Below are 144,179 nucleotides of genomic sequence, written 5' to 3'. Positions count from 1 at the left end.
AAATGATGCTGATGTCACCTAAGAAAACTCCACACAGGCATGAAGACAATGAGTGCAGGATACTGAGGTGTATTGATAAGGATGCAAATTTAATTTACTGAACAGACAGTTGGAGTAGGAGTGGAATATCAAAAATGTGAACCTAGAGTCACCCATGATCACTGCAAGAGAGGTTTTGCTGGGAAAGCAGCAACACAGGCCAGTGAGTAATTCACTGAGAGAAGGAGCCTCAGCCCCACCCTGAAGGGGTAATTAGAAGCTGTGTAAGTGGGTACAGTGCTTTCTTTTGCTTCCTTTATTTCATCCCCTTCCTAAGAGATAGAGCAAATAAAGGAAGGGGGCAAGCAAAGTGTGTAAGTGTGCAAACCTTATGTACATGTACACACTACACTTCCATGGTGCCATGAGTGATCAGAAAACTGTTCACACATTTACCACACTAACTTTATTCCTGGTTTCTCCACTGCATATGTGAAGTGCTAGTATAACCTCAGCAAAGGATAATTATCTTTTTCCTTTATGTCATGGCATGAATTCATTCTCTTCTCTGATTGTAAGAAGAATCACAATTCTGTATAGAAAAATAATGAAATATGGTAGGATGTATAAAGAATACCCTTTTCTACCTCAGACACATCACAGAAAAACCTCCTGATCAGGGCGTTCCTGATTATGAATTTGCCTGTTCTATAGAAATGATCTTAGAAGAGCCCTTGCCTTTATAAAGTTTTAGGTAGTGTATGAACCAGAATTTATTTTTCTACAAAGAATGCTAATTTGAGGAAAGTTTCACTGCATGTTTTCACCACTCAAAATCTACTTTGTTAAAGAGTAACAGTCTCTTCTGTAGTGCCTGATCATAAGAATTGAGCAAATTAATGCCTTGAAATTCTTGTAAGCTCTAGTAAATATAGATTCTATTAGAAATCATTATAAAAATGTAAATGTAACAAAGAGTAGAAATAGACATCACTGCCTATATGTGAATAATGATGAGGGTGAAGCCAAGCATGGGAAGGATGAAGAGGAAGGAAGTCATGATGGAGCCTAGGAAAGCTCTTACACAGCAATTGAAGACAACTTTAAGTATACTTTTTATCAAACATAGAACATATCCAGCATATTCACAACATGCCAGTAAGTTAATGAATGGACTCATTCTTCTACTTCCTCATTGCAATGCTTTTCATCTATAGAAATGGTAGTTGGTTTTAGCCTCCTGCCCTTACTTTTTTAACAGGTAAAACATTTCATTCTGTTCCCTTTTGTTCTTTATGTGGTCCCCGTCCCTTTCACATCTTGTCAATTAACTTCTAAAGAGGTCTTCCTATGCCAATGTCACCTTTTAAATACAATGTGGAACCAGCCACATCCAAAACTGGACATGGGTAGATTGTGACCTCCTGCATTCGAACACTGTTCTTAAATTTCTCTCTTTGAGCACAGCCAAAGAACACAATGAAATCAATTTGTCAAGCTGAAAATATTATTTTAGTTTATGCTGACCTATTTTCTTTCCCAGAAATTCTCAGTGTGAAAGGATATGCCTGCCTGATTTTGAGAGTTTTTTTTTTTTTATTCTAACTTTATAGAAGACAGCTTCTTGGAAGAAATAAAGATTCACGATGCTCAGAGGTAAAAAATTAGTTGTTTCCAAAATATGTGCCAGACAGAATAAGTACATCTCTGTTCTCATCCATTCATTCATACACGCATGCATTCATTAACTTACTCATATGATGGTTATGTTCCAGTACATACACTACCTTAAACTTGATCAATAATCTTATTCTCATATAGTACTATAGCATTGTGACTTAGTATCCACTTTTGAGACAGGAGTGCTAAGATCCAAGAAAGCTAAGTAACTTTCAAAGTAAATATTATACAACTATTAAAAAGCAAACCTGTATTTAGTGTTTATTGGGAAAGCTCTGTGCAACATGCCAACCTTTATGCCACAAGGGCAAAATCTCTGTCCAACAAATTGTGAAATTCATTTTGTGCTAAAGAAAACATCTCATCAAAGTACAAACTGGGTTATTTGAAGTTAAACAGTACCTTCATCAGTGAACAACTGGAATTTCTTAGGCATCATTCTGTCCTTCTAGTATTTAGTCTCCTTTTCCAGAATTTACTTCCTAGGAAAATGCAAACATTCCATCATTTTAAATATGCAATGCAATTAAAGTTCTTATGTCTTTTTTTTTTCCATTTTTTATTAGGTATTTAACTCATTTACATTTCCAATGCTATACCAAAAGTCCCCCATATCCACCCACCCCCACTCCCCTGCCCACCCACTCCCCCTTTTTGGCCCTGGTATTCCCCTGTACTGGGGCATATAAAGTTTGCAAGTCCAATGGGCCTCTCTTTCCAGTGATGGCCGACTAGGCCATCTTTTGATATATATGCAGCTAGAGTCAAGAGCTCCGGGGTACTGGTTAGCTCATAATGTTGTTCCACCTATAGGGTTGCAGATCCCTTTAGCTCCTTGGCTACTTTCTCTAGCTCCTCCATTGGGAGCCCTATGATCCATCCATTAGCTGACTGTGAGCATCCACTTCTGTGTTTGCTGGGCCCCGGCATAGTCTCACAAGAGACAGCTACATCTGCGTCCTTTCAATAAAATCTTGCTAGTGTATGCAATGGTGTCAGCGTTTGGATGCTGATTATGGGGTGGATCCCTGGCTATGGCAGTCTCTACATGGTCCATCCTTTCATCTCAGCTCCAAACTCCGTCTCTGTAACTCCTTCCATGGGTGTTTTGTTCCCAAATCTAAGGAGGGGCATAGTGTCCACACTTCAGTCTTCATTCTCCTTGAGTTTCATGTGTTTAGCAAATTATATCTTATATCTTGGGTATCCTAGGTTTGGGGCTAATATCCACTTATCAGTGAATACATATTGTGTGAGTTTCTTTGTGAATGTGTTACCTCACTCAGGATGATGCCCTCCAGGTCCATCCATTTGGCTAGGAATTTCATAAATTCATTCTTTTTAATAGCTGAGTAGTACTCCATTGTGTAGATGTACCACATTTTCTGTATCCATTCCTCTGTTGAGGGGCATCTAGGTTCTTTCCAGCTTCTGGCTATTATAAATAAGGCTGCTATGAACATAGTGGAGCATGTGTCCTTCTTACCTGTTGGGGCATCTTCTGGATATATGCCCAGGAGAGGTATTGCTGGATCCTCCGGTAGTACTATGTCCAGTTTTCTGAGGAACCGCCAGACTGATTTCAAGAGTGGTTGTACAAGCCTGCACTCCCACCAACAATGGAGGAGTGTTCCTCTTTCTCCACATCCTCGCCAGCATCTGCTGTCACCTGAATTTTTGATCTTAGCCATTCTGACTGGTGTGAGGTGGAATCTCAGGGTTGTTTTGATTTGCATTTCCCTGATGATTAAGGATGTTGAACATTTTTTCAAGTGCTTCTCTGCCATTCGGTATTCCTCAGGTGAGAATTCTTTGTTCAGTTCTGAGCCCCATTTTTTAATGGGGTTATTTGATTTTCTGAAGTCCACCTTCTTGAGTTCTTTATATATGTTGGATATTAGTCCCTTATCTGATTTAGGATAGGTAAAGATCCTTTCCCAATCTGTTGGTGGTCTTTTTGTCTTATTGACGGTGTCTTTTGCCTTGCAGAAACTTTGGAGTTTCATTAGGTCCCATTTGTCGATTCTCGATCTTACAGCACAAGCCATTGCTGTTCTGTTCAGGAATTTTTCCCCTGTGCCCATATCTTCAAGGCTTTTCCCCACTTTCTCCTCTATAAGTTTCAGTGTCTCTGGTTTCATGTGAAGTTCCTTGATCCACTTAGATTTGACCTTAGTACAAGGAGATAAGTATGGATCGATTCGCATTCTTCTACACGATAACAACCAGTTGTGCCAGCACCAATTGTTGAAAATGCTGTCTTTCTTCCACTGGATGGTTTTAGCTCCCTTGTCGAAGATCAAGTGACCATAGGTGTGTGGGTTCATTTCTGGATCTTCAATTCTATTCCATTGGTCTACTTGTCTGTCTCTATACCAGTACCATGCAGTTTTTATCACAATTGCTCTGTAGTAAAGCTTTAGGTCTGGCATGGTGATTCCGCCAGAAGTTCTTTTATCCTTGAGAAGACTTTTTGCTATCCTAGGTTTTTGTTATTCCAGACAAATTTGCAAATTGCTCCTTCCAATTCGTTGAAGAATTGAGTTGGAATTTTGATGGGGATTGCATTGAATCTGTAGATTGCTTTTGGCAAGATAGCCATTTTTACAATGTTGATCCTGCCAATCCATGAGCATGGGAGATCTTTCCATCTTCTGAGATCTTCTTTAATTTCTTTCTTCAGAGATTTGAAGTTTTTATCATACAGATCTTTCACCTCCTTAGTTAGAGTCACGCCAAGATATTTTATATTATTTGTGACTATTGAGAAGGGTGTTGTTTCCCTTATTTCTTTCTCAGCCTGTTTATTCTTTGTATAGAGAAAGGCCATTGACTTGTTTGAGTTTATTTTATATCCAGCTACTTCACCGAAGCTGTTTATCAGGTTTAGGAGTTCTCTGGTAGAATTTTTAGGGTCACTTATATATACTATCATATCATCTGCAAAAAGTGATATTTTGACTTCCTCTTTTCCAATTTGTATCCCCTTGATCTCCTTTTGTTGTCGAATTGCTCTGGCTAATACTTCAAGTACTATGTTGAAAAGGTAGGGAGAAAGTGGGCAGCCTTGTCTAGTCCCTGATTTTAGTGGGATTGCTTCCAGCTTCTCTCCATTTACTTTGATGTTGGCTACTGGTTTGCTGTAGATTGCTTTTATCATGTTTAGGTATGGGCCTTGAATTCCTGATCTTTCCAAAACTTTTATCATGAATGGGTGTTGGATCTTGTCAAATGCTTTTTCTGCATCTAACGAGATGATCATGTGGTTTTTGTCTTTGAGTTTGTTTATATAATGGATTACATTGATGGATTTTCGTATATTAAACCATCCCTGCATCCCTGGAATAAAACCTACTTGGTCAGGATGGATGATTGCTTTAATGTGTTCTTGGATTCGGTTAGCGAGAATTTTATTGAGGATTTTTGCATCGATATTCATAAGAGAAATTGGTCTGAAGTTCTCTATCTTTGTTGGATCTTTCTGTGGTTTAGGTATCAGAGTAATAGTGGCTTCATAAAATGAGTTGGGTAGAGTACCTTCTACTTCTATTTTGTGAAATAGTTTGTGCAGAATTGGAATTAGATCTTCTTTGAAGGTCTGATAGAACTCTGCACTAAACCCATCTGGTCCTGGGCTTTTTTTGGTTGGGAGACTATTAATAACTGCTTCTATTTCTTTAGGTGATATGGGACTGTTTAGATGGTCAACTTGATCCTGATTCAACTTTGGTACCTGGTATCTGTCCAGAAATTTGTCCATTTCGTCCAGGTTTTCCAGTTTTGTTGAGTATAGCCTTTTGTAGAAGGATCTGATGGTGTTTTGGATTTCTTCAGGATCTGTTGTTATGTCTCCCTTTTCAGTTCTGATTTTGTTAATTAGGATTTTGTCCCTGTGCCCTTTAGTGAGTCTAGCTAAGGGTTTATCTATCTTGTTGATTTTCTCAAAGAACCAACTCCTCGTTTGGTTAATTCTTTGAATAGTTCTTCTTGTTTCCACTTGGTTGATTTCACCCCTGAGTTTGATTATTTCCTGCCGTCTACTCCTCTTGGGTGAATTTGCTTCCTTTTTTTCTAGGGCTTTTAGATGTGTTGTCAAGCTGCTAGTATGTGCTGTCTCCCGTTTCTTCTTGGAGGCACTCAGCGCTATGAGTTTCCCTCTTAGAAATGCTTTCATTGTGTCCCATAGGTTTGGGTACGTTGTGGCTTCATTTTCATTAAACTCTAAAAAGTCTTTAATTTCTTTCTTTATTCCTTCCTTGACCAAGGTATCATTGAGAAGAGTGTTATTCAGTTTCCACGTGAATGTTGGCTTTCCATTATTTATGTTGTTATTGAAGATCAGTCTTAGGCCATGGTGGTCTGATAGGATACATGGGACAATTTCAATATTTTTGTATCTATTGAGGCCTGTTTTGTGACCAATTATATGGTCAATTTTGGAGAAGGTCCCGTGAGGTGCTGAGAAGAAGGTATATCCTTTTGTTTTAGGATAAAATGTTCTGTAGATATCTGTCAGGTCCATTTGTTTCATAACTTCTGTTAGTTTCACTGTGTCCCTGTTTAGTTTCTGTTTCCACGATCTGTCCTTTGAAGAAAGTGGTGTGTTGAAGTCTCCCACTATTATTGTGTGAGGTGCAATGTATGCTTTGAGCTTTACTAAAGTGTCTCTAATGAATGTGGCTGCCCTGGCATTTGGTGCGTAGATATTCAGAATTGAGAGTTCCTCTTGGAGGATTTTACCTTTGATGAGTATGAAGTGTCCCTCCTTGTCTTTTTTGATAACTTTGGGTTGGAAGTCGATTTTATCCGATATTAAAATGGCTACTCCAGCTTGTTTCTTCAGTCCATTTGCTTGGAAAATTGTTTTCCAGCCTTTCACTCTGAGGTAGTGTCTGTCTTTTTCCCTGAGATGGGTTTCCTGTAAGCAGCAGAATGTTGGGTCCTGTTTGTGTAGCCAGTCTGTTAGTCTATGTCTTTTTATTGGGGAATTGAGTCCATTGATATTAAGAGATATTAAGGAAAAGTAATTGTTGCTCCCTTTTATTTTTGTTGTTAGAGTTGGCATTCTGTTCTTGTGGCTGTCTTCTTTTTGGTTTGTTGAATGATTACTTTCTTGGTTGTTCTAGGGCGTGATTTCCGTCCTTGTATTGCTTCTTTTCTGTTATTATCCTTTGAAGGGCTGGATTCGTGGAAAGATATTGTGTGAACTTGGTTTTGTCGTGGAATACTTTGGTTTCTCCATCTATGGTAATTGAGAGTTTGGCCGGGTATAGTAGCCTGGGCTGGCATTTGTGTTCTCTTAGTGTCTGTATAACATCTGTCCAGGCTCTTCTGGCTTTCATAGTCTCTGGTGAAAAGTCTGGTGTAATTCTGATAGGCCTTCCTTTATATGTTACTTGACCTTTCTCCCTTACTGCTTTTAATATTCTATCTTTATTTAGTGCATTTGTTGTTCTGATTATTATGTGTCGGGAGGAATTTCTTTTCTGGTCCAGTCTATTTGGAGTTCTGTATGCTTCTTGTATGATCATGGGCATCTCTTTTTTTATGTTTGGGAAGTTTTCTTCTATTATTTTGTTGAAGATATTAGCTGGCCCTTTAAGTTGAAAATCTTCATTCTCATCAATTCCTATTATCCGTAGGTTTGGTCTTCTCATTGTGTCCTGGATTACCTGGATGTTTTGAGTTAGGATCCTTTTGCATTTTGTATTTTCTTTGACTGTTGTGTCGATGTTCTCTATGGAATCTTCTGCACCTGAGATTCTCTCTTCCATTTCTTGTATTCTGTTGCTGATGCTCGCATCTATGGTTCCAGATCTCTTTCCTAGGGTTTCTATCTCCAGCGTTGCCTCGCTTTGGGTTTTCTTTATTGTGTCTACTTCCCCTTTTAGTTCTAGTATGGTTTTGTTCATTTCCATCACCTGTTTGGCTGTGTTTTCCTGCTTTTCTTTAAGAGCCTGTAACTCTTTAGCAGTGCTCTCCTGTAAATCTTTAAGTGACTTATGAAAGTCCTTCTTGATGTCCTCTATCATCATCATGAGAAATGTTTTTAAATCTGGGTCTAGATTTTCGGTTGTGTTGGGGTGCCCAGGACTAGGTGGGGTGGGAGTGCTGCGTTCTGATGATGGTGAGTGGTCTTGATTTCTGTTAGTAGGATTCTTACGTTTGCCTTTCGCCATCTGGTAATCTCTGAAGCTAGCTGTTTTAGTTGTCACTGTTAAGAGCTTGTTCTTCAGGTGACTCTGTTAGCCTCTATGAGCAGACCTGGAGGGTAGCACTCTCCTTAGTTTCAGTGGGCAGAGTATTCTCTGCAGGCAAGCTCTCTTCTTGCAAGGCAGGTACCCAGATATCTGGTGTTCGAACCAGACTCCTGGCAGAAGTTGTGTTCCACTCACTAGAGGTCTTAGGATCACGTGTGGAATCCTGTGTGGGCCCTTGCGGGTGTCAGGCGACTCAGCTGGCAAGGTAGCCGGGGCTCGAGTGGAGTGGAAGGGGTTTGTGCCCCAGATCAAGCCTGGGTAGCCTGCTTCCCTATGTACCGCAGTCTCAAGTTCCACGCGATTGGATTGGGGTAGGCGCTGTGTCCACTCACCAGAGGTCTTAGGGTCCCGTGGGGAGTCCCGTGTGGGCCCTTGCGGGTGTTGGGCAAGACTCTGCTGTCAAGGTAGCCCGGGGCTCGAGTCTCGAGTCGAGCGGAAGGGACTTGTGCCCCAGATCAGGCCCGGGTAGCCTGCTTCCCTATGTACCGCAGTCTCAAGTTCCGCGGGATTGGATTGGGGCAGGCACTGTGATCCACTCACCAGAGGTCTTAGGGTCCCGTGGGGAGTCCCGTGTGGACCCTTGCGGGTGTTGGGCAAGACTCTGCTGGCAAGGTAGCCCGGGGCTCGAGTCTCGAGTCGAGCGGAAGGGACTTGTGCCCCAGATCAGGCCCGGGTAGCCTGCTTCCCTATGTACCGCAGTCTCGAGTTCCGCGCGATTGGATTGGGGCAGACACTGTGATCCACTCACCAGAGGTCTTAGGGTCCCGTGGGGAGTCCCGTGTGGACCCTTGCGGGTGTTGGGCAAGACTCTGCTGGCAAGGTAGCCCGGGGCTCGAGTCTCGAGTCGAGCGGAAGGGACTTGTGCCCCAGATCAGGCCCGGGTAGCCTGCTTCCCTATGTACCGCAGTCTCAAGTTCCGCGCGATTGGATTGGGGCAGGCACTGTGATCCACTCACCAGAGGTCTTAGGGTCCCGTGGGGAGTCCCGTGTGGACCCTTGCGGGTGTTGGGCAAGACTCTGCTGGCAAGGTAGCCCGGGGCTCGAGTCCTTATGTCTTATAATAACTGAATTCTAGCCTTATAAGTCTATCCAGCTATTTGACATCTCTTCATGACCACTAATAGAAATTCTCCAGTCCAATGTGCTAAAAGAATTTGTTTGTTCGTTCAAGCCAGATTTACCCCTCCTATACTGTTCTCTACCTTAATATGCTCAGTTGTTTAAACTTTATCACCATTCACTTCTCTTTTCCCCTCATACCTTGTGTACCGAATATTAGAAAATCCAACAAGGTTCCCCTTTTAAAAAAATCCTGAATGCTTCTACTTAAAACGACTCCCCTTTCTAAAACTCTAATCAGGATCAGTGTTTCTTATGAATGTAAACAGTGGCACAGTTTCATGATTAAATTCTTTCTGAAATTTGTTTTTAATTATCAAAAATGATTGGTATACATTCATGGAACACAATATGATGCTATGATATCTGAGTCTCATACATTCTTGCTTGTCATCCTGCTTCTCAATCATATCCTCAAGATTTATTATATATTGCTCACTAAAAATATCCCTTCATCCTGACAGCCAGGCATTGGACTTGAGTCATCCTATGGCTTTTCCATTACATTACATAGCACGGAAAGAACTAACTCCAAATGTAGTGATTTCCTTGATCTCTGAGTTCTCATTGTATCTATTTGCATACAACCAGCTCCTTCCTCTACTCTGCTCTAGCCACATTTGACTTCAGGCTCATTCATTTTTAGAACAAACTGTGGTGTTCTCACTTTATTATTACATTTTATTGAAAATTATTTTTTCAAACAATTTATTCTGATCACAGTTTCCCTCCCACAACTCCCCTCAGATCCCCACTCATGCAACTAAATGCTTTCTTTTTCATTATAACAAAAATTCAAATTAATAATAATGACAATAGTAATAAATAAAAGCAATGAAAAACAAAAGAAACATGCACACACATACGCAAATGGAAAACAAACAAACAAAAAGCAAAAACAAAACCTACTGGAACACAAACTGGAAACTATAATATAAAAGCAAAAGACTAATAAAATAAAAAATGTTCAAAGAAAGCAATATAAGACAAAAACTACAGCAATACTATTGTATTTGTTTTGTGTTCACTTTCTACTGCTGGATACGAAGCCTATTTTTAAATGAAGTTTTATACCCAAAGAGACTTCATTGGAATAGACTAAATGTCTTTTGCAACTGGTTGTCAGTGGATGTAGCATCTTGGATAGGATGGGAGTCTATACCCACTTTCCCCTCTCAGTCCTAGGACCACATCTGGCTTGAAACTGTGCAGGCCTGATGCATGTTGCTATAGTCTCTGTGAATTTAGCCTTATTCTATCTGGAAGAGAGTTTTCTTCTTGATATCCATTCTTTCTGACATTTTTAGTCTTTCTGCTTTCTTTTCTACATAGTTCCCTGAACTCCAAGTGAAGGAGTTTGATGAAGACATCAATGTAGGAATGATCAGGTCTCAAAGAGATAACAGCCCAACAGGACAAAACAAAATCAAAGAGAAAGCCCTCATAGAGGCTGGACAAGGCAACCCAACAGGATGAAAAGAGTCTTAAGAACAGAGAAAAGAGTTAGAGATACACCCACAAAAGAGTCAGAGTCCACAGAAAGACAAAACTAATAGCCATGATATATATGCAGAGGCAAGCATACTGTTTGCCACTTCAGTATCTCTGACTCCATGTAAGTCCTGGTTAGTTGACTTGGTGGGCCGTGTTCTCCTGGTGTCCTTCATTTGACTTTTTAAGCTATCACCCTCTATGTACCAGACATGTTTAGGAGGCAAAGACATGGCAATAAAGAGAACAATGCTTCTGGACCAGGGACTAAATTTCCACCAAGAAAGACATCATAAAACTAACAAGCAAAAAGATCTGTGGATTACATGGATTAGCTATAAGTATTATTTTTCTCTCTTTTTTTAATATTTTATTAGGTATTTTCCTCGTTTACATTTCCAATGCTATCCCAAAAGTCCCCCATACCCTCCCCCCCACTCTCCTACCCCCCCACTCCCACTTTTTGGCCCTGGCCTTCCCCTGTACTGGGGCATATAAAGTTTGCAAGTCCAATGGGCCTCTCTTTCCATTGATGGCTGACTAGGCCATCTTTTGATACATATGTTGCTAGAGTCAAGAGCTCTGGGGTACTGGTAAGTTCATAATGTTGTTCATTTATGACCAAAAAGAATGAACTCGTCCTTCAGTAGCCAAAATCCATTTATAAAGAAGGTCAGTGGGTTTTGTTAACTTTAGCTAGAAGTCAAGTTCATAAGCAATAGGGCTGTGCCTCTTTTGCTTAGTAATGTTCTCTGTGCTGTTCCCTATATCTTGTAGAGAAAAGAGTTAATAAACATGCACTGGAAAAACTATTCAGAAAACAGCACACAAAAAAGTTAAGGCTAAAATGTTAAACAGGAACTTGGACATCAATAGAATAAACATGTTACGGTAAGAATAACTTGAAGCTCAAACTTAATGGTGTCTAGAATTTTGTTGTATATTTTTAGTCTATTGAAGAAACATTTTTTAATTACACAATATATGCATATTATTTAATCTGCAAATTTACATGTTTTACCCAATAAATTATTTAAATTACAAAATCTTCAAAAGACAAAATGGGAATAATGTTATAAAAGTAAATAAGAAATTCAAGTGTTGACACTTTTTCTCTTGTCTTTTACTACGCATTATAGCTGTATTTGTACCCATTCAGAAAATGCTAGTATAGGAAGCTTTCCATTTAATCATTTGCAGTAGGAAAATAATTTCCATGTTTACCCTATCAGTGGGAATATGACAGCATTCTCCATTCATTGATTCTGTGCTGTAAGGTTTCTATCTGACCTGATGCCATGAACATAACGTATTTTCCAAAACAGAGGCAGACATTAGCTTCAGCTCAATTCAATTCATCAATTCTTCTCCATTGTAGGTGTTTTGTCTTTTGTGATCAGATTAAAAACATGTGTGAATTAAATTGCAGTATCATGTTATTGTTAATAAAAGTTGAGATAGTAGAAAGGCTTCTTGTCTCTACAGAGTTCCATGAGGAGGAGCTGCCTTCCCAAATACTCCAGTGTAGAGGGCAATGGCTCTGCCTGTCCTCTTTAAGTGCAGAGACTGGAAACATAGGAACCCACCATGTGTGTGGAAGTGAATTGTTCATCAGCTTGGGCAAAGTAGACCTGTGCTGCTAAGATGGAATCTTATCAGGAAGGCTTATGCTTTTCAGGTCCCCAATAACAGTCTACAGAGATCATTCACTCCCCTGTTCTGTTTATAACAAAAAAGATACACTGGAGCTAGGATTTTTAAAGACTACTTCCTCCTAATAAGGGCTGATAGTGTTTCCTTGATGTACAGAGAAAGATGAATAAGGGTAATAGGTGTGCTAAAAGTAACAACTAGAGAGTGAGGAGAAAATTCTTGGCTTTTATCTACAGCCCTAGAGAGATATGCAATGATAGACTGATCACTAGGTATTCCCACCTGTGAAACAAGAGATAACAGCACACGATCTCCAAGGACCCTTGTCATTCTGAATTTTTATGGTTTCCATAATATACTTAGAAATTATTCTTGAACTGCCTTTGTCAAAAAGCAATAAAATTTAATATAATATTTTAAAATCCACTATTCAAATACTAATGGACTTAAATGACAAGGGTATTAAGAAGGACTAAATGAAAATCTGGGGCTCTCTGACCTAATCAATCAACATAAATGGATGGCAGAAGAGAACAGAAGATGGAATACTGAACATTATCACAAAAATTGACTTTTGAATTAAGGAGTCAATCAGCAAAACTTTTAAAACTATGAAAGGTCCACTGTTAGAAATTGTGTGGCATCTTGAGGCAGGGAGGGACAGGGACATGAGAGGGACAGAAAGTGATGGAGATCAGTGATAGTAATGGAAGGCTGGGGAAGGTCTCTGGCATGAGAAAATGGGTACCATTGTGGGGCCAATGGAGGCAAAGAGGGAGTGGCTCTAGAATATTCACTAGGTAGACGCATCTATTATTAAGCCAGTCTTCATATATTGACTACTTTAAATGAATTTCCTCAGTATGGAATTTACTTTACCAGAATAGATCATGATATATATGTGATAGATATATAGATGTATGCAAAGATTTAAGCAGCATGCTCTACCTGTATAAGTAGTCTATAGCACATTAGTTTCATCTACACTAAGACATGAAGCATAGCATTTTACTCACTGTGGTTTGAAACACTTTTAGCCAGGAAGGATTTTGTTCTTCTCTATGTAATATAGTAGCTTACTGAGATGAGGACTTTTCCATTCTCCTACTTAGGAAGCGAAACTTAGAGAGTATGGTGATATCACGACTCTGTCAACATGGAGAACAAATTTGGATGTTTTCCTCGGCCATACTGAGTGTGATTTCATCCTTATATCATTTACTTCATAGGTGCAAAATGATTGCTTCATCTCCAGTACCATATTTGTTTCCAAGAATGAAATATAAGCCAGGCATAGAACAAAATAATATGAACTGACTATACATACTTTATCGAAGGTATAATTACCTAATATAAGTACTGACATTAATATGAACAATGATACATGAAGAAGGTAGGAAAGACAGTTCATCATATGGATTCATTGTCGTAAAAGTGTCAGAGAGTAACAGAAAAACAAAACAGAACAAAACAAAAGACACATTAGTGTTAATTAGACAACTAATCAAATCTCTGTGTGGATGGATAGATAGAAAAAATGAATGATAGATAGATAGATAGATAGATAGACAGACAGATACATAGATACATAATACATACATACATACATACATACATACATACATACATGCATGTATAATCTGATAGGAAGTTTTTTTTCCATTTTTTGTTAGGTATTTAGCTCATTTACATTTCCAATGCTATACCAAAAGTCCCCCATACCCACCCACCCCCACTCCCCTACCCACCCACTCCCCCTTTTTGGCCCTGGCGTTCCCCTGTACTGGGGCATATAAAGTTTGCGTGTCCAATGGGCCTCTCTTTCCAGTGATGACTGACTAGGCCATCTTTTGATACATATGCAGCTAGAGTCAAGAGCTCCGGGGTACTGGTTAGTTCATAATGTTGTTCCACCTATAGGGTTGCAGATCCCTTTAGCTCCTTGGGTTCTTTCTCTAGCTCCTCCATTGGGAGCCCTGTGATCCATCCATTAGCTGACTGTGAGCATCCACTTCTGTGTTTGCTAGGCCCCGGCATAGTCTCACAAGAGACAGCTACATCTGGGTCCTTTCGATAAAATCTTGCTAGTGTATGCAATGGTGTCAGCGTTTGGATGCTGATTATGGGGTGGATCCCTGGATATGGCAGTCTCTACATGGTCCATCCTTTCATCTCAGCTCCAAACTTTGTCTCTGTAACTCCTTCCATGGGTGTTTTGTTCCCAATTCTAAGGAGCGGCATAGTGTCCACACTTCATTCTTCATTCTTCTTGAGTTTCATGTGTTTAGCAAATTGTATCTTATATCTTGGGTATCCTAGGTTTGGGGCTAATATCCACTTATCAGTGAGTACATATTGTGTGAGTTCCTTTGTGAATGTGTTACCTCACTCAGGATGATGCCCTCCAGGTCCATCCATTTGGCTGGAAGTTTTAATCTTATGAATTCACTTCTGGTATTTTGTGCAATATATTTTCTTGTATTTAATTTAATTTAATTTTATGTTCATAGGTGTTTACCAAATTTTTACTCGTTCTTCTTTTCTTCTCTTTCCAACATTTGTTCAGGTTTGTTCTCAATGTTCCACTAGGATTATAGAACAGGTTGATGAGTTTTGTAATGATCTCGAAATTGTGTGTAATAAAGGAGAGCTCTATCATTGAATTCTTATTAGACATTACCACAAAACCTTATGTATATGATCTATGTTTAGCCTCCCTCTGAATTTATATGATGAAACAATAAATTGGGAAGTTGGCTAGGTCACTAAACAAAATCCTTGTAAATGGAATTAGTTAATGAACATTCTTACAGGAAAAATGAGAATCCCCAAGTGGGGAAAATACAGGGAAGTACTGTGTATGGAGACATAGAAGCCATCAGACACTCTGTGAGAGAAGTTTTCCACCTATAAAACTATAAGAAGTGACTATTGCTCACCTGCTGTCTAGTTCACAATATTTTACTACAGATTCTTAAACAGTTTAAGAGAGAAAATGATTCTGAAAGATAGAAATGCAGCTGAAATGTGAAACTGTAGAGGTGGCTTTGGAACTGTCAGTGGGTAGATGCTAAAGCGAGTCACGGTGTGTGCTAAAAGAAGGGTATATTTCTGTGAATGAACCATAGCTGGTAAATATTGTACAGAGAAAGCTCAGTCTCCATAGAGACAGGCTCTGAGTAGAAGATTGAAAATTATCAGCATTCAGGTTCACTCTGCTAAACTATCAGGTGAAACATGTAGTAAACCAGAGGAAATAAGACCCTTGCTGTAAGCATCAAAGAACTCAAAGAACTCAACTGAATTATGCTCATAGCCCATATTCTTGCTGCAGGAATCTTATGAATGATGAACTAAAATACTTTCTTGAAGAAATATCTGACCAAAGTTTTGAATAATGTCTTACTTAGGGTTATTATTGTTGCAATAAAACATCATGAAGAAAACCATCATCAGGATGAGAAGGTTTGTTTAGTTTACACTTCTCTATCACTATTCATCATCAAAGAAAGTCAGTACAGGAACTCAAAACAAGACAGAACCCATCAGGGAGGAGCTGATCCAGAGGCCTGTGGAATAATTCTTAGCAGTTTTCTGTGTGAGTTATTCAGCCTTTTTCATAACACCCAGGTCCACCACTCCAGAGTGATACTATCTACAATTGGCTGAGGCCTCACGCATCAATCCCCAATTAATAAACTGTCCTGTGGTCTTGTCTTCAGCCCCATTTTATGGAAGTATTTTCTTATCTAAAATTCCCCCATCATATGATTTTACCTTGTGTCAAACTTAGCACAAATGGTTATAGTAAAATACAAGAGAGAAGTAATTTAAAGATGATGCTTTGTTTTTGTTTCATTGTTATAAGGCAGAGTTCTATGGTGTAAAAATTTATAATCCTCATGCCTCAGTTTCCCTGTTGTTGAAATTCCCTTCTATGCCATCATGCTTGGCTAAACATTTGACTGCTTCATCAGAAAAAGGATTTTAATGTGGAGATTTGAAAAATTTACTTCATATCGATATTGTATAAAATGAGAAACAATGTTCAAAACTAAAAACATAACTTTGGTCAAGAGATAGCTTCATTCAGATATTATTTGGATAAGACAAATATCATCAGCAAGATAATGAATTGCTAATCCAGAAGCATTCCAGAAATCTGGTGCTGCTCTTCAACCACAGGCCTAGAGTACAATGGTCTTAGGGACAAAACAAATATAGCTAAGACCCCCTTGAAATAGTGGCTCCTTGAATAGTGGCTTGAAAAGCACTATTTTAAGATTTTAAGCCTGTTTCCCAGTTTAGTACTGTTGGTTCTTCTATGTACTTCTGTGTAACCCAGTGCAGAACAGGCCCTTTGAAGCTCTTGTATGGAGCCAGGTACAACACAGGCTGTGGCAATTACCCCTCTAAGGAGTATAAGCAGTATGCCTTGGTGATGTGCATGCAGTGTTATACCATATATCAGCATGCAAACTGGAAAAGTCATGGGGAGATAGCATCCTAGAGGTTAGAGCCACTTTTATGGTAGAACTGATGTTAGACTTAAAGCAGGGCTATAGGTGTTTATTTAGCTCCAACCCACAGGAGAATCAACGAGTTGGTATTCCTTAAAGTCATGAGAACACAGCTAACTGGTGCTATTGGAACCCTCCATATAGTTTACAAGGCTGCAGAAGCAAGATTTGTTTAGTGGACCTAGGGATAGGGGTGGGAAGGAAAGTCTCAAGCAAAAGACTAGGCAATAGTTATCAGCATTTATGATTTCACACACTCTTAGAATCTGCTGACCCTTTCTTATTTCCTATTTCTACTTCTATGATGTATACTTCATTAATGTACTCTAGAAGCACATAAAACATTTGATTTTTCTAGGCTCATAACTGGAGATCAGTTGGTCATAAATGAATCCTCCCTTGTATTTCAGCCATATCTAATTCAGATACTATTTAAATGAGACTCTGGATCTGTTCAACTCTTGAATAAATGTTGAATTCAAATAAGACTTTGGAGATCACAAAGATGGAATGGATGTATTTTTAATGTAAATGTAAAACTGAATATTGGGTAGCTTGCATGCTTAAATTCCTCCTTCATTAATCAATGTGCAATATACTAGAATGTTCACAGACCACAATTCTTTTTTTTAATTGGGTATTTATTTCATTTACATTTTCAATGCTATCCCAAAAGTTCCCCACCCGCTTCCCCACCCACTCCCACTTCTTGGCCCTGGTGTTCCCCTCTACTGAGATAAAGTTTGCATGATCAATGGGCCTCTCTTTCCAGTGATGGCTGACTAGGCCATCTTTTGATACATATGCAGCTAGAGACAAGAGCTCCGGGGTACTGGTTAGTTCATAATGTTGTTCCACCTATAGGGTTGCAGACCCCTTTAGCTCCTTGGGTACTTTCTCTAACTCCTCCATTGGGGGCCCAGTGATCCATCCAATAGCTGACTGTGAGCATCCACTTCTGTGTTTGCCAGGCCCCGGCATAGTCTCACAAGAGACAGCTATATCTGGGTCCTTTCAGCAAAATCTTGCTAGTGTATGCAATGGTGTCAGCTTTTGGAGGCTGATTATGGGATGGATCCCTGGATATGGCAGTCTCTAGATGGTCAATCCTTTTGTCTCAGCTCCAAACTTTGTCTCTGTACCTCCTTCCAAGGGTGTTTTGTTCCCAATTCTAAAAAGGGGCAAAGTGTCCACACTTTGGTCTTCGTTCTTCTTCAGTTTCATGTGTTTAGCAAATTGTATCTTATATCTTGGGTATTCTAAGTTTCTGGGCTAATATCCACTTATCAGTGAGAACATATCATTTGATTTCTTTTGTGATTGTGTTACCTTACTCAGGATGATGCCCTCCAGGTCCAACCATTTGCCTAGGAATTTCATAAATTCATTCTTTTTAATAGCTGTGTAGTACTCCATTGTGTAAATGTACCACATTTCTTGTATCAATTCCTCTGTTGAGGGGCATCTGGGTTCTTTCCAGCTTCTGGCTATTATAAATAAGGCCACTATGAACATAGTAGAGCATGTGCCTTTCTTACCAGTTGGAACATCTTCTGGATATATGCCCAGGAGAGGTATTGCTGGATCCTCCGGTAGTACTATGTCCAATTTTCTGAGGAACCGCCAGACTAATTTTCAGAGTGGTTGTACAAGCTTGCAATCCCACCAACAATGGAGGAGTTTTCCTCTTTCTCCCCATTTGAAAGAGGAGTTTTCCTCTTTCACCAGCATCTGCTGTCACCTGAATTTTTGATCTTAGCCATTCTGACTGGTGTGAGATGGAATATCAGGGTTGTTTTGTTCCCCTTCTTCTTCTTTCCTTTCTTCCCCGTCCCATTCCTTCCTTTCCTGTCCACTTTCCTTTCTCAACTTCCCCTTCTTCCCCTAGCCCTTCTTCCCCTTTCCCCTCTTCCCCTTCCCATTCTTCCCCTTCTCCTTCTTCCCCTTTAACTTCCTCTTCTTCCTCTTCCTCCCCTTCCCCTTCCCACTCACATTCAACTTCCCCTTCCCTCTTCCCTTCCCCTTCTTCCCCTACTATGTCCCCTTCTGCCCCTTCCCCTTCTTCTTCCCCTCCCCCTTTCCCTTCTTCCCCTTCCCCTGCCCTTCTTCAACTTCTTCTTTCCTTCCTCTTCCCCTCTTTCTCTTCTCCTTCCCCTTTTTCTCCTTCTCCTTTCTTTTCCCCTCCTTCCCCTTCCCCTTCCCTGTCCCCTTTCCCTTCCCCATTCCATTCCCCTTCCCCTTCTCTCCTTCCTCTTCTGACCCTTCCCTGTCCCCTCCGTCCTCTTCCCCTCTTCCTCTTCCCTTTCCCCTTCTTCCCCTTCCCCCCTTTCCCCTTCCTTTTTCCTTCTTACTGTTCCCCTTCTTCCCCTTTCCCTTCTTCCACTTTCCATTCCTCTTCTTCCCCTTCACCCTCACCTCCTTCCCTGTCCCCTTCCCCTTCTTCCCTTCCTCTCTTCCCCTCCTTCCTCTTCCCCTTCTTCCCCTTAACCCTCTTCCCCTTTCCCTTATTTACTTTCCCCTTGTTCTCTTTCCCCTATCCCCTCCCCTTACCCTTCTTCCCTTTCCCTGTCCCCTCCTATCCCTCTCCTTCTTCCCCTGTCTTTCCCTTCTTTCTCTTCCCCTTACAATTCTTCCCCTTCCCTTTTCCCTTCTTCCCCTTTCCTTTTCCCCTTCCCCTTTACCTAGTACTCTCATGAGTTTTGACTGCTTTGGTTGCATCATCTAGGGAACATCTAGAGATACCATTGAACATCTCTTTATATTATCTTCTAGCTATTACATATTTTCTGCCCTTATAATTCACTGTTCTCTGAGTATTAGAGGCAGTGCATGAATGTTTTGTTCGGGGCTGAGCACTCGATTGTCAATAATTCTCATCATCTTTAGAGGCTAATAGTTTGCATTTAGTGGTGTTCAATAAAAAGAAAATTTATCTGATTGTGACTGAAGTTAGATTTTGTCTATTGATATGAACAGCTATTTAGAAGGCATTTGGTAATGTTTCAAGTTAGATAAATAACAATACAACACTCCCTCACATCCTGACCTATGAATTCTCCAAGCATGAGTAAACCATTTTTACCATGAAAGGCACAGGCTCTCTTCCAATGAAAGAGGCCTCAGACACAATTAGGGTAGTTGTTTTCCCCAACAACAGCCGTATTACCTTTATCCAAGTAGGAATATCATGTGAAAGAAGTGGGCTTTGTATGATTTGTAGCTTGATCCGACTATGGATGTCTTGTCTCACACAACAGCCTGCAAAGCACCTCCTGACATAAAAGAGAGAGGGGGATAGGGAGGGAGAAGATAAAAGAAGGAAGGAAGGAAGGAAGGAAGGAAGGAAGGAAGGAAGGAAGGAAGGAAGGAAAGGAAAGAAGGAAGGAAGGAAGGAAGGAAGGAAGGAAGGAAGGAAGGAAGGAAGGAAGGAAGGAAAAAAGGCTGACCAATTACATACAGCTCAGGTGAAGTTTGCTTTCACAGAAATTGTTACACATGTATGCAGTATCTTCAGCAAAAAAGTCTTATCCTGGAGCTCTGGTCAATAAGACTGTTGTTTTGTTTTGTTTTATTTTGTTTTGTTTTGTTTTAATGATACTTTTCTTTTTGCTCTTTGACACTGTATCTTTCCCTCCATTGTGGCCATGTCTGGACATTAATCTACATATCCCAGGTGTGGATATAGCTACCCCAGATCTTTAGATGAATTTTATCAAACCACTGTTTCTTTAATTTCAATTATTTAGAAAAATTCAAATTCTCCATGTCATTGCACTTTATTTTTCCATGTTTAGTTTTAAGTGCATTAGAATTTCAGCCCTTACATTTAGTTTGCTTTATTAGAAGTTTACCTCATATCGTGTGAGGTAAGCTCTGAAATGTATATTTGTCCTGTAAAGATTCTGAACCATTGTTGAAGGGATTACAGGATCCCCTTGTCATCTTTGTTAAAAATCTCATTATTGAAAAATTCAGCTATAATCCTGAATTTTTAAAAGCTCTTCTTTTGATCCATGGGTCTAACCATACCCTAGTTATCACACTCTAGTTACAGACTGTATTGATCACTGAATTTTTACTTCATCAAAAGTATTGTGGCTTGCAAATGCAACTCTTCTAGCATTATTCTCTGCCAAAATAATTTTGGTTATATCCATAATTCCTACACTTCCATATAAACTATATAATCATCATACAGCTTCTTGAAATTTTGTAAGAGCAATAGGAATTATAATTCAAAACATATTTAATCTGAATAACTTTGAACTTTCCAATCCACCAGCAACTTATAGATAAGGTGTAAAAGTCTGGCACAGATTTGGTTTTTATAAGTATCATCCTAAATGCTTGGTTCTTTGTGATCTTAATTTGAGTGTAATTGTTTTCACCTAATTTTCAGGTTAATCTTTAGTAGAAAGAAGAAAGACGTTTTCTTGTATTGGGCTTTTGTCTTCTGATAGTATTGAAATCATTTCTTAGTTTTTAATCTAATAACTGCAGGAGCATATTATATATGAATAAATAGTTGTTGCCTTTCATTCAGCTTTATGTAGTCATTGACTATGCAGTTGCATACATATTTTTCCATTAAGTTTTTCTTAAATTAGGACATAGCTGGATAACTTTTTCTTTGAGAAAGAGGATTTCATGTTTAATTAGTTTTCTTTTAGCTTCCAAAAATAGCAGTCGGCTCTCCTCCTGCTTCCCATTCCTCTTTATCTCCCCATTCCTCTTCAATACCTAAGCGAATCTACCTCAGGATTCCCCAATTCACTTTCATATCACATATATTCTATTATCCTCCCTATTGCTCTCTTTGAAAGCCTTGTTTGCCTCCCCTCTTGGCCCCTTTCTAGTTTCCTGACATCTGAACTCATCTATATACATCTACACTTACATATATATATATTCATGCACTTTCTATTCTTGCTGGTTAGAAATTCCAGTACAATGTCAAAGTAGTGATAGCAAGCTCCTTGCCTTATGTTTGATCTTTGGAAGAATGCATGCATATTTTATACTTCATAGATGACTTATCCCTCAGTTAATTTTTTTTTCCAGCATTGAAAGGCATACCAGGGCTTTCTTCACATTCAGGCAAGTACGTATTGATATATACCTTCAGTGAATTCAGATCTCTTACTGAAAATGTTAGGAAAAAGTATGTTTCATCTAAAATAGAACTTCTAAACTTGTTTCCTTTCCCATCTGAAATTTTTGTATTTAACTGTAGTATCAGGCTAAGTAAACAAAAATTAATATTTGTTTGTATACTTTCCTTTCCCAGTCTAGTTTGACCATTGTAGCTCAAACTAAATACCCAAAGAGGCCACTGGCACAGAGAAAACAGTGATATAGAATTTTTCTTGGATACCTTTGGAACATAGTAAAGGCTTGTGTGACTAAATGCTATAAAATAGGAAAAAGACACAAGACTGGAAAGGAGATAGGGCTGAAATATCTTAAATAGCCATAGCTTCTCTATCACTTTGGTAATGAATTTAGCTTACCTCATATTCAATACTTAAAGAGTAACTGCTGGCATATTACTACTGCTAACATCATTATTTCTACTGCTATCATGTGTGCAAATGATGTCTTTTTCTCTCCATAAGAATTAAATATTATTTATTTATTTATTTATTTTCTTTTGTCCTCTCTCTCTCTCTCTCTCTCTCTCTCTCTCTCTCTCTCTCTCTCTCTCTCTCCCTCTGTGTCTCTTGTACTACAGGTAACTAACGGTTGCTGAGAGAGAGAATTAGTCATCCCCAAGAATAAGTTCCCTAATTTGTTATCTAATTCCAAGTGTTCAGTCATGAGTTCATATACAGGCAAACAACACTGAGTGGGATCAGTAGGATATATATGATATATATGTGTGTGTGTGCGTGTGTGTGTGTGTGTGTGTGTGTGTGTGTGTGTGTGTTTGTGTAGCAATAGCAGTTACAGAAAAAGGAGGCCTTTAATTTGAGAGGGAGCTGTGGCAATATATAGAAAGCATGAGAGGGAGGAAAAGGAAGAAGAGAAATAATGTGTTAACTTTCACTTTCATTTATAAAAGTAAAACATTTTTTTAAAAAGATGCTCCCATTTTTATAATAATTATCCCACTAGAGTAAATCTATTGTGAGTGTAACTGGTGACAATAATATACAAATCTGCTGACAGTTATGACTGAGTATCTCTTGTGAGCTGTTCCCAGTCTCAGAGGTGCCTAGTGACCAAGGGAATGCAGTGTGTGCAGAGTCTGTGAAGTCTCAGCTTCTTGGGTTGGGTGAGTTCTCCCCCTCCACCCCCAGCTGTACTATGACAAAACTGTCAGTAGTTAGTGGCGCTCTGACTCCGAAGTGCAAAGACCTTATGCTGCACTGAGAGACAGGGAAATCACTCTTGTCAGCTGCAAGGAGGGCTGTATAGAGAGCCAAGTGAGTGGGATGGTAGAAGTTTCCATCCTGCTCAATTCTTGGTTGTCTTTCCCATAGCTATTGTAACATGAAGGTCTAAGGACTGTGCAAAAGATGTGACAAAGAGATTACCTCTATCGGAGGGCACTTTATGGGTGTGAGCTCTCTTTGATTCCCTGCCAGAAAGCTGCAATTTATTGAAGGTGGGTTTGTGAAGTAGGGTTCTGCCAAGGAGAGATTGGCACAAGAGGAATGGAGACAGCTAATTCTCAGGGGTCGTCTTTGGCAAAATCTGTTATTGAGGCCCCATGCTTCTTGTGCTCCTAGCTGCTGACAAACAAGAGTGCCATCTGCAAACTGTGATTCATAAACACTCTGTCAGTCCGCCATCTACCCTGACATCATAAAATAACAAGAAGCTGCATTGTAATAAAGAAGGGAGCATTTCAGCCTACCAATTAAATGCATCTAATTTATTTCTCTTACAGCTGAGGCTTTATTTATTAGTAAACAGCTGCATTTGTTACACTTTTTACTCAAATCATGCCAACTGGCACTCTAGATGATCCATTAATCCTAAATAATCATCTGGGTACTTCATTGATCCTGGATGTATATGTCTGCATGTATAAGACGATTATGGAAAAACTCAGGCTAACCTTGCCAGTCAGTTGGAGGATATAGCTCTGGGTGTCAGCCTGGGGGTCTTAATGTGAGGGATATGGGTGTGAATGAAGTCTGACTGATCTTTGGAAAAGAGGCTGCATATGGCTTTATTTCTTCCTTTCCTCTAGGTACATGCAGAGAACTGTGTACAATTTCCTACAATTGAACTTGCTACATCATTGTCAAAATCTAGGTAGAGTGAGACTACCAGGAATAGATTCTAGGCTTACCTGTTTGCAAAAGGCGTAGAAACAAGTGGGAGAAGAAAGGAAGCTGTGACTCCTCCACATTTAAACGTCACAGACTCTTCTATCTGGATGTTCATCTGAGGCTGGAAACCTACCATTTTGGCAAATCTCATACCAGCATATATGTACAGGAGTATATACATGCACATGCATGCACATACTTACACTCTCACACACACTTTATTCTACTAAAAATATGGTTGTTGTGTACATGGATAAAATCCAATCTAACAGTCTATTAGGAGTTTTTACTTGCTACTTGTAGATTATCAAGGTACATGGCTAAGGAGGAGATTTGTATCCAGAAGAAACAACATGCTTTTCTGGGCCACCTTTTAAGGGACTTAGTAAGTTATTAACTTAGACTAATCTGTGTCCGGTTGTAGGAAAGTTGCTTCTGTCCTACCCCCATGTCTGTCTATCCAACTCCATGGTACCCAGTGGGTTATTGAAGGAAGTCTTCTCCTCTCCAGAAAGTGTTATCCATCTCTTCCAAGTGCTGTGTTTTCTTTTTTTCTGGGAAGCAATTTTTAAGTACAATCATTGCAGAAAAGTACAAATGACTGACTCTGGCCTACTTAAATTCAATTAAATTAGAAGCCTCTGCAATATGACATTGCATTTATGGAGCCTCAATTCATGTGGAAGGGTGGTATTCACCAGTGTATTATTTAAAAGCCAATATTATGTTATGGTACTTTCAATTAACACACATTGATTAAAATAATCATATTTTTTATTTTGTCTTTTGTTTTGTTTTCATAGCCACTGACATACCCAGTCATTATAATAATTCAGATTATTTAATTCATTATGAAGAGGGACAATTGGACAAGAAGACAATTGAAACCAAAATACACTTTACACATATGAAACATCTCTCGATGTTTTACTTAGCCAAAGTAGAGAATGTGCTGTATGTGTAGTGCATTGAACACATGATAACATGTTAGATACTGGCACCCTGCAATAATTCCTAGAGAGATTATCATGCTATATAAATTAGCAATTTTCAGAAATTAGACCCAAGGCTCTTTCATGCCCATTCATGAACCATTCTTTTTAGAAAGAACAGAGTGTAAGTCCAGAAAAAAAAAAAAAAAGAGCCCTTAGTAAAATTACTGAGCAGCCAATTGACAAAATCGGTGTGGGTGTCTCCACTGGGGTGAGATCTCGATATCCTCACCCACAGCTTTATTAGTCTCGGTTTGCACACACTCAGTTCCTTATTTGACAGACAGCACACCAGAAGCAGCAAATTAAAAGAGGTAAGAAAGGTGACAGATGAACATCTGATTAACAGGAACATTCAAACACGTAACACAGTCTAAGGTTGTTTGCTAAAGGGAAAGGGAGCCAAGCGTAGCTTGCAGTTCTTTCCTCCAGTCCTTCAAAACTCTTATCTTCAGAATGAATTCCACGAGTCATCAAGGAGTATAATAAAATTATATTTTAATCCTACTGCTTCCTGTGATGATGAAGTAGTGTTATATGTGCTGCAGTAATGCAAATGTCTGAGTAGTAACCCTGGGTTGAAGCTTGGGAACCATCAGCTCCTGCAGCTCTCAAATGCATTTGTTACGGGGTACAATTTCAGATGGTCTATTTGTTAAAACAAGCCAGGCAGTGAGACCAGCTCTGTTGAGGATCGCGGCTGCTTTGTGGTCCTGCCTGTCCATAATGCATACTAAGAACCACTGAGAGGACGATCCTACAGTCCAACATTTTCTAGACGCAGAGAGTAGAGATTTATATTTAATTCAACTTAAAGGTTTATGAAACCAAGCTTAGCCTAGTTCAGATTTACAGAAGTAACAAATAGAAGAAATCCCCAGAATTAAGCCAGGTGTTAGCAACATTTGGACCTAAGAGATAGGATACAATGGCATTGAATTTTGAATAATAGTTTACGCTAACTATTGATCATATTGATTTCTATTATTTATTTGCCACTTGATGTATGTCAGTCATTAAGTCTTAGGCTTCCAATCTCAGTTACCCAACCCAAGGCTTGGGACGATTAAACATCTTCTTTAAATTCATTCAGCTGCTAAGTAACACTCAGCTTTGCATGAGTTCAAGGATAAAGCTGGGGCTCCAAACAAAATGCTAGCTTCTTTGATGCTCTCTATTAATAAGGCACAAAGTTAAAATGTAAATGTTTGGAGGGATTAGAAACAGCCTTCAAACTTTGGAACTACAGCTATATAATATGGAAAGAGAGCACCGAGCTAGCATACTGGGATCAAATGAGGAAAATGAGTCAGGGACTCAGTGTTATAAACTAAATGAAGAAAGACAAATTAAAGCAATTATGCTTTAAAAAATAACAAGCCAGATTTAGATGGGTGGCCTCTGTCAGAATCTTCAGATCCTAAGTGAGTCTTAATGACCTGTTGTTTACTAATTGCCTCATAATATAGGAGAAGGCCACATTGAGACAAAGCTGACAAGGTTAAAACATGGGCACCCATAAGGTTTTTCTTTTAAGAAAAATAGTTTATGAACTATATGAAATGAAAGAGTTGAGATCATCTATCTCCCATTTGTACTATAGACTCAAATGCATCTTTCTAAGTAATTTTAAACCCCAAGTATAGAAGGCGATGGTTATGACTTCTTTGTTTGAATTACATTTCGCATCTCTGTGTGCAGAAGCCCACTCTAGGATGACAGCAAAGGGAGTGAGGATGGGAGACACATTCTGGGATGCTTTGACTAAAAGTGGATGTAGGGCCATACCTAGCTGCTGTTAAGTCATTTTTTTAATCAAAAAGGCAACTACAAAGTCAAGGACCCCTCTGAGTTCCAGTTGTCTTCCACCCTCCACAGCTCTGAATCTGCTTTTGTTCATTAATGTTTTTGCTCTTTGTTTTGTTTTGGTATTTTGTTTTGTTTTATCCGGTGTAGTTGTTTTCTGAAATGATGTCTTGCCGTGTTTTTCAGCTTGCCTTGAACTCCTCTGGTCAAGCAATCTCCCAGACTCAGCCTTCAGAGTAGCTGGGATGCTGGTAGGTGCCACACCCAGACCAAGGTTTTACTTCTCCCCTAGAGCACCACATTTTCCTTCTTCATCGTGACAAGAGTACAGGAACAAATAGACCAATGTTCCATGAGCTTCTTTCTCACATTCTGCTCCAACCCTCTTTACTGCTGAGAAACCATATTGTCTTCATCGACCGCCCTTGGCTCAGACGGGACAGATGTGAGTGTATTTGATAAAATCCAGCAGATTATCTTCCCCTTCTCATCTCACCATCCAATAATAATCATTAAGTCCCTGAAAACCCACAGTGCCAGCAATATTGGTCCAATAAGTAAACTCGCACTTTCCAAACAGATGGGAGTGATGTTTCATTGCCAATGGATGAAATTGCTTTAAAAAGCATCAACAATATACAAGGGGAGGGAACAACGCACCGTTGCTGCTGGAAGTCAGGCCACATGTAATATTCTCTGCTTAAGAATCCAATATTCCATTTGCTTCATTATAGTACTTTGTCTGTCAGCTCATTTGAGTCTATTAACTTAATTGTTCTTTATTAACAAATGGGTCATTCTCTCTGGCAGCAGAGCAAAGCTCAAATGCGAGTTAAATACTTTGATGAATGTGATATTGCCTTTCCATTCTGTTCTTTTTCTGTACATGCAGAGAATAGGCATGCACCTGTGAACATGTATGCATGCACATGTGCACAGTCTTATTCACATGTGGCACACATGAAGGCATGCAGAGACAGAGACAGAATCAGAGACACACAGAGAGAGGGGAGGGAAGGAGAGAGAAAGGAAGGGAGAACAGAATGGGTAAGAGAGGCCTTGTAATTGAATGTACTTATAGGAAGGAATCATATTTGTGTTTTACATCAGCAAATGGGGAAGAAAGTGTTTGTGTTTACAAATGAGTCCTACTGTAACTGTATTTCAAATTTCTCTTTCAAATGTGTGTCATGCCTCTTGTAAAATGTTCTTACTCTAATAATACATTAATGTTTTAGCTAGACAGATTAGAAATAATGATCTTTGCACACCATAACTTTTGAGGAATTTTCCCTTTAAATCATAAGTATTTTTCCTATTTGCTATTTTTTTATGTTAGCCACGTTTCATAATTTAAAAAGAGAGAGTTCCTATTGTCCTTTTCTATCTCAGTCTCTCTCTCTTTATCCTCAGCCCCAGCATCCATACCATTTCTTCGTGGGTGACATTATCTTACTCACCAAACCTGTAAGTTTAACTGAGGGTGACAGGGTGACCTTGATGACAGATGTTCTTATGGCAACAGATGGCACTGGCAAACCCGAGAAGCTGCTGTATGCCGTCTCCCTGCCACCTGTGCCTGGTCAGATTGAGCCCATCAATTATCCAGGCTGCCCCATCCCCTGCACAGCCAGTCAGATGGATTGGCCCAGAGGGTTTGCTGCTTGTGAGGCAGTAGCAATGGGTCTAGAAAAAGCAGGCAGGTGAGAGGCCCCTTTCTACCATTCTTCTGAATTCATTGTCACAACATGTACTGCCCCCAACTCAGATAATTAAAAGATCATAGCAATTTTTTTTTACAGAGATAGCCACTAAGTTACATTTCTATGAACTTATCACTAACTCTATGAGATCACACAAAGGAGTATATCAGTGAGTTTACCAGCCTCAGAAGATATTCTAGGAAGAGACACATCATGCAATTTTTCTCTTTTCTATACCCCATACAATTCTTCCTTCCAGTCTCTTCTTTTGCTTCTCTATGTATAAATCAAATGATATAAAGACAACAGAAAAAGAAAAGTATTAATACCAATCTTTAATTTGTTATTGCATAAAAAGTAATAGATGTTCTCATAAAAAAATTCCTAGAGAATTTACATTTCTGTCCCTTAAGCTTTTTAGTAAATATACCACAGGTAGAATTTTATACTCATTTTGTTGTTGAAGACACTGACTCTCTGAGAGATTCCACAACATTCACAGTAAACTGAAGTCAAGATCTGAATACAAGGCAGGTGGGCTTTCCACGACAACAGAGTGCTTCTGCAGAGTAACCAGAAAAACCTTATGATCAACTTAGCTAGAGATGAACAATCTTAGAAGATGGCTAGAGGGCTGCAACTCACATTCTTAATGCTGGCTGGCTTGTCTTCTGCATTCCCTGCTACTACAATAATTACATCATTTATTAATAAAGTCATATGTGATCTCCGGCAACAAGGTCAAACGTAAGTGCAACCTTTTATTATTTTTCATTAGCACAACAGGGTGGTTAAAGTCAGAACAAATTGGCTTCTCTCTACCCAAACAAAAGTCAAGTAATATATGAAACCATCAGTAGACCTTAATCCAGATGGCCATGTCATTTCTAAGAAATAGCATATGCTAGCCATTATGATACTTAAATGTAATGGTTTTATATCTCTCCAGTGGTGGTGGGGGACCTGTAGAACAGATTTTAGCCTAGGAATTTTTTAATGGTGCTTTAACCCTCCAAAATAGAGCATTTCAACAAAGAAGTCCAGCTGATAGAGCTTGACTTAATAAAGGAGAAGTCTGCTTTTCTGCCTTGCTTCATGTAACAATAGGCCAGGACCTGGATTTACTGCTCCCATGGTCGGCTGTTTTACATAATGTTGCTGAATTGGGAACTATTACATGCTTTTTTGATTTTAGAAAAATTGCTAAAAGTTATTTACACTCATTTTATAAGAAAGAGGACAATATAATGATTTTTTTCCTTACTGTGATTAGCTATGAGTCATTTCCTAAGAAATGAATTTAATTTACCACAGAAAGAAAGTTGTAATAAATCATGAATGTGTAGTGTTTCTAAGTGGGGTTAAAAACATCTTATTTACATCTGCCCCTGAATAAATCACAAACATTAAATTATTCGTAAGAGAGGAAATTTTTCTAATTTTGAAATAGTTCTGAAAACATGATTGGAGGAAAGGAGAGATGTGTGTTAGGAGGAGTTGGTAAAGCTGGAAGTCTTTTGGAAGTGAATTGCCAGTCTAGAAACCTTCATGTTAGTCCTAAGCATACTATTTGTATGTGTGATTTTGTAAATTCACTTAGTATCGCTGTGGCTTCCTGGGTCAAATGAAGGGACTGAAACTCATATTTCTTAGTCAAATCTTTTGGCATCCATCAGAGTTCTTCACAACTATTTGCAGGTCTATCCCCATTTCTGCATCTGGGAATATCATGCTTTCCTACTACTGGAAGATCAAAGGTGGCCGTGTGACTTCTTCAGCCAATGAAATGTGAGAAATGCACAAAAGCTTTAAGATCCAGTTTGTGATCTATCCAATTCCCCTCTCACTATTGTTACCATCGTAGTAGGAGGTAATCTGATATAGTCTCTGTCAATATGAATTTCTGCACAGCCTGGATGGTTTACAGGCTCCCTGTGCCATGAGCAAGAGACGAACTTTAGCTGTAACAGATGTTTTAATTTCTTGTTACAGTAGCTAACCTGGTTTATATTATAGAAGAGGTGAGCAAGAATCAACCTCATCTCATCGAGAGAAATCTTCCAAGCTGCTGAAGCTAGTGCTCGTCCAGAATTGGTGAATGAGAATCTCAAGGCAAGGCAGCAGCTCCATGAGTTCTCATAGCTTCTCAACTGATTCTGATGTATATCCTGCCTATAATTCACTGAAGATGCCCTCGTAGTGCACAAGGGGGTAAAAAAAAAATAGCTTCTAAATAAGTGCATAGTAGCTGAAAGGATAAGGATAATGAAATCTTACATGCCATAATGTATATCAATTTAAACAAGTACTCTACCAATTTTGGTAGAGTATTAATAAACTGTAATAAGCAGTAATGGACTTGTGAATGCATTTCAGGCTGATCGAAATATTTAGCTCCCTGATGATACCTTAAAACTCTAAATGTTTTTTAGTTTTGTTGTAAAATAAAGGTACTTTGTATAATATATATTGTATATAATGTACATATACATATATTACTTATTTGATACCTTAGTATTTCCTCTACTATCAATATATGTAAGGAATTACCACGCTGAACACAAAATTATTGAGCAATTATTGATCTTTTGAATATTCAATAATTCACTAAGGGTTTCTGAATTTAACTCTGGCTTTCAACTTCTGTTCAACTTAATCTATTATAATAAAAAGTTGCACACTGGATCTCTGTCTTTGGTTAAGTGTGATGTAGAAATTTTATGCTTATTTCCACATACACAAAGTATGAGTAATATAGTAGCAGACCCAATTTCTGCTTTTATTTTCTTTGAAAGTATAGAGAATAACTCAGCTTTAAATCTTGGTTTCTTTACAGGTGCTTGATGTGTGACTTAATAGAATCTTTGTCATACTTACTTATTTTCTACCACTTAAAAATGACATAATATGTGACTTACTTTACATACTTTTTTGTCAACATTAAATAATAATATAAGTAAACTGTTAAACAAGCAAAGAAAGCTAAGGAGAGAAGGACTAGTCTGAGATATAATTTTGTTGTAGTATCTTGACCTAACATGGGTAAAGACTGAGTTAACGTCCCAGATCTGTGAAGAGATGGGAAGGAAGGAAAGGGAAGGATTTGAAAAGCAATTTATGAGCCAAAACGATCACTTAGCAACTTCTCGGAGAGATTTAAATAAGAAGGGGGGAAAAAAGGAAGGGAGAAAGATTTAAAAATCAAGGAGAAAACACCAAAGACTCAGAAGGATCCTCTGGGAGTAAATGATACTGAACCTCAACTGTAATCAAAAGAAAGGAAATGAAAATCAGAGAGAGTAAATAGAGATGCAAGTGGGGAAGGACCTGAGAGCTGAGCAGATATGCAATGTAAAGGATAGCAGCTAAGAAGGAAACAGGAAAGCATATTGATACTTATCCAGAGCTTAAGGGTTAACCTAGTGAGGACAAGCACAAGAAGAGTTGGGACGTTCAGTTTGGCCAGCACTAGATTGTATTTATTGCTTTATATTTTCTTTGCCTATCAGGCTTATAATTGATTTTATTATGAAATTTTCAGATGTCATACTTCTTTTTAATTTGTGAATAAGAAGGGGTAGATGTTAAAGAGTTCTATTTACCATGATATAAATGGAAATTTCCATTCCATTTTTAATGGGGGAAATGAACCAGTTAGGACCCTGGGAGAAAACAGTTGTTACCTATCAAAATACAATTGAGAAAGGTGTAATGAAATGGCTTTGCATAGCAAAGGTACAGATATGGTTAAAGGGGGGAAAAGATGATAACAACAAAGCATTCTGGGAATAGCAAGTAAGGGCAGACAGTACAACCTAAAGGATGAGAGGAAAGACTTATGAGAACTTGAAGAGTAATCCAGACACAGCTGGAGACAAAGAAGGCAGTTCATCAGAAGCTTTGACTTGCCAAAAACCCTAACTTAGTGTCTAGTGACATTGGAGCAGGGTAAAGAACAGATCTCCCGTGACAAGCATAGAAAGTACTATACACTTAACAGCAAAGTAACATGGTAGGACTATTAGATAAGTCATCATAGTAACTATGTAGAAAATGGATCAGGAGAAATATGAAGCTTATATCCATCCAAATAATGAGCAAAGTCTAAATTGCTTTATCAAGCTAGAATGGAAAAATACGGATTCATGGGTACATTGAATGTCAAATTTTTCAGGGGTTGGTGACTGATTATAGCTGGTATATAAGATATATGACAAAGATTATTCTCATAATTCTAGTGTGTGTGATACTAGATTGTCAAGTGATGTAACAGCTAATGTAATGAGCCAGTGGAGAGGTTAAAGAATGTCATTTTTGTAGAGCACAAGGAGATGGAGAGGCCCAGGGAATGTTCATCTAGGTGGTGACTTGCCCCAGTTATTTGGATATTGGATTGACATCAAATGAAAACAACCATGGCTAGAGAGACAGATTTGTCAGACATTAGACTACATGGTGGCCAGCATTGTAGTTGTATGTGATGTTCAAGAGAGAAACAAGTAAGCCAAGAATAGCAATAGTATCTGACTCACTGCCCTGCTCCTGGGGACCTAGCCCACTTTCTTGACTCTGGGCTTTTTGCTGACTGACCAAATTTTCAGCAGGAATTATCCTTGAATTAATTGTATTTTCTGTTTCAGAGACATAAAGACCGTTAATTTTCTGAGCCTATGGGCCTGTCAAGATTCAATATTAGAAACAGAATAAATCTTTAGTTTTGATTTATTGCCCTCTTAAAAATTGAATTGATGATTTTATGCCGGCTTGAACTGTTCAAATAATACAAATACTAGAGAAAACATCCTCTTTATTTGTTTGGCCTTATGACATTAATCCACATAACTCTTCAAAGAACTCTTATTCTCCTCTTGTCATGCAAACTAAGCCTACTTAAAGAATTCAATTGGACATTACCTCCCATTTCTCCATTATCCTCCCCAGTGCTTTTGGAAGCGGTTCTCCATCTCCTGCTTGGGGATCTATACCCATTAGAGTATAGGAAAAATATTGTGGGAACAGTATAACTGAGTGTGCATATTAAGGCTTGCTGAACATCATGAAAAAGGTACTCTTTCCTGTACATGACTGTAGGCAGGTAGATGAAGAGGTAGCTATTGATACATATGCATATATATTTCATGATTGTATGTGATACTTACATGATCAGATATATTCATACATATAAATATATAAACATTTCCTGGTAAATGTGCTCATATGTGTAAATATAAATTTATGCTTTAATGTGTGATAGTGTGCATGTGCCCAAATATATAGGTGTGTGTGTGTATTACTGGCTGTAGGACTGGGAGAAGAAATTTGTTTGTCTTTGTATAATGAGAATAAGACAACAAAGGGTTAAAGCAATCACTTTGCAAATGGCTTTCCAAAAAAGCTGCACCCTAAATTAATTTTGGCTGGTAATCTATATCGGGTTAAATAACTCCTCATTATTCTGCAACACAGCTGAGGCATCTCCAAATGTTTATCTTGTTTTGTAACCGGTACCTTCTGGTATATTCTAGTGCCAGCACTCCCAGCTCCTGCTATATTTCATTCTCACTATTTTTGGACTGAGCTGCTGGTTCCAGGTGATTTAATAAATTGCTTTTTTTTTTTGAGTGGGGGTGTTCCTTTTAACTTACCCATCTGCTCAACACATGCGTAACTTGCAATCTGTCGGCAGTTTGCAGAAAGACAAACTGTCAGAGCTGCATGCATTTGACAACTTTGTTCCCAATTAGGTTAGTGGTAATTTAACAGATTTCAGGGCAATGGAGAAAGGGATGGCATGTTATTAAAGCATCAATTCTGACAGACCCGAGCACATATGATTTCAATGTAAATTATTTTAAATGCTTTAATTAAAACCAAAGAAAGCTTTACTCTTTTAAGTGGTAAGCGATAGCAAGACAAATTTAAAAGGAAAGAGAGTAACTGGGGTTTCTAAATGCTTTATATATACAAGGCAGTCCAGCAGTTAGGACGCTGTAATCTATGGTGGTAATGTGGAGGCCGAGTTAATTATTCATTGCTTCCTCTCTGTAGCAGATGTGATTCAATACATGACGTACAGTATTCAGAGCCTGGAACGCTCTCTGTGAAAATCTCAGCTCAGGCTTCTTTTGGATCCATCAGGAAATTGCCAGAATCTGTTTAACACGTTAAATATATTCATAAGAAAAAATGTTGCGTTTTTTTTTCCTTTGTTTTTCCTATGTTTCAACGCAGCTGCTTCTCTACTGCACTGAGCTCAGACTCCACAGCCTCTGTATCCTATCCTGGTTACAGTCTTAAATCCCTATAGCACATGGACAGATGCGTACAAGTGATGAGGATGAGCAAATGAGGAGACCCTGTGTCTCAGGTCACTTTGCAGACATGTAGCTCCCCTCTAGATTGCAGTCACTGAAGTTCCTGTGAGCAGAGTGAGCAGAGGGTCATTGAATGACTGCTTCGTGTTTTGGGAGGAAACTTCCAAACCAAGGGCATACGTAGGCAGAGATATTTCCTTGATGAATATAAGAGCATGTTTGATTTGTCCAAACTATAAATCTAATCATTGGTTTAGAGCTTTCCATTTGTTCTTAGAAAACACTGAGTATTTTATGCTTGAAACCACCAATACATCAATTAAGCTTTAATATTCCTTGAACATAACTGCACAAAATTCTTTAACAGACACATTTCTCAGTCCCTTGGGAAGAGCTTACCATTTTCTATATGGGCCTATTGAGTTGAGGGCTGTCTGCTCTTTTAGAATTATTGAAATGGCTTGACAAAGAAGGTTATTACTACCCTACAAGTAGGTTCTCTTACTTTATCAAATTGATTCTAACTAGGTTATTATATCATAACTTTTAAGGGCATCATTTAGAATGACTGTGACTGCATTAAACTGGCTGACAACTGAGTTGAGATATATTTTTTTGTAGCAAACTGATCTTTATCTCGCTGTTAATGTTACACATAATTGCTTGCATAACAAGCTCTGCTGAGGAAGGGCTCAGTAGCTGCTTCTCTGGAAATGTATGCACAATAGATCTGAAGTGCTCTTGGATCTGTGCATGGTGAGTCAGTCAGAAATGGCATCTTGGGAGTAATGCTGGAATGTTGAGTGATGGGCACAGTGTTACCTTTCCTCCTTCATTCCCAGAGGATCCTCTTCTACAGTTTTTTCTGGATCCCAGAACCTTCTCTGTATTGTCTTCCTTTTGGTTTGGTTTTGGTTATTCTGTCTATATTGAAAGAAAGCAGTCATCACTATACTTTGATCAGAGTTTATCACTTCTGTCTCCGAGGATGATGATTCTAGCAAACTCTTTTATCAATTTGAACCTCTGGTTTTTCAACTGTGAGCAGAATAATGGATAGCTACATTTCAGAATGGTTTGAGAATTAAATAAGACAATGTATTTCAAGTGTCAGGTGTATAGTTGGTGAGCCATAAATATATTTCTGTTACCTCCTTTACTCAATTTTTACTGGTGCTTTTACTCAGTTCTGTGTTTTTATGTCTTTTATGTGTTTTGTGGATAAGGATGTGCAGAAAGAAATGAAAAAATTAAGGGAAACAAGATCATGAAGAACTTGTACCTAATAAGACATAAGACAAAAACACTACAGAAGTGAGTTACATAGGTCTGTGGTGTATACAATAGAACTAGTTCTTATTTATTTTAAGCTGGATCTTGGTCTGGTAGCTCTGCATTTTTTAGACCTATTGGTAAACTAGTTGAGGCTAACTTGGAGCAAAAAATATAAAGAACACCGTTATAGTCTACAATCGGACAGCATACTTTTTTCTTCTGGTGCTACTGATGTACTAAGCAAATATTTACTTTATTTTACATTTCTGAATCATTCTGTAATGATGGAGTTATTATTATTAGGTCTCTCTATCATACAGGATGGTATCCAGATCCTGAGACACTAACAGAGTCTTGAATATTCAGGCTAGGCATCTTCATGTACATTTCTCAACAGATATTTTTCAGATACTTTTATTACCCTGATGACATGGCTCTTTTTGGACATTTTCAACTCCCCAGTGGAATGGTTCTTGTCAGACCTCAAACATTTTGCTCTCATTTAAAAGTTGTCATGGGCATCTTAATGGAGTGAAGTGTCAGGCAGGCCTGGTGGTAAATGCCTTTAATCCCAATACTCAAGATGCAAAGTCAGAGAGATCTCTGTGAGTTCAAAACCATCCTAAGTAAAATATCTGTGTACATTTGATTCTCTACCAATTTTAATTTACAAGCATTTGCAGAATAAGGAACTGAACTGGACACTAGAAATAAAATGAAAACTAACAGCACAAATGTACATTTGGATAGGATTGCTGACAAGGTAAACAAATTAAGAGTAACCTAAATATAGCAGCAGTGCATGCATTATATAATATGGGTTTCATATTACAAAGTATTATTTCAGATTGAAGAGAGAATTTGATAGCCTAGAGAATGTATGTCTTAAATACTATTCAGCTATTAAAAACAAGGACATTATGAAATTTTTCAGACAAGTGGTTGGAAATAGAAAATATAATCCTGAAGAAGGTAACCCAGACCCAAAAGGACATACATGGTATATTCTTATTAATAAGTTGATATTAGCCATAAAATACAGAATACTCAGGATAAAACCCCTAAACCATAAGTGTTTAACACGAAGAAAGGTCCAAGTGAGGATGCTTCAATTCCATGAAAAAGGGCTGCAAACTAATCACAGGAGGCAGAAAAAGGAAGGAACTGGGAGGGAGAGGAGAGAAGAAAGGGAATGGGGAGTCAGGATCAGGTGTAGGGATACACAGGAGAGAGGCCCAGAGGGCCAGGAGAATGAATGGAAATCTACAGCTGCCAGGGGCAGGGAGAGGGGAGAATCTCTAGAAAGTCCCAGAACCCTGGGAGACAGGAGACTTCCTGAAGTCGATTGCTCTGATCTTAGCAGAGATGCTTAACTGTGGGGACATGGAACCTGAAGAGGCTACCTCCTATAGCCAGACAGGACCCTCAGTAGTGGAATAAGGACACCAACCCACTCACAAACTTCTGACCTAAATGTATCCTGTCTGAAAGACATGCAGGGATAAAGCAGAGACTTAATTGGACCAATAATTGGCCCAACTGGGAACACAGCCCATGTACACACACTAATCCTTGACATTATTAATATTTTCTTATACTTACACACAGGAGTCTAGCATAACTGTCCTCTGAGAGATTCTACTCAACAGGATACTGAAATGGATGCAGATACTCACCACCAAACATTAGATGGAGGAGGTTGGAACACTTATGGAAGAGTTGGGGGAAAAACTGAGGGACCTGAAAGGGAATGGAACACCACAAGAAGACCAACAGAGCTAAACATCTGGAACCCAGTAAGCTCTTAGAATCTGAGTAACCAACCAAAGAACATACACAGACTGGAACGAAGCCCCTGGCCCTTATGTAGCAGACAGGTAGCTCAGTCTTTATGGATGCTACCTTACCTGGCCTTTTTATGGCCACTTTGTCTGGCCTCAGTGGGAAAGGATAAACCCAACTGGAAGAGACTGGATGTCCCAGGGAAGGGGTATACCCTGGGAGGATTCACCCTCTTAGAGGAGAAGTGGGGAAGGGACTCTGTGTGGGTGGAACCAGGAGGGGTAGGAGTGAGTATTTGGGATGTTGATTAACTAATTCAAAAAGAGTAAACACATTTTTTCTCATTTTAAATCTTATTTATTCACATTCCAAATGTTGCTCTACCTTCTGCCCCCTCCCCTCAGAGCTTTTTATCCCCTAGCAACTCCCCTTTGCCTATGAGAGGATACTCTCCCACCTAGCTACCCACCCCCACCCCCAATCATCCCTTTTTCTTGAGGCATCAACTTTTTCTGGATTAAACACATCCTCTCCCACTCAGGGCGGACAAGTCATTCCTCTGATACATATGTGCCAGGAGGCACTGCCCAGCCCATGTATGATCATTGATTGGAGTTCCCAGGGATCTGGGTTAGTTGAGACTCTTGGTCTTCTTATGGGGTTATCAACACCTTCAGCTCCTTCAATCCTTCCCCTAACTCTTCCATGGTTGGCTCTGAGTATGTGCATCAATTTCAATCAGTTGTTAGTAGACTGTCTGCAAGCACAACATAGCATTAGTAATGTAAAAGGAAGAAAACACTCAAGAAAAGTAATAAGAAAATACATAGCATACAGAGATCCTATATGAATTGGAATGTGAGAGCAGAAGAAAGAAATGGTGGGGAGCAAACAAACAACACAGACTTTGTACTATGTAAGACGGAACCCTGGGGAATTCTGTAGAAACCATTAGGTAGTGATTTGGTTAGGATGTCTCCAGGGTGTATACAATGAATGATATGACTTATATTCTTGTATAACAAAAGTCAGAGGCCAAGCAATTTGATATTAGTTGACTCAGCCTATCAACCACCTCAAGGTTCTAGGTCATTGTCACTGTGATTCTCTTAGATTTCAGCAGATAACTCTAAAGTCAAAGATCCAATCTTTGTACACCAGCCATCCTAAGGCTAGGTTAAAAAAGACAAATTTCGTAAGCTTCCTTTAGCTATTAAAAACAATGACTTTATGAAATTCATAGGCAAATGGATGGATCTGAAATATATCATCCTGAGTGAAGTAACCCAATCACAAAAGAATACACATGGTATGCACTCACTAATAAGTGAATATTAGCCCAGAAGCCCAGAAGCTCAGAATACACAAGATACAATTCACAAACCACATGAAACTCAATAAGAAGGAAGACCATAGTATGAATATTTCTACCATCTTAGAAATGGGGAACAAAACACCCATGAAAGGAGACAAAGTGTGGAGTAGAGACTGAAGAAATGACCATGTATAGACTGACTTACCTGGGGATCCATCCCATTTACAATCACCAAATCCAGACACTCTTGTGGATGCCAACAAGTGCTTGCTGACAGGAGCCTGATATAGCTGTCTCCTGAGAGGCTCTGCCAGTACCTGGCAAATACAGACGTGGATGCTCACAGCCATCCATTGGACTGAGCATAAGATCCCCAGTGAAGGAGCTAGAGAAATGACTCAAGGAGCTGAAGGGTTTTGCAGCCCCATAGGAGGAACAACAATATGAACTAGCCAGTACCCCCAGAGTTCTCAGGGACTAAACCACCAACAAAAGAGTACTCATGTTGGGAATCATGGCTCCAGCTGCATATGCAGCAGAGGATCACCTGGTTGGACATCAATGGGAGAAGAGGCCCTTTGTCCTATGAAGGTTCTATACCCCAGTGTGGGGGAATACAGGACAGGAAGTGAGTGGGTGGGTTGGTAAGCAGGGGGGAGGGGGAAGGGAGAAGGGGGAGGAGCCTTTCTGATGGGAAACCAGGAAGGAGGATATTTGAAATGTAAATAAAGAAATAGCCAATAAAAAAAATCAATCTTCACTGTTGATGATAACCTAAGACAGGTTTCTGACAGATGTCTACACTTATCTATGTACTTAAAATTATACATATATCTATGTATAAAACATTCTATTATATATATGCACATATATATTTTATACATACACGTGCATGTGCACACACACACACACACACACATATATAATTGGTTCTCATGCCAACATGTATTCTCAGAAATATTGTGAGATATTAACATAATGGTGTATGGATAGCTCAAAATCTTGGAGTATGCTGTTTCCTATAATTGGGCCAAAACAGAATTTGTATGCAAGAAAAGAAAGAAAGAAAGAAAGAAAGAAAGAAAGAAAGGAAGGAAGGAAGGAAGGAAGGAAGGAAGGAAGGAAGAAAGAAAGAGAACAGCTTTTGCTCAATGGTATCTGTAATGTTTTTAAGTTGTTTAAATAAGAAATAACTGCCAAGAATGCAAGTTGTTTCTCTTCACCACTGGGCTTCAGTGTAGCTTTTGGAACTTAAAAACCTTATAACCCATGCATTTATATAGAGATCACTGAAATATTAGACAAGTGCAGTCATTGTGATATGAATAGTGGAGGGCAGAAATGAAACAGATAAAGAAACAAAGCCAGTATTGTAGAAGCACAAGAAAGAGAAGGCAGGTGCAAACCTGCAAGCTGAGAGATGTCATGAGGAGGTAAAGTTGTGGGCCAGGGGTAGTAGAGGGCAACTGATGGCATGCAATCTCACACCTGTGCCTTTTCTGCCAGACTGTTGGTCATCATACATGGTTCTGTGGAAGAACTCACATCACAAAAGTTGAAAAGTATCACAAATAAGAGCTTTCAGAAAACATTTTTCTTCTCAGAGAGTTGGTCACTGAATATGTATTACTATACTATTACAAAAATATACACATATATTTCGATTGTTATTTCACACTGAAACAATCTCATTTGAATTTCTCTTTTCTGTTCCTCTCTCTCTCTCTCTCTCTCTCTCTCTCTCTCTCTCTCTCTCTGTGTGTGTGTATGTGTGTGTGTGTGTGTGTGTGTGTGTGTGTGTGTGTGTGTGTACTTTGTATAATTGAGCTGTGCTAAACATAAAGATGAGAATTATGGAAATCTCCAGGAAAATCATTACAGAAAATGGCATTTTTTTCAGGTGACTTACTCAAATTGACAAAACAAATGTCCTGGATTTCAAAAGGCATCTTATGAGAAAAATGTCTTCAAGATTTGATGGCCTATTTACCCTGCCTGCAACACATTATCTCATATTGTAATTCTACTCCACATGACAAGATTTCTCCTAATGCTTTCTATAGATATGCATGAAAACTACCTGCTCCCTACAAAGTCTAAGCATCTTAGAGTTGGCAAAGACTCACAGGGCACTGACTGAAACAACCTCAGAATTTATATATATTCATTCTAATCCATCTTCCTATGTGAAACAGAGATGGTCATCTTGCTTTGAAATTATAGGATATAGCCCTTTAAGTGATTTCTCTCATACACTAAGATACTTGAGCGCTTAGCCCCCTCTTAGTGCCACTGTTTTGGGGATAGGTTTTAGGTGGCACAGTCAATGGCAGATGGAGTGAGTCTCTGGTGGTAGGCTTGAGATTAAAGGCCTCATTAGAACTCTAGTTTGCTCTCTGCTTTGTACTAGAGGTTCAGAATGTGAAGGGGAAGGGGATAGGGGATTTTCCTAGGGGAAATTAGGAAAGAGGATAACATTTGAAATGTAAATAAAGTTAATATGTAATAAAAAATAAAATGAAAAAAAAGAATGTGAGCCAGGCTGAAAAAGAAATTAGGGAAATGACCCCCTTCACAATAGTCGAAAATAATATAAAATACCTTGCTGTGACTCTAACTAAGCAAGTGAAAGATCTGTATGACAAGAACTACAAGTCTCTGAAGAGAAAAATTGAAAAGACCTCAGAAAATGGAAAGATCTCCCATGATCATGCAATGCAGGATGGATATAGTAAATATGGCCATCTTGCTGAAAGTAATCTACAGATTCAATGCAATCCCCATCAAAATTCCAACTCAGTTCTACATAGAATTAGAAAGAGCAATTCTCAAATACATTTGGAGTAACAAAAAACCCAGGATAGCAAAAACTATTCTCAACACTAAAAGAACTTCTGGGTGAATCACCATCCTTGACCTCAAAATCTATTATATAGCAATAGTGATAAAAAAATTAAAAAAAACAAACAAACAACAAACAACCAAAAAACAAAAACAAAAACAAAAACAAACCTGCATGGTATTGGTACAGAGACAGGAAAGTAGATCAATGGAATATAACTGAAGACCTAGAAATGAACTCGCTTGATCTTTGACAATGGAGCTAAAACCACCCAGTGGGAAAAAAAGACAGAATTTTCAAAAAATGTAGCTGGTTCAACTGGAGGTCAGTGTGTAGAAGAATGCAAATCAATCCATTCTGGTCTCCTTGTACAAAGCTCAAGTCCAAGTGGATCAAGGACTTCCACATTAAACAAGATACACTGAAACTAATAGAGGAGAAAGTGGGGAAGAGCCTTGTCCACATGGGCACAGGGAAAAATTTGCTGAACAGAAGACTAATGGCTTATGCTCTGAGATTAAGAATCAACAAATGGGACCTCATAAAACTGCAAAGCTTCTGTAAGGCAAAGGACAGTATCAATTGGACAAAACGGCAACCAACAAACTAGGAAACTATCCTTACATATCCTACATCTGATAGAGGGCAAATATCCAATATATACAAAGAACTCAAGAAGTTAGACTCCAGAGAACCAAATAACCCTATTGAAAATGGGCTACAGAGATAAACAAAGAATTCTCAACTGAGGAATATTGAATGGCCAAGAAGCACCTGAAGAAATGTTCAACATCCTTAGTCATCAGGGAAATGAAAATCAAAACAATCCTGAGATTATACCTCACACAATCAGAATGACTAAAATCAAAAACTCAGGTAACAGCAGATGCTGGCAAGGATGTGGAGAAAGAGGAATACTCCACCATTGCTGGTGGGATTGCAAACTGGTACAACCACTTTGGAAATCAGTCTGGTGTTTTCTCAGAAAATTGGAAATAGTATTACCTGAGGACCCAGCTATACAACTTCTGGGCATATACCCAAAAGATGCTCCAACATATAACAAGGATACATATTCCTCTATGTTCATAGCAGCCTTATTTATAATTGCCAGAATCTGGAAAGAACACAGATGTCCTTCAACAGAGGAATGGATACAGAAAATGTGGTACATTTACACAATGGAGTACTACTCAGTTATTAAAAACAATGACTTCTTGAAATTCTCAGGCAAATGGATGCAACTAGAAAATATCATCCTGAATGAGGTAACCCAATCACAAAGAACACACAAGGTATGCACTCACTAATAAGTGGATATTAGACCAAAAGCTTGGAATTTCCAAAATACAATGCACAGACCACATGAAGCTCAAGATGAAGGAAGACCAAAATGTGGGTGCATCAGTCCTTCTTAGAAAGGGGAAGAAAATACGGGAGCAAAGGGAAGGCCATCAAGAGACTGCCCCATCTGGGGATCCTTCCCACAATAGACACCAAACCCAACTGCTGATGCCAAGATATGCTTGCTGACAGGAGCCTGGTAGAGCTGTCTCCAGAGAGGCTCTGCCAGAGCCTGACAAATACAGAGGTGGATGCTCACAGCCAACCATTGCACTTAACACAGGGTCCCTAATTGGGTGCCTGGGGGAGGAAATAGAGAAAGGACTGAAGGAGATAAAGGGGTTTGTAACCCCATAAGAACAATAATATCAACCAACCAGACCCCTCAGAGCTCCCGGGGACTAAACCACCAACCAAAGAGTACACATGGAGAGACCCTATGGCTCCAGAGGCATATGTAGCAAAGGATGGCCTTGTTGGGCATCAATGGGAAGAGAGGCCCTTGGACCTGTGAAGGCTTGATGCCCCAGTGTAGGGGAATTAAGAGGGCAGGGAGGTGGGAGTGGGTCAATGGAAGAGCACCCTCATAGAATCAGGGGAAAGAGGGGAGGGATAAAGTTAAGTAGTGTTTGGGGGGAGGGGACTGGGAAAGGAGATAACATTTGAAATGTAAATAAAGAAAATATCCAATAAAGAAAAAAAAAAAAGAATGTGAGTCTCAGCTTCCTATTTCTGGCACCACATCTATGACCATGCTTGTGGATAGGCCTGCTGCTTTTGGCAATGCCTCCATAACTGGATCAACTCCTATCCCTCTGAAACTGTAAGCCTTAGTAAATTGTTTATTCCATATGTTGTATTTGGATATGGTATTCTATCATGGCAACAGAAAAGTAAATATTGCAAAGTGTAAGACATGTAACTAGCTTTCATTATTCAAAACTCATAATTGTTTATCTGATGTAGACATGAAGATCTTCATAAGACTTTGAGTCTTACAATATAAAATCCAATCTTTTAATGACTAATTTTTAGGTATTACAAAACAGACAGTGGATAATTGTTGTGTATGGGGACATTTAGACAGATGGATCTCCTTTTGGTATGTTTTAGACAAATTAAATTCTATAAACCTAATTGCCCTCTATTTGGGGTATTCCCTATGTAAAAGAGATATAAGAAATCCTCTTGTGAAGTGATTGATTCTGCTCTCATTTGGGTTTTATAAATATTGGGATTCAGATATTGAGTTATTTGAAGCAAGTTCTCTCTCTATGCTTGAAGAGCCATCATAAATCATCTTTACAGGCTGAATAATCTGCTTACCTTCAAGTTTTCCTCATAAATAGCATTTCCTCCTTTATTATATGTCTTTCCAGATGCAAACTGACACAGATACATTTGTTAACAGCATGCAATGACTTGATATATTTTCACTGAAAAAACATAAAATAGACAGGAAATTATTTTTTAAAGGATTCCATTACATCCCCAGTAGAGCCAGTTGAACGAGTCCAAAACACCAGTGAAGCACTCCTGGAAAATAGATATTACCAGCTACTAATACCTAGTATTATGTACTTTTAACATACAACCCTACTATATTCTTACACTAATTTATGATAAGAGCAAAGAATGAGTGATCAAATGCATTCTACGTGAAGACTGACTGAATGAAGGTCAGTGAGTGAGATGAGGGCATGGCCCAGTGGAGAAATGTAACATATATTTGAATGCATCTGCTTGGAGCTAAGACGAAAGGATGTACCATCCAGAGACTGCCCCACCCGGGGGTCCATCCCATAATCAGCCACCAAACGCAGATACTATTGCATACGCCAGCAAGATCTTGCTGAAAGGACCCTGATATAGCTGTCTCCTGTGAGGTTTTGCCAGTGCCTGGCAAATACAGAAGTGGATGCTCACAGTCATTTATAGGATGGAACACAGGGCCCCCAGTGTAGGAGCTAGAGAAAGTATCCTAGAGCTGAAGGGGTCTGCAGCCCTATAGGTGGAACAACAATATGAACTAACCAGTTACCCCCACCCCCCCACACACACACACAGAACTTGTGCCTCTAGCTGCATATGTAGCAGAAGATGGCCTAATTGGCCATCATTGGGAAGATAGGCCCTTGGTCTAGCAAACTTTCTATGCCCCAGTACAGGGGAAAGCTGGGGCCAAGAAGTGGGTGTGAGTGGGTACGGGAACAGGGCTGGGGGAGGGTATAGGAGACTTTTGAGATAGCATTTGAAATGTAAATGAAGAAAATGTCTAATGAGGTAACACATTCACAAAGAAACTCACACAATATGTATTCACTGATAAGTGGATATTAGCCCCAAACCTAGGATACCCAAGATATAAGATATAATTTGCTAAACACATGAAACTCAAGGAGAATGAAGACTGAAGTGTGGACACTATGCCCCTCCTTAGATTTGGGAACAAAACACCCATGGAAGGAGTTACAGAGACGGAGTTTGGAGCTGAGATGAAAGGATGGACCATGTAGAGACTGCCATAGCCAGGGATCCACCCCATAATCAGCATCCAAACGCTGACACCATTGCATACACTAGCAAGATTTTATTGAAAGGACGCAGATGTAGCTGTCTCTTGTGAGACTATGCCGGGGCCCAGCAAACACAGAAGTGGATGCTCACAGTCAGCTAATGGATGGATCATAGGGCTCCCAATGGAGGAGCTAGAGAAAGTAGCCAAGGAGCTAAAGGGATCTGCAACCCTATAGGTGGAACAACATTATGAGCTAACCAGTACCCCGGAGCTCTTGACTCTAGCTGCATATATATCAAAAGATGGCCTAGTCGGCCATCACTGGAAAGAGAGGCCCATTGGACTTGCAAACTTTATATGCCCCAGTACAGGGGAATACCAGGGCCAAAAAGGGGGAGTGGGTGGGCAGGGGAGTGGGGGTGGGTGGATATGGGGGACTTTTGGTATAGCATTGGAAATGTAAATGAGTTAAATACCTAATAAAAAATGGAAAAAAAAAGTTTAAAAAAATAAAATAAAATACGTTTGCTTGTAAAAAAAAAGTAAAAGATGCATCAGGCTCAGTGCTTAGGAGTTTATTCATCTCACAACAAAACTATGAATTATCATCACTCAATTGGAACTAATGAAAAAATTACGACAGAATGATGCAAATGAATCCATCCTGTTTACACAGTTCATATAGAGACCTAACATTTAAGTTGGAGTCTCTGAGTTAGCATGTGGGACCAACAGGTGCTGTGTAACAAGAGATAACAACTCTAACATTAGCTTCCTCAGTTCTAGATCATAGCCAAGGTCATGCCTTTCTACTGTCAACAGTTCTTTTGTCCAACACTAGGGTGTCACTTCTCTGGGGCCATATGCTGGTGAGAAGCCACACAGTGTTTGTAAAGAGACACTAATGCTATGCTCAACAAAATTTCAGATTGAAACTGGCCTATAGGAAGAACTATATAGATGAGAACAGAGCAAAATCTGGTAGATGATGTAATCAAGTGATAAGATTTATGAACATTTGAGGAATAAATTAATTTCTTTAAAATGTCCAAAATGCTTATTCAGTACTCTGATAAGCATTACAGTATTTTCTACTGAAAAAATATAAATGTCATTGCTGTTCTTAAGCTAACAATCCAGCAATATGAAAAACTCCTTTATACGGTTTAAATTATTGCCAGGATCAACGAGTTGACTTAGACAAATCCTTTTCTTTCTTTACCTTGAATTTGAATGACAATTCCTTTATCTCCATATGCATCTTCAATGCAATGAGGTCTAGAACATGTCTTTGATTATATTGCTCATGTATGTTGGGGACTCTAATATATAATCTCTATACTAGTAAGTAGGGTTAGAATTCACTTAATGTGATTAATTAAGCAAGAGAAGACAAGCTAACTAACTTCAACTGTCTTTTAACTCTCAATATAAAAAGTAGAAAATATAAGTAACTACAAATTGTAAAATTTAAATACATAGATAAGTTAGCAATATCAAAATAGGGCCTGGGATTTTATTGTCTTATTAATATTAAAGGGCCATGTTATGCATACTGTAGTGTTATGGGAAGAATCCCTCTCTGATGGAAAAATATATCTGGAGATTGTGTGCTCCTGTCTAATAGAACTTTTTATTATTGCTTTTACTTGTAGTACAAAAAAATCATTTGTCTATTAGTCTCAAGAATTCCAAGCTTAGAAAATATGTTCACTAAAAATGAAAATGTGCAAGCCAGGCATGTTGGCTGATGTCTCTAATCCTAGTTAGTACCTTGAAGGGTGGGACAAGAGGATCATTTTAGTTTTAAGGCTAGACTAGACTAAATAGCATACTCCAAAATCTAAAATAAAAAAATAAACTAAATTTAATGTATTCAATCCGTATTAACCATAGCCCATTTGGAAAATAATGGAGCATTAGGAAATTCATTGTAAGAGATACATTTGAAAATCATACTGAGTTATACTTGCACATCAAAAGGATAGCTTATGAAATCCAGAAATATAATCCTCACTGAAAAAGTAGTTTATAGTTTATAAAATGTTGAAGAATGAGAGAGGCATAGGTGATGTGAAAGCAGAAAGCAGATATATTGAAAGCAGAAAGGGTGTTGCAGGATATTTGATTACGCTGTGAACCCCGAGATTGTGTTATTTAATAAAAAAAATCCCATATCTAGTTGTGGTGTGGCTCATCCCTTAGCACATACCATTAATTCCAGACAATGAACATAATCTACTTTGTAGAAGAAAGTGTCCAGGTTTGAACGTGACTTATAATTGAATGGCAGACTAAATGACCAATCAGACAAAATTTTGATAATATAGAATATACCCAACTCCCCCAAGAACAAAGAGAAGAAAGAGGCTATTTAAGAGATAGTTGGACTGAAAAAAAAATGGAGAGAGGGAGGTTTTGCAGGGATAGTTGTACAAGACAGGTTCCAGAGAGAGAACAAGCTATACACAGATGAAGACATAATGAGTCAGAGAACGAGGAGGAGCCAGAAGATTAGAACAGACTGCCAAAGTTCTTAACGTGGCCAAGCAGAGCAATTCAGAAGCTGAAAGGAGGCATATTGAATCAGTAAGCATAGAGAGTTTTGAGACAGAATAGCTGAGTTGACCAGGCAGCCAGAGTTCTCACCAAGAACTAGAAACAGTAAGCTTATTCAACAATAATTCTTAGAGGCTGAAAGCATTGTAGGCCTAGACACAACTATCCAGAATCCAGAAGCTTCAATGTCTAGAGCTAGGTTAGCAGATGGAGGTAGTAATCCTCAGAAGCAGCAACTACTACAGGGTAATAAAAGTCACTTTTACATTTGGTGCTCAATGTGATTGGAAGAAAAACCCAACATGATTGGAGAAGGATAAAGCCCACCAGCATTGCAGAAAGCAGAGGACATCTGACATAAACATTGTAGAGGACAGAAGACCTCTGACAGAAAGCCACAAAGGAGAAAATCTCTTGGGAATGTCTCCACAATAACCACTAACTCTTTCAGTCCCTCTGGACACCCAGAGAGACTCAGGCAACTCCTAAGCAGCAGGAGCAACAGGAACAACACAGGAGCCTCTGAAACACTGAATCACAGTAAGCCTTCCCCAAAGACAACATTTTTAAATGAATTCTTTCTTTCTTTCTTTCTTTCTTTCTTTCTTTCTTTCTTTCTTTCTTTCTTTCTTTCTTTCTTTCTTTCTTTCTTCCTTCCTTCCTTCCTTCCTTCCTTCCTTCCTTCCTTCCTTCCTTTCTTTCTTTCTTTCTTTCTTTCTCTCTTTCTTTCTTTCTTTCTCACTGCATATTCTACTCCCCCCTCCCCCAGTCCACCCTCCTATTGCTCCATATCCCATACCTCTTCCCCATTCTCCTGTCTCCATTTGGATTTCCCTACCCTCCATGCCACCTGACCTCTAAACTCCCTGGGCCCTCCAGTCTCTTGAGGGTTAGGTACATCATCTCTGAATGAACACAGACCTGGCAGTCCTCTGCTGTATGTGTGTTGGTGGCCTCATATCAGCTGGTATATGTTGCCTGTTTGGTGGTCCAGTGTTTGAGAGATCTCATGGGTCCAGATTAATTGAGACTGCTGGTCCTCCTACACAGTCGCCCTCTACCTCAGCTTCTTTCAGTCTTTCCCTAATCTAACAACAGAAGTCAGTTGGTTCTGTCCATTGGTTGGGTACAACTAATTGCCTCTGTATGTTTGGGCTGCTTGTTTGGTGTTCCGGAGTGTAATCATACTAGGCCTCTTATTCGCGTTCTCACGACCGGCCAGGAAAGACACAACAAACCAGAATCTTCTGCGGCAAAACTTTATTGCTTACATCTTCAGGAGCCAGGAGCGCAAAACCCCAAGCCCCAAAAATGAAAGCGCCCCTCTCTAAACGAAAGCGAAACCCCCCGTCCCTATTTAGGAGAGTTATCCTTCGCTTAGGACGCATCACTCCCTGATTGGCTGCAGCCCATGGCCGAGCTGACGTCACGGGAAAGGCAGAGTACAAGTAGTGGTAAAATACCCTTGGCACATGCGCAGATTATTTGTTTACCACTTAGAACACAGGATCTCAGCGCCATCTTGTGACGGCGAATGTGGGGGCGGCTCCCAACATCTCCCCCTTTTCTTTTAATAAGAGCAATAGGCCACCCATATTAATGAGAGTGGAGATAGAGGTCAAATCCCCAGTGTGTAGGTAAAGGAGCCATGTACAGGATTAGCTCTTAGGCTCACAGGCTTTTACCCAGAGCAACCCTGACCTGCTCCCGTGTCGTTTTGCCTGGAGAGAAGGACACTTGGACACTCAACCTTCTTGAAAGATGACATGTCTCCCTAGAATAGGCTCATATATGCCGCAGAGCCCTTCTAATGCAGTGCTTAGCCATGCAACTCTCTCGGGCTGCTGAAGCACACTCACTCTATCCCGTGCAATGAGTCTAGCCTCGTGGGATGTAAGAGCTGAGTGGCCAGCGACCTATTGCTTAAGCATAGATAACCATATATCAGGGGAGGCACCATGTTCTAGTACTGCAAGTGCCTGGGCAATAACCACCTTGTCTCTCCTAGTTTGGGCGTTAAGCTTACAGACCAACCAAAGAAGCAACACTAATCCACAGCAAAGTGTATCCAAATAATATCAATCCCACCCATTCTTTAAAGAAGGGAAATGCTGAGGAGATCCAATTGGGTAATCCTTTGGTCAGGGACAGGTCCAAGCGCGTGGAGTTGACCTGAAGTCTCAATTCCCGAAGGATCTGTTCAAATTCAGCCGTCCAATTCTGTAACATATACTGAAAAAGACTTTTTGACAAATTAGCTGCCCTAGTAAATTTCTCATACTGAATGGAAGTAACACACAATCCCGGAAACTTTTGTTTACATCCCAGCTGAGTTATTTGCCATAATACATCTAGTTTTTCTGGACAAGATCTATGAGTTGATTAACCAGCATGAGACCTCCCTGTATCTTGACATTAGCTGAGGCCTGTTTATCTATGACTGTAGTCACTGAGGCTGACAAAGTGTTAATGGTGTCAGTCGTCTGGACCTGTCCAGACAGAGCCAAGACTGTCTGAATCAAGGCCAAACCCAGTTCCTAGTTAGTGGTAAAAAAGCAGGGGAATACTTGAGCATTATACATCACCGTCATTAGGAGTGGAAATGTCGACATTATCCCCCAACGCTGCTCTCTCTCTTTATTATTGACGCCCTGGACATCACCAAGACGAGGGACATCAGTATTCCCTTGGTCAGTCTGGATTTTTCGGGTGAGTCTTTCTGGTATCCAAAATGGGTTGTCTTCATTCTGTGGGAAAACACAGATAGCTCCCCTGGATCTTATCAAAATAGGATCCGGGCCATACCATTTATTATCAAGGACATTTTTCCATTTAACCATCTCATTGGGCCTATCTGGCTCTGAACAATGACGTTCAGCCGCAGTATGGCCATGAGCATCAATATTTAAAAAATTGAGTGTAAAGAGTGCCATAGACACAGACACTCTTGGTACTCGGGGTAGAGCCTCCTCGACTCCCCTCTTCTGTTTTAGTAGATAGGATTTGAGGGTGCGATGCGCACGCTCAACAATACCCTGTCCTTGAGGGTTGTATGGAAGTCCAGTCAGGTGGGTTACGTCCATCTGACGGCAGAACTGCTGGAATTTTTGAGATGTATAAGCTGGTCCATTATCAGTCTTAAGGAGTTTGGGTTTCCCCCAAGCACTCCATGCCTCAAGACAATGTTGAATCACATGTGAGGCCTTTTCTCCGGTTAACGGAGAAGCAAACATGATGCCAGAACATGTGTCAATGGACACATGGAGATATTGAAGTTTTCCAAAGGAAGAAACATGTGTAACATCCATTTGCCAGACCTGTAGAGGTCGAATACCGCATGGGTTAATTCCCACATGAGGAACTGGCAAGAACTCACAGCAGCTTTGACATTGAGTAACAATGTCACGGGCTTCTTTTCTTGTCAAGGAGAAACGACTGCGTAATGTTTCAGCCGTCACATGAAAATTGTTATGAAAATTTTTTGCAGCTTCTACCGGGGATGATAGGGCAGCAGCCACCACTTTAGTGGCCTTATCTGCCAAATCATTTCCCAGAGCCATGGGGCCAGGTAGGCCTGAATGGGCTCTAACATGAGTAATATAAACAGGAAATCTTCTAGATAACAAAACTAATTGTATCTGCTGAAAAATATTGGCAACTCTACTGGAAGGCTTAATCACTCCAGCCACTTCTAAAAGATTTACTGCATTAACCACATAACAGGAATCTGACACAATATTAAGGGGTTCTAAAAAGGTTTTTAAAACTTCTAAAACCACTAAACATTCTACCACTTGAGGTGAATTTTCATTATATTGTTTGGATACCACTTTACCATTAGCCACATAGGCACCTATGCCAGTTTTTGATCCATCAGTATATACCACAATCCCATTTTTAAGTGGGTTTCTTACTGTTATTTGTGGAAACACAACAGATTGATTTTGGGCAAACTGTAAAATTGGATGTTTTGGATAATGGTTATCTATTTGTCCTGAAAAGGAGGTAACTAAAACTGCCCAATCATTAGATGTGGCTGCCAAGGTTTGAACCTGTGCAGCGGTATAAGGTACAATTAAAAGATATGGACTTCGCCCAAAGTGGGTGATTGCTGCTTTTAGGCCTTTAAGGGCAAGTTGTGCAATTGCATCAGGATACCAATCTATTATTTTAGCTGGGGATACGTTTGGATGGATCCACAACAATGGCCCATTCTGCCACAAAACTGCGGTTGGCAATTGTGCTGTCTTAAAGACACACAAACTGAAAGGCTGCGAATCCTCAATACGTTGTAATTGTGCATTCTGTAAGGCTTTTTCCACATTTTGTAAGGCCTGGTTAGCAGCTAGAGTAAGAGCCCTAGGGGAGGAGATATGAGGATCTCCTTCTAAAATACCAAACAAAGGCCTTAACTCAGCGGAAGGAATCTTTAAAAAAGGTCTGAGCCAATTAATATCTCCCAACAGCTTTTGAAAATCATTTAAGGTATGGAGGTGATCTCTTCTTATCTCTACCTTTTGGGGTACAATCTTATCTGGGGACACCACAGAGCCCAAGAATTGTCCTGTATCAGAAATTTGGACTTTTTCTGTGGCTATCTGTAAACCCCACTGACTTAAAGTTTTAAGTAGAAAAGGATATGCCTTTTGTAGCATGGTAAGGTCTTTATGGCACAGGAGGATGTCATCCATGTAAAGGAGCAAAATTAAAGAGGGGAATTGTTCCCTCACTGGCAAAAGAGCTTCTTGCACATAAAGTTGGCACATAGTAGGACTATTGGACATTCCCTGTGGTAAGACCTTCCATTGATACCTCTTATCAGGTTCCATGTGATTAATAGAGGGGATGGTAAAGGCAAATCTGGGCCTATCCCTTGGACACAAAGGTATAGAAAAGAAACAATCTTTAATATCTATAATAATTAAATTCCAGCCACGTGGTAAGGCGGAAAGTACAGGGAGACCCCTCTGTACTGGGCCAAATAAGTTCATTTGCTCATTAATGGCTCTGAGGTCATGGAGCAGTCTCCACTTTCCTGACTTTTTCTTAATTACAAAAATTGGAGTATTCCAAGGTGAGGTAGAGGGTTCAATATGGCCTAGTTTTAATTGTTCCTCTACCAGTTGAATCACAGCGTCCAGTTTTTCAGAGGATAGGGGCCATTGAGGAACCCACACTGGGTCCCCTGTTTTCCATGGTATGGGTCGTGCTGCCCCAATGGCCACTAAGGAAAACCCAGACCCTGTCTGTCTTGGTTTCCATTAGGTGAGATGGGCTCTATCCTTCCCTGTTCTTGATGTCCTAACCCTTTTCCTTCTTTATAACCCATCTTTGCCATGATATTTTTTGCTTTAGCTGAATACCCTCCCGATGGGGCATTTTCATTGGACAAAATAAGGCCCAAATGCTGCATAATATCCCTTCCCCAGAGGTTAACCGGGAGTGGGAGCACATAAGGTATGAATTTCCCTTGCTGCCCTTCAGAGGATTCCCACGTCAAGGCAATGGAGCTTATAGTGGGACATGATTGATAACCTAGGCCCTGTAATGAATGAGATGACTCTGTGGTGGGCCATGCTTTGGGCCACCAATGTGTAGAAATTATACTTTTATCTGCTCCGGTATCAAGGATGCCTTCAAACTCTTTTCCGTTGATCTTAAGGCGGAGCTTAGGTCTATCATTCAAAGATACAACCAAATAGGCAGAATCATTTCCTGAGGAGCCCATTTTCTTTATTTCAGGTCCTGCAAATTTCTCCCTGGTATTATCAGGGAGGAGCAGCAGCTGAGCTATCCTATCTCCTTTACTAATAGAAAAAACGCCCTTAGGGCTTGAGCACAGGACCTGTATTTCAGGGGAATGTTGACAATCCATAACTCCAGGGTGGACTACTAAGCCCTGCAAGGTGAGTGAACCCCGGCCGAGAATAAGGCCCATGGTTCCCGGGGGCAAGGATGGTATAGGCTCCACTGGCACCGGCTGAATACTCATTTGAGGCATTAATAGGAAGTCGGAGGCGGCACGCAGGTCCACCCTTGTGGGTCTTCCTGGGTCGCCTCTCTGACTGCTTCCTGGGTCCTGACAAACCGGTTCCCATATCTTTGAGGGCCCTGGGACCGAGGGCCCGATGACCCGTTTTTTGGCACATAAGCTGATTGACTATCAGGTGGGGGAAGGATTCTGCCCTTTATATCCCTCACAGAGCGACACTGGTCGGCTCTATGATAACCCTTGCCACACCTAGAGCAAAGAGTGAGAGTCCCTCCCTGTTTATCTGGAGCTCTGCAATCTTTCTTAAAATGCCCAGGCTTTCCGCAGTTAAAACATGTCCTCTGATCATTTCTGCCCATGGAGCGGTTTTGGGATTGAAGGATGGCAGCCGCTAAACCTGCATTGCTGAGAGGTCCCCCAAGCTCTCGACAAACCCTGAGCCAGTCTTGTAAGCCTTTGTTCTTTCTTGGGGCTATGGCCGCTCGGCACTCCTTTGTGGCTTGCTCATAGATGAGCTGTTCTATCAGAGGCGCGGCTTGCTCTGACTCTCCAAAAATACGCTCTGCTGCCTCTGTCATTCTGGCCACAAAATCTGAGAAGGACTCCTGAGGTCCCTGGACTATCTTTGTTAATTGCCCAGTGGCTTCACCTGCTCGGGAGAGCGCCTTCCAGGCCCTAATAGCCGTGGAGGAAATTTGGGCATAAGCTCCCCAATGGTAGTTTGTCTGATCAGCAGAATAAGTTCCCTGACCCGTTAACAAGTCAAAAGTCCAATCTCTCTGCTCTGGAGTCAAAGCAGCTGCGTTTGCTCGGGCCTGCGCTTGTGCAGCTTCGTGCCAAAGCGCTCTCCATTCCATATACTTGCCCATACTAGGGAGAGCGGCTTTTACAATCGTTTGCCAGTCGGCAGGAGTTAGTGCCATGCCGGCAAGCCTGTCTAACTGCACCAAGGTAAAATTAGCATTGGTTCCGTATTTACGGACCGACTCGGCGAGTTCTTTAATCTGCACGTATTCTACCGGAGCGTGGACACGCCCACCCTCGGCTCCTTCAAAGACCGGAAATGCCTGTTGTATTTTCCTTTGTTCCTCTCTGGGAATGAATGAGTCTGCACATTGCCTCTCTGCGCATTGTCTCTCTGCGCATTGCCTCTCTGCGCATTGCCTCTCTGCGCATTGTCTCTCTGCACATTGTCTCTCTGCGCATTGCCTCTCTGCGCATTGCCTCTCTGCGCATTGTCTCTCTGCGCATTGCCTCTCTGCGCATTGCCTCTCTGCGCATTGTCTCTCTGCGCATTGCTGACGCACTACGCAGGGCGGGGGCTCCGCATAGGGCGGACCTTGAAGCCGACTGCCCGGAGGCTGAACAGTATGCTGGCTTTCGCCAGCCGCTTTTGGCTTTTTTCTTGACCGATTAGCTGGCTGGTAATGAGCTGCTTCTTCCTCCCAGTCTGTTTCCTCAGAGGAGAATTCTTCATCTGCTTCAGAGCTACTAAGAACTGGCTTCCTGAGCTCATCTAGTGACGAGTATCTCCTAGAGACCTCCGCTAATTGATCTTTTTTCTTTTCTTTTTTCTTTTCCTTCCTTCTAATCTCTCCCCAGGTATTCTTACCTGACCTAAACTTTTCCTCGGGTTCAAGACCCTTGGAAAGGCCTGTATACTTATTTTGTGAACCATATTTTCTCTTTGCTCCTATTCTCTCTCCCCGCTTTACTTCTGATAGATTGTCCTGAACTTCATCCAGAATTTTCAGCCCTATCTTAATCACCTGATAACATGTGAAAAAGAACAAAAGGGCTCCTAACACTAGAAAAGATTCAAGGCCAAACATACCTTGTAAAGCTATTTTCCACTTTACTTCTGATAGACTGTCTTGACTTTCCTTAGAAAGTTCAAGACCAGACTTACCTTGTAAAGCTGTACTCACTGGTACTTCTGTTCCCCAGCTGAAAAGTTCTGAATTCATGCAGTTGAATCCTTCTCAACAGTCTGTTTTACGGGAACCTTTATTACCGTGACCCGCAGTTCTGGTTCTGGAATGAGGGATCTTCCTTGCGCCGGTCCCGAGTTTTCTTGTATTTTTTCGTCCCGGATTTCAGCACCAACTCTTATTCGCGTTCTCACGACCGGCCAGGAAAGACACAACAAACCAGAATCTTCTGCGGCAAAACTTTATTGCTTACATCTTCAGGAGCCAGGAGCGCAAAACCCCAAGCCCCAAAAACGAAAGCGCCCCTCTCTAAACGAAAGCGAAACCCCCCGTCCCTATTTAGGAGAGTTATCCTTCGCTTAGGACGCATCACTCCCTGATTGGCTGCAGCCCATGGCCGAGCTGACGTCACGGGAAAGGCAGAGTACAAGTAGTGGTAAAATACCCTTGGCACATGCGCAGATTATTTGTTTACCACTTAGAACACAGGATGTCAGCGCCATCTTGTGACGACGAATGTGGGGGCGGCTCCCAACATAGGCCCCCCTTTTTTATTTTAGATATTTTCTTCATTTACGTTTCAATTGCTATCCCCAAAGTCATCTATACCCTCCCCGCACCCTGCTCCCCAACCAACCCACTCTTGCTTCCTGGCCCTGGCATTCCCCTGTACTGGGGCATATAATCTTCGCAAGACCAAGGGCCTCTTCTCCCAATGATGGCCAACTAGGCCATCTTCTGCTACATATGCAACAAGAGACACAGCTCTGGGGGGGGGGGTACTGGTTAGTTCATATTGTTGTTCCACCTATAGGGTTGCAGACCCCTTCAGCTACTTGGGTGCTTTCTCTAGCTTCTCCATTGGGGGCCATGTGTTCCATCCTATAGATGACTGTGAGCATCCACTTCTGTATTTGGCAGGTACTGACATAGCCTCACAAGAGACAGCTATATTAGGGTTGTGTCAGCTAAATCTTGCTGGCATATGCAATAATGTCTGTGTTTGGTGGCTGATTATGGGATGGACCTCCAGGTGGGGGCAGTTTCTGGATGGTCCTTCCTTCCATCTCAGCTCCAAACTTTGACTCTGTAACTCCCTCCATGGTTATTTTGTTGCCCATTCCAAGGAGGAACGAAGTATCCACACTTTGGTCTTCCTTCTTGAATTTCATGTGTTTGGCAAATTGTATCTTGGGTATTCTTAGTTTCTGGGTTAATACCCACTTATCAGTGAGTGCATATCATGTGAGTTCTTTTGTGATTGGGTTACCTTACTCAGGATGGTATCCTCCAGATCCATCCATTTGCCTAAGAATTTCATAAATTTATTGCTTTTAATAGCTGAGTAGTACTCCATTGTGTAAGTGTACCACATTTTCTGTATGCTAGGTCTCTTTTATGAGTCCTCCAAAACCTCAGTGATAATGTCAGGTCTTGGGACCTCCCCTTGAGCTGGATCCCACTTTGGGCCTGTTGCTGGACCTTCTTTTCCTCAGGCTCCTGTCCATTTTCATCCTGTAATTCTTTCAGACAGGAACAATTATGAGTCAGAGTTGTGACTGTGGGATTTCCCCCCCCCCTTACATTTGGTGTCCTTTCTTCTTGCTGGAGGTAAGATCTATAAGTTCCCTTTCCCTACTGTTGGGACTTTCATCTAAGGTCCCTCCCTTTGAGTCCTGAGAGTCTCTCACCTCCCAGGTCTCTGGTACATTCTAGAGGGTCCCCTAACCACTGACCTCTTGGGGTTGCCTGTTTCAATTCTTTCTAATGGCCCTCCGGGCTTCAGTCCTTTTCCCTTACCCAAAACCAGATCAAGTTCCCCTCTGTACCCCCACTCCTCCTACACACATTTTCCATCCCAGGAGATGGCTCAGTGGTTTAAGAGCACTGACTGTTCTTCCAAAGGTCCTTGAGTTCAATTTCCAAAAGAGAATTTTAATTATACAGACAGACATTTCCTGCATTAAAAAAAAAAATGGGAAACTCCATTTCAGATCCCCTAAGAGCAATGAAAGGACTTGAGGCCATAGAAATATTTATTACTTGAAAAGGCCATCATAGTACTCACAATAATTGTGATCACCAGAGTAAATCTCTCCCTACTTTCAAATGCAATCTTTATAATTTTCTCTCCAAAAAGGCTGAAAGAATAGCTCTACAACAAGAAAAAATAGCTATGCTAATACAAAGGATTGAGAGACAAAAGAGAGGAAATAAGAGAATAGTAAATTCTTAATTGTGAAACTGTGGTATCCAAAAAAATGAAGGATCAAGATAGATAGCCCATTGCCAGTTCGTAAGAGGCCTGGCTTGCTGGCCTGGAGCCAGGCCTAGAATTCGAGTGCCTAAATTTCTAGTTTATATGTGGATTCATAAAGATCTAATTATACCTTTATAAACAGAAAGGGGAAATAAGATTATTTGAAAGTCACTGGATGGTAGAAAATAGTACTGAATTAAATCAACCTGTGCACTTTCACAATGTTTTAGCATCAGAATGGAACTCAGAGAATGCATTCATTTAGGGAAGAGATTTTGCCTATGAAAGACTAAGGGTTCTATCAAAATTTATAAAGATCCAATCCAAGGAAAAGAAGATTTCACATGAAAGCATGATTCAAGGAAGCAAGAGACACAGAAAGACAACAGTGCCAATGGTACAGAAAGCAGAACTCCCTCCTGACCCCATGCATGAAAACAGCTCAACAAATGAACTGAATAAGGAGAAATCATGCATGAGACTGGCAGATTATATACCTTGATTCTGAAGTGGACTGTTCCTGAAAACACATGATCAGGCCTGCAGTTATGAAGGATCTTCATAAGGACATTCAGATGGTTAAAAGTCAAACTGTGTACAACTTTTAGCACAGACATAAAAGGGAAAATGATGCTAGCTATTTGATCACATTGTGAACCTTGACATTGTGTTATTTACTGAAAAAAAAAACTGTTTCTAGTTGTGGTGTAGTTCAGCCCTTAGCACATACCTTAATCCTTCTGGCTGGAATACAAACATGCCCTTAGTATGTACCTTCAATACCAAACAATGAAAGTAAATGTGGTTTGTGGAAGGAAGCACCATAACATGGTTATGCCCAACTGTCATGAGAAGAAAAAGAGAAGGAAAGCTACTTGAAGGGCAGTGGAGAAAGAGGGAGAGAAAGAGGAAGAAAGAAGGAGACTAGAGGGAGAGGGAGAGGGAGAGGGAGAGGGAGAGGGAGAGGGAGAGGGAGAGGGAGAGGGAGAGAGAAGGCAGTTTTATCCAGAGAGGTTACACAGACAGGTGGCAGAGAGAGTACAAACTAGACACAGGTAAAGACAGATTGAGGCAGAGAATGAGGAGGCAGAAGATTAAAACATAGCAATTCTGTTAGAGGATGTGAGAGAAACCAGATTGAATCAGCCTAGTTTGTAGAATAGTTTGAGCCAGAATGGCTGAGTTGAACCAGACTGCCAGAGTTCAGAAAGAACAAGGAAGTGTGAGCTTATTCAGTAGTAAGTCTCAGAGGCTGAAAATATTCTAGGCCTAAATAAGATAGTATGGAAGCCTGAAGCTTCCAGGAGTAGACCATTAGCAGACTGAGGCAGTAAACCTTGGAGACTATTGCCTCTAGTGAATAAAAGCTACTTTTATAAAAGGATGAAGTATGGATTGAGGAGGTGAGGAAATGAAGAAAAGTTAATTCAAGACATTAGAAACCCAGAAGCCCACCAAGACAGAAGCAGAGACCACCACCAAAGCATTAGATAGAGCTCAGAGTCTTGTGGAAGAATTAGTGAGAGGAATTGAGGGACCCAGAGGTGATAGGGACTCTACAAGAAGATCAACAGATTCAACTAAACTCTTCACTTAGGGCTCTGAGAGACTGAGCCACCAGTCAAAGAGCACACACGGACTGGACATAGGCCCTCTCACAAATGCAGCAGTGTGAGGAGCCGCCCTCACATTTGCCATTATAAGATGGCGCTGACAGCTGTGTTCTAAGTGGTAAACATAATCTGCACACGTGCAGGGGCAGTTTTCCTGCCATGTGTTCTGCCTTTCTCGTGATGACAACTGGGCCGATGGGCTGCAGCCAATCAGGGAGTAATACGTCCTAGGCGGAGGATAATTCTCCTTAAAAGGGACGGGGTTTTGCCATTCTCTCTCTTGCTTTCTTGTTCTTGTTCTTTTTCTTGCTTTCTTGCTCTCTCTTGCTCTTGCTCTCTTGCTCTCTTGCTCTCTTGCTCTCTTGCTCTCTTGCTCTCTTGCTCTCTTGCTCTCTTGCTCTCTTGCTCTCTTGCTCTCTGGCTCCTGAAGATGTAAGCAATAAAGCTTTGCCGCAGAAGATTCCGGTTTGTTGCGTCTTTCCTGGCCGGTCGCAAGAACGCGTGTAAGAGTTGGTGCCGGAACCTGGGACGAGAAAACCCGGGATGGAATTTACCATCACCAGCGCAAGGAAGATCCCTCATTCCGGAACCAGAACTGCGGGTCACGGTCATAAAGGTTCCCATAAAACAGACTGTTGAGAAGGATCCATCCTGGATTCAGAACTCTTCAGCTGGGGAACGGTGGTAATGAAGTGTTCCCGCAACACAGACTGTTGAGAAGGATTCAACTGCGTGAATTCAGAACTCTTCAGCTGGGGAACAGGGTACCCGTAAGTATAGCTTTACAAGGTAAGTCTGGTCTTGAACTTTCTAACGAAATTCAAGACAGTCTATCAGAAGTAAAGTGGGAAATAGCTTTACAAGGTACGTCTGGCCTTGAACTTTCTAACGAAATTCAAGACAGTCTATCAGAAGTAAAGTGGGAAATAGCTTTACAAGGTATGTTTGGCCTTGAACTTTCTCTAGTGTTAGGAGCCTTTTTGTTCTTTTTCACATGTTATCAAGCGGTTAAGGCAGGGCTGAAAATTCTGGATGAAATTCAGGGCAATCTATCAGAAGTAAAGCGGGGAGAGAGAGTAGGAGCAAAGAGGAAATATGGTACACAAAATAAGTATACAGGCCTTTCCACGGGTCTTGAACCTGAGGAAAAGTTTAGGTCAGGTAAGAATACCTGGGGAGAGATTAGAAGGAAGGAAAAGAAAAAAGATCAATTAGCGGAGGTTTCTAGGAGAAGGAGCCTATACCCATCACTAGATGAGCTCAAGGAGCCAGTTCTTAGTAGTTCTGAATCAGATGAAAAGGCTATTAGGGCCTGGAAGGTGCTCTCCTGAGCAGGTGAGGCCACTGGACAACTAACAAAGATAGTCCAGGGACCTCAGGAGTCCTTCTCAGATTTTGTGGCCAGAATGACAGAGGCAGGCTCTTGCAGCCTACAAGGTCTTATTGTCCACCCTGGAGTTGTAGATCAGGGTTATAAAGGGGAACTTCAGGTTCTCTGTTCTTGTCCTCAAGTTGTCTTTTCTATATCACAAGGGGACAGAATAGCTCAACTAATAATTTTGCCAAGCCTACATGGCTGTTTTTCCTTCCTCTGGTATTCCTCGAGCCGCCAGAGGGATCAGTTCTACTGAAAATGATTCTAATTACTTAATAATGCCTTTAGATTGTTGTCAAATTTTATCTACTCCTCATGTAGGGGTAAACCCCTGTGGCATCAGGCCATTACAGGTCTGGCAAGTGGATGTCACGCATATTTCCTCCTTTGGGAGAAATCAATATTTACATGTGTCCATTGACACATGTTCTGGCATCATGTTTGCCTCTCCGTTAACCGGAGAAAAAGCCTCACATGTGATTCAACATTGCCTTGAGGCATGGAGTGCTTGGGGGAAACCCAAACTCCTTAAGACTGATAATGGACCAGCTTATACATCTCAAAAATTCCAGCAGTTCTGTCGTCAGATGGACGTGACCCACCTGACTGGACTTCCATACAACCCTCAAGGACAGGGTATTGTTGAGCGTGCGCATCGCACCCTCAAATCCTATCTACTAAAACAGAAGAGGGGAGTCGAGGAGGCTCTACCCCGAGTACCAAGAGTGTCTGTGTCTATGGCACTCTTTACACTCAATTTTTTAAATCTTGATGCTCATGGCCATACTGCAGCTGAACGTCATTGTTCAGAGCCAGACAGGCCCAATGAGATGGTTAAATGGAAAAATGTCCTTGATAATAAATGGTATGGCCCGGATCCTATTTTGATAAGATCCAGGGGAGCTGTTTTTGTTTTTCCACAGAATGAAGACAACCCATTTTGGATACCAGAAAGACTCACCCGAAAAATCCAGACTGACCAAGGGAATACTGATGTCCCTCATCTTGGTGATGTCCAGGGCGACAATAACAAAGAGAGAGCAGCTTTGGGGGATAATGTCGACATTTCCACTCTCAATGCCGGTGATGTATAATGCTCAAGTATTCCCCTGCTTTTTTACCACTAACAAGGAACTGGCTTTGGCCTTGATTCAGACAGCCTTGGCTCTGTCTGGACAGGTCCAGACGACTGACACCATTAACACATTGTCAGCCTCGGTGACCACAGTCATAGATAAACAGGCCTCAGCTAATGTCAAGATACAGGGAGGTCTCATGCTGGTTAATCAACTCATAGATCTTGTCCAGGAACAACTAGATGTATTATGGCAAATAGCTCAGCTGGGATGTGAACAAAAGTTTCCGGGATTGTGCGTTACTTCCATTCAGTATGAGAAATTTACTAGGGCAGCTAATTTGTCAAAAAGTCTTTCTCAGTATATGTTACAGAATTGGATGGCTGAATTTGAACAAACCCTTCAGGAATTGAGAATTGCCATCATTCAGGTCAACTCTTGGACCTGTCCCTGACCAAAGGATTACCCAATTGGATCTCCTCAGCATTTTCCTTCTTTAAAGAATGGGTATGGGTGGGATTATTTGGAGATATACTTTGCTGTGGATTAGTGTTGCTTCTCTGGTTGGTCTGTAAGCTTAAGGCCCAAACTAGGAGAGACAAGGTGGTTATTGCCCAGGCACTTGCAGCACTAGAACATGGTGCTTCCCCTGATATATCTATGCTTAAGCAATAGGTCGCTGGCCATTCAGCTCTTGCACCCCACGAGGCTAGTCTCATTGCACGGGATAGAGTGAGTGTGCTTCAGCAGCCCGAGAGAGTTGCACGGCTAAGCACTGCAGTAGAAGGGCTCTGCGGCACATATGAGCCTATTCTAGGGAGACATGTCATCTTTCAAGAAGGTTGAGTGTCCAAGTGTCCTTCTCCCCAGGAAAAACGACACGGGACCAGACCAGGACCCCTCTGGGTGATGAGCCTGGGAGGAGGTTATGTGTATGGCTCCTTTACCTGCACACTGGGGATTTGTCCTCTATCTCCACTCTCATTAATATGGGTGGCCTATTGCTCTTATTAAAAGAGAAGGGGGATCTGTGAGGAGCCGCCCTCACATTTGCCATTATAAGATGGCGCTGACAGCTGTGTTCTAAGTGGTAAACATAATCTGCACACGTGCAGGGGCAGTTTTCCTGCCATGTGTTCTGCCTTTCTCGTGATGACAACTGGGCCGATGGGCTGCAGCCAATCAGGGAGTAATACGTCCTAGGCGGAGGATAATTCTCCTTAAAAGGGACGGGGTTTTGCCATTCTCTCTCTTGCTTTCTTGTTCTTGTTCTTTTTCTTGCTTTCTTGCTCTCTCTTGCTCTCTTGCTCTCTTGCTCTCTTGCTCTCTTGCTCTCTTGCTCTCTTGCTCTCTTGCTCTCTTGCTCTCTTGCTCTCTTGCTCTCTTGCTCTCTGGCTCCTGAAGATGTAAGCAATAAAGCTTTGCCGCAGAAGATTCCGGTTTGTTGCGTCTTTCCTGGCCGGTCGCAAGAACGCGTGTAAGACAGCAGATGTGCAATCTGGTCTTCATGCGAGTCTCCCACAACTAAAATAGGAGCTGTTCTAGACTCTGTTACCCTCCTGTGGATACTTTACCCCTAACTCGGCTGCCTTTCAGGCCTTAGTATGAGAGGATATGTCTAGTCCTGCAGTCACTTGATGTACCAGGGTGGGTTGTTATCCAGAGGGACCTCCCAATTCTCAAAGAGGAATAAAGAGGGGAATAGAGGAGGGGCTAGGAATAGAAGGGGGCTGTGATCAGAATGTTAATTGAACAAATAAATTAGTGGAAAAATAAAATAAAAGCATAACAAAAAGTTGCTGCTCTAAAAGTTACCTTTGAACCCACAGATAGTTATATCTTTCAGCAAAGATACAGCTCAGCAAAAAAATTTTTTCCACAGCAGATGAAAACTATTACAGAGATCCAAAACTGATCAAAAATGCAAGGGACATGTGACTGTGAGGTTTCCAAGTCCCATCAACTCACCTGAAATGCAATACCTATTACCTAAGGCCAAGTAAACATTCCAGAAGAAGCAGAGAAAGATTTGAAGAGCAAGAAGCCCACTGTGAAATAGTGTCTTCTAGACATGACAGAGAAAATTCACCTACGAAGTCTCAGTGTGGATGCCTAGTCAACACCAATATAGATGGAGCAATTTTACAAGGCCTCAGCCTTAGATTAAAAGTTAAAGGCAATAAATGCCTTCTGACAGTTGTGGGGACATAGGAGGGGTGAGGGAGGAGGGAAGGAGGGAAGGAAGGGGTCAGTTTTCTGAAGGAGCAAGCCCAGTCCCAATTGGTCAGTCCTAAACCCATGTACCCATTAGCAACTTTAGAAAACTCAGGTCATAAAAATCAAATTTAAAATGGGAGCAGGGGACTGAGCAGGGTATACTTCCTAGTAAATACCTCTCCATGCCAAATGCTGAGAGACTGAGCCACCAGTCAAAGAGCACACATGGACTGGACATAGGCCCTCTCACATATGCAGCAGATGTGCAATCTGGTCTTCATGTGAGTCTCCCAACAACTAAAATAGGAGCTGTTCTAGACTCTAGACATTCAGGAAGGTTTCTTCAGGGATTATCTTTTAGATCTATATAAAGTTATTCCTTCTTGTCTGTTGTGTTCATTGGTAGATAAAATCGTCCAAGTTTTAGCACGCATGTTGGATAATAAACTGGTCATGAAGTCACAATCTCCTTCAGAAGGATGGTTCAGAATTTTCCATCCACCTAAGATTGCCTATTCCTGATACTATTGTGTGAAAATTCTTAAATCCTTAAATTATTGCAAATTTTGGTTTTCTTTCATTTTGACAAAACTGTAAAATTACACATAATGGGGGGGAATATTGCAGAATCTTAAATATGCCTGTTTTAGAGACTCAACATCACTAACAAGGACAAAGTTAGCTGTAAAACTGATAAAACAGAGCTGACGTAAAATGTTAGGGAAAAGAGTTTTAGAAGGATAAAACTGTGCTAAGGAAATACTGTAAAATGTTAAAAGGGTCCCTGGAATTAATATGGCATTTACATCAAATATACATGTATAATCCTAGTGAAATTGTTCCACAAAATGTAAGCATGCAAAAAGATATATGTTTTAATTATGTTATGATATTATAGAAATAATAGCTATCTTAAGATATGTAATTGAATACACAAATTAAAGATTTTTTTTCTGCAAATTAAGTCAAGTTGGCCTCCCTTGTTATTGCTGAGAAACCAACTCATTCCTTTTAAATTCTATTTCTATAAACATCCCCCATCTTGATATGCTAATGTCTACTTTGACCTTTGATCTCCTTGATTGTCCTGAGCTCTTTGGATTGATTTTGGCACTGTGGATATTCAGATGTACAAAAACTGTTGCAGAACATTCACTTTTGGTCAAACTGTATAATTCTGTGGATGTTTATTACCATAATTTAAGGTTTTAGATAACAAAATGCAAGGATATGGTGCTTGGATGGAAAGATAAAATTCTCATTGAGCTTCAGTGCTTTGAAATGGATTAGCTTTACGAATGGGATAATTCAGGTTTAAATTGAAACACAAGCATGAGCCATATATGAAAAACATTTCATTGCATTCATGAACTGCCTTTTAATATCTCTGTGTACTTTGCTATTCAGAAATATTTTAGTTTCATGTTGTTAAGTCTTAGTGCACAGAGGACACTATTAGGGGCCTGTTCAGAAAGTCCTGTACTGTGACAATGAACTCAAGTATAACTTTCTCTCTTTCTTCTATCAGCTTTAGGACATTAGGTCTTAAGTTAAACCTTGATCGATTTGGAGCTAAGTTTTGTGTAGGGTGAAAGGTAAGAATAAAGTTTCATTGCTCTACATCTCACTATCCATTTTGACCATCATCATTTATTGAAGATGCTGTCTTTTCTCCATTTTATATTATTGGGGTCTTTGTCCAAAATTGGCTATTTTTATGAGCATAGGATTATACGTCCCCTATTCGATTTCACTTATCAATTAAGCTGCTATTATGCCACTTAGTGGTGTATTTATTATTTCAGCTCTGGAAATAAGAGTAATTTGAGTTTCTCCCTATTTATTAGTACCCCTTTATACATATCAGTTGTATTATTGTTGTAGCAATGATGTCAAGTGCTGGGTTGAACAGAAGCAGGAACAGATATTCTTATCTTGTTTGTGATTTTAGTGGAAGTGATTTGAGGATTTTCTTTCATTAGGATGATGTTGCTTGTGGCTTGTTTTAGCTTTTTGGAAACATTTTATTTCCCTTTCAATAATTTTCAGTAGTAAATTGTTTTCTGTTGTTTCTGTTGTTGTTATCTAGCTTTAATCCATAGTGACCAGATAAAATACATGATCCTATTTCAGTTTTCCTATATTTGCTAAGGCATGTGTTATCTAATTTGAGAAGATAGTCATGTTGGAATGTTGAAAAATGTATATTGTTTAGCATTTTATTGATGTCATTTAACTCAAGGGTTTCTCCATTTAATTTTTTTCACCTGTCTATTGGTAAGACTGAGATATTGTAGTCATCCATTATCTTTTATTTTTTGTTAATTTGTGGTTTTAAGTTTAGTAATGTTTCTTTTTGTGAAATTGTGTGTTTCTACATTTGATGTATGTATTTTTGGAGTTGCAATATACTGTTATTGGGTTTTTCTTTTAATGGTCATAAAGAGTCCATGTTTATCTCCTCTAACTAGGTTTGGTTTGATACCTTCAGATAACCAAAAACATTTGTTTGTTTTTGGAAGCAGGCCTTCTCGATTGTTGTACTGGAAGTGCTAGCAACATACTTGATGCAACTCCTACCTCTGCTTTCTGCAGCTACATGACATCTTACAAGTACATCCCATGTCTGCTGACAAAAACGAATTCTTTTGACTTGTGTGCAAACTTCTAACAAGGAAGAAGAAACATTCTAGTGTTTACTCTTAATAGTTCATGTATTGCTTATTTTACAAAATGTAATATGACATCCACAATGAGCAAATTAATCAGGAGCAAATTAATTAATATGGTTTTATTTAACTTTATACTCATAGAATGTAAGACTACCTGGATCCCACTTCTACCTTTTAATAGTTATGATTTGGACATAAATCTGCACTTTTAAAATGGTGATCATGATAGTTATATAGTTATTGCCTCCTATGCCTGGTGTGAATTTAATTTAAAAAACTAACTTTTAATAAAATGTGTGGCACACAAAAGTGCCAAGTAAGGATTCATAACTGCAATTACTCTGGTATTTTCATCTTAGCCCCTGTTGCCTTAATTGTTAATAGCGAAACCAGGGAAATAGCTGGATGATAGCTTTAAGTTTTTTAAGTATTTTCAACTCTAAATACAGTCACAGCATTTTTATCCCAACTAATAAATATCTATTTTCACAATTTTTAGTGAGTTTGAGTTCATTTACCCTGCAAGATTTCATTCATTATCTGCACAATGAAGAACTTTACTACATTGTTATTTCTCTTCCCCTTTTCTCTCCCTTTTTTACTCTGTTTTCCATTTTCCTTAAATTTAATGCTTGTTTTTATTAAAGATTTAGTGCTGAAAAAGTGCCTTGATTACACGTCTGGCATTATCTATTGGTATCTGGGAAGGAAGTGTCAAGCCATGTTCCTCAGACCACGTAATCCCCAGTAGGTATTTAAACTCTAGAAGAGTATCACTGACAATTCTCCAAAGCAAAGTGGAAAGATAATGCATCAGTGCTTTTCCTTATCTGTTAATTTACACCACACACACTATATGCATGTGTATATATATATATATATATATATATATATATATATATATATCACCCTCCCCTCTTTTGGTGCAGTATGAACTTCATACCAAAGAGCATATGGCCATTAAAAACTGGACTCAATGATGATATGGACAAGAGAGCAGGAAGAAAAAGACGGAGAAAAAAAAAGGAAGAAGAAAGAGAAGAGAGAGAGAACACAAAGTGGTGGGGAAAGAGAACAGAGTTGGATGGGAAGAGAGATGGAAAAAAATAGTGTAGAAAATGGGAAGGGCAGCCAAATATGATTAAAATGCAGTGCATGGCATTCTCAACATATTAATAAAATATTAGTTTAATAATTTTTCTACACCATATTTCAGGGTTTTAGAATTTTAATTTCATGGTTATCTTATTTGTTTCCAATATTTAATAGGCTGGTGTAGTATGTATAAATAATATTTGAGATGTCCCTAATCATTATTTAAATAATATAAATAAAATAAATTCTTTATAAATTGCAATTCATTTTTATGTTTTCTTTGTATCCCATAACTTTCCTAAATTCATGTTTTGGTTCTATTATCTTCTATAGATTATTGAGGGTTTTCTATATACAAAATCATATCAAACTTACTTAGATATTTTGTATTAAGTCTTAGGTGAATAGAGGAGAAGGATAGATAAAATATGTGAATGAAGTAGGGAAAGCAAATCATGGACATTTATCTATCATGCAGAACCCAAATGACTGGGGGACGACTGGCTGGAGATCTCAGGATTCATGACAGAAACAATGGCAAATTCTTGGGTTTTCTTTGGCCCTCACACATGCTTAGACCTGTAACTAAGGAAACCAGAAAACTGGGAATTCCAGCAAATGTAGACCAAGTAATAAAGTGCCCCCAAAAGCTTTCTCTTTCTGAGAACCAGAAAAAAAAGACAATATATTGAAACTAAAAGTTCAAGTTAACATTCTTCCCTTTCAACCACATAACTTGTTAAAAGAAAAAGGCAAATTAAAAACTATAGCTCACCTACATTTGTGCTTCAAAAGTAAGTGATAAACTAGAATTTTCATTATCAGCATGCTATGATGAAGAGTCTTAACCTGCCCTGGGATGGGATCAGAGAACCCTAAGTTTCAGGATATTGAACAGAACAGAAATACACTTTATTTTTGTTCTAGTGGACATCACATAGCAAGCCTGTGTTAAATTTCACCTGTTAGGAACAAAGCATCCTTGAATACATAGTGAGTATAGCAGTATATACCCAAGTCTATACCCTAACAGAAAGGTTGGATTTTCACCATGTATCAAAGGTAAATTTCATATACACATATACATTCCTGTAACAGCTGTGTCTTTACACAAAGCAATAGAAAGCTGTCCCTATGCCTTGTATACAGAGAATCTGTGGAAATATTGAAGAAGCCAACTTTTTTTCATACTTCACTGAATTGAGCCAGAATGGAAAGCGTGTATATATATATTAGCATTGATAACACAGCATATGCTTCTTTTGTTAAAAACAAATGAGAAAAAAAGTTAGATAAAATCATTGATCTAAATAAGGCCAGGAATCTCATATTAAAAAGTCCAGCTTTCAAAAAAGATCTTGTCTTAAAAAGAATGATAGACATATTGGTTTGTATAAAAAAGATAATCAGTATGACCTGACACTAGAGAGAGAAATATTAGAATTATTCCACAAAGATTTTAAGCAACCAACATGAAAGTACTTCAGTGAACACTTAATGACATGGTTGGAGAAAAGGGGAAAATGATGACAAAAAAATTAAGGAATAATCAAGTGGTAATTTTAGGACTTGAAATAGTCTCCAACAAACTTAATGGTTTCCAAAACATAACAGAAGGATCTGAGAACAAAGAGTCAAGGAGGTTAAAGATAGAACAGTGAACATTTTCCAATTATGACAGAAAATAAAAGCCAGATCCATGGAGACTGGTGTAACAATAACAATTATAACAATCTGACTATTAGATTAGCAGAGTTTTAGAAAATGCAAGACAGTAGAACAAAGAAAGTTCTCTAGGAATTAAAAATATCTTTAGAAGGCTAATGAAAATGTGAGATACATACCTATATATACGTCTGTGAATGTGTGTGTGTGCACATGTTCTTGTGTAAAGAATTGAATTAAACTTCAAATCAAAATGGAATTTTCAGAATGGTAAGTTAAGCAAAGTGATTCAGAGTTTGATGAAAATAATATGTTCTTTTTCTTATGCAGATCTTTATACAATGTACATGTGTAGATATGTAAGTCTATACGTTGATGAGTGTGGATTAAGTATGAAGAACACCATTGGATAAAAATATTTAGAAAATACAGAGGTCAATGAGATATGTGAGACATGAAATGGAAGAGGTTGGGAAGGAGTTTGAGTATAAAGTAGAGAAATCAGAAGAATGTAGGAGAAAGAAATGGCATGACCCTCTTTAAATAATGAAAGAAGAGAAGAGACTCTACTGAACCACAGTTCTATACTTAGCAAAAATATCTTGATGCAAGAATCAAGAAGAAATTAACACCTTCTTAAATAAAGAAAAATTAAGAATTTCTTTTGCCAGAAAATGTATTCTAAAAAGGAAATTAAAATATTTTCAAATGGGCATTATAGAGCATATACATACATATTCAATAATGATAGCAATACTTTAATATAGAAAATATGTTATAATAACAGTATCAAGATCAATAATGATGGAATTTTAAGACAATAATTAGAGGCTAGGGAGTAACATGCAACAAAACTCTGTGTTCAGTCCTCAGGATTTACAGTGACAATAAAACTGTAAACAATACGCACTTGAGGTCCTTTTCAAAACAAAAAATCCAAACCATAATTGCTAAGACTCTGATAAATATACATTTCAGGAGATGTAGTCTTGGTGGTGGAGGGTGAGGTATGAACTAGGATATATTTTTCTGTAGATGTTGACCTCCAAGGGGTTGCTGAAAAATAATTATACTAAAGAATTTTGATAATCAAATAAAAAAGGGACAGAATAAATATAATTCAAATGATAAATTGAAATACAAGAAAAAGAACAACAAAAATGAAGAGAAATATTAAAAATAAAATTTAATAATGAGTCAGGGAAGCAGAATTATTTTCAATTCAAATGATCTAAATATACTAATTAAATGACAGAGGTCCACAGAGCCAATTAAAGAAAAACTAAAACACTGGTTTAAGAAAAATAGTTCACTAAAAATTGAGTCATGTGGATAGGTTAAAAGTCAAAAGATTGGGGAAAAACACTCATGCTTAATTAAATGAATTAATTAGTGTATCTTAGAAGGCTGTCCCTCAACCCTATGTACCCAAATCCCACCCAGAGAGCTGGTCTCCCAGGAGTGTTGTCTATCCTAAATTCTCAGGTAAGACCACCACTTTTGCTTCCATAATGGGACAAAGAGGAACCACCAGTAGCATATAGGGAACAGGAACCCCAGAGCTGTCTGGGACAGGATCCTTCTGGTTTCTCACAGTATGCCAGAGCTAACCCTGTGACACAGTTCTTCACATCCAAATCCTGCTTAGAAAAAACTGGTCTCCTAAGAGTACTGACACACCTAAGATCACTGGTCACAGGCCCACAGGAGGGACAAGCTCTAGTCAGAGACAGCAAGACCAACTAACACCAGATAGCAAGAGGTAAGCACAAGGAACAGAAACCAAAGCTACTTGGCATCATCAGAACCCAGTTCTCCCATCACAGCAAGTTCTGGATACCCCAACACATGATAAAAGCAAGATTCATATTTAAAATCACATCTCAAAATGATGATAAAGAACTTTGAGAAGTACATAAATAACTTCCTTAAAGAAATACAGGGGAACACAAGTACATAGGTAGAGTCCTTAAAGAGGAAACACAAAAATCCCTTAAAGAATTATGGGAAAACACAATGAAACAGGTACAGGAATTGAAAAAAAAACATCTGAATCTAATAATGGGAAGAGAAACAATAAAGAAATCACAGAAAGAGACAACACTGGAGATAGAAAAGTTAGACAAGAGACCAGGAGTCATAGATGCAAGCATCGCCAACAGAATACAAGAGATAGAAGAAAGAATCTCAGGTGCAGAAGAAACCATAGAAAACATTGACACAACAGTCAAAGAAAATGTAAAATGCAAAAATCTACTAACCCAAAACATCCAGGAAATCCAGGATACAATGAGAAGACCAAACCTAGGGATAATAGTTATAGAAAAGAGTGAAGATTCCCAACTTAAAGAGCCAGTAAGTATCTTCAACAAAATTATAGAAGAAAACTTTCCTAGCCTAAAGAAAGAGATGCACATGAACATACAAGAAACCTACAGAACTCCAAATAGACTGGACCAGAAAAGAAATTCCTCCTGTCACATAGTAGTCAATACACCAAATGCACCTGTTTGGTTGTGTTTTCCTGTAATTCTTAAGGAATTGTTGTGGTTCCTCTTTAAGGGGTTCTACCTGTTCACCTGTGTCCTCCTGTATTTCTTTAAGAGGGTTATTTATATCCTTCTTAAAGTTCTCTATCATCATCCTGAGAAGTGATTTTAGATCCAAGTCTTGCTCTTCTGGTGTGATGGTGTATCCAGGATTTGTTATGGTGGGAGAATTGGGTTTTGATGATGCCAAGTAACCTTGGTTTCTGTTGCTTATGTTCTTATTCTTGCCTCCCACCATCTAAATATTTCTAGTGCCACCTGCCCTCGCTATCTGACTGGAGCCTGAACTTCCTGTAATCCTGGTTGTGTCAGAACTCCTCATAGTGCCAGGCGGTGGTGGCACACGCCTTTAATCCCAGCACTCGGGAGGCAGAGGCAGGCAGATTTCTGAGTTCGAGGCCAGCCTGCTCTACAAAGTGAGTTCCAGGACAGCCAGGGCTACACAGAGAAACCCTGTCTCAAAAAAACCAAAAAACAAAACCAAAATAAAAAAACAAATAAACAACAACAACAACAAAAAAAAACAGAACTCCTCATAGTACAGTTGTCTCTGTGATTCTGAGATTCTAGGTGTGTCAGAGTTCCTGGGAGTCAAGCTGCCTCTGGGACCCTGAGATCCTAGTATGACCAAGCTCCTGGGATTCTGGAATCCTAAGCTCCCAGATTCCTGGGATCCTGAGTTCCTGGCTGTGTTACATCTGGGATTTGAGCCTCCTCTGAGTGCTCTGGGACTGGCTGCAGAGTTTGCACCCAAGGTAAATCCTTGCATCCTTAAAGGAATCTGAGCCACTGGTCAGGTGGGGTTCCTGATCCCTGGATCCTGCTGGTCCCAGTTACTCCAGGTGGTGTTGGAACAGATGTTGTGTCCTCCTAAGATCCTGGGTGCGTTAGAGTTCCTGGGAGTAGAGACTCCTCTGGGTGCTGTGGGACTGGCTGTAGAGTTCAAGCCCAGAACATCTCACCCTAAAGCAAAAGAATATACTTTCTTCTCAGCACCTCAGGGTACCTTCTCCAAAATTGACCATATAATCGGGCACAAAACAGATCTCAAGAGATAAAAGAAGATTGAAATAATTCAATGCATCCTATCAGACCACTACCGACTAAGGCTGGTTTTCAGTAGTACAAAAAACAACAGAAAGCCAACATACACATGAAAGCTGAACAACACTCTATTCAATGATAACTTGGTCAAAGAAGAAATAAAGAAAGAAATTAAAGACTTTAGAATTTAGTGAATATGAAAGTAAAAATAGCCATCTTGCTAAAAGCAATCTACAGATTCAAATGCAATCCACATCAAAATTCCAATTCAGTTCTTCATAGAGTTAGAAAGAGCAATTCTCAAATTCATTTGGAGTAACAAAAAAACAAAAAACAAAAAACACAGGATAGCAAAAACTATACTCAACAATAAAAGAACTTCTGAGGGAATCACCATCCCTGACCTTAAGCTGTATTACAGAGCAATAGTGATTTAAAACAAAAAACAAAAAACAAAAACAAAACTGCACGGTATTGGTACAGAGACAGGCAGGTAGATGAATAGAATAGAATTAAAGACCCAGAAATGAACCCACACACCTATGGCCACTTGATCTTTGACAAAAGAGCTAAAACCATCCAGTGGAAAGTAAGACAGCATTTTCAACAAATGGTGCCGGTTTAACTGGAGGTCAGCATATAGAAGAATGCAAATCAATCCATTCTTATCTCCTTGTACAAAGCTCAAGTCCAAGTGGATCAAGGACCTCCACATAAAACCAGATACAATAAAACTAATAGCAAAGGGGAAGAAATTCAACCATATGAGCATGGGGAGGGGGGAATTTCAGAACAGAACACCAGTGGTTTATACTTTAAGATCAATAGTCAAACAAATGGGTCCTCATAAAATTGCAAAGGTTCTGTATGGTAAAGGACACTGTCAATAGGACAAAGCTGAAACCAACAGACTGGAAAAAGATCTTTACCAATCCTACATCTGATAGAGCGCTAACATCCAATATATACAAAGAACTCAAGAAGTTAGACTACAGAGAACCAAATAACACTGCTAAAAATGGGCCACAAAGCTAAACAAAGAATTCTCAACTGAGGAATATTGAGAGGCTGTGAAGAACCTAAAGAAGTGTTCATTATCCTTAGTCATGAGGGAAATGCAAATCAAAACAACCCTGAGATTCCACCTCATACCACTCAGAATGGCTAAAATAAAAAACTCAAATTACAGCAGATGCTAGTGAGGATGTGGAGAACGAGGAACACTCCTCAATTGCTGGTGGGATTGGAAGCTGGTACAACCACTCTTGAAATCAGTCTGGCAGTTCCTCAGAAAATTGGACGTGGGTGGGTGGAAAAAAAAAGAAAACTGGACATAGTACTACCTGAAGACCCAGCTCTACCACTCCTGGACATATACCCAAAAGATGCTCCAACATATAACAAGGACACATGCTCCACAATATTCATAGCAGCATTATTCATAATACCTAGGAGATGGAAAGAACCCAGATATCCTTCAACAGAGGAATGGAAACAGAAAAAGTGGTACATTTACACAGTGGAGTATACTACACAGCTATTAAGAACAATGACTTCATGAAATTTGCAGGTAAATGAATGGAACTAGAAAATATCATTCTGAGTGAATTAACCCAGTCACAAAAGAATACACATGGTGTGCACTCACTGATAAGTGGATATTAGCCCAAAAGCTCAGAATACCCAGGATATAAATCACAGACCATATTCAACTCAAGAAGAAGGAAGAGCAAAATATGGATGCTTCAGTCCTTAGAAGGAGGAACAAAATACTCACAGGAAGTAGAGGATGGGAGGGGCTTGCAAGGAACAGAGGAGGGGGAGGGGGAAATGGTGCAATATCAGGTATGGGAGGAGATAGGAAAGATATACAGAGGGCCAGGAATTTAAACATAGGTGTGTAGCAGTGGGGGATGGGGAACTGGAGGTAGCCACCAGAAAGTTCCAGATGCCAGGCAATCAACAGGCTCCCAGGAAACATAAGGGATGGCACTAGCTGAAATATCCAACAAAGGAGAGGGAGAACCTGTAGAGATCATATCCAGAGGTCAGGCAAGGCCCCAGTTGAGGGATGGGGCCACCCACTCATCTGCAAATTTTTAACCCAGAATAGCTCCTGTCTAAAGGAAATACAGGGGCCAATTGTGGAGCAGAACTGAGGGGAAGTCTATCCAAAGACTGCCCCATCTGGGGATTCTTCCCATATACAGACACCAAACCCAACTGCTGATGCTAAAACGTGCTTGCTGAGAGGAGCCTGATATAGCTGTCTCCTGAGAGTCTCTGCTGACAAATACGGAGAAAGATGCTTGCAGTCAACCATTGGACTGGGCACAGGAACCCCAATGGAGGAGTTAGATAAATGACATAAGGAGCTGAAGGGGGTTACAACCCCACAGGAAGAACAACAATATCAATCATCCAGATCTCTCAGAGCTTCCAGGGACTAAACCACTAACCAAAGAGGGACCTGTGGAGGGACCCATAGCTCCAGCTGCATATGTAGCAAAGGATGGCATGGTCTGGTATCAATAGGAGGAGACTCCCTTGGTCTTGTGAAGGCAGTATTCCCCAGTGTAGGGAAATGCCAGGGTGGTGAGGTGGGAGTGGGTGGGTGGGAGGGGAGCACCCTTATAGAAGCAGGTGGGGGAGGGATTGGATAGAAGGGTTCCAGAAGGGAAACCAGAAAAGGTCATAACATTTGAAATGTAAATATATAAGATATCCAGTGAGAGAGTGGGGGGAGGGAGGGAGGAAGGAAGGAAGAGAGAGAGATAGAGAGAGAGAGAGAGAAAGAAAGAAAGAAAGAAAGGAAGGAAGGAAGGAAGGAAGGGAGGAAGGAAGGAAGGAAGGAAGAAAGAAAGAAAAAAGAAAGAAAGTTGTGTATTTTGTTTTGTCTGTTTACTAATTAATTTAGCTATTTGTTCTTTTCTCATATATTTCAACCTAACTGTTCTTTTCCCTTCCTTCTCTCCTGCTAGTTCCTCCCTCCTAGATCTCCTCTCCCCCAGATCCTTTCCTCTTCTGTTTCCCTTCAGAAAGTGCAGGACTCCCAGGGATATTAACCAATTATGGCATAGCAGACGCATATGAATTAAAACGAAATAGAAACAGCTATGAGGTTGCAAGTAGCAGATTTCAAATCAAAGAAAACTACTCTTACACACACCTAGTATTAGTTATACAGGGCTAATCCACAAAAGAGGAATACTAACCTGAAATCTGTAGGATTGCTAAAACATAATACTGAAGTAGTTACATGATGTTTGATAACATAGATTGATAGAATTGAAGAAGGCAGACCAATCCATAGTTGTACCTGGAGCTTTAATACTTCCCTGAAAGCTATAGCTAGAACAACTGAATGGAAAATAAGCAAGAATATAAAAAGTTGTCAGCATTATATCCAATAGAAACTCATGAGCACCAAAACCAGACTAACCCGCATTGACAGACACATATTTTTAGGGCCCATAGAACATATAAGGGAATAGAGTATATTCTGAGCTATAAAATTACCCAAGTGAATTGAAAATAAATGATACAGAATTTGTTCTTTGACTGAAATGCAAGAAAGTTAACATATAGTTAACAAAATATCTAGTACCTAAGAAAAATACATTTCTAAAAATCTATAGCTTGAAGAGTTGTCAAGGAAAATTAAAACATAGTAAATTTTATCAAAACACAAACAAACTCCCTTATCTTATGTCTCTTACAGATTGTTAAGAAAAATTACATCAGCTAAGCGGTGGTGGCACAAGCCTTTAATCCAGCACTTGGGAGGCAGAGGCAGAGGCAGGTGGATTTCTGAGTTTGAGGCCAGCCTGGTCTACAGAGTGAGTTCCAGGGCAGCCAGGGCTATACAGAGAAACCCTGTCTTGAAAAAAAAAAAAAAAAACAAAAAAAAGAAAAGAAAAAAAAAAAGAAAAATTACATCAAACTGAATTACCTTGAACAGGAGACAATTGAGGGATTAGTTGCAAATTAGACATATACAGCAGAGTAATGAAAATTTGGATGTCTAGCTAAGAGGCACAAAGGCTCAACAAAGGCAAAAGTAATGTTTGCACTTTACTGAAAAGTGGTGTGTGTGGTGTGGTGGTGGTGGTGGTGGTGGTGGTGCTGTGTGTGTGTGTGTGTGTGTGTGTGTGTATGTGCACGCGTGCGCACGCGCAAGCATGCCCATGCCTGCATTTGGACAACAGTGTATATGAAGAAAGAAAGATGGGGAATAGATTTTTAATATGGAAAACAACTAACAATTACATCTATAGGGTATGAGGAAATTGGGAGCGTTCTGTCTGCAAAAGTCCTCAGAATCACTCTGGTAAAGCAGGGAAAGGGATGCTGTAGCACACTTTCTGCATGAGACAGGTGACACATTCAGTCTTTTTACCACACAACCAGCCTGGGATATTAGAACAAGGAGCCTGGGGCACTCAGTCTGAAGCCATGTGCTCAATCTATTATCATTGTTGTTGTTATTATTAATATTATCATCATCATCATTACTATTAGTATTCTATTTAAAATCCAGTCATTGCTCCCCCTCCCAGCCACCACCACAGTTCCTTCTCCCGTTCCTCCTCCCTCACCCTGTCTCTGAGAAGATGCTTCCCCCACCCCCAGGCCTCCCACCTTCCTTTGGTTCAAGTCTCTCAAGGATTAGGCGCATCTTCACCCACTGAGTCCAGACCAGGCAGTCTTCTGCTAATATGTGTCAGGATCTGCTTGTGTATGCTGCCTGGTAGTTAGCTCAGTGTCTGGGAGCTCCTAGGGGTCTGGATCAATTGAGACTGTTGGTTTTCCTATGGGGTTGCGTTCCTCTTCAGCTTCTTCCATCCTTCCCTTAATTCAACCACGGGGATCTCCGACTTCATTTCAATGGTTGTATGTAAGTATCTGCATCTGTCTGAAGCAGCTGCTAGTTGTGCCTCTCAGAGGACAGCCATGCGAGGCTCCTGTATATTGCTTAACTTAAATGGCTAAGAATGCGGTTTGACTGGTGGGACTCATGCTAAATGGGCTTAAGATATGACCCTGACAGTTCTGGGAGACTTACCAGGAGGAAAGTCCTGGATAAGCCTTCCAGACAGCTTTCTCCACTCTCCCTTGCTCTTTAATGGTGCTTATTTTAAGTTTTCAGAATTCTGGGATTTATGATTACCTGAAGCTTATGTGGCAGTGAACAGCTAATTGCTTTTTTAAAGCAGAGATTCAGATTCCGTACTGTATCTATCCCTTCAGTCTGATGCCAACCCAAGTTACACAGGCCTTCTAGCTGCCTCTTCCCTCCTGCCAGGGTTAATGAATTTTACAGAATCAATTACACCAGAGCCTCTGACTTTGAATCCTGGTTTGGACTCATTTCCAGGTATAAGTCTCAGAAACATATTTAGATCATTTTAATGACACCGGTAATATCTGGAAGCAAATTTTAATCTAGTTAGGTGTGGATCTTTATGCTTCCAGTCCCGGAGTTTTAAGTAGGCTACAATTTTTAAAAAATAGAATAATTTGCACATTAGTAACAGCTGCAATGAATTTGTGGCACATTATATGTTTCTTTCATTTATTTAATAGCATGAGTTCATAAGCATACTCCAAAAAACAAAAACAAAAATACTTCATCATGATCACTAGGTGTTAGTAGGATCCCAACTCTTCATTGAAAGAGAAGCAAATAGGAGGAAATAGCAATTATATGGCTTGTAGTTTCTGTGCCAACCATATTTCAATGAATGACATCAGTGACAGTGTTTGGGATCAGAGAGTGAGCCATCTGAGGCATGCGTTCAACCACTGGCCACACTGAAGATTCTGGAACAACTTATTTTGAATAATAGTTTCAGTGAAAAAGTACAAGAGGCCTGAGAGAGTATCAGTCTTTTGTAATCCATTATGAGATGACCACTGGCATTAAGTCACATTTTCTGGGTGGGGGTGGGTACTTTGAGTATAGAGAAATTGGACTGAATACTTCTGAAACATTGCTAAACCATTGTAGCTCCTTATCTTCTGCTGTATAGCATATATCAAATACATACGTTTAGTGTATTGAATTTATTTCATAAAAAGATGTTGTTTCAGTTTTATGTAAATTTTGCAGTTCAAAGTTTATATAATAAATAGGCTTATGAACATGTTTTTTTTATTTTATATATTTTTTATTATGTATTTTCCTCAATTACATTTCCAATGCTATCCCAAAGCACCCTACCCACCCATTCCCACACTTTGGCCCTGGCGTTCCCCTGTACTGGGGCATATAAAGTTTGCGTGTCCAATTGGCCTCTCTTTCAAGTGATGGCCTATTAGGCCATCTTTTGATACATATGCAGCTAGAGTCAAGAGCTCTGGGGTACTGGTTAGTTCATGATGTTGCTGCACCTACAGGGTTGCAGATCTCTTTAGCTCCTTGGATACTTTCTCTAGCTCCTCCATTGGGGGCCCTGTGATCCATCCAATAGCTGACTGTGAGCATCCACTTATGTGTTTGCTAGGCCCCAGCCTAGTTTCACAAGAGACAGCTATATCAGGGTCCTTTCAGCAAATGCTTGCTAGTGTATGCAATGGTGTTATCATTTGGAGGCTAATTATGGGATGGATCCCTGGATATGGCAGTCTCTAGATGGTCCATCCTTTTGTCTCAGCTACCAAGAAACAAATTGGAACTTTGAAACCAGGAAGTTTTAGCCCCCAAATCAATTCCCTAAGAAGTTTCAGAATTATGTTGAAGTAAAAATAAAAGAACTAAAATATTTTAATGCCTTTGAATAATTTGCCTTTGAATGTATACCATATATATACTTAAGTGTCTACATGATCATGTTGCTGTGTTTATGTATTTGTCTGTGTTTCTATGTGTACATGTCTTAGTGTGTGTATATGTGTATTTACACATGTGTGTATGTATATGTATATATGTATATTTATGTGTGTGTATGAGTGTATTTGTCTGTGTATATGTGTATGTGTCTTGGTGTATCACTGCTATAGTGCACCTTTCCTTGTATCTTCCGTTTCTGATCCCTTCATTTTATACTTTGCCCTAAGCACCTAGTTTGTTTTAATTATTTTTGTGTATATTAAAATGAATTTATAATGTAATCTTGGGTCCAAAACATTACTTTAATTCATAGCATGATTCCATACACTATTTTCAGTTAGCTCTCTGCATCATACTCGTGGATCAAGATGTAAGATCTCAGCTAGTGCTCCAACACCATGCCTGCTTGCCTGCTTCCATGCAATCTGACATAATAGTCACGAACTTTAACCCTCTGAAGCTGCAAGCCCCACTGCCCCCCACACACTTTCTTTTCATCACTGCAATTGAAAATTAAGTCAGTCAGACAGAAGATGGGAACAGGGACTGGACTATTGTTATAATAGGCCTGGCAGAGCTGTTTTCGAGAGAAATGGAGAAGACTACAATTTTGGAATAGGAAAGCAGTTGAATACTGTATACAGGGCTTAACAACCCATCCTAGTAGAAGTTTGGAAGAAAGTGTTACTGCGATCAATATGAACTATGGAGGACAAGTTCAAGATGTTTCAAAGGGGAAAGTTATGCAAGTATTAGCAATGGGACTAGAGACCATTCTTTTAATATTTTGTCAAAGTACATAGCTACTTTCTATCCTCTAACTAAAACCTCCCTAGGGTTAAATCGAAACATAATGGAGTAATTTCTTTGGCAGAGATTTCAGACACCCTAATATTAACTCTCTTTTATGATTATTAATAATCTACCTTATTGCAGGCTTACAATTAAAAAAAAAGGCAAGTATAACAAAAATGAATGGAAAATGTATAGTTAGAGGAGAGAAACACACCAGGAAATTTAAGATTGAAGCCAAAGCTTAATGCTGAAAGAGAAAAAAAGAGTTTTAAACAGCCGGCTGCAAAAATGGAATAAGAGGAAGTGTACCCTCAGGGCTAGATCCCACACAACCTGCTTCCAAACAGGAAATGCCTGGTGAATTTTCTGCCCCTAAAAATGAACATTTATGCAAATGTGATTCAAGGAAGGGAGCAAGCTCCACCCCAGCCTGGCAGTAGAACTTGATGCTTTTTCTATTTGGTTCTAGCTTTAGAGTCATAGAGGACACAGGAGAAGGGGTTGTAGGATTTCCCTCCATGGTTGAGGAAAGTCACTAAGGTCTGAAATGTGGCAGAGGAATCTCTTCATGGAGGTCTTGAGAAACCATTGTGTGAAGCTGTGAAACTGAAGCCTAGATGGTGGAGATGCCAGAGCCATGGGATCTTAGGCAATGAGAACTGCAGAGAGAAGGAATGGAACCAGCCCAAGAAAGAGAAGTATGCTGCAGTCAGCAAAGCTAGCCAGGGTAAAGCCATGTAAGTCTTTTGACATCAGACATGATGCTACAGATTTGGAATATGTCCTGCTAGGTTTCAATATTTCTTTGGTCCCATATTTCCTCACTATACATCAAATCATCCATTTTCCAATGGTAAAGTTTATTCTCTGTCATTGTGTGCTGTGGTTATGTCTTTCCTTTTAGATTTTACAAGGGGCTACAATTAAGAGAGTCCCTTGAGTCTGAGAAAAGACTGTACTTTTGAAATTTTACACTGTGAGATAATATGCACTTGAACTGCTATTGTAACAGTGCCACAACCTGCTATGATAGCACAAAAATTCAGTGATTAGGCATCATTTTCCATCTGGACTATAAATTCTAACTAGATCCAAATTCAATATTTAGTAAGAAACAATTTCTTCTTTAATGAAAGAATACTATAGATAAGAGTCTGGTGTGGTGCATCCAGGGCATAAAATGTGAAACGATGATGTGTGGAAAAGGAAGCAGATAGAGTCCTTTCATTTCACTATCTTTGCCCATAGCCACATTTCCTTGTCCAAGTCTGGAGTACAGTTTGAAAATCACATGACTTGGGATTGCAGATATTGATCAGTCTTTAGGAGCATTTGCTGTAATTGCAGAGGACTACCGTTTGGTTTACAGCACCCACATTGGGCAGCTTAAGCTACCTGCAATTCCATGGGCAGCTTAAGCTACCTGCAACTCCACCTAAAGAGGGACTAACATCATCTTCTGCTGTTCATTGATACCCACATGCGTGAACACAGATATACATGCATAAACATAATTAAAATGTAAAATAAATATTAGAGAGAAGAACCATAGAAATAAGTGGTCTGTAAAGTTCCACTAGTCCAGACACTCACATGTGATTCACAGTGAATTGAACTGGCTACTTTCCTAAGCAGTATGCCCCCAATTCCAGCAGCTAGAGCACATATGTGTTGTTATTTATGCTTATTTTATAAAGATGGAAGTCAGTCAGCTTAGCTCTATATGCAATCTTATTAATGAAAAAATAATAGTATGCTGTGTTTGGCTTAGATGTAGAATTACAGTCCATTGTTGAGGGGAGCCAGGGCAAGAACTTGAGGCAGAAACTTAGGGGCAGGAACTGAAGCAAAAAACATGAGCAAAAAACATCTTTCTGTCTCAGTCTCTTAGTATCATCTACTTATGTATCTATGAATCTCTCTCTGTCGCTCTCTGTCTCTCTGTCTCTCTGTCTCTCTGTCTGTCTGTCTCTCTCTCTCTCTCTCTGGATAGTTCATCTACCTTCCCAGTAAATCTTAAGTCCACTTTCCTAAGCTCTCTTTTTCCAGCTTCTCTGAGTTGACAACTGAAGCTAGCATTTGAAATGGTGAAATCCTGAAAATGCAGTAATAAGAGATTATGGATTTTGACTTGCATCTATTTCGTTAGGTTGTACAAGACCATTTTATAATCAATACAAGTCAAACCCATTAGTATATAATTCTGCTTCCTTTTATGCTGCTGTCTTTGTAAGAGTTTCTTTCTTTTTTAAAAAAAGATTTATTTATTTATTTACATACTTTTATATAACTAAATTGTCATACTATATTCTGTAATATTTGTATTATTTGGAATTTTGGTCAGTAATGAAAGGAACTTTCTATGTTGTCAATGTTCACTATTTTTGGAATTCTAGAAATTGTGTAGAGGTATTTCAGGTTCACTGATGTTTAAATTTATTAATGATATATGATGTGAATAATTTTTAAATATATTTATTTGCCATCTGTATGTCTTCTGAGTTGAGTTGTCTCTTATTGTAGTTGGTCTATTTATAAATATTTATTTGTTGTATGTGTCTAGAGTATATGCATACTTTTATGTACAGGCATATATATTTGTCACTTGAAGAGTATAAACTTCATTTTTACCAAGTGTAGCTCATTAATTCTTTCTTTCATGGATCATAATGTGGGTATTTGTCTTTGCCCATTTCATGATAATATAACAGAATATTGTAATGTGTATTTTTAAAATATTAGAAATATATTGATTATAATTCTGGTGACAGAATATCAAGATTCTGGGGTCCTAGAAGAATATTTTGCTATGACACATGATTTAATCAAGTGTGTTGTGTCTAGCCTGTAGATTGTGATCTACCTGGGTTCTAGCCTGGAAAGGCATTTTGGAAACCTGGAAGAGAAGAGGGCCTGGGCTGCGCTAGATAAGGAAGGAACCAAGACAAAGCTCTCTGCTCAAGGTTCAATTTTTACTATTTCGGCACTCAGTTATAAAGGAAGGGGGAGGGGCCCAATTCCCGCCAAATAATCTTGGGATCCAGTAGCAGGGTAATCACGTGATGGCTTCGGAACTGCAAAGCGGCAGGTTCCAGCAGTAGGTGTGGCAGAAAGATTGAGCAGGAAGCTCCACCCCTGAGCAAGCAGGTTTCAGGCTGGGGGAGGGGAGTCTACACAAATGCATTTTAGTAATTTCCTCACATAGAATTTTATATATTTTGTTAAATTTTACCTACAAATTTTCCTTTTGAAGTGCTACTGAAAAATGAGAGCTTGATTTTAATTTCAAGTTCCACTTGTCCATTTTTGATACACAGTAACAAGATGGTTTTGTCTATAATAATCTTATCTCTTTGCCACTCTGCTATGGTCTCCAGTTATTTCTCATTCTTTTTTTTTTCATTTATTTGCATTTTCTATACAGAGACCCAGGTCATCTGCAGAGAAAGGTGGGTTTTATTCCTTCCTGATCATACTACATGTTATTTGTTTACTTGCTGTAATTGTTGTAATCTCAAGTTGGAACCCAGACCAACTCAAGATACTCTCAGAGACTCTCAAAGAGGAAGTTAGTTCTATGTCCTTGTCCAAGGGAAGATTTGAAAAGGTGCAGTCTATGGCTAGTGACAGGGCTTCCTGAAGTCAAGGTTGCAGTTTCGGGAACCTAACTCTTCCCCTGGAGCTGTGGTTATCAATCTTAAGATAGCTGTGTCTGAAGTATTCTGTGTTCTCTTTGTCAATATTGCTTAATTAGTCTTCTGCTTACTCTGTCTCATTTTCCCTTGTGAACAGTTTATATTATGCTTTATTTCTTAATAAACTTGCTTGGCATAAGACATAACTTGTTCAAGACCTCATGACCCCAACATTCTTGTCATTATTATTTCTGATCTCCTAGTCCTGCTCAGAAACGTGTCCCTGAGGAATAACCTTCTGTTCCAGGTCAATCCAAGACTTCTAGTGTATTGTGGGAAAGCTTTGGTGAAGAAGAACACAAGGCCGTGCCTTTGTTATTAGTCAGAAATATTTCAACTTTTCACTCTAAGTATGAAAATAACTGAGGAGAAATTTCTCTCTATTTTTTTATGATAGATAGGTTTTTGTTCAATGCCTTTCCTTCATCTACTGATACAATAATGTGGTTTTGTTCTTCATAACTCTGTTAGAGTGATGGGTATAATAATAATTCATTTTTGAATGCTGAATCAGATATATTTTCTTGCCTGTAATTAATACCACAACTTGTTTGGGTGCAATCCATTTTATGAAATTAGTGTTTCAACATGATCATATATTATTTGTGACTTTTGCATCTATATCCATATTGAATGCTTGTTGCACTTTGGATTCTTGGATTTTTCTTAATGTTGTGACCTGCCATTTACACTATAGTTATGATGGTCTCATAGAATGTGCTTTTCTATCCTGAAAGAGACAATACATACCTACTTCCTTAATTTTTCATTTAAATTCCCTCTCTCCCCTTCTTTATTCTTTTACAAATAAATATTCTTTCATTCATTCATTCACTTTACATCCCAATTGCTGTGCCCTCCAGGTCCCACTCTCATACAGTCCCTCCCCACACTCCATCCCATTCTCCTCTGAGAGTGTGGCAGCTTCCTCTGTGTATCTCCCTTGACCCTAACATCAAGTCTCTTCAGGTCTAGGAACATCTTCCACTGAGTCCAGGAAAGGCAACCCAGTTAGGGGGAGTATATTCCATAGACAGGCAACTGCAGTTGATCAGATTCATCTTGGTCAAGGGTCCTGAGAGAGGGCTGTTTGGGAACAGTGGAAGAAACAACTCAAAGTCAGTGATGGAGTGCAGCCTGATAGCTTTGTAGTTGACTCAAGATATTTCTTTGGGTATTTCATGGGTTTTCTGATCAAAATCAGATAACCTGCTGGACAAAATTATAAAAGAGCTGTAATAAATTTCTGGATAGCTTTGGGGTTTTCTGACCAAAGTTAGAAAATCTGCAAGAAAAATTCTAAAGTAGTTGTAATGGCCTTCTGGATAGCTCAGTTCTTACATTCCAAAGACCAGTATTTTATTTACATATAAATTCAGCCATTTACCCCAGGTTCCCTTTTGATTATCCCACAAAACAACACAAACAATAAGCTTTGCTGGGTGGGATCCTGCCCTGAGGTCACCACTCCCACCATTTTTGGACCTATACTTTGTCCCAGGCTGACCTTGAACTCAGAAGTCTGCCTGCTTTTGTAAACACAAAAAATAAGCTTAGCTGGGTATGATCCCACCCAGAAATCACAGCTCCCTTACCTTCTGGCTCTGCTTTAATACTTGAGCCATGAGTCATGTTTAACTCTTCCTTCCCCTTTATAGACTCCATAGTGCAGTTGCCTCTGTTCTTCCAGGTCCATGAATCCCCTCTTACAATTCATATTGTATCGTTATATTTTGCATAGTTAAGAAATCCTGTTTATTGTTGAACTCATGTTTTCAGAGCTCCTTTTCACAGTCTTAAAGGATATCCTAAAGGGTACAGCGTTACCTTTTTGCTGAGGAACATTAGACAGATACTCACTTCCTGGACTCATGCTGTTTCTAATTGTGATAGAGTCATTAACCTTGGCACAGAGAACAATCCATGAAACATGAAAAATGTTTACATTATTATGTAAACAAGCCTTTGACTTACAACTATCTTCTACACTAGAGGAACCTGAAGATCTACTGACCCTTATCTAGAGGCTGGAACTGAGTCATGGCCATTCCAGATTACAGCAAGAAAATAGCATTAGGGATAGCTCTGCTCCAGTTATGGGGACCCACATAAAGACTGAGTAGCACATTTGCTACATATGTGCTGCAGGCCTAGGTCCAGCTCATGTATAGTCTTTGATTGGTAGTTCAGTCTCACAGATTCCCCGAAGTGTACAGTTTCGTTGACTCTATTGGTCTTCCTGGGGAGCTCATATCCCCTTCAGAGCCCTCGTTTCTTCACCCAACACTTCCATTAGAGTCTCCCAGCTCCATCCAATGTTTGGCTCTGGGTCTCTGCATCTGTTTAAGTGAGATCCTTGGTGGAGCCTCTCAGAGGACAGTTATGGTAGGCTTTTGTCTGCAAGCATAACAATATTTATTAATAGTGTCAGAGACTAGCATTTGCCCATGGGATGGGTCTCAATTTGGGATGATTATTGGTTGACTATTCCTGCTGTCTCTGCTCCATTTATGGCTCTACATTTCCTGTAGAAAAGATAAATTTGAGACCAAAAGTTTTGTGGGTTGGTTGGTGTTCCTATCGCTCCACTGGTGTTCCTGCCTGACATCAGGAGGTAGACTCACTGCTGTGAGTCTCATCTAAGGTCACCCTCATTTATCCTTGGGAGTCTCCTCCTCCAAAGTCTCTGACACACCATTAAGATGCCTCCTACCTTACTACCCATGTTGCTGATTTCCTTTCATTCTCCTGGCCCTCTGTCCCTTTGACCCTCTTGCCCTCTTTCCTCTTTTCCCACATGTAATCACTAAGTCACCCTATTCCTCTCCCATTCCCCTCACTCACTCAGTTCCCTCCCTCCATCTGTCTCCTATAATTATCTTATTTCCCCTTGTAATTGATATTCAAGCATACCGTCCTTCTTCTTTAGCTTTTTTGGGTCTGTAGAGTGTAGTGTATGTATCCTTTACTTTATGAGTACTATCCATTTATAAGTGAGTACAAAATATACATGCAGGTTTTGGGTTTAGCTTACCTTATCCAGGATAATATTCTCAAGTTCCATCATTTGCCTACAAAATTCATGGCATCTTTATTTTTAATGGCTGAATAATATTCCATTGTGTAGATGTAACACATTTTTGTTATTCTTCATTTGAGAGGCATCTAGGTTGTTTCCAGTTTCTGGCTATTATGAATAAAGCTGCCATAAATATAGGTGAACAAATGTCCTTGTGTTATGATGGACCATCTTTTGGGTTTATGCCCAGGAGTGGAATGGCTGGGTGTTGAGATAGAAGTGTTCTCAGTTTTCAGAGAAACCACCAAGTTTATTTCCAAAATGGTTTGCACTCCCACCAGCAATGGAGGAGTGTTCCTTTTGTTCCACATCCTCACCAGCATGTGCTATCTCTTGAGGTTTTGTTCTTAGCCCTTCTGACAGGTGTGAGATAAGATCTCAGAGTAGGTTTAACTTGCATTTCCTTAATGACTAAGGACTTAGAACATTTCTTTAAGTGGATCTCAGACATTAGATATTCCTCTGAGAATTTTATGTTTAGCTCTGTACCCCATTTTTAAATTGGGTTGTTTGGGTTTTTGTTGTTGTCTAACTTCTTAAGTTCTTTATATATTTTGCATATTAACTCATCAAATATAAGGATGATAAAGATCCTTTCACAATCTGTAGGCTGTCAATTTTTTTCTATTTATAGTGTCCTTTCCTTTGCAGAAACATTTCAATTTCATGAGGTCCTATGTATCAATTGCTAATCTTAGATGATGAGCAGTTGGTATTATATTCATGAAGTTGTCCACTGGATAAATGAGTTCAAGGCTACTACTCACTTTCTGGTCTGTTAGATTTAGTGTATCCAGTTTTATATTGAGGTCTTTGATCTATTTGGATATGAGGTTTGTGCACAATGATAATTAAAGACATATTTGTATTTTTTCACATGCATATATCCAGTTAGACTAGCACCATTTCTCAAAGATGTTTTCCTTTCTCCATTGCATGCTTTTTGCCTTTATTAAAACTCAAGTGTTTATAGGTGTGTGGGTTTATTTCAGGATCTTTGATTCCAAATCTCTTGATCAACCTATATGTTCCTTTAGAAGTACTATGCAGTTCTTATTACTATTGCTCTCTAGGGCATCTTGAGGTTAGAGATGGTGATACCTCCAGATGTTCCAGATGTTCTTTTATTGTCCAGGATTGTTTTACATATCCTGGATTTTTGTTTTTCCATATTAAGTTGGCAATTGCTATTCTAAGGTCTGTAAAGAACTTTGTTGAAATTTTGATGGGAGTTGCATTGAATCTGTAGATTGTTTTTGGTAAGATGGCCAAAAACTATTGGCCATGCTATTCCTGCCTATCCATGAGCATGGGAGATCTATCTTCTGATATCCACATCAATTTCTTTCTTCAGCATTTTGAAGTTCTTGTCATATAGGTCTTTCCCTTCTTGGTTAGAGTTGCATATGAAGATTTTTAATGTTATCTGTGGCTAATATAAATTGTGTTGTTTCTGTAATTTCTTTCTTGGCCCATTTATCATTCATATAAATGAAGGCTACATATTCTTTTTAGTTAATTTTATATCCAGCCACTTTGACAAAGTGATTTATCAGCTGTAGGAGTTCTCTGGTAGAATTTTGATTGTAGCTTATATATACTATCCTATCATCTGCACATAATAATACTTTGACTTCTTTCTTTCCAGTGTGTATTGCCTTGATCTTGTTTAGCTTTCTTATTACTCTGGAGGTTTGTGATCATACTGCCCAAGCTTGAACGTATATATGAGACTTCAAAACTCCACCTCCACAGTTACTTTTTTTTAAAATTTATACAGTGAGTCTCCTTTTATTGAAAATTTATAAGAATAATTACTTTTCCAACTAAGTTTCAGTGGACTGATGTCTGCAGAATAACCTCATTGCTGCTTGAATGATATTCAATCCTTACATGTTTCCTTTTTTAAAACTTTTTTATTAGATATTTTTATTTACATTTCAAATGTTATCCCCTTTCCTAGTTTCCCCTCCAAAACTCACCTATCCCTTCTCCCCTTCCCCTTCTCATCAACCCACCCACACCCTCTTTCTGGCCCTGGAAGTCCCCTGTACTGGGGCAAATAACGTTTACAGGAACAAGGGCCTCTTCTCCCATTGATGATCAACTAGGCCATCCTCTACTACATATGCAGTTGGAGCCATGAGTCCCACCATGTATTTTCTTTGGTTGGCGGTTTAGCCCCAGGGAGCTCTGGTGATATTGGTTAGTTCATATTGTTGTTCCTACTAGGAGGCTGCAAACCCTTTCAGCTCCTTGGGTACTTTCTCTATCTCTTTCATTGTGGACCCTGTACTCAGTCCAATGGATGGTTGTGAGCATCCACTTCTGTATTTGTCAAACACTGGCAAAGACTCTCAGTAGACAACTATATCAGGTTCCTGTCAGCAAGCTCTTGTTGGGATCTGCAATAGTGTCTGGGTTTACTAGTTGTTTTTTGGGATGGATCCCCAGGTGGGGCAGTCTATGGATGATCATTCCTTCAGTCTCTGCTTCACACTTTGTCTCTGCAACACTTTGTGGGGCATACAGCTATACATAGAGCCTGGTTTCCAGTTGAGGCTAGATGTTGAACCCCAGGACCCAATGGTGATAATTCACCTACATGAGACAGAAGCAGTTCCCTCATGCTCCTGGAACTCTGGCTCCTGTCTCAGTTACTGCCCCCCCCCATCTCCTCAGGAGAAGCATAGCTTTTAGTCACATAGGTAATATCCCAAGCTTCTGACCTTCAGGCTAAACTCCTCCCCAGTTAAGTAGCAACAGTAAAGACACCAGCATACCTTAACAGGGGTTGTTTGGCCCCTCCACACTCTCTTGCTCCCTTGCTCTTACTCCTCTTACTCCCCTTACTCTCCTCTCTCTTCTCTCCTCTCCTCTCACTCTCTTACTCTCTAGCCTTTCTTCTCTCTTTCTATTTCCCCTTCTCTCCTCTTGGCAATGGCGGGTCTCTCTCTCTCTTTTACTTTTCTCTTTCCCCCTGCCTTTCTATAATAAAGCTCTAAAATCATAGACTGTCTCTGTTCATCAAGGCCCACTGTGCAGACTCTCGCTTGTGTGTGAACCTCTCTCCCTCAGCCCTCTCTCCTATAACCCTGGGGCTAAGGGGTGTTGCTCTGGGGCCCCCAGTCAGGGGCTGCTCCTTGTCCACCCCCGGTGGCTTAGATGCCCACCTGGGGCCAAGAGAAAAGCATCTGGCAACCCTCCCATTTCCTTCTGCCCAGAGCATTAGAGGAACTCTGGCCAGGCGTGGGCTAACCTCCCCCCCCCTCTTTCCCCTACCCCTTCTTAGTTCCCACAACTTTTTCCATGGGTATTTTGTTCCCCCTTCTAAGAAGGACTGAAGTATCCACACTTTGGCTTTCCTTCTTCCTGAGGTTCATATATTTTGTGAATTGTATCTTGGGTATTCCAAGCTTCTGGGCTTGGAATTTATCAGTGAGTACATATTATGTATGTTCTTTTGTGATTGGGTTACCTAACTCAGGATGATATCCTCCAGATCCATCCATTTGTCATAAATTCATTGTTTTTAATAGATGTGTAGTACTCCATTGTTTAAATGTACCACATTTTCTGTATCCATTCCTCTGTTGAGGGTCATCTGGGTTCTTCCAGCTTCTGGCTACTATAAATAATGCTGCTATGAACATAGTGGAGCATGTGTCCTTATCATATGTTGGAGCATCTTCTGGGTATATGCCCAAGGACACACTTACTTTTTAAAGGCTACACTGACAAGGCCACATCTCCTAATTGTGGTCCTTCCCATGGGTCAAGCATATTCAAACTAACGGAGATTCGTAGTGAAGATGTTAGTAATTTGTATTGATTAATTTACTATTTATATTTCCCTTGGTTAGTTTATCTGTGGTTTTCTACATTGCTGGAAGAAGAAACTTAAAGGAGAGGTACTACAGAAATAGGGTAAGATGCTGAAAGTATTTGATGTTCTTGCAGAGACCGAAAGTTCAACTCCTAATACCAACATCCATCAGGTGCCTCATAACTACCTATTCCATCCAAGTCCAGGGACTATGACCCACTATTCTGGGCTGTGGGGGACTTGCACACACATGTGCTTGAATGCACACACACATGAGTATCAAAATATAAATATTTTATAAATGAGAAAGGGTTCATTTTGGATTACAATTTGATAGCCCATTCTATCATATTGAGTATTTTATGGTATTAAGAGGGGAAGACATGAGAGTGAAAGCAGAAGGCTAGAATCAGGAAGCAGAAAGTGACTAGGAAATAGGATTAGGCTTCAGTGCCAGAGAAGCTCATCCACAGTGACTCACTTCTTCCAATGAGATTAATCCTTTTATATGTTACACAACACTTCCAAATAACATCTCCAGCTGTGGCTATCACAAATGTTGTATAAAAAATTTTAAGCCAACAAAGAAAAATCTGAAGTGTTTTTATTGTTGTTGTTCAAAATTTCTCTTTTCAGATTGAAGATCTATTTTTAATTGGGTTTATTTTATTTTTGTTCAGTTTTCTTTGTTCATGTGTATTTTAGATAGTAAGCCATTGTTGGAGATATAGCTGACAATGAATACTTTCTCCATTTGGAGTCTATCTCTTTACTCAGTAGAGCTTCCTTTGCTGTACAAGAGCTTCTTGTTTTCATGACAACCTTATTTCCTGCACCACCAGATTGTTATTCACAACAAGCTTTTCTTTTGTGTTGAAGAATGCGCCCTACATTTTCACAGTACCCAGTCCAACATTCAGATTGATTAGATTTGAGTTTTCTCAGGAGAAATAAGTTGCTTTTATTCTACATGTTGAGAACAGCCCCCCCACCGCCCCTGAGCCATTTGATGTGTTTTGGGGTATAATTTTGGCATCTGTGTCATCTGTGTCAAATATTGACACAGTAATACGGAGGTATATCCAAGTCCTCAATTCTATTCCATTGCCTTACGTGTCTGTTCCAGTATCATCTGGCTTTTATTACTATGGCTCTAAAAATAAATAGAAATTAAATTTGGTGATACTTCCCAGAGTATTAATTTGTTTCAGTATTATTTTGGTGGTTCATGGCCTTTTCTGTTCCCATATAAAATTTTAAGATTACTTCGTCCATGTATGTGAAGTATGGCCCTGGAATTTTTATTAGAGTTTCATTAGATTTAGATTGCTTTTAGTAGTAGAGTGGCTGTTTCAAGACATTAATTCTTTGAGTATTGAAGTTCTTTTCATCTCTATGTGTCTTCTTATATTTTGTCCTTCACTGTCAAACCTTTCAAATTAGATGTTTTTATTATTATTTTTTTTGTTAGATTTATCCCTAGATATTTTATTTTTGTGGCTCTTGTTAGTCGGATTACTTCCATGATACCTTTTTACATCTGTTATGTTTTTTTCACCTTTTGAAACTAAAACAGTTACATAATTTTTCTCTTATCTTTCTTTCTTCCATTTAATATTTTCCATGTTTACTATCTTGCTTTTCTTTCTCAAAAGTGGCCTTGTTCTTTAGTTGTTGTGATATATATTCAATAAACCGTACATTATTTACTATATGTACATGTATTTGTATATTGCTAAATATATAAGCATATTGTACTTAGTACATATAGTTGCTCGTATGTACATAATTCAGGGATGGACATTTGGTTTTATGTAACCAGTTTGTGTGATATTCCATGGCGAGAGGATTATTTGTCCCATTCTCAGCATTCTTTAGTCATCTGTAATTTTGTGGTTTTTGTTTGTTTTGTTTTGTTTTTGTCTAAAGTGGATCCCTGATGAGATTTTTCTATTAAAGTTGTCTATATAAAGATATATTAAAGGTGTCTATATAAGGATATTGGTGTTATCCTTATTTGGGTCTGGTTTAAGTGGCCATGTTAATGAGACTCTATGGTTCTAGCTTCTTTGAGATTTCTAGGAGACATAATCTCATAGCAACTTCTATTTCTCAGAATCTTACAATATTGCCACTCCCTCTTCTGTTATAATCTCTGAGCCTTAGGTGCAGGTCCAAAAATTTCAATGCATCTATTGGAGATGGGTTCCAAATAGTCATTTGCTTTTTGTCATTTTATCAGCTGTGATTTTCAGTAGTCATCTCTGAATGTTGAAAGGAATCATGATTCTTTATAACACTCCTCCATTGTTATGCAGGATTGCTTCTAAATTCTATGTGTGAATTTTATACCTTGCCACTTAGCTAAATTTTTACTAATCAGCAATAAGAGTCTCTTACATATAGACTCATAATCAGCAAATAAAGATACTTTGACTTCTTTTCCTACTTATACACCCTTTTTGAACTCTTCAATGATACATTCATTATTCAAACTGTGTTGTTCTATTTCTGTGCTGTGATGGTTTGAATATGCTCAGCTCAGGGAGTGGCACTATTAGAAGCTGTAGCCCTGTTGGAGTAGGTGTGTCACTGTGTGTAGGCTATAAGACCAACATCCTAGCTGCCTGGAAGCCAGTATTCTGCTAGCAGTCTTCAGATGTAGATGTAGAACTCTGAGCTCAGCTTGCACCATGCCTGCCTATATGCTGTCATGCTCCCTGCCTTGATAATAATGGGCTGAATCTCTGAACCTGTAAGCCAGTCTCAACTAAATATTGTTTTTATAAGAGTTTCCTTGGTCATGGTGTCTGTTCACAGCAATGAATCCTACCTAAGACATGTGCCTTTGTATAATTTCTGTATTTTCTAGTGCTGTTGATATGTACTTCTATTCCACTGTGGTAAGAGAAGACTGAGGTACTTAATTTTCATATATTTCTGGAGGCTTGCTTTGTGTCATAGTATGTGTTCTATTTTAGAGAGAGTTACATGCGTTGCTGAGAAGACTGTTTATTTTCTCATATATGGGTGCCAATCTAGAGATATCTGACAGGTCAGTGTATGTGTCATTCAATGCCCAAATTTCTCACTTAGTTTTTGTCTGGATGACCTGTCTACCATTTGAAAGCAAAATATGGAATTTATCCACTCTTACTTTGTCTGTACTTATATTTGGCTTTATGTCTAGTAGCACCTCCTGTATAAATTTGGGTACACCTGTGTGTTGAGCATATGTGTTTCGAATTGTAATATCTTCATGATTGATTGTTCCTTGATCAGTATGCAGTGGTCTTCTTTATCTCTTTTGATTAGTTTTGATTGGAAGTCACTTTTGTCAGATATTAGAATAACAACTCCTGCTTATTTCCTGGTTTCATTTGCCTGAAATACCTTTGCCCAACCATGCACCCATGGCAGTACCTATCGTAGGTTGTAAGATGGTATTTTATGCAAGCAATAAAATTGGATCCTCCTCTTTAAAAGTCAGTTTACAAGCCAGTGTCTTTTGATTAGGGAGTTTAGACTATTGATATTCACAGTTATTATTGAAAGAGCTGTATAATTTTTTATACCTTTGTCAATATTTTGGGGTTTTCTGCTTAGCCTACCTTTGTATAACTAACCTCAAATTGTTTATTTTTTCTTTAGCATTTTAATCATGGTATTTCATCTATTCAGTATGAGAAATTCATTTAATTTCCTCTGTAGAATTAGCTTGATGAACATAAATTCTTTAATTTACTAGGAATTACTGTGGAAAGTTTTTTCCTGCAATTATGATACTTTTCCTAGCTGTAATCATCTGTTTAGGCATGTGATTTTTAAAACTCACAGGATATCAGCCCAATACTTACTTCCTCTTAATGTCTTCACTAAAAAATCAATGAAAATATATAATAATTCTATGGAAGATCATATAAATATCTAATATTTTCCAATAATATATTTATTAATTCATTTTATATCTCAATCACAAATCCCTGTTCTCTTCTCCTCCCAGTGCCCCACTTGCAAATTCCTTCCCTTCCTTCACCTTAAAGGAGGGGAAGCCTACTTTGCTATCACCCTGCCCTGGGACATCTATTCCCTGCAGGACACAGCATGTACTCTCTCACCAGGCCCAGACAACCAGGCATTCCAGTTAGGGGAAGGAGATCCAATGGCAAGTAACAGAGTCAGAGACAGCCCCAGTTCCAATTGTAAGGGGAACCACAGGAAGACCAAACTGCACATGTACTACAAATGTGTAGGGAGCCTAGGTCCAGTCTGTGAGTGCTCTTTCATTGGGGGGGTTTAGTCTCTGTAAGCCCCCATGGGCTCAGGTTAGTTGACACTATAGCACTTCTTGTGGTGTCCTTGACTCCTCCAGCTTGCTCAATTCTATCCCGCACACTTCCACAAGACTTTCAAACCTTTACCTGATGCTTAGATGTGGGTATCTGCATCTGTTTCCATTTGCTGATGGGTGAAGCCTCTCAGGAGACATTTTCTGTCTGCAGGCATAGCAGAGTAGCAGTAATAGTGTCATGGTTTGGCTTTCTCCCATGGGTTGGGTCTCAAATTGGGCTAGCCATTAGATGGTCATTTCCTCAATCTTTGTTCCATCCTTATCCCTGCACATATAGAGGACATGGTAAATTTTGAGTTAAAGTGCTTTTGTGTAGGTTGATGTCACCCTCCTTCCACTGGAAACCCCACCTGGTTATACAAGGTGGCCACTCCAGTCTCAGTATACCCCACTGCGAGAAATCTCAGCTAGGGTCACCCCAAAGACTATTTGGAGCCTCTCCATACCAGGTCTCCAGGTAGTATCAGAGATATCCTCCACTGATTTCTGTTTTCACTCCCAGCCCTCCCTGTCTACCATCTCTCTTCATCTGATTTCCATCTCAGTTTCCCTTCTCACATCCTCTTAAACCTGGTTCCATCTTTCCATCCCTGATAATTGTTTTGATCCCCCTTCTAATTGAGATTCATGCGTCCTTACTTGGGCCCTTTTTATTACCCATGCTTTGGGGGTTCACATGGTTTTCCTGCACTAAGATTCACCTATAAGGGAGTACATACCGTACCTGTCCTTCTGGGTCTGGGTTAACACATTCAGAATGACACTCTCTTAATATTCTCTAGTTCCATCCTTTTGCTTACATATTTCATGATGTCTTTATTTCTAGTAGCTGAATATTATTCCATTCTGTAGATGTACCACATTTTCTTTATCCATTCTTTAGTTGGGGAATATCAACATTGTTTTAAGTTTCTGGCTTTTACAAATAAAGTGCTAAGAACATAGTAGAGCACGTTTCCCTGTGGTACAGTAGGTATATTTTGAGTATATGACCAGGATTGTTATAGCTGGGACTTGAGGTAGAACTTTTCTTAATTTTCTGAGAACCAGCCAGATTGACTTCCAAGATGGTTGTACACTCCAGGTTAGATCTCTTCATTACCCCCAACTCCCCTGCCCTAGAGTCCTCTGGAGCATACCAAGCTCTCCTGAACTGTGGGGGTTATGCTCCCACCAGCAATGGAGCAGTGTTCTTGTTCATCATCCTTGCCAGGATAAGCTGTCACATGAATTTTTGATCTTAGCCATTTTGCCAGATGTAAAATGGAATCTTTTTTGATGTAAGATGGATTTTTGATTTGTATTTCCCTATTATTCCTCTGTCAGATGTAGAACTAGTGAAGATATTTTCCAATTCTGCAGGCTGGTGTTCTGTCTGATTAATGGTGTCCTTAGTCTTGCCAAAAGTTTTTTTTTCTTTCAGTTTTTAGAGGTCCCATTAATTAATTGTTGATCTTAGTGCCTGAGCTATTGGTGTTCTGTTCAGGAATTTGTCTCCTGTGCCAATGTGTTTAAGGCAGTTTCCCACTTTCTCATCTATTAGATTTAGTGTGTCCAGTTTTATTTTGGGGTCTTTGATCCACTTGGACTTGAGTTTTGTGTAGGCTGATGTTCTTCCTTTTATAGGCCTAGTAAAGGCAGGTAGATCAGTGGCTAGACAATGGAGCTGGGGATGGGAGCAGCAAACAGTACATGGCAGGTATACCACAGAGGACTCTAGGACAGGGAAGTAGGGGTAAGTGAAGGGATCTATCCTGGATTTTCCTGGTACTGAGGGTCTGGTGAAGGTGTGGGTGTTGGAAGGTAGGAGAACAATCCAGGTATTATTCTGTCTGATTTACCAGGCTTTATAAGTGACATGGTTCTTTTCTCTTGCAGCCTTAAATAACTGTTCTGCTATTTCATACATTTAGTGTTTTGACTGTCATATGATGTGTGGGAATTTCCTATATGTTTCTGTTTATTTGATATTCTGTATGCCTCTTACACCTAAATGAGCATCTCTATACCTAGATTTGGGAATTACTTGTTTGTGATTTATTGAAAATATTTTCTGCATTCTTGAATTTGTTCTTCTATGCCTATGATTCACAGATATGATCTTTTCATAATGTTCCAACTATTTGACACATTTTATTAATAGTTCTTGTGAGATGTTTTTATTTGTTCAATTTTAACTTGTCATTTTCTTTACTGGGTAATCCGATTCTTTTCCCTTGTTTTCAAGACTTCATGTTCTGTGTTGAACTTCATTAATTCTATTGGTGAGGCTTTCCACTGAACTTCCTAGGCTTACTGAATTTTCTAATTCAAGTCATATTTTGGTTTGGATTTTCATATTTCTCTTTATTAATGTTTACTTTCATATGATAAATTGTCTTATTCATTTCATTTAATTCTATTTTCTTTTTTATTAGATATTCTCTTTATTTACATTTCAAATGTTATCCTCTTTCCTGGTTTCCCCTCCAAAAACCCAATATCCTCTTCCCCTTCCTCCTGCTCACCAACCCACCCACTCCCGATTCTATTTTCTTCTTTATTTCAACATTCCATTTGAGTGGCTCTAACATATTTTTAATAGTTACTTTGAATTCATTCTTTTTGTTTGTTTTTGTTTGTTTGTTTGTTTGGTTGGTTGGTTGGTTTTTCAAGACAGGGTTTCTTTGTGTAGCCCTGGCTGTCCTGGAACTCACTCTGTAGACCAGGCTGGCCTTATTCTTTCTAAGTGTCATCCACGTTTCTCTCACTTGGGGCCATTACTGGGAAATTAACATTTTTTTTTGCAGGAAGCATTTTGTCTTTTTATGTTTTATATAAGAAGACATGGGTAACTGGACTTAGAACATTGGTTGTGTTCTGTGGTATGATAGGCCCACCTTCATTCAGTAATCATCTGAATCTTGTTTGCTTGACCTTGGCTTGACAGGTTTTACATCAATTGTGCAATGCTTGAAGCCCAATCTTGGGGTCCCTCAGTTTTGGTTCAGGATTAAGGCAGTAGAGGTCCTAGTTCATCTAGTTCCCACCACAGGCACTTTGTAAACTCAGCAAGCTGTCCTCATGGTTCCTCAGAAGCCAAACTTGGGAGGACAGAAAGAACAGAGATGAGGAATACCTATGGAGCACACAGATTTCCACATAGGTCTCCAATGGCAGTGTTGGGAAGATACACAGGGAGGGAGAGCTGTAGGTAACCTGTGAAGTGAATAGATCCTTGGTATAGGTATGCAGATGGTGATATTAGGATCCTAGGTAGGATATGAGGGGAGAGTTAACTGAAGGTTGAGAAGATGTAGCAGAATTTTCCCTGACCAATCATATTAAATATTAATACAAAAAGAAGCCTGTGATTGAACAGGGAAAAGGGAGGCAGAGGGAAGAGTTTCAGAGATGGAGATGGAGGAGACAGGTATGAGGAGAGGAAAGAAGATGTAGCAGGAGGAAGACAATCCAGATTCTGAGTGGCTTTAAATAGCCACAGGTAGATATGAATATCATAAAAGGATAGTATGATTGGGATACCTTGTCTAATCTAGGTAGGCAGATTGTAACATTATTATATGGGCATCTTTTTTTTAGGTATTTTCTTCATTTACATTTCAAATGCCATCCCAAAAGGTCCCCATACCCCCCCCCCACTAACCTACCCACCCACTCCCACTTCTTGGCCCTGGTATTCCCCTGTACTAAGGCATATAAAGTTTGCAAGACCTAACTTATTAATATATAAATCTGACTAGCTAATTATAAGCTTCAAGAATTTTGATTTACTTTGGGACCACCGACCAAAGGGGGTTTATGGTTGAGAAGGCACCGGTGACTAGGAAACAGGTGAAACAGGGAAGGGAAGACTGCTCACTGAGGCTAGCTAGAGGTGACAAGACTGCTGGGCAGAGAGGGTGAAGCATGGGAACTTGCAGTTCTTTTTAATATTTCTCACAAGATGGCACTCAATATAAGGTCTCAGATGGTGGAGTCTAGATCTCAGAGGAAGAGAGACAGAGGGCTATCTGTGGGTAAAGTAGGCATTTGGTGTAGGCAATATGGTGGAGCTTATGGTCCCAGAAGGAGCAGAAAGGGAGGACCACCTTTGGAGTGAACAGGCACATGGGATGTAAAGGTCCTTATATTGCAGAGTTAATATCCCTTTATTGATCTCTGAAAAGTGTTAGTTTAAGAGGTTTTACACTGATTTAATATATCCAGTTTAATTTATTTTTGTCCTAATTTTTATTACTTACATTATTTTGATTACTAAGAATTTAATTTTCTCTACTTTTAGTTTCCTATCATTAAATCAATTGATTTTAGGTCTTTATTCTTTTCTGATGTATACATTTAATATTTCAACTTATTTCTGATCATTGTTTGTGCTATATGCCACATCTTTTGATATATTATAAGCATAGATATACACATCTCTTTGTTACTCTGTGTGTCTACTTTTCCTATGTACTCATTCATTGATTCATACTAAGTGCAATTGTTGAGAATTATGGATGTATTTATGAACTTATCTTCATTATCAAATTAACTATCATTTTCTGCTGCTCTGCTATTTAACAAATACCATTGAGATATTATACATACATTGACCTTGATTTCCTATCTTTAAAACAGATTTGTTCAAATGACCCTCTTTCTTATGAGTATCCTTAGTCCATTGAGGGAACGGGCCTATTTTCTCAAGTAAATAGTTCAAAATATTCTTTTAAGATCATTAAGAGAATGATACGGAGGCACAAACCAAACCTTAACAGAAGTTCCAGTTATCCTATTGACTTGCATTTCCTTCATTTAGTAATATTATCATAAATGCAGGAAAATAATAGCTGACCTTTCAGGTATTTTTATGTTATAGCAGGAATTTTAAAACTTTGAATAATGTGGGGGTTTGGTATCTGCAGATGGAATGGATCCTTAGGTGAGGTGTTCTCTGAATGGACTTTTCTTCACTCTGTTCCATTTTTTTTGTTGATTTCTTTTGGAGGAACCTGTGCAACCCCATTTCTCAACTGGGGCCTGTGCTTACCTAACAGAAGAGCTAAGTGAAGGACTGAAGGAGGGAAAGGGGATTGCAACCCCATAGGTATAACAACAATGTCAACTCATTGGAACTTCCAGAGCTTCCAGAGAGTAAACCATTAACCAAAGAATATACATGGAAGGATCCATGGCTCCAGATACATATGTAGCAGAGGATGGCCTTATCTGACATTGATGCAAGGGGAGGCCCTTAGTCTTGTAGAGGTTTGATGCTCAGGCATAGGGGATGCTAGAGTTGTGAGACAGAAGTGGGTTAAGTGGATAGAGGAGCTCCCTCTTAGAGGCAAAGGGGTCAGGGAGAGAGAATGAATGGAATTGAGGGGTTGTAGAGGTGTAACTGAGAAGGGAGATATCATTTGAAATGTAAATAAATAAAATGATTAATTAAAAATACAAAAAGTTTGAATAAAGTAATGGCTTCAATAGAGAATATTCTTATTGAGTTGTCCAATGTTATGCTTTATCAAAACACTGATCAACTTTTCTTCATGATGTTGATAACATCAGCATATAGCCAGCTACTCTACAAACATCCCACCAAGTGTTGCTAAGCTAGTTTTTGCATGTGCCTAGATTTCTGACAATTGAAGACTCTAAATTGTATCCCAAAAGCTCTCTCTTCTACAGTTAATGCAGACACTGATGTGATCTGTCACTGCATGCATAGCTTCATTCATTGTACCTTTGTTTATTTTGGTTACATTTGTTTTTACTAATAACACTTAATTGGAGTTCTAGAAAGCTTATATTCACTCAAGAATTGGAGACATTGTACCAGTAAACATATAAATGAGATAAGTGGAATTATAGCCTTCATTCCTCTGATACTATATTAGAATTAAGCTAGAGGTCTGTTGTCATTCTATTTGTAGATTTGATTAGGCCACAGAATGTTCCAGTACCTGGTGAAAACTTTGTCTGGAAGTGTTTGTGAAGAGTTTTCTGAAACAGATAGCATCTGAATAAGAAGATTCTGCCATTTCCAATGTGGAACACTGTCATATGATGATGCACTGAGAATCTGAATGGTAAATGGAGTTCGAATGCACTCTCAAGCTCTTATGGTTGGTTATAATTTCCCAATTTTCTCTTCCTATAGTATGTTGTTCTCTTAGGTTTATGAAGTACTCAACAATGCATTCTTCTGAATACTCCTGATACTCTGTAGCCATTCTTTTTGTTAGGTTTATTTATTTATTTTATGTATATGAGTACACTGTTGCTGTCTTCAGACACCAGAAGAGGGTATCGGATTCCAATACAGATGGTTGTGAGCTACCATGTGGTTGCTGGGAATTGAACTCAAGACCTCTGAAAGAACAGTTGGTGCTCTTAACCGCTGAACCATCTCTCTGTAGCTATTCTTAAATCTTCTGGGGAGGCTTCATGGGCTTAAGGTGAAGAAGTTGCTATATACAACATTCTCATTGAAGTGTCAACATTGACTTTCTCTCTGAAGTCTTCCTTTGGGACCATAAAAAGATTAATAAGATAGTATATAACCTCAAGAACCTCAAAATGTACATAAGAATTTACGTTATCTAAATCCCACCATGGAGGGGATATGAACTCATAGTGAGGTGTCTGGTATTTGTGAGAATTTCACCTTTTTGGGGGCCTCCTACTGTGTATTATTTCAGACAGGGATGTCAAAAGACAAGAATGATCTAGGAGCTCCTTTCATTCTCAATGGTGTTAGTTTAATACTCCAAACATCTGAGTTTACGGGAAGATGTCAGGGCATTGACTTTGTAATACTTTAAAATATATGAGTGGTCTTGAGGTATTTTTCCTTGGCTTTGGGTACACATTATTGGGTAGAACATGAGGTCTGTAATTTCTGTTGCTGCTTATTCCAAAGTTGCTTTCCATCTGAGAGAATAAAAGTTTCCAGAAACATGAAAACTTTCTCAATTTTTCACACACTTATTAGAAGAGAACATTATATGTTAAAGAAATACCGGCAGCTATTCAACAAGAATGCATTCACAAAATGATGAAAACCTCATCCACTGGCATTTGATTTCCCAATTTAAGTATGTCAAAGGGACTCTATTTGTGGTCCTGTGACTCCCAAGGAATCCTACTTCCCTCCCTTCAAAATGTGTCTAATCAAGAAGAAAGAAATGCTCATCCTTTCCTTCTATAATCACAGAAGTGACATTCTCAGAGAATATGTATTTTTGACAATTGCAATTTTAAGAAGATAAGCACAAGTTCAGGAGTAAAGAGATCCTCGTTCATTTTCTTTGGAGGAATCTATGGTTTTAAAGTTATTGGACTATATTTTTTTCAGGATTCTTTGTTCTGTGTTTGTATCATGAGTCATTGTTTATATAATTTAATTAACATTGGCCAGTGCCGGCACACTGAAGCACTGTCTTAAAGCATTTACTTGAAAAGTCTCCTTGTCCCTGAGCTGTCATTTCTTAGCATGATGGATAATGGATAGAAATGATTATCCCGAACAAGGGTAGACAGCTTAAATGATTAGAGCTTCAAAGAATTATCAGCCTTGGCTAAACATCTTATTTTTCACAATGCATTATTAAAGGAAAATGCCATAGAGACTGGTATGAATATGGAAGCTCTCTTAAAACAGTTCCATTGTCTATGACAGGTGAGCTGTCACTTAAATGAGCTTGCCACACAATACCTCATCAATCTTTCTACCAAAGTGACTTAAAACATCTTTGAATAGTCAATGTCAATGCAGAATACATGCAAGTAGAAATAATTTGGGTGGTTTTATACATGCCAGGGTCTTGATTCATCCCTGACACCCAACATCAGGTGTCTCCCCATTATATAAACATCCACAGGTTCTATAATTGTTGCTTTTTGACAGTAAAGACTCAGTGTCTTCCCACAGTTGTGGTTGTGTTATGCTAGTTAGGCCTTCTCCCTGGGCCTCCTGAGGAATGTCATTCAGCTGTCTTTTAGAAGAATTTACTACCTTTGTTTTATAAGGACATTTTTAGTGTTCAATAAATTGTTTTACTTTTATGTCCAATATTGTAAATGGTGAGAAGATGAAAAACTGCAAGAACAATCAAATATCCAAAGAATAAGCAAACCAATTTAATATAAGCTGAATATTTTCAGAGCTACTTCTCACACAGCAAGCATAGCTACCAAGATACATATGTGCTGATATATTTTAATCTCTCTGCCAAGGACCTGAGAAGAAGCTCCATCTTCTTCTTATGGTTAAATGGACTCCTCTTTGGTTTTTTTCCTCTAAAAAGAATTTTATAAATGCAATTACAATCACTTTAGAGAAATTGCTACTTTTAAGTCAGATGTGTATGGCTTACCATCCTATTGTGGCTCATGTTCCACCTTTAAAGTGGAGGAAATATGACTTCACAATGATGATTCGTAGGGTTCTAATAAGATTATGTATGAAAACACTTGGCACAAGGCAATAATCTCTTTCCTATCTAGAGGCCAATTATCTATATTTTTACTTACAGCAGACATGGTTGGTAGTATGGAGAGAGAAGAAAGAAGGGTGGTTTTCATTACTGTTAAACTGTATTAATTTCACATTATATTTTTAGTTGTTGTTGCTCTTATATTTCTGAAAAAAATTAAAAGTTAAACTTTATAATAAAGTTATATACATAGAAAATTGTATATATATATATACATATACATATATATATATATATATATCACATAAATATTGTCTTCCTTGAAAACATTGGAACATATATCTATAGATAAAGAGAGACTACTGCATATAGTATATTATAAAAATAACCAAAAACAAAACAAAATTACAATGACAGAAAATCACAGAATTGTTGCCTCTGCTTTATGGTTCGTAATATCATGTACCTATTTGACACACATAGGGCTCAAAACTGTTAAAATAAACACAACTCATGGAGTATTCTCTGTATGTTTTTCCTACCTCTACATCCCTAACATAAGTCCTCTGAGAGTCTCCATCACCTGCATGCCTTACTCTTGTGCAGTAATGTTCAATATTTAAAATTTATTTTAGCCATTTCATATTCATCCAGTACATCTCTCATTTGTACACACATAGTAACTAATTCAGGACCTCACTCATGTTTCATTTTTTGTGGGTTTTTTTAATCATTTTTTTTGTCATTTTATGCATGTGTATCAAGTGTTTTAGTCAAATACATCCCTGTAACCTTCCCTTGCAATTCCTACCCTATCCCCACTCTGCCACCATTTTATTCCAATTTATGTATACTTTTTTAAAAATCCCAGTTCATCAGCTTGGTTCTGCAGGAAGTACATGTGAGTAAGGGTATGTACTAGTGAATACTCCTGAAGAACAATGACTCCCTTGGCCCAGTATAGAAACCATCATTTGACAATAAACGAGGATCTTCTGAAAACCAAATATTGATGAAAAGATACAACTCATTGATATTATGTTGTTTGTGGTCTACAGAACAGATTAACCAACATATTTCAACAATATTTCATATTGTTGAAAGCTCCTGCAGATGAAAACACTGCCTTATGAACTATATATCAGGAGAACACTCAACCAGACCCAATAATTTCCACAATTAAAATTATATAAAAATATTTTTGGTCGATTTTTTGAAGTCCAAATTGACATAACATTTATATCTGTATTTCCAGTATACATATTCACACTCATTACCTATTTCCATATTCAGCATACCTCTCTTAAATGATTCCTACACAGCCTGAACAACATCAAACTGCAATAAAATCAGATTCACTGTGATCTAAATATAATCATATTAAGTGCTGAATATTGTTGCTTCATAATCTTTGTCCTTGCACTCTAGCTGCTAGCAGCTTACAACAGCTCATAATCACTGAGGAAAAAAAAGGCAGATTCCAATATACTGTTAAAATTGTCTAAACTTTACAAAATGCTTCTCAAAACTGAAGCACAGCAGCAAGAAATATGTGTGTTCTATTTTGTTTAGCCCATATGTACATGTTTTAAACTGGATCATTTTATACTAGAGAAGACTGAGCTTGAGGTTCGGGGTCATGAAGTGGAAGAGCTAGCTAGAATAGGAAGCCAGCCTGCCCAGCAAAGTGATTTCAAAAGAACACCAAATGAGCAGTACCAGTTCCAGTGGGAAGCTGCCCAAAGTGTGACTTGTTCAAAGTAGTGCTTTGAACCCTACTCTAATGTGTTGGCTAGTTTTTGTTGTTGTTTTTCATTTTTTTGTTTGTTCATTTTTTTAATTTGTTTGTTTTTTGTTTTTGTTTTTGTTTTTTTGTCAACTTGATTTAAGCTAGAATCACCTGGTAAGATTGAACCTCAATTGGAAAAGGGTCTCCATCAGATTGAACTGTCGGTATGTCTGTGGGCTTATTTTCTTGATTAATGATTGGTGTGAGAGGGCCTAGACCACTGTGGGCAGTGCAGCGCCTGAGCAGGTAGCCTTGGTTGTATGAGAAAGTAGGATGAACAAGTCATGGCAAGAAGGCCAGTATGTATCATTACTTTATGGTTTCTGCTTCAGTTCCTGCTTGAGGTTCCTGACTTGAGTTTCTGTGCTGATTTCCTTCAATAATGGCCTTTGGTATGGAAGTGAAAGTTAAATAAACTCTTTGTTCCCCAAGTTGCTTTTGGTCACATTTTTTTTTTAAATCACACTAAAAAGCAAGAGAGTACACCTAGACTAGATCCACTGAGTCAGACATTCTACAGTTTCCATCCAGCTCCCTGTGTTGTACAAGCCCTCCAGATGATGCTGATCCTAAGGACCTTAGAATCACCAGCTACACTTTATCACCTACTCATTGAAACTGGTATTCATTATCCAGGGCTCTGTCATATGGAGCTTGTGAATTCCTAGGAAATGAGAAAGGACAGATGCTGAAATTCTAAATTCAGCTTCAGATCGAATACTCTCTATTTGCTAAGAGACAGTTGAGAACAAAAGGAAACTGAAGCTGATTAACAAGAAGGAAACTGATGAGAAGACCAAAACCATTTCCCTTTCTCCTTTGCCTTGACCCCTCCTCCTGGGCTGTTATCTGACTCCAGGAATACTGGTGAAGTCATATTACACTTATTTTGTCACAACTAAAGATTTATGTGTCATTATTATAATTATATTCTAATCACCAAGGGCATAGTTACGAAAGTGATTCACTATTAAATCCTTCGTGCATATGTATAGTCCAGTCTGGTTCTGAACACTTATTATTTAATCAATTGCAAATGAACAGTGCCACTAAGCTTGATTCTGGGCTACTGATTTTTCCCTTTTTTTCCATGCTTAAAGTAATCTAACCAGGAGAACAAATTCTATTGCATTATCCTATTTAAAGACTGCCCCAATCATTTTAAGTGTTTATGGGGAAAAATACATACAAATATTACCACCATGAGTACACTACTTTCCTCTGGGTTTCAAATTTATAAAACACCTATTCCTCTTGGCCTTGCATTTTAAAGTTCTTTGCTCCAGTGTGGAGTGATAGATTTCCCACATATCTTGTAAAGAACTGCTTTATAGCTACTGTGACAGCATAAAACTGAATGGGTGGTGATATTTCAAGAGTGGGATGTGGGAGAAGGCAGCTTGCACATGGTAATGGATCTTGGAAACACGACTCTTGCCTCCTTCCTCAGTGTCCCTTTAATGATGAAGTCACTGAATAAGTCAAACACTCTAGGAACATTTTAAATCTGTGTTTGTTTGAGGAGTGGCTGAGCAATGTGAAATGGAAGGCAAAGAAGGATCTCACAGGCATAAGGACAAATAAAATGTAACTTCCCAGAAGTTCAGATTTGATTTCCTTCCTTTTCTCTTTTCCCTCCCTCCTTCCTTTCTTTCTAATTAACTGTGTTTGAATGTGGCCCAATAGGAATGGTTGCATATAAGGAAAAAGGACATAGTATATTGTATGGGGAAAGCAGTTGACAACTAGAAACCACGATTTTTTTATATTATTTTATTTGAAATTACCTCTCATGGTTAAATATACTTTAATAAATGAATGAATATGTATCTCTTACTAAGCTACACATTTTGACTTAAAGTGCAAAATTTAACTTATAAGATATAAAAAGTCACCAATCTTTTTCATTCAACATAGAATTCAATAGTTAAATGTAATCCCATTGCTTTACTCCACCTCCTCCAATCCAGCTTTACCTTTGCAATGTGAGAGAAATTAGCTCAATGTGGTTTGTTACATATCTTCTTCAGTGTGGCTGGTAACAGTGTAATGATGAATGGCTTGATTATTTAGCAAAAGTCTATTTCTCACACGAGATGGCAGATTTCCATGGAAGGCCACTTCTCTTCACATTCTCTAGGAGTTAACATGGAAGCTAGCACCTGGAAGATACTTCAAGCCTTTGTGAAATAAATCAGTGAGGATACCATGAAATAATTCATCACCAAAAATTGTCATTTTATGCAATTTCTCTCAATCATCCATGCAACATTTTCAAATGTTTAATATATCTCAAATGATGGGCTTTGTGATAAACAAGGGGTTTTCTCCCAAATTATTTAGATAAAATTTCCCAAAACACTATTGGGATGTTTTGTCATTAGGCTCAGTTTGCAGATATAGAAAGTAAACGTAGAGACATTAAGGGATTTCTCCATGAACATACAAATACAAGTGAACAAATGACAGAGTTAATCATGGTAATTTGAATATAATGTATATGATAAGCTCTTTATATCATTAATTTTACTTGATCTTCACCAACTCCAAAACAAAACAAAATGTGCTTCAGCTGTTACTATTTCTTCAGCTTTCCGGTTATTGTGTTCCCACAACACAAGAGTGAAAGTTAAGCAGTTTGTCTCTAAACTTAGACAATACATAGCAGAAAGGGAATTTGAACACAGATGCTCTGGCTCCAAAATCCAAGCTTTTTACCATGCTTAGACATTAAAGAAATCTATGTATTACTCAAATCCAGCTAACTTTCTATTAGTTGGGATCAGTTAAGAGATAGAGAGTGGAACTCATGAAACTAGAGAAGAACGAAGACCAAAGTGAGGACACTTTGCCCCTTCTTAGAATTGAGAACAAAACACTCATGGAAGGAGTTACAGAGACAAAGTTTGGAGCTGAGTCGATAGGACGGTCCATCTAGAGACTGCCATGTCCGGTGATCCATCCCATAATCAGCCTCCAAACGCTGACATACACTAGCAAGATTTTGCTGAAATGCATACACTAGCAAGATTTTGCTGAAAGGACCCTGATATAGCTGTCTCTTGTGAGAATATGCCGGGGCCTAGCAAACACAGAAGTGGATGCTCACAGTTAGCTATTGGATGTATCACAGGGCCCCCAATGGAGGAGCTAGAGAAAGTACCCAAGGAGCTAAAGGGATCTGCAACCCTATAGGTGGAACAACAATATGAACTAACCATTACCCCCTGGAGCTCTAGCTGCATATATATGAGAAGATGGCCTAGTCGGGCCATCAGTGGAAAGAGAGGCCCATTGGTAGTGCAAACTTTATATGTCTCAGTATAGGGGAAAGCCAGGGCCAAGAAGTGGGAGTGGGTGGGTAGTGTAGGGTATGGGGGACTTTTGGGATAGCACTGGAAATGTAAATGAAGAAAATACCCAATTTAAAAAAATATCTCAGCAAATCTTTCCAAAGCTAAAGCATAAGCATGTGTTCTTATAAAGTAAAAGTTCAATTTTCTGTTATTCTTTAGGTAATAAGAACAACATTAACACATTATCCAGCTAAGCATTTAAGACACTGGCCTGTTTAAGTACAGGGAAGTTGCTTTAAGGTAGGCTTTGAAAAAATAAAGAATCACAAGTTGTCATGTCAAAGCATCATAAAATCAAAAGAGAGAGAGAGAGAGAGAGAAAGAGAGAGAGAGAGAGAGAGAGAGAGAGAGAGAGAGAGACTGAGAGAGAGAGAGAGAGAGAGAGAGAGAGAGAGAGAGAGAGGAGAGAGAGAGAGAGAGAGAGACTGGGAAACTTATAGAATTAATCTTTGAACAGAGCTCTAACTTCAAGGTCATCTAGTTTTATATCTTGATTTGTGTTACAATTTGATGGTTACATATGATGTATGCTCAACAATCAATAGCTGTCTGTTGATATTGCGATTGAAGTATGCCTAGTCAACATAAGTTATATCAAGAAATATATATATATATATATATTTATATATATACACAGTTGGTTTTATGGTAATTTTATTTTATTTTTCATGGGTATGAAAATCATTTAATTATTCATTTATTTTATTAGTATTTTATTTATTTACATTTTAAATGTTATTCCCTTTCCTGGATTCCCCTCCCCTTATTCCATCCCCCTCCCCCTGCTCACCAGCCCACCCACTCCTGCTTCCTGGCCCTGGCCTTCCCCTACATTGAAGCATAGAAAATTCACAGGACCAAGGGCCCCTCCTTCCATTAATGACCAACTAGGCTATCCTCTGCTACATATGCAGCTGGGGCTATGAGTCCCACCATGTGTACTCTTGGGTTGGTGGTTTAGCACCAGGGAGCTCTGGAGATACTGGTTAGTTCATATTGTATCTCCTATGGCACTGCAAACCCCCTCAACTCTTTGGATTCTTGCTTTAGCTCCTTCATTGGGAACCCTGTGCTCAGTCCAATGGATGGCTGTGAGCATCCACTTCTGTATTTGTCAGGCAATGGCAAAACCTCTCAGGAGACAGCTATATCAGGCTCCTGTCAGCAAGCACTTCTGGCATGCACAATAGTATCTGTATTTAGTGATTGTATGTGGGATGGATTCCCAAGGGGCAGTCTCTGGATGGCCTTTCCTTCAGTCTCTGCTCCATACTTTGTCTCTGTAACTCCTTCCATGGGTATTTTGTTCCCCCTTCTAAGAAGGGTCCAAGTATCCACACTTTGGCCTTCCTTCTAGGGAAGATTTTTTTAAAAAGACTCAGTCTGTAGTATTAATAAATTCTTTCTTCTAACTTTGGAGAAGTGGTAGGATTTGGCGGATGAGCCTCTGAATTAAATCTAATGTCTAAGGACATTCAATCTAGTGTCTAACACATTGAGCTTTGAATCATTCTGCTGATTCTAGGTTATGAGTTATTATTAAACAAAATATCCTAAAATGTGAGTCTGTTTTTTCTGGACTAACGTTTGTCAAACTGCTGAACTTCCTATACCTCTAAAATATAGTGGCATGAATCCACGAGGCTTCAACCATTTTTAGTTCTAAGCATTTATAAAAGAAGATTATGTCAAGCCCCAGTCTCATCAATGAGGATGAAAGTAGAGAAAATGTAGCTTTTAAAATTTTTTTAATTTATTCTTTTTTTACAAAGTACATAACTTTGGCCAATTTTATTAAAATGGCATTAGCGATAGCCCATTTATGAAGGTTTCAAAAAGTACGAACTTTTCTTTGGTAAGGTACTCTAGAGACCAACTCAGACATTTTCAAAAATGTCTCAGAGTCTAAGTTTCCTTTGATAACTTGTTTTCCCATACTCATGTTTCATTTCCTCAAATTAGATTATGATTTTACTATTGTACAATTAATTTATACATCATTGTGTTTCAATGCATTCATTTCACAAATATGTATTATGTGTGTTTACGGATAAGACACTGAAATTTATATTAACCACTCTGTTGTTATATGGAAGGAATTTATTGTTCAAAGTATAAGTGATGCAATTTTTGCATGTCATTATATCAGGTACTCATCTTTAATAAATCTTTATTGGTGTTCCTTTTGCTTTTATGACAAGCATTGAGGACAAACAAGAATCTAACACAAGTGGTCTTTGCTTCATAAAGAAGTTTGATCCAAACAACTTTTATCAACTAATATGAACATGCTACAATGGAGATAGTCCCATAATTTTGGGTAAGCAGAGGTTGTTGGCTAATTTAAGACTCCTAAGGAACAATATTTGACGTGAGACACCAAAAGTAAGTTTTCTAAGTATCTTTGACAAAGGCAGGACTGGAAACACCATTTCTGAATTTGCCACCTATTATGGAATGATTGTTCAGGACTTGGATTGTAGATAGAGAAGCAGAGAGATCAAAATCATTTGGTCATGTACAAAGTAGTAGAGAGGATTTCAGGCAACTCCTGCAGGGGAATGCTGGACTGCATGCCTTGTCTATAGCAAGGTTGCTGGTCTTTCATACTCTTTCATTTAGGATCATTGAAGGCCACATAGAGGAGGAAAGTCTTAACACTCCCAGATACCTCCTGTAGCAAAGAGGCTACAGAAACCAGATAGTCAGCTTCCAGAAAGAGGCTTAGGTGGTTGGGTATAAAACTCACAGAAGGGGAATGCAGAAAGAATTGATAGACACTCCCAGGTGATCAAAAAGAACATTAACATTGTCCTTTGTACTATGAAAGGTAAACTTAGAATATATGTGACACTCCTGTGGGTCTCCCCTTCCTCAGAGGTTATTGGCCACAAGAGTGAGGGGAACAGAGCCAGGGATGGAATGACTTCTGAGTTCAGCTTCAGTGAGACAGCTCAAATTTATTCAGGGTGAAAAAGGGCAATGTAGATCTTGGGGAGTGGGTAGGGATTTCAAAAGTGAGGGTACATTATTGGCTAGGGCAGACATGCTTTAAATCCTTCATTTACATAAAGATGAATTCCTGATGCTTACAGGGCAAGTTCTTATTGTGAGAGGGGAAGACAAGCCTGTAGTCTTGTCATAGGCTATATACCTTTCCTCAGAGATTTTTTTGTTTGTTTGTTTGTTTGATTGTTTGTTTTTTGGGTTATCTGTGTGAAGGACTTATTTTTCATAACACAGTACCTAATTATCATACAGTGGGATAGGCTGAGCAGGACATATGTGTTGAATTGTGCAGCACGTGAAGGAAGCTCTGTGAAGGTTCATCCTCTTAGACAAGGTCAGGCACATGTGGTTACAGACACTTTCTAGTTAAGATCAGGCAGAGCAATGGAGGTCTCACTGAGAAAGGGAGTCCTTCATTTAGCACCAAGCTCAGAGTGCTATCTGGACATGATGGGCTATGATCTTCATATCAGAATCATTCAACACACTCTTGGCATTTTAAAGAACTTTTAAAAACATCTAGAATAGTAAGAGCAAATAGTAATTAAGCTACTGCCAGTAGGTTAGTAAGAGATGAGTTCCAGAGGTAGAGAAAGGTCTCAGGTAGCCTACAGGGCACTGTCCTAAGGCTGTGACTTTTATCCAAGAGCAAAGGAAAACCAGTGAATGGTTTTATGCAGTTAAGTGATAAACATGGATTTTACTATAAAAGTTTATACCCAAACTAACAAGGATTATGAAGCTCTCTTTGGGTGGAGGTAGGCAGACCCATTAGAAAGCAGATTAGAAGAAAGTGATGATGGAACTGAGGTCATGGGGAAACTGAATAGGTGTGATAGAGGGATTTTAGGAAAACAAAAGTCAGTGATAATTTAGGATGGATTAGGTAGAAGAGGGAAGTGCTGAGAACAGAGCCTGAGATTTCTGGCTCCTTTGAAAAGAAGATGGCAGTTTCATAGCACATTGTGTTATGCTGTTATGCTGCTATGTGTTAAAATTGAATGCTAAAATCTTAGGCTATAGAACTATAGAACTAGGACACCTACATTCACCTGTAGGAAGAGACCCTTCAGGTAATACTTACCATCCACTTTAACTCTGATTAGACATGAGCTGATTAGGTGGAATTTGGGGAATAAGGAAAGAAGATAGCAACCACTGGCCAATGTCAAATGAGAATGTGGTAAATCTAAGTGTCATGGAAATTATAGAAAAATAGTAGAGCAGATGAAGGAATCACAGCACAAGGAGAGAGAATATAATTACTGTTCATGTGAAAGAGTCGGCAATAAGTCAAGATTCTATCTTGTGGACAGGTATCATCTGGTTTCAAACTTCTGTATTCTAAATGTTTCTGTGATGAACTTCAAAGGCAATAGTATCATTCACTGGGGCCCTGGGAATACAACATAATCTCAATTCCCTTGTCATGTACATGTTAATTGGCTTTTAGCCACTTAACTATATGTATGTTAATTTAATTTTCATCTAGCAGGATGTGTACACTACTTGAGCTTTATTTTTGGCTTTGAGTTGTAACAGTGATTTCTGGCTTATCTTTATTTGATCATTTTGCAATTAAAATGTTAGACTTATACTTAAATATCTCTTGAGTTACTTAGCTTACATGAGTAGTTGCTGTGATATTAATGATTGTTTTATCACTCAAATGAAAGTATATATTGTAATATATACTTTCCAAGAAATCTTATTTTAATTAAAAATATTTTATTAAAGTTTTACTAAACTAAACTAAAATAGTCATCTTAGCTAAAACACTTTTACCTATATGACAATAAATTGTCAAATAAAACTCAACTTTTAGAAATATATAATTAGACTTTCAGAATCTAGATCCTAAGTACAAACCAAAGAACCTAGATTATAAAGTTAAATACAAATTCTTAAGTCATTTTCTCATGGGGCATCCTAAGAATTACAATGGACATCTTTTTTATTTTTATTTTTTGAGGATTTATTGAATTAGTATTATATTTATGCCACTTCTATGCTTTCTTCTCCTTGCTCCTTGGTATGCCAGCAAGATATAGTGTATCAAAGTGTGGACACTTTGCCCCTTCTTAGAATAGGAACAAAACACCCATGGAAGGAGTTACAGAGACAAAATCTGGAAGTGTGACGAAAGGATGGACCATCTAGTGATTGCCATATCCAGAGATCCATCCCATGATCAGCTTCCAAACGCTGACACCATTGTATACACTAGCAAGATATTGCTGAAAGGACCCAGATATAGCTGTCTCTTGTGAGACTATGCCAGGGCCTAGCAAACACAGAAGTGGATGCTCACAGTCAGCTATTAAATGGACCACAGGGCCCCCAATGGAGGAACTAGAGAAAGCATCCAAGGAACTAAAGGGAACTGCAACCCTATAGGTGGAACAACAATATGAAATAAGCAGTACCCCGGAGCTCTTGTCTCTAGCTGCATATGTATCAAAAGATGGCCTAGTCGGCCATCACTGCAAAGAGAGGGCCATTGGACTTGCAAACTTTATATGCCCCAATACAGGGGAATGCCAGGGCCAAAAAGGGGGAGTGGGTGGGTAGGGGAGTGGGGGGGTATGGGGGACTTTTGGTATAGCATTGGAAATGTAAATGAGCTAAATACCTAATTAAAAATGGAAAAAAATTCTTGAGAGAAAAAAGAGCTAAGTAGCTATAGGACGCATAAGAAACATCTGTTTCAATTTCCTGACGCTCTGTCTATCATTCCCATCTCCTCCCATACCTGATCCTGTCCCCCTTTTTCCACTCTCTCTCCTCTTTTCCTCCCTAATCCCTTCCACCCTCTTCCTCCTGTGAGTATTTTGTTCCCCCTTCTAGGAAAGACTGAAGAATCCATACTTTGGTCTTCCTTCTTCTTGAAATTTATATGGTCTGTGAGTTGTATAGTGGGTATTCTGAGATTGTTACCTAATATCCACTTATCAGTGAGTACATACCATGTGTGTTTTTTTGTGACTGGGTTACCTCACTCAGGATGATATTTTCAAGTTTCTTCCATTTGCCTGTGAATTTTATGAAGTCATTGTGTTTAATCACTGAGTAGTACTCCATTGTGTGAATATACCGCTTTTTCTGTATCCATTCCTCTATTGAGGGACATCTGGGCTGTTTCCAGCTTCTGGCTATTATAAATAAGACTGCTATGAACATAGTGGAGCATGTGTCCTTGTTATATATTGGACATATTTTGGGTATATGCCAATGAGTGCTAGAGCTGCATCCTCAGGTAGTACTATGTCCATTCTCTGAGGAACACTGATTTCCAGAGTGGTTGTGCCAGTTTGCAGTCCCACCAGCAATAAAGGAATGTTCCTTTTTTCTCCACATCCTTGCCAACATCTGCTGTCACTTGAGTTTTTGATCTTAGCCATTCTGACTTGTGTGAGGTAGAATGTCAGGATTGTTTTGATTTTCATTTCCCTGGTGACTAAGGATGTTGAACTTTTCTTTAGATGCTTCTCAACCTTCAAGATTCCTCAGTTGAGAGGTGTATAACAATGGGGGATGGGGAACTAGAGGTAGCCAACAGAAAGTCCCAGATGCCAGAAACAAGAGGCTCCCAAAACTCAACAGGGATGACAATACCTCAAATGCCCAGCAAAGAGGAGGGAGAACCTGTCGAGACCATATCCAGAGGTTAGACAAGCCCCTGCTTGAGGCATGGGGCCACTCACTCATCTCCAAATTTTTAACCCAGAATTGTTCCTGTCTATAGGAAATACAGAGACACAGTTTGGAACAGAATCTGGAGGAAAGGCCATCCAGACACTGCCCCATCTGGGGATCCATCCCATATACAGACACCAAACCCAGATACTGTTGCTGATCCCAAGAAGTGCTTGTTGACAGGAGCCTGATAGAGCTGTCTCTTGAGAGGCCCTGACAGAGCCTGACAAATACAGAGGAGTTAGAGAAAGGGCTGAAGGAGCTGAAGTGGCTTGCAACCCCATAAGAAGAGCAACAATATCAAACACCCAGACCCTCCAGGGCTCCCAGGGACTAAACTACCAACCAAAGAATACACATGGAAAGACCCAGGCTCCAGCAGAATATATAGCAGAGGACAGTCTGGTTGGGCATCAGTGGGAGGAGAGGCCTTTGGTCCTGTAAAGGCTAGATGCCCCATTGTAGGGAAATGCCAGGGTGGTGTGGTAGGAGTAGGGCATGGAGCACCCTCATAAAAGCAGGGAGAGGGGCATGGGATAGAGAGGTTGTGAAGGGGAAAACAAGAAAAATAATAACATTTGAAATGTAAATAAATAAAATATCCAATAAAAACGGTTCTGAGGATTCATCTGGTTCAAAGGAATCTACAGTGTAAGGTAAAGAACAGACACTCGAACCTTGCATCAGAGACTAGAGAGGAATTGTTAAAGCATAATAAGAAATAGGAAAGTTGAGTTTTGAGGCCAAAGGATTATATCATTGGAGACATCAGCTGTGTTCCTATGGGTCCTGTGAGTTGGCACTTTTAGGAAAGTTAGACCTATTTCATGAAAAGTGTAATTGCAGAGATCAGCAGCTGGCACCTTAAGCGCAAGAGGCTGGCATTATTTCATAGTAAATGCTAGTGACAACACTTAATTGTATATTTACAAACACATGTTGTTTCGTGGAAACTCCTTGATAATTACACAGTTACAAGTGTGACTGCAACCAAGTTATCTCTGATAGCTGAGTAATTAACTCATCAGCTGAGCCCACAGGGCTGAAGCGGAGGCCTCGGTAACACTGACTTCTTTCCCTTATAAACATCTGCGTGCAGCCAGCACTTTCTGATCCTGTTGCCGTCTTCATCTCGGTGTCTTGGCTTTAAATGTCAAGCCTGAAACTCTCCTTATTTTCCTAAAAATTCTGAGCCTCTTTCCACCTCTGTGGCCTTTTAACACTTCGGTTCTTGTGGAAAATTCGAGAGACATAGTAGATAATCTCAGAGACCCTGCTGCATGCCTCGACCTGGGAAACTTCACTGCTGCTTCACGATTCAAGACTCTTGCTTCAGGCTCTGAAATGGTTGCTCTTCAAGTCTGATGATCAGCCCAGCTTTACACCTTGCAAGGGAACTGATTATACCTAATAAGGTGATGGTTAGGATAACAGATAACAGGTTGAGCTAAAATGACCATTTAATAAATTGGAAACCACCACATCCCATTTTCTCTTAGGTCCAAATAGTCTCAACTAATTCATCTCTTCATCAAGACAGCCAGGTGATAAAATTTATGCCCAGACAGAGATGTAAGCAATGTCTACCTCTCCATCTAAAGTCACAACAACAAACTGAAATATGATTCCACCAAAGTTTACACTGAAAAAAAAATTAATGAGTTTATTGGGATTATTTATACAGCACAGAGGGCCTACATAGAGTAATATGTATACTTCCCTTCAAAATACCACACTAGAAAGTCTCTATCTTGCAGGGATGTAGGCTTTCCTATAGCAACACAGATGGAGCACTCCCCACCATAGTCTCTGCAAACCTAAATACTCTGCCCCCTCCCTGAAGCCAAGTGAAATTAGGATAGAATTTAATACAAGTAGTGTGGAGTAATTGAATATACAAGAGAGGGCCCCATGATCTCCTTACTCCTTCTTCTATGGAAGGGTGTTTATAGTCAGGAAATCCAGCATGTGGCTATAGCTAAACTACCAAAGATGAAAGTTGTTTGGTTCAGAGGATTGTCTTGTATAATAGACCTCAAAGAATCCTCTACTTTTAATTTTTAGCAATCTAGATACAGTTGAAATTAAAGTAAATATGTTTGGTTTAAATTCTCAAAAATAAAATCCAAATGAATTTACTAGATCAACTAGCCTTTGTATTTAAAAAAAAGTACATTGAATTGATAGACTTGGCTAAAATATCTCCCAAAATAATTAAAATTGTACAGGCATGTAAAATGGAAGCCTTGTTTGTTTAGAATTTGACAAAATGAACACCCACACTAAATCTTGGGTCAAAATATTCAGACTCTATATGTAGAGTGCAAACGTTGGGAGTCCTTGTTCCTGCATTCGCCTGCCACACTCCCTCCCACACACTTACAAAACCTCCATTCGTCTAGCTCCTTATCTAGAGACTAGCATGTTGGGTAAATGGAAAGGCACTAATAAAACAGTTGGGGACAATCCAAAGATAACAACAAGAAAAAGATGAAATTTTATGATCTGAAAGAGATCAGATGACAATCATGGTACTGACAGTACAAGAAAGCAAAGCTACTGAAACCCAGCCTTTGGACCTCCACCATGTGTTTAGTAGCACTTCTTTGTCTCATTATACCAAACCATGCTATCTGGAGCCTTCAAAACTAGTCATCCATGATTCAGTTATTTTTCTATAATAATTATCTGACTGACCTATGGTGATAAAAGCATATTCCTGAGAGGAATATGAATATTTATGAGCATGTGTGCTATTGCCATTGTCGTTGTATTCTCATTATACCAACATGGTAAGACCCTATTTAAAAGACACCACTAACATTGGATGCAGGACAATGAGAAATCAACCTTAAACTTACCATAAAATTCTTCCCATCTGTCCAGCTTTCTTCATACCAGAAAGTGGTGTGGTGGACAAAAGACATTCGTGGTCTTATCCAGCTCTGGACCCTGAATGCTACAATATTGACAGACCAGACAATATGTGCCCATTGGTTTAAGAGTGGCAAGACTGTTATGTGCTACCTTCTGGTTGGAATTGAAATATGCTCTACAAAAATGGTCTCATATTTGGAAAGTCCAAAGATACAGGTAAGGAGGTCATAGGCCCTAGATTAAAGCCAGGTGTCTTAGTTATGGTTTTAGTGCTATGAAAAGACACCATGAGCACCGTAAATCACAAAGGAAAACATTACATTGGGGCTGGCTCACAGTTTCAGAGTTTATTGTCATGGCAGGCAGCAGGGCAATATTCAGGCTGACATAGTGCTGGAGGCATTGAGAGTTCTACATCTTGATCCAAAGACAGTAGAAGGAGACTGATACACACTGTTTGTAGCTTGACCATATGTGAAAGCCAGCCTCCACAGTGTCACACTTCCTCCAACAAGGCTACACCTACTCCAACAAGCACGCACCTCCTAATCATGACACTCCTGAAGGCCAAGCATCTAAACACAGGAGTCAACAGAGGCCACTCCTGTTCAAGCCACCACACCTGGCATTGTTATTTTTCTAACAAACTGAATTCTCGTTGTATATGTTTATCCCGAGAGACCTAGGTTGTTCTCAACGTTGGTCAGAGAGCTTGCTCTCTATGGTAGACAACAGTTAATGCATATTCCCAAGCAGTCAAATTCCTGAGAATAAACAACTGTGAGTGCTCAGCTCTAAACAGAACACCTTTATCAATCCTCTAGCCCTTGGCCAAGAAAATAAAAACTTGAAAGAGGGATAAAAACCATGTAAAAGCTGTAAAATGGGGTGAATACAGTGAAATGCTATCTTTTGGACACTGCACGCCTAACTCACCAGAGCTGTGGTTATATCCACAAATACTAAGATCAGTCCAGCCAATGTTTCAGCATGAATGTAGAAGTGTTTTTAAACAGCTGATCTCTACTAGGGAAGAGAGAATAATTTTTAAGAGTGCAGCTACTAGATGCTACCATGGTTTAGTGGGTGGCCTCATACCTATGTAAAAACAGCACTAATTATACTCAGCAAACTTTTAGTTTGTTTGTTTGTTTGTTTGTTTTTAAGGAGGATATGAAGTTATGAAGTTGGGAGGCAGGTAAGATGTGTTTTAAGAGACCAACGAGGAATTGGAGGAGATAAAAAAGGAGATAAAAAGATAAATGTATGATCATATTAGTATCTAGTCAAAGCCTATTTACAGGCATACTGTTTTGATTGCACTAATAACTGTATTTTATATTCATATCCTTTAAAAGTTATATATATATAATCTATCCTTACTATATTTCTGATTCCCCCATTGCCTCCCACCCCATCTACCTCTGAACTTCACATCCTCTTATTGTTATTAACAAACTACTGAGTCCAACTAGTGATGCCTATATGCAAAGGGTATGTGGTAATACTCTGAGTATAAGCAATCTATTAATATCCATATCTTCCAGAGGCAGCAGCTCTACCTCCTACAGTAGCAAATAGTTCTTTCAATTGGGGATATACCACCAGAATGTATCCCTTGCTCCTACAAAATTGTAATTGGTTTAATATTCTGCAGGTCTTGTGCTGGTCACTGTAGCTAATGGGAGCTAATGTGTGCAATAGCTATGTCCTATTCAAAAGCATTTCATAGCTCTATTCCCCATCACTGACTTCTACATTACTTCTGCTTCCTCTTCTGCAAATTTCCCTAAGCTGTGAATGGTGGGAACTGAGCACAGCTGAGCACTCAAGTATTTACACTCAGAACTTTCTATTGTTGTGAAACTCTACATTAATGACTTCTCATTCCATAAAAAAACTTTCTTGAAAAAGTCTGGTATCCTCAATATTATGCTTTTGACCAGGTTTACAGTATTAGATGGGAAATTCTTCCTGTGGACCCACCCTCAAATTCAATCATAAAGCACTTATTATGTCACCTTTGTAGTGTGGATATAACTTGAGAGCAAGTCGGTGTTGTAACACGCAGGATCCAGAGCTGGGTAAGACTACTAATGTTTTTCTCTCACTCTTTATTGTACTTTCTGACAAGATGTAAGCAAGCCATCAATGAGAAGGTTTCCTGTCAGTTCAAAATTGGCTTCTCATTGTTCTATATTTAAAGAGAATGCTATCTTCAGCAGTGGGGTCTTACCATCTAGTTATGGCAAATAAACAAAGCAGTGGCAATAGTTTACATTGTTTTGCATGAGTTTGATGTCATCCCGATGAATAACAATTAGGGAGGTACTTAGTGCCTTGAAAAAGACATACTTTCTAAATTCACATTTGGGTATGTAATAACACAGATAAAGCAAAACTGTTTACCTTACTTTGTGCATGGGGAAATTTAGGCATGGGTAGCTTATAGAATTTGCCAGAACTCTCACCCCATTAAGTAATTCAAATGAGATCAGCATCTTAGCGGACTGCCTCCAAAACCCACACTTTATGTCAACAGGCCTGTTCTGTGTTGGGCAAGAGCTAAAATTAGAGCAAATAGGCCTTTCAAGTCTGCACAGGAAGACATACAGTCTAACACGGAAGAGAGTCAGAAGCAATACCATTTAATATGCTGTGGGATGTGCTGTGTCCTTGTGAGAGAAGCTGAATACAAAGTCCTTGCTTGGACACCTAAGACACCTAAGAAAATAAAACCTAACAATAGAAGCTGTGTGCACTTTGCTTGTTCTCTGCCAGAAGTTCAGTATGGAGTCCTACATACTTTAGGGACAGTGGTCTGTGCCAGGAAACTTCGTTAGGTAGAATGGGTCTGAGACCTGGGAAACTGGGGTACACAACCAGACATGGTAGGGGCTTCTCTACTCCCTGCCAGATTCCTGGCCTAGAATATGTGTCTAAAAAGATATTTAATCTTTGGTTCACCCTAAGAAGTTTGTATCATCCATTTTTACCCAATGAACAACCAATGAACAGTTTGGAACCAAGGACTCTGACACACATACTCTCTCTCTCTTTCTTTCTCTCTCTCTCTCTCTCTCTCTCTCTCTCTCTCTCTCTCTCTCTCTCTCTCTCTCTCTCTCCTTTTAAACGGAGCTATTTTTATTAGATATTTTCTTCATTTACATTTCAAATGCTATCCCCTTTCCTAGTTTCCTCTCTGCAAATTCCCTATACCCTTCCCTCTACCTGTTCCCCAAGCCACCCACTCCAACTTCCTGGCCCCGGCATTCCCCTGTACTGGGGAATATAATTTTTGCAAGAACAAGGGTCTCTTCTCCCATTGATGGCCGGCTAGGCCATCCTCTCCTACATATGCAACTAGGGACACAAATTCTGGGGTGGGGGTGGGGGGTACTGGTTAGTTCATATTGTTGTTCCTCCTATAGGGTTGCCGCTCCTTGGGTACTTTCTCTAGCTCCTTCATTGGGAGCCCTGTGTTCCATCCAATAGATGACTGTGAGCATACATTTCAGTATTTGCCAGGCAAATACCCATGGAAGAAGTTATTGAGACAAAGTTTGGAGCTGAGATTGAAGGAAGGACCATTCAGAGACTTCCCCACTCAGGGATCCATCCCATAAACAACCACCAAACCCAGACACTATTGCATATACATTGCATATTGCAACAAGATTTTGCTGACAGGACCCTGTACTGTCTCTTTCAATGAGACCGCCATGGGGGGCATAGAGAAGGCCTTTGCCTACAGAGCAGCAGCCTAAATCTCCTGTAGAAGGCCTCTCTGAGCTTCCAGAAAACCACCTCCAAGCCAAGGAAAATCACCAGTGAGCTAAGCTGGAGTTTCCATCTCCCACCCCACCCCCACCCTGGACTGGTTGCTGTCTTCAGCCAGTGGGCTCTGGACTCTGCTCTCAGCTCCTTGCTACTCAGTGGCACCTACATGTCCAGGAATTTGAGATCACCTGGTTTGGGCCTCATCGCATAGCCCGTGGACTCCCCACCCCCCCACTTACTTCTGACTTCTCTGTGCAGGCAACTGGAGGCCCAGAAATAACGGAACCCCAATTTCGGATCCCCACCTCTTAGACTACACCTTCCCACACCATTTGAGTAGGTCTTTTTTGTTTGTTTGTTTGATTTTTGTTTTGGTTTTTTGGTTTTTCAAGACAGGGTTTCTCTGTGTAGCCGTGGCTGTCCTGGAACTCACTCTGTAGACCAGGCTGGCCTCGAACTCAGAAATTCGCCTGCCTCTGCCTCCCAAGTGCTGGGATTAAAGGCATGCACCACCATGCACAGCCCACACCATTTGAGTGGAGTCTAGTTGCTTCCCTAAAGCTCAGTACCCAACTGCCTTGGCATAGGGATGTGCAGTCAAGATCTCCCCCATTTCACCTCCCTAAGGGCCATGCCCTATGATGGGGCAGAACATGAATCCACGGATACTCTGGAAAAATGGGAATAAATCCCTGTAGAACTGAGCTCAGAACTAGTCTCCATTAATTTATCTTTTCACTGACTAGCTATGCTCAGTCAGTCCCCTTTACCTCTCTCTCTCTTAGGTAATTGCAGGAAATACACTAAGCCTAAACCTTATATTCTACCTGCAGGTAAGAAGATTACAACTCAGGAATTAGTTAGCTGTTTGAATCTCTGTGTTGCTCCACCTAAGTGCTCTTCAAGCATTTCCAGAATGATCTTTTTGCTTAAAGATAGGAGAATAATTTCCCATTACCTAATGTCAACAGTTGGCTGGCTACACTAGTCTTAAAGGAGGAAGAAATGATTGCCAGAAGAGAGAGTGCTTAAGGTCTTTAAGAATGAGTAAGAATTGTTAAGCACGTGGAACAAAAATGCATGACAGCAAGAGTATTTAGAGACACAGAATGGCAAACAGCAGGAATTTCAAAGTGCACCTCAACATCTGGACAAGGACCATGGAAGAAACTATAGACATAGAGGCAATCAGCAAAGATAGTAAAGAATGCTGCTTGTTCTAATTCTTCCTGGGGCTCATGGGTGATATCAAAACAAGAAACCCACATGATTTAACAAAGTCAGAGACTGAAAGACAAGACAAAGAACCCACTAGAATGACTCAGAGAATGTGAGAATGTGAAGGAGCTACAGGGAAATGGGGAGCTAGTTATGAAGAATAATCCTCAGGGCTTAGAGGAAGAGCATGCCTTAAACCATGATGGGAAAGAAGAGTAATACATATGAACACAAGCACTAAAGCATAGAAACTAATCTTGGAGAATTATAATGGCACATTTGCAAACTATAGACAAGACAATTGTTCGCTTGGTTTTCTACAGTGTGGGAGAAAGAAGGGAGGTTCAATTCATATTCTAAGCACAGCTCTTGTGTTTGAGTCCTAGTGCCCTTACAGAAGGTCAGGGAAAAGGGCATGAGTTGTGTGTGCCAGAGTGCCTTACCACCAGCATATTACCTTTATGTTGATCAATCAAGGCATTCATCAACAAAAAATACTGGAATCTGATCTTTGACTCCAGGCATTATGAAAAGAAAAGTATTACTGACAATAACAACTCATTTTCTGGATCACAGAAGCTTAAATAGCAGCTCTTTACTCAGAGCGTTCTTTGTTCTCAGCTCTGTATGGCAGGATTTATATTTAGATGCCTAATGCAATCCATGCTGTCATAGAAATCTGAGTGTAGGTGCCTGTGCTCTTCCCAAATTTGTTCCCTATAATTCTCCACAGAATTATCAGCTACCATGGGAGCAAAAATGGGGTCCATTGGTTATTTGGGCCAAAACATAATAGAACTTTTATGACTGAAATGGGATGCAGTATGGTGTAATGGAAACCATTTGGGTCTTTGAAGTTACAGAAAACTGGCTTCAGTTCAGTTCTCTTAAGTGCAAGAAAGATTTCAAGCATCAGCTACCAGAGTGTAACAGACATGACTTCCCATAATATGAGCACTGTGTGTATACTGGGATGCCAACACAAATGAGGACAGGGCCACTTTACCAGAGATGACAAGCTACTAGGAAGATGATTTACATGCTTGATACTTCTCTTTTTTGTCCTTTAAAATTATGTGTATGTGTGTTTTGTCTACATATATGCCTAGTACCATGTGCTTTCCAGATGCCTGTGGAGGAGGGTTGAGTCCTCTGGAACTGGGGTTACACATGCTTGTAAACTGTTATGTGGGTGCTCGGAATCAAACTTTAAACCAAGGAAAGAGAAGCTAGTACTGTTGTTTACTGAATCATCTCTAATCTGTCCTACACAACAGTTTCAAACAAAAGGAGATAAAGAGGGTGCGATAGGGTCACTAAATAGGAATCCCCAGCATATCGGAAGCAGTTTTGGGCCCAGGCTTAGGAGAGCTCTAGGCAAGAATGATGGCATATTTCCCAAAGATAGATTTCATTATAAATGAAGACAGAAAAGCATATTGGAAATATACATATATGACAAACATCACATAGAAATTCAAGGTGAGGTGTCTATATGAGCCTGAGGGAAACTGGTTTACTTTCTGAGCACCTACCTTTACAATATACAATGATACCACATAGTGCATAGTGTCTAAAACAACTGATTATTACCGCGATGAAAGTTAAAATGCAATAAAATACCCAGGACAGTGTTTCTAACTTAGAAATTTTCAAGTGTGTAATATGGGTCTCAAAATACTTAACCTGCTGGATGTTAACGTAGGCTTTGCACTTTATGGTCAGTTGTAATCTAAATGTATACAGCTAAATCAACACAAGTTTTGAACAAATTCATTCAGAATCAGAAATGTTAATGCATTGTTTTTATTATGTATCTTTAGAAACATGAAAGAAAGAAAGAGTATGTAACATTTTTCAAAACCTTATGAAACATTCCCTAAGGGACTCATGTTCTATAACTATGGTTAGAACTATTGGCCAAGACTGGGATAGCACAAAAGATATGTTGCACAGTTTTAATCCATCTACATCTATGTTTCATGAGTTCATTACATTTGAAGATCAGAAGTTCTTAATCCCATGACAGTCTGAGTTTGTGTCACAGTGATTCATACTGATGATAAAGAGTTCTGTGAGTCAAAGCCACTATAGTCTACCACCGTTAGCTTTGTGAAGGGCTATGTTCTAATTTTATTTGCCTTTTAGGTATCAGGAGTTGCAGATCTTTGTGAGCTGCCACTGAACTTGGTTAAGTTCATTGAATTCAGCTAGGGTGCTAGGAATTGAAACCAGGGCCACTCTGAGCAATATCATATTGATTTACAAGTGACAAGTCAACCTGATGTGGTGGCTCTGAGCCTCATAGGGGTGGAAACAATTACATACTCTTCTGTGTCTCAGTTCCTGCTTATGAGAGAGATGATGGGCTTCCAACCATAGTATATCAGCACCCCTCTAGGATTTTACCACATCATGTCATACGTTAGTCTAGAATCTACTAAGTCTCAATACAATCAATTTGTAGGTCAAGGAACCATGGTCTATGGTATTGAATTTTACTGCCAGGCAGATTTCACATGCAGTGATACACAATAATATAAGGATGCCCAGCAGGTGTAAATGGACCAAGTAGAGACGTTTTCTCCCAAGAAGGTCTAAAATTTCCACCTTTGAGTTCAGGAAGGAGAGTCAGAAAGATATCCAGTGCTGTCTATCTGAATGCAATAAAGCAATGGAAGTGACTTCCAGATCTTCAAGCAGAGTTCCTCCAAAGGAATGCACAATCAATGCAGCTGCAGTTCCCACACAAGGCCCAAGTCTTGAGCATCTTCCTGCATCTTTTGACAGTCTAAACACTTCATGTGCCTTTAATGCTACTTTGATACTCTGTCATTTAATCTTCAAGAGGAAACATTAAAATTAAAGTGTCATTATCTCCCAGCTTTACAAATGATGAAAGCAAAACTCCAAAGAATAAGTGGCTATTCTCATTCATACAGCTAGTGAGTCTAGGAGCTTATTTTTCAACTTGCCCTTGACTCCAGCTTCCTGGGACTTGGTCTATCTCTACCTCTGGGAGTGTGATGGTGCCGGCACAAGTGGTCCTAGAGCACAAGATTGTGAGTTTTTCCAAGGGAAGATCCTAATTTTTCCTCAGCATTATACTGCCTATCATGAGTATCCCACAATGCTGCCTGGCACCTGAACAACCTATCAGGTTGAATGAGATACTAGGACAAGTGCAGCAGCTGTGTCAAATGTGTCAGGAGCACTTCAAATACTCTGATTCCTGTATACTTTATCTGAGTACTGCATTCATAGGCTAGCTCTGGATCTTTCACTCTCTTAAACCTTTTCTCTCATCTCTATACATAATTCTACATTGCCTCATCAGATACTGGTAAAAGTTGCAAAGTCTTAATTTTATATATAAATGAACAGCAATTATTCCTCATGTGTGTTCAATAATTGCCATCCTATACTGAGTGCCAATTATGAATTATATACTATAAATCAAACCCAATTAAAGCAGCACAGAATTGTTCAGAAATAGATTTCATCGACCTGGAAAACTGAGGCACAGTTTAAAATTGTGTTTTAAATTTTAATGTTTAAATGTTGATTGTTTGAATGTTTAAAATTTCATTGGTGTTATACAGCTGCTATGGGCGCAAGAGTAGGGGGAAAGCATTCAATAAAACCCAGAAGAGCAAACATGGACCGAGTAGCCTTAACTATCTCAGAGGCTTCTGGGGGCATCCTGAATCATACCAAGAGTACTCTAGCAAAAGAAAATCATCTTCTAAAAGTATGATTTCTCTCATTGCCTGGAACGAAAAAAAAATCAGGTGTGGATAGTAGAATGTAAAGAGGCAGTGAGGGAGGGACAGAGGAGATTGAGAAATGCATATATAATAGAGCTCTCATATATCTTCTCTCTAGGGTAGGAAAGTGCTCCCATGAGTGCTATTGCACCCTGATTCACCTGAGGGATATGGGAAGGAAGGAAGGAGTATATTTTGCTACCAAACAGGGTGCCAGAGTCCTTCTGTCAGTGCTGCAAGACTGACACCATGTGGTCACATCAGCCTCCCCAGAACTCCCTAAGTAACCTGCCAGAGAGCCTCCAGGTGGAAGTCCACCAGCCTCTCAGACATTCTCAGAAAAAAGCTAGTAACAACAAAGAGCCCAACTCAAGCCTGGGAGCTATGAAAGAGGAAGGTCTTCAACTCTGTAGAAATCAAATCCTCAGCAAATTGCCCACTTCAGTTAGTTTGACATGGGGGTGGGGTGGGGGTGGGAAATGCACCCTTTAAACAGTTATGTTTGTTAGTTTATAAATCCCTTCAAGAACTACAACTTTAAAAGGTGTATGAAATTCTGTTAGAAATTCAATATTTATTCTATTGTGCAAAGAGTTTCAAAGAGAAATACTGGTAGAAAAAGTACAGATTCAAATATGAAATAATACCTACCTGTGTACTTCTGTCGTACAAAGATAAAGTGTGATCCAAAGAATAATGAGACTGCACCTAATATTAACAGAATTTGTGAAAATATCTGATGTCCTCACAGTAGGCAAGAAGTGATTGTCAAGAGGACATTTGTGTACACAGAGTAACTGCCTAGCTTAGTCAGTCAGAAAGGATGAACATGGAAGGCCATATCTCCATTGCTGCATTCCTAAATTAGGACAAGGTGAATTTCATCGCCACTGATCGTGTGTGTGTGTGTGTGTGTGTGTGTGTGTGTGTGTGTGTGTGTGTGTGTGTGTGTGTATGCACGCGTGCACGCACACACATATGTTGGTGCTTCCCCTTTAAATGCTGCCAGTTAGTTTCCTTTGGCTAAAATGCAGGGATCCCATTTTAAGAAGTCAATTCTGGGCTTTTACTGGGGAACACAATAAATTAATCATCAAATCTATTGTATTGACTGAACCTTGTAAGACATGAAAAATTGCAGTGCAAGGAATATTTTGGTAGAAAGGACCTTAGCATCCCAGGGGAAGGTGAATGGCTGTTTTCATAGTACTATATAATTTCTTCCTTGGAATTAAAGCTTAATTTATCAACTCTAAAGAAAATACGGTGACCTTTTAATTTCAAACATCTACCCTAAATGAGAGCTTCCACTTACAGCGAATACTAAGAACTTGACACTGTGCTGGATTCTTGCATTTATTTTCTTGAATTCTCCTAACAGTGAACCAGAGAGGAACACATCCCATCCCCATTTTGTTGAAAGAATACTGAAGTTGATGGCAACCAGTAATGCTCAAGCTAATCTACCTAATGGGAATGGATACCAATGTGTAATATTAATAACACTGAATAATATCTTAAATTAGTATAAGAATTTCATGCTTATCTCCTATTGCTGGAGCCACACATATATCCTCACAGAGTCTCAACCAACCTGCAGGGAAGGTAATAGGGGAGTGGAGCCACAGTGGGGTTGATTTGAGAGCAAAAGAATATTAATTACCAGAGCCTAAAACTCTAAGTCCAAGGTATGGGCTGTGACACACATCAGACAACACTGTGTGTTACTGAGACAGAAGTAGGAAAGAATGCTCTCAGTCACAAAGAGTGGAGCAAATTCACTGTTGACATACTGCAGGGACCTTGAGAAGAGACAGGTACTCTCTCAGTTTTAGCATCCATATCACATACCTTCTCATCGAAGATCTCTCGGCCTCAGTCTTCTTGTCAATAAAATGGGGACAATGACAACTCTTTTAAACTGCTTTGTGTGGTGTGTGTGACAGTACCTGTGGAACTTTTAGGGGGATATCTGGTGTAAGCAGGGACAGGTACAGGCTGGTCCCCTCTTCCCTCCTGCAGTTTCCTCTGTGGATTATCTGGACTAAACTTAGGGATGCTGGTTTCTATGCCTAGCTCTTTGTAGCAACTGTAGTCACTGGTTTAAAAGCACTTTCTTTCTAGAAAGAAGAGTTACACTGGCCTGACACTGGTGACCTAGAATAATAGTGCAATCTTCAAGAGAGATGTGGTCAAGATCCTGGATATTGGTGACACTTGTAACAGGGTATCCACATCTTTCTCTTTTGTTTAACAAATGAAACTAGAAAGACCTCTATACTGATCTTTTCCATCACCTTATTCCCTAGAAACCTAACCTCTTCCTCACTTGGTTTAGAGGTCTTCTTTTCAGGATGATTGTTAGAAAGGGTATTTTTTCAAAAGGAAGAGAGAATTCAAAATACTTTTTATAGATGGCAAAAAAAAAATCAAGTAAAGTTTTACTTGTTGGGCAAATTTTTGGAGCAGCGGCACAGCCATTGTCTGATTTAAAATAAAGGTTGGACTCAAACCCCTTGATCCCTCCTTGTTACTTAGCTTCTTTGAGTCTGTTGATTATAACATGATTATTCTTTATGACTAATAGCCATTTATAAGTGAGTACATGCCATGTTTGTCTTTCTGGGTCTGGGTTAACTCACTCAGGATGATCTTCTCAGTTCCATCCATTTGTCTGCAAATTTCATTATATCATTGTTTTTAATAGCTGAATAATACTCAGTTGTATAAATGAACTACAGTTTGTTTGACCATTCTTTGCTTGAGGGACACTTAGGTTGTTTCCAGGTTCTGGCTGGGATGTATGAAGCTGCTATGAACACAGTCGAGCAAGTGTCCAGGAGGGAGAGGCCTTAGTGGGGGAAAGGTGAGGATGGGGACAAGAGGGATCAGGTGGGAGAGGGCAGAAGAAAAGCATGCTGGGAGAGACAACTGGAATTGGGTGGGCACCTCTGGGACGAGCTAGAAACCTAGGAAAATGGATATTCCCCAGAATCTGAGAGTGATCCTAGCTAAGACTCCTAGCAGTGGGGGATATGGAGCCTGACCAAGCCATCTCCTGTAACAGGCAAGACTTCCAATGGAAGGACTGAGACACCAACCCAGCCACAAAACATTTGACCCACAATTTTTCCTGCCTACAAGATGTTTGGGGTAAAAGAAAAATGGAGCAGTATGAGGGAAGGGCCAACACTATTAATATTATTCTGTTATGGTTGTAGACATGAACCTAGCATAACTGTCATCAGAGAGGCTTCATCCAGCAACTGATGGAAACTGATGCAGAGACCCACAGCCAAATATTAGGCAGAGCTTGGAGAATCCTATAGAAGACAGGGAGGAAGGATTGAAGGAGCCTGAGAAGCAAAGAAAACCAGAGTTAACTAACCTGGACCCACAGGAGCTCATAGAGACTGAACCACCAAGAGAGCGAGCAGGCATGTATCTTTGACTACATTGCTTGCCTTTGGATCCCTTTCCCGTAAAGGAACTGCCTTGTTTATCCTCAATAGCAGAAGATGCACCTAATCTTATTGCAGCTTGATATGCCAAGGCTGGTTGATAGACATCAGAGGCTTCCCCTTTTTTGATCAGAAAGGGTGGAAAGGTAGATGGGGTGGGAGCAGAGGGGAGAGGGAGCGACTGGGAGGAGAGGGGGGAGAGTAAAAAGCTTTCAGGATGTAAATTAATATAAAAAATTTAAAACAATAATAAAATAAAATAAAGATTGGTGTTTATTCCTGTTACCATGTCCTAAAGCCCAGACCTTAAACAAGAACAGTCTCCACTACAGAACTTTAGTGGCCAGAGCACTGAAAGTCTAGCTAAGAGTTTAGGGAGGTTTGCAATCTCAGTACTAGATACAGTGTATGATTCTAAGGAGGAACAGGAAATTACCTAGCTTGAATATTCCTTTTTGCTTCTTGAGTCCATTTCTTTTATGGCCTGCCTGCATGCCAAAGCCATCTGGAGTCTTCGAGAGTTTAAATAGCAATGTTCAATTAATAAGGCATAAAAACCCTATCACTTCCTCACCACCACACATTTAGTGAGCCCTCCTCTGTTCTGAATGTCTAATTGATAGGAGACACTTAAAGTCTGGTGTCTCAGTATCACAACTGAGGATGCAGTACTGACAGCAACCCCCAGCATGGGCCTATGTGTTTGGAAGCATTTCGCAGCTGTATGCCACAGAGTCATCTTATGAGAGAATTAGTCCTTTGTGGACATCCTGACTATCACTGGAGTAAGATAGAAGTTCTAGAAGTTTTATTTCTCTCTAAGATTTTCTGGAACATTCTAGCAGTACATTGGTTGATCTGGTCTGCAGGTCCCTCGCATTATTTTAATAAAATGATGCAGGCTACTGAGGCTTTTAAGAGATAGCACGGCACCATTCAAAGTACTGGCAAAACTGTTGTTCTTACCCAGGGATGCAGCCATCTCTTTTGAAATGATCATTTTAATGCTCACACTGAGGATTTAGACTTTACTTTTACTTGAGATGGGTGAACTGGAAAGTATTAATGTAGCAGCTTTGCTGAAAACAATTGAACAGAACAATAACATTTAATGGGAGTCTATGCAACATTTTCCTGATGTTTCCTTACTATTTAACCAAAATTGGGCAGAAATAAGTATCCCTTATCCAATTTTGAAAGGATAAAAAGCTCTTCAGAATCCTGAGGGAGAGCTGAGGCTTTTATTTCTGGGGCAGAGGAGAGAGCAAATATTTTATTTCTTTCCGGTACACTTTGTAGCTTTCACACACCCTGTACTTTTAATAGATGGGTTCTTGTTAGACAATATAAAAGGATAAATGAATTTTCCTTTATATCCTTGAGAGGCAAGGTCAAGTTTACCCTTAAGATATCATCACATCGCCCTTCTGGTCGGCCCCAGCACTGGGTCACCTTGGATGTGGAGTCTGTGGACACCACCAAGGTTCCTAGAGCACTCTCTATGGGATCTTCGGACCTCTGGTGAGTGGAACACAACTTCTGTAAGGAGGCAGGTTCGAATGCCAGATATATGGGCACCTTCCCTGCAAGAGGAGATCTTGCCTGCAGAGAGTGCCACTGAAACTTAGGAGAGATCTAGTCTCCCAGGTCTGCTGATAGAGACTAACAGAATCACAAGAGGAACAAGCTCTAACCAGAAACAACTATAACAACTGACTACAGAGATTACCAGATGGTGAGAGGCAAACGTAAGAATCTTAATAACAGAAGCCAAGGCCACTCACCATCAACAGAACACAGCACTCCCACCTCAAAAAGTCCTGGGCACCCTAACACACCCGAAAAGCTAGACCCAGATTTAAAAGCATATCTTATGATTGATGGTAGAGGACATTAAGAAGGACTTTAATAACTCACTTTAAAAAATACAGGAGAACACTGCTAAAGAGTTACAAGTCCTTAAAGAAAAACACGAAAACACAACCAAACAGGTAGAAGTCCTTAAAGAAAAACAGGAAAACACATCCAAACAGGTGATGGAAATGAACAAAACCATACTAGACCTAAAAAGAGAGGTAGACACAATAAAGAAAATGCAAAATGAGGCAACACTAGAGATAGAAAACCTAGAAAAGAAATCTGGAACCATAGATGCAAGCATCAGCAACAGAATACAAGAGATGGAAGAGAAAATCTCAGGTGTAGAAGATTCCATAGAGAACATCAGCACAACAATCAAAGAAAATGAAAAATGCAAAAAGATCCTAACTCAAAACATCCAGGAAACCCAGGACACAATGAGAAGACCAAACCTATGGATAATAGGAGTAGATGAGAATGAAGATTTTCAACTTAAAGGACCAACAAATATCTTCAACAAAATAATAGAAGAAAACTTCCCAAACTCAAGGAAAGAGATGCCCATGAACATATAAGAAGCCTACAGAACTCCAAATAGACTGGACCAGAAAAGAAATTCCTCGCAACACATAATAATCAGAACAACAAATGCTATAAATAAAGATAGAATATTAAAAGGAGTAAGGGGAAAAGGTCAAGTAACATATAAAGGCAGGCCTATCAGAATTACACCAGACTTTTCACCAGAGACTATGAAAGCCATAAGATCCTGGACAGATGTTATACAAACACTAAGAGAACACAAATGCCAGCCCATGATACTATACTCAGCCAAACTCTCAATTACCATAGATGGAGAAACCAAAGTATTCCACGACAAAACCAAATGCACATATTATCTTTCCATGAATCCAGGTCTCCAAAGGATAATAACAGAAAAAAACCAATACAAGGACGGAAACCATGCCCTAGAAAAAAACAAGAAAGTAATCCTTCAACAAACCAAAAAGAAGACAGCCACAAGAACAGAATGCCAACTCTAACAACAAAAATAATAGGAAGCAACAATTACTTTTCCTCAATATCTCTTAATATCAATGGACTCAATTCCCCAATAAAAAGACTAACAGACTGGCTCCACAAACAGGACCCAACATATTGCTGCTTACAGGAAACCCATCTCAGGGAAAAAGACAGATACTCCCTCAGAGTGAAAGGCTGGAAAATCAATTTCCAAGCAAATGGTCTGAAGAAACAAGCTGGAGTAGCCATTCTTATATTGAATAAAATCGACTTCCAACCCAAATTTATCAAAAAAGACAAGGAGGGGCACTTCATACTCATCAAATGTAAAATCCTCCAAGAGGAACTTTCAATCCTGAATATCCTTTAGTTAATGCTCCAAATGCAAGGTCAGCCACATTCACTAAAGAAACTTTAGTAAAGCTCAAAGCACACATTGCAGCTTACACAATAATAATGGGAGACTTCAACACACCACTTTCATCAATGGTCAGATCGGGGAAACAGAAACTAAACAGTGACACAGTGAAACTAACAGAAGTTATGGAACAAATGGATTTAACAGATATCTACAGAACATTTTATCCTAAAACAAAAGTATATACCTTCTTCTCAGCACCTCATGGTACCTTCTCCAAAACTGACCATATAATTGGTCACAAAACAGGCCTCAACAGATACAAAAATATTGAGATTGTCTCATGCATCCTATCAGATCACCATGGACTAAGGCTGATCTTCAATAACAACATAAATAATAGAAAGCCAACATTCACGTGGAAACTGAACAACACTCTCTTCAATGATACCTTGGTCAAGGAAGGAATAAAGAAAGAAATTAAAGACTTTTCTTTTCTTTTTTTATTTAATTTTATTTTTATTAGATGTTTTCTTCATTTACATTTCAAATGCTATCCCCAAAGCTCCCTATACATTCCCCCAGCCCTGCTCCCCAGCCCACCCACTCCAAATTCCTGGCCCTGGCATTCCCCTGTACTGGGGCATATGATCTTCGTAAGACCAAGGGCCTCTCCTCCCAATGATGGATGACTAGGCAATCTTCTGCTACAACTAGAGACACGGTTCTGGGGGATACTGGTTAGTTTTTATTGTTGACCCTCCTATAGGGTTGCTGACCCCTTTAGCTCCTTGGGTACTTTCTCTAGCTCCTTCATTAGGGGCCCTGTGTTCCATCCAATAGATGACTATGAGCATCCACTTCTGTATTTGCTAGGCACTGGCATAGTCTCACAAGAGAAAGCTATATCCTGTCAGCTAAATCTTGCTGGCAATGCAATAGTGGGAAATTTTCTTAGATCTTCTTTAATAGAGGGAAGTCAGTGACATCGGGAGATTTCTTTTTCTTTTTTCTTTCTTTTTTTTTTTTAAGTGGCATTTTTTTAAATTAGGTATTTTCCTCAATTACATTTCCAATGCTATCCTAAAAGTCCCCCATACCCACCCCCCCCAATCCCCTATCCACCCACTCCCCCATTTTGGCCCTGGCGTTCCCTGTACTGGGGCATATAAAGTTTTCAAGTCCAAAGGGCCTCTCTTTCCAGTGATGGCTGACTAGGCCATCTTTTGATACATATGCAGCTAGAGACAAGAGCTCTGGGGTACTGGTAAGTTCATATTGTTCTTCCACATATAGGGTTGCAGTTCTCTTTAGCTCCTTAGGTACTTTCTCTAGCTCCTCCATTGGGGGCCGTGTGACCCATCCAATAGCTGACTGTGAGCATCCACTTCTGTGTTTGCTAGGCCCCGGCATAGTCTCACAAGAGACAGCTATATCTGGGTCCTTACAGCAAAATCTTGCTAGTGTATGCAATGGTGTCAGCGTTTGGAAGCTGATTATGGGATGGATCCCTGGATATGGCAATCACTAGATGGTCCATCCTTTCGTCACAGCTCCAAATTTTGTCTCTGTAACTCCTTCCATGGGTGTTTTGTTCCCAATTCTAGGAAGGGGCAAAGTGTCTACACTTTGGTCTTTGTTCTTCTTGAGTTTCATGTGTTTATCAAATTGTATCTTATATCTTGTGTATCCTAAGTTTCTGGGCTAATATCCACTTATTAGTGAGTACATATTGTGCGAGTTCCTGTGTGATTGGGTTACCTCACTCAGGATGATGCCCTCCAGGTCCATCCATTTGCCTAGGAATTTCATAAATTCATTCTTTTTAATAGCTGAGTAGTACTCCATTTTGTAAATGTACCACATTTTCTGTATCCATTCCTCTGTTGAGGAGCATCTGGGTTCTTTCCAGCTTCTGGCTATTATAAATAAGGCTGCTATGAACATAGTGGAGCATGTGTCCTTCTTACCGGTTGGGACATCTTCTGGATATATGCCCAGGAGAGGTATTGAGGGATCCTCCAGTAGTACTATGTCCAATTTTCTGAGGAACCGCTGGCTTTTTAGAGTTTAATGAAAATGAAGACACAACTTACCCAAACTTATGGGACACAATGAAAGCATTTCTAAGAGGGAAACTCATAGCTCTGAGTGCCTCCAAAAAGAAACTCGAGAGAGCACACACTAGCAACTTGACAACACACCTAAAAGCTCTAGAACAAAAGGAAGCAAATTCACCCAAGAGGAGTAGAGGGCAAGAAATAATCAAACTCAGGGGCTAAAACAACCAAGTAGAAACAAGAACTATTCAAAGAATCAACCAAATGAGAAGCTGGTTCTTTGAGAAAATCAACAAGATAGATAAACCCTTAGCCAGACTCACTAGAGGGCACAGGAACAGCATCCTAATTAACAAAATCAGAAATGAAAAGGGAGACATAACAATTGATCCTGTAGAAATCCAAAACACCATCAGATCCTTCTACAAAAGGCTATAATCAACAAAACTGGAAAACCTGAATGAAATGGACAAATTTCTAGACAGATATCAGGTACCAAAGTTAAATAAGGATCAAGTTAATGATCTAAACAGTCTCATATCCCCTAAAGAAATAGAAGTAGTCATTAATAGTCTCCCAACCAAAAAAAGCCCAGGGTCAGATGGGTTTAGTGCAGAGTTCTATCCGACCTTCAAAGAAGATTTAATTCCAGTTCTTCATAAACTATTCCACAAAATAGAAGCAGAAGGTACACTACTCAATTCATTCTATGAAGCCACAATTATTATAATACCTAAACCACAGAAAGATATAACAAAGATAGAGAACTTCAGACCAATTTCCCTTATGAATATCGATGCAAAAATACTCAATAAAATTCTCGCTAACTGAATCCAAGAACACATTAAAACAATCATCTACCCTGACCAAGGAGGTTTTATTCCAGGGATGCAGGGACGGTTTAATATACAGAAATCCATCAAAGTTTGTTTATATAAACAAACTCAAAGACAAAAACCACATGATCATCTCATTAGACTCGGAGAAAGCATTTGACAAAATCCAACAAACATTCATAATAAAAGTCTTGGAAAGATTAGGAATTAAAGCAATACAAAGCAAACCAGTAGTCAACATCAAAGTAAATGGTGAGAAGCTGGAAGCAATCCCACTAAAATCAGGGACTAGACAAGGCTGACCACTTTCTCCCTACCTATAAAATATTATACTTGAAGTCCTAGCCAGAGCATTTCGACAACAAAAGGAGAGTAAGGGGATACAAATTGGAAAGGAAGAAGTCAAAATATCACTATTTGCAGATGATATGATAGTATATATAAGTGACCCTAAAAATTCCACCAGAGAACTCCTAAACCTGATAAACAGCTTCGGTGAAGTAGCTGGATATAACATTAACTCAAACAAGTCAATGGCCTTTCTCTACACAAAGAATGAACAGGCTGAGAAAGAAATTAGGGAAACAACACCCTTCTCAATAGTCACAAATAATATAAAATACCTTGGCGTGACTCTAACTAAGGAAGTGAAAGATCTGTATGATAAAAACTTCAAGTCTCTGAAGAAAGAAATTAAAGAAGATCTCAGAAGATGGAAAGATCTCCCATGCTCATGGATTGGCAGGATCAACATTGTAAAAATGGCTATCTTGCCAAAAGCAATCTACAGATTCAATGCCATCCCCATCAAAATTCTAACTCAATTCTTCAACGAATTAGAAAGAGCAATCTGCAAATTCATCTGGAATAATAGACAACCTAGGATAGCAAAAACTCTTCTCAAGGATAAAAGAACCTCTGGTGGAATCACCATGCCTGACCTAAAGCTGTACTATAGAGCAATTGCGATAAAAAACTGCATGGTACTGGTATATAGACAGACAAGTAGACCAGTGGAATAGAATTGAAAACCCAGAAATGAACCCACACACCTATGGTCAGTTGATCTTTGACAAGGGAGCTAAAACCATCCAGTGGAAAAAAGACAGCATTTTCAGCAAATGGTGCTCGCACAACTGGCGGTTATCATGTAGAAGAATGCGAATTGATCCATTCCTATCTCCTTGTACTAAGGTCAAATCTAAGCGGACCAAGGAACTCCACATAAAATCAGAGACTGAAATTTATAGAAGAGAAAATGGGTTAAAGCCTCGAAGATATGGGCACAGATGAAAAATTCCTGAATAGAACAACAATGGCTTGTGCTGTAAGACAGAGAATTGACAAATGGGACCTCATAAAATTGCAAAGTTTCTGTAAGGCAAAGGACACAGTCAATAAGACAAAAAGGTCACCAACAGATTGGGAAAGGATCTTTACCTATCCTAAATCAGATAGGGGACTAATATCTAATATATATAAAGAATGGAAGAAGGTAGACTCCAGAAAATCAAATAACCCCATTAAAAATGGGGCTCAGAGCTGAACTAAGAATTCTCACCTGAGGAATACCGAATGGCAGAGAAGCACCTGAAAAAATGTTCAACATCCTTAATCATCAGGGAAATGCAAATCAAAACAACCCTGAGATTCCACCTCACACCAGTCAGAATGGCTAAGATCAAAAATTTACAGCAGATGCTGGTGAGAATGTGGAGAAACAGGAACACTCCTCCATTGTTGGTGGGATTGCAAGCTTATACAACCACTCTGGAAATCAGTCTTGTGGTTCCTCAAAAATTGGACATAGTACTACTGGAGGATCCCGCAATACCTCTCCTGGGCATATATCCAGAAGATGTTCTAACTGGTAAGAAAGACACATGCTCCACTATGTTCATAGCAGCCTTATTTATAATAGCCAGAAGCTGGAAAGGATCCAGATGCCCCTCAACAGTGGAATGGATACAGAAAATGTGGTACATTTACACAATGGAGTACTACTCAGCTATTAAAAAGAATGAATTTATGAAATTCCTAGGCAAATAGAATTACCTGGAGGGCATCATCCTGAGTGATGTAACCCAATCCCACAAAACTCACATGTTATGTATTCACTGATAAGTGGATATTAGCCCAGAAACTTAGAATACCCAAGATACAAGATACAAAGCACTTGAAACTCAAGAAGAACGAAGATTAAAGTGTGGACACTTTGCCCCTTCTTAGAATTGGGAACAAAACACCCATGGAAGGAGTTACAGAGACAAATTTGGAGCTGAGGCTAAAGGATGGATCATCTAGAGACTACCATATTCGGGGATCCATCCCATAATCAGCCACCAAATTCAGACACCATTGCATACACTAGCAAGATTTTGCTGAACGGACCCTGATATAGCTGTCTCTTGTGAGACTATGCTGGGGCCTAGCAAACACAGAAGTCATGCTCACAGTCAGCTATTGGATGGATCACAGAGCCCCCAATGGAGGAGCTAGAGAAAGTATCCAAGGAGCTAAAGGGATCTGCAACCCTATAGGTGGAACAAAAATATGAACTAACCAGTACCCCCTGGAGCTCGTGTTCCTAGCTGCATATGTATCAGAAGATGGCCTAGTTGGCCAGAAGTGGAAAGAGAGGCCCATTGGACTTGCAAACTTTATATGCCTCTGTACAGGGGAACGCCAGGGTCAAAAAGTGGGAGTGGGTTGGTAGGGGATTGGGGGGGGAGAGTATGGAGGACTTTTGGGATAGCTTTGGAAATGTAAATGAGAAAAATACCTAATAAAAATATTTTAAAAAGAAAAAGGATATTAAAACTAAGGAAAATTATGTAAATAGTACAGGAAGCAGAAAATGACCAGATGAGAAATTCAGACAGTTTCTTAAAAAAAAAAAAAGATATCATCAAATCAAGTAACTGACTTAGCATATCAAGTAGCACTTGATGAGAATTGTTGACTTCTGTTATGTGTCAAAGTAGTGCAAAAGATAAACCCTTTATGAGTGTAGCTCCAGACATCTGCACACAGGTAGAGAATATGGAAGATGACAGAGGCCATTCAAGGTAAGTGATCTGGCTAAGATCATTGTGATGCCTGATCAATGCCCGGCCATCTTGGTGTAAAGTGCGGTCATTGCTCTGTTTACATCATTAGTTTTTATCTGGAACAATTTCCCATTCTAGTGGGTGCATGAATTTTAAAATACTCTTGTTTGTATGAAGGGTAAGAGGCCTTCAACTCTTGACTTAGACCTTGCAACATTTCCATAAAGAAAACTTGTCTTTTTCTCGAGAGCCCTTGAGAAAACATGTTTGCTTTCCAGAACGCAGATGATTGTGGCAGTTTTGCCTGATGAGAAAGCTGGTGGAATTGTGTTGGATGATTTGACCTTGAAGTTCAGCGCTGTGGGTCTGTATTTGTATAAACTTATGTGCTTCACTGTTGCCCTACTATTCATAGTGATGTGCCTGCTTCACATCGGGCTTTAAAGTAGCATCTGTTAGTAATCTGAATCTCGGTTATCTCTTCTATTAAATGGAAGAGATTCTGCTCCAATTTGAAAGAGTGTCTTCTCTGTCATACTGAATCTTTAAATCCTGATTCAAACACTTTGCTTATTTTTTTTTCAGCCTTCTTTTGTGACTCCACATAGAATTAGCAAACTGAGTTTCCTCATATCACAATTAGAAGTCAACAATTAGAGAGATCTCAACTTCCCAGAAAGCTACTTCTTCCTAAATTTGTGACACAAAATCAGTCTACCAGGTCCATTCTATTCATGAAAAGTCATCGCTTTGACAGAACTAGCTCTGTAGACCAGGGTGTCCTCAAACTCACTGAGATCTGTCTGCCTCAGTCTCCCAAGTGCTGGGATTAAAGGTGTATGCCACCAATACCAGGCTGTCCCTTATTTTTCTTAATCCTCTCCTTTGATCTTTTCTAAATCTTAAAGTACTTCCTTCTCTAGCTCTTGGCCTCATGTAATTTAAAATAAGCTCAGAAATGTGGATTATTGCTCTATGTCCAACACTACATGCTTCATCTCAGTCAATAGTGATATGTGATTACTCAGCTCCCATTTACTGCATAGTCCACACACACTCCTTGTGCTTCATTGAAAGACTCCCAGGTAAGTTTTCTTGGAGATTTCTATTTGCTAATCACAATATGCATCTTGCAGAATGTCCAATCCAAAGCTCAGGCTGCACATAGCCAAGCTAGCTATGAATGAGGCCAAACACAAAATCATAAGCATACTTAAACACTGTAAATAATTTTTGCTAACTAGATTGTGAAGTTTTAAAGCATTACCTTTGTAGATAATAATGGGCCACAGTACCAAAAGCCTAGGTATCCCTGTTAGCACTTTATTCATTGTGTTTCTCTTACCCTTATCTTCCTAGGTTGTATTTCTGTATTCAGCATCATTGCATATGCAGGTATTCTGTTTAAACAAGGGAAGTTTTTTTTAAATACAGAAAACAGGTTATCAATAGTAGAAGGCAGGACATTCTGAAAACAAACAAGAGAAGATATGAGTGATTTGATTTGATTTACTTTGGATTAAATGTAATGTTGGTTGACAGGCTTATTAACATTTTCAAGGCATTAAATTGTAGGCTTGGAAATGGAGAATTAAGTACCCAATACAAATAATTATTTTACATTTTCCAGTAGAAACAGTCATAATTTCCACTTACAACATATCACATGAAATCACATGGTAGGAAAGCCAGATCAGGCAGAAGGTTTCTTCAACAGTCCAAATCCATTGATTTTCTGCATCCTTATTTTCACACTAAGGAGGTGGAGTATAAGATAAACAATTGCTGGATTGGAGATATTGTGTTACCACTAATTTCATGAGCAAGGCTTCCTCACCTAGACATGTGAGACTGGAGGTCCTAATGAAAGGACATGCAAGTATGATGTGCACCATATGAAGTCATTTTTATCTGTCTTTGAATCCTTTAAATTACTCTGCAGAGAATGGTGTTCTGTATCATTAGCAACTCTCAAACACTTGCTAACTTCATTTTATAATAGAGAAATTATGCCTTAGGCACAAGCTCTGTAAGAAGAATTATCTCAACTTTCTTTTCATTTATTTATTGTTGTCTCTACCATCTATTTGTGGAAAGTAATATTTCTTTTCCATTATAGAGGCATTAATCTTCATTTAAAATACACCTGTGTAAATAATGTTTAAGTAAGAAAGAAACTTTAAAAATGTGAGCTAAAAGTACGAGGCCTGAGCAGGTTAATAAAATCCTCAAAAAGTGCACTACTTATATTTGAAACTTTGGTAGGAAACTTTACTATTTGGAACTAGATAATGGTGATCAGTATCAAGGTCTACTGAATAATGTAAGATGATTTTGTTAAAACATCTTGGCTTTAGTTTTTTTTTTTCATTGACAAAACTGAAGAAAATAATACTTTACTAAGCTGTCTAAAGGAATGAAAGAGGAAGTATCCAGCAAGTACTTAGTGCAGCACAACGCCAATGACAAATGGACACATTCAGCATTTCTCTGCCCTTTCCTATTTTACTTGTCAGACCTAGGAGACTAGCCACTGCTCTTGTTCTGGAAGTTCCTTCCTTTCTGCAAACTATGGGCAGGGGTCTTAGCTGTCTACTGGCTCCACAATGAATTCTGTCTCCATTCTCCTCAACTTACTCTCTGGAACAAGAATGGATGAGTCTGTGAGTCACTAATTTGTTCACTGGTTTTGTCTGTTTCCAGGCAACTTTAGATGTGCTATTTCTCCAACCCCTGAGGTTTCAGTGGAACGTTGCTTGCTGAATTTGGATTTTCTTATCCAGAGATTTTCTGTAACCACTGGTTAGTCCCACAAATCTCATTATGCTCACTCTGAAAGAAATAGATGCAAAGAAGACCCTAAAACCTTCTGAAAAATGTCCTGACTTATCCTAGAATTTCTGTCTGGTGAGTGGACATGGTTACTAAGCTGGTGGGTGGGGAGGACAGATCTCAAAACCTAGGCCAAAGGGCTATTGAAGAACTACAACCAGGCAGCAGAAAAATAGCATGGGGTAGAATAAAAGCAGAGAATTGTGTGGAGCAGACACAAACAGATCAGAATCAGATGTGATAGCAGCTGAGAGGTTTTAAATTTACTGCCTTATTTCTAAT

The 144,179-nt window shown here is 39.4% G+C and overlaps 1 non-coding gene across 1 annotated transcript; it reads right to left on the bottom strand.

Annotated features, from left to right (window-relative positions):
* Positions 1-86,424: 86,424 nt before the first annotated feature.
* Positions 86,425-86,488, bottom strand: Gm27521. Its single transcript, XR_003955465.1, has one exon. It is a non-coding gene; the product is annotated as a U7 small nuclear RNA (small nuclear RNA).
* Positions 86,489-144,179: the final 57,691 nt, after the last annotated feature.

This window comes from Mus musculus, chromosome 4 (assembly GCF_000001635.26).
Source record: "Mus musculus strain C57BL/6J chromosome 4, GRCm38.p6 C57BL/6J".
Lineage (NCBI taxonomy): Eukaryota > Metazoa > Chordata > Mammalia > Rodentia > Muridae > Mus > Mus musculus.
The sequence above is the reverse complement of the archived record's forward strand: the minus strand, read 5'-3'. Positions and strand labels throughout refer to the sequence as shown.